General features: G+C 37.9%; 11 protein-coding genes across 19 annotated transcripts; 6 read left to right on the top strand and 5 right to left on the bottom strand.

Moving 5' to 3' along the window:
• Nucleotides 1–17,382: 17,382 nt before the first annotated feature.
• On the bottom strand, nucleotides 17,383–24,955 carry ube2s (ubiquitin-conjugating enzyme E2S). Its single transcript, XM_053493577.1, has 4 exons — nucleotides 24,440–24,955; nucleotides 20,504–20,651; nucleotides 20,219–20,409; nucleotides 17,383–19,308 (listed from the first exon to the last, which is right to left on the bottom strand). The coding sequence occupies exons 1-4, from the start codon at nucleotides 24,440–24,442 to the stop codon at nucleotides 18,964–18,966; spliced, it is 687 nt and encodes a 228-aa protein (XP_053349552.1). The 5' UTR covers nucleotides 24,443–24,955; the 3' UTR covers nucleotides 17,383–18,963.
• Nucleotides 24,956–25,881: 926 nt separating this feature from the next.
• On the top strand, nucleotides 25,882–33,010 carry josd2 (Josephin domain containing 2). Its single transcript, XM_053495075.1, has 5 exons — nucleotides 25,882–26,134; nucleotides 26,323–26,486; nucleotides 30,337–30,462; nucleotides 30,609–30,803; nucleotides 32,353–33,010. Exons 2-5 carry the CDS (start codon nucleotides 26,365–26,367, stop codon nucleotides 32,462–32,464), a joined length of 555 nt encoding a protein of 184 aa, XP_053351050.1. The 5' UTR covers nucleotides 25,882–26,134; nucleotides 26,323–26,364; the 3' UTR covers nucleotides 32,465–33,010.
• A 3,468-nt stretch (nucleotides 33,011–36,478) lies between these two features.
• Nucleotides 36,479–64,497, bottom strand: ttyh1 (tweety family member 1). 7 transcript variants are annotated; one of them, XM_053494773.1, is made up of 15 exons: nucleotides 63,932–64,497; nucleotides 59,746–59,897; nucleotides 56,416–56,624; nucleotides 50,503–50,614; nucleotides 49,961–50,271; nucleotides 49,720–49,815; nucleotides 48,128–48,200; nucleotides 46,777–46,852; nucleotides 46,364–46,419; nucleotides 44,723–44,815; nucleotides 44,492–44,584; nucleotides 44,230–44,369; nucleotides 42,810–42,977; nucleotides 39,912–39,990; nucleotides 36,479–38,074 (listed from the first exon to the last, which is right to left on the bottom strand). In XM_053494773.1, exons 2-15 carry the CDS (start codon nucleotides 59,878–59,880, stop codon nucleotides 37,991–37,993), a joined length of 1,725 nt encoding a protein of 574 aa, XP_053350748.1. In that variant the 5' UTR covers nucleotides 59,881–59,897; nucleotides 63,932–64,497; the 3' UTR covers nucleotides 36,479–37,990. The 7 variants fall into 7 exon arrangements, with proteins under 7 accessions (XP_053350748.1, XP_053350749.1, XP_053350752.1 ...); XM_053494774.1 differs by having other exon boundaries at nucleotides 36,479–38,079; XM_053494778.1 differs by having other exon boundaries at nucleotides 37,959–38,074; nucleotides 42,917–42,977.
• Nucleotides 64,498–67,384: 2,887 nt separating this feature from the next.
• leng9 (leukocyte receptor cluster (LRC) member 9) lies at nucleotides 67,385–75,334 on the bottom strand. Of its 2 annotated transcripts, XM_053494083.1 has the most exons (7): nucleotides 75,233–75,334; nucleotides 75,031–75,143; nucleotides 71,534–71,648; nucleotides 71,154–71,272; nucleotides 70,910–71,067; nucleotides 70,642–70,810; nucleotides 67,385–70,365 (listed from the first exon to the last, which is right to left on the bottom strand). In XM_053494083.1, exons 2-7 carry the CDS (start codon nucleotides 75,077–75,079, stop codon nucleotides 69,446–69,448), a joined length of 1,530 nt encoding a protein of 509 aa, XP_053350058.1. In that variant the 5' UTR covers nucleotides 75,080–75,143; nucleotides 75,233–75,334; the 3' UTR covers nucleotides 67,385–69,445. The 2 variants fall into 2 exon arrangements, with proteins under 2 accessions (XP_053350058.1, XP_053350059.1); XM_053494084.1 differs by lacking the exon at nucleotides 75,233–75,334 and having other exon boundaries at nucleotides 71,154–71,269.
• Nucleotides 75,335–75,542: 208 nt separating this feature from the next.
• Nucleotides 75,543–88,430, top strand: flcn (folliculin). The gene is made up of 13 exons (XM_053494082.1): nucleotides 75,543–75,666; nucleotides 75,899–75,974; nucleotides 77,016–77,225; nucleotides 77,394–77,540; nucleotides 77,733–77,954; nucleotides 78,488–78,654; nucleotides 78,794–78,885; nucleotides 82,535–82,695; nucleotides 82,784–82,897; nucleotides 83,104–83,227; nucleotides 84,068–84,193; nucleotides 84,293–84,395; nucleotides 87,235–88,430. Exons 3-13 carry the CDS (start codon nucleotides 77,016–77,018, stop codon nucleotides 87,440–87,442), a joined length of 1,674 nt encoding a protein of 557 aa, XP_053350057.1. The 5' UTR covers nucleotides 75,543–75,666; nucleotides 75,899–75,974; the 3' UTR covers nucleotides 87,443–88,430.
• A 3,197-nt stretch (nucleotides 88,431–91,627) lies between these two features.
• Nucleotides 91,628–98,556, top strand: zgc:174888 (uncharacterized protein LOC558116 homolog). The gene is made up of 5 exons (XM_053495505.1): nucleotides 91,628–92,005; nucleotides 92,156–92,268; nucleotides 92,410–92,478; nucleotides 95,733–95,864; nucleotides 96,402–98,556. The coding sequence occupies exons 1-5, from the start codon at nucleotides 91,993–91,995 to the stop codon at nucleotides 96,780–96,782; spliced, it is 708 nt and encodes a 235-aa protein (XP_053351480.1). The 5' UTR covers nucleotides 91,628–91,992; the 3' UTR covers nucleotides 96,783–98,556.
• A 9,755-nt stretch (nucleotides 98,557–108,311) lies between these two features.
• Nucleotides 108,312–114,696, top strand: grwd1 (glutamate-rich WD repeat containing 1). Its single transcript, XM_053493888.1, has 7 exons — nucleotides 108,312–108,556; nucleotides 110,044–110,161; nucleotides 111,096–111,255; nucleotides 111,415–111,625; nucleotides 111,719–111,864; nucleotides 111,977–112,168; nucleotides 113,522–114,696. Exons 1-7 carry the CDS (start codon nucleotides 108,340–108,342, stop codon nucleotides 113,828–113,830), a joined length of 1,353 nt encoding a protein of 450 aa, XP_053349863.1. The 5' UTR covers nucleotides 108,312–108,339; the 3' UTR covers nucleotides 113,831–114,696.
• Nucleotides 114,697–115,970: 1,274 nt separating this feature from the next.
• cdc42ep5 (CDC42 effector protein (Rho GTPase binding) 5) lies at nucleotides 115,971–123,126 on the bottom strand. The gene is made up of 2 exons (XM_053495046.1): nucleotides 122,912–123,126; nucleotides 115,971–119,726 (listed from the first exon to the last, which is right to left on the bottom strand). Exon 2 carries the CDS (start codon nucleotides 119,719–119,721, stop codon nucleotides 118,831–118,833), a length of 891 nt encoding a protein of 296 aa, XP_053351021.1. The 5' UTR covers nucleotides 119,722–119,726; nucleotides 122,912–123,126; the 3' UTR covers nucleotides 115,971–118,830.
• Nucleotides 123,127–128,209: 5,083 nt separating this feature from the next.
• Nucleotides 128,210–131,748, top strand: atg12 (ATG12 autophagy related 12 homolog (S. cerevisiae)). Its single transcript, XM_053494691.1, has 4 exons — nucleotides 128,210–128,366; nucleotides 130,092–130,228; nucleotides 130,373–130,435; nucleotides 131,492–131,748. The coding sequence occupies exons 1-4, from the start codon at nucleotides 128,249–128,251 to the stop codon at nucleotides 131,549–131,551; spliced, it is 378 nt and encodes a 125-aa protein (XP_053350666.1). The 5' UTR covers nucleotides 128,210–128,248; the 3' UTR covers nucleotides 131,552–131,748.
• A 1,422-nt stretch (nucleotides 131,749–133,170) lies between these two features.
• Nucleotides 133,171–138,246, top strand: si:ch211-149k23.9 (germ cell-specific gene 1-like protein). Of its 2 annotated transcripts, XM_053495066.1 has the most exons (6): nucleotides 133,171–133,807; nucleotides 135,033–135,203; nucleotides 135,474–135,521; nucleotides 135,952–136,104; nucleotides 136,286–136,397; nucleotides 137,672–138,246. In XM_053495066.1, exons 1-6 carry the CDS (start codon nucleotides 133,597–133,599, stop codon nucleotides 138,000–138,002), a joined length of 1,026 nt encoding a protein of 341 aa, XP_053351041.1. In that variant the 5' UTR covers nucleotides 133,171–133,596; the 3' UTR covers nucleotides 138,003–138,246. The 2 variants fall into 2 exon arrangements, with proteins under 2 accessions (XP_053351041.1, XP_053351042.1); XM_053495067.1 differs by lacking the exon at nucleotides 135,952–136,104.
• A 294-nt stretch (nucleotides 138,247–138,540) lies between these two features.
• rcvrn2 (recoverin 2) lies at nucleotides 138,541–141,888 on the bottom strand. Its single transcript, XM_053495069.1, has 3 exons — nucleotides 141,362–141,888; nucleotides 139,204–139,315; nucleotides 138,541–139,080 (listed from the first exon to the last, which is right to left on the bottom strand). Exons 1-3 carry the CDS (start codon nucleotides 141,740–141,742, stop codon nucleotides 138,995–138,997), a joined length of 579 nt encoding a protein of 192 aa, XP_053351044.1. The 5' UTR covers nucleotides 141,743–141,888; the 3' UTR covers nucleotides 138,541–138,994.
• Nucleotides 141,889–142,920: the final 1,032 nt, after the last annotated feature.

Raw genomic sequence — 142,920 nt, forward strand, 5'->3', positions numbered from 1 at the left:
TTTCAAAGCCCATTAAGGATAATTGGTGTTCAGATGATTATCCCGAAGAATATATCACAAACGTTGCAGGGGTAAATTCCAGCAGACGCTTGGAGACAAGAAAAGGAATGGTGCATAATAGTTGTGCTGCATGGTGCAGGGAAGGGTAATGGCGGTTTGTTTAATGTGTTACTATGTGCCAGTGTGAGTCAGAGGCATTGAGAGGTCTGAATAGTAGCGATGATCTGAACAAGCAGTGATCAATTCCTTTCATAAGGCACATGATGAGGCTGCTTGTGGGTGCATTATTATATGTGTCAGTATGTTTATGCGCCGTGCGTGTGCATGCGTGTGAAAAAAAGAGAGCAGGATAGAGAGAGGTTTTTTTTTTTTTTGGCTACTCCCGAGATGGCTAAATTGTGTTTGATTTTTGTTTGTTTTTCATTTTCAGGGCAGAAAATGATGAAGGAAGATAAAAAAAAAAGAAAAAAAAAGAATGGAAGAATCAGAGCAGCAGGAACAAACAGAGCCAGAGGTATGGCAGAAAAGCTCTGTGTGTGGTGATGGTGAAGTGCGTGTGCAAACGTGTGGGAGTTCAGCGAGTGGGTGGCAGAGAATGGAAAGCTTTCTGTGACACCGCTTACCAGCACACACATGCACACATAGTATCCAGTATGTTCCTGCAGCATGTACCGAGCAACCAGAAAACACATTTAAGCCACGCACCAAAACAATCCACAATGGAATAAAATTAGGCAACACGCGCGTTGGAATGAAGCGCAGAAGCATATGCGCAGCTACACCCAACACAGCTGGTGTGTAAATGGGTGCGTGTTTTGACGAAAAAAGAAAAAAAATGAATAGGTTTTATCACGTCTGTATTAATTCCTTTATTGCTGCTTAATTGTCACGACTTAATTACGCCATCCCTCCTAACGACACTCGTCATAGTGATGATGTTCAGCTTGTCATATAAGTATAATAAATTTTATACATGAGCTGGACAATATAATTAAAATATCGTATCACGACACATCTTTCTACGTTTTAATGATACAAGATATGCAGGTGTCCTAACAAATTATCAGCGGAACAGTCTGCTTCGTGGTTTCTGGTTCATTTAACAACCTATGGGTCTCAAGATACCATTAATAACATACTAGTTACTGTTAACATAATAGGTGACACGTGAAGTGAATAACATTGATTATCTCATTACAGTGGCACCTTGACACAATGGGTGTTAGATATATTAGGCGGCAAGTGAACAGTTCGTTCTTAAAGTTACTAGAAGCAGGAAAAATGGGCAAGCAACTGAAGTTGAGCAGCTTCGACACGGGGCAAATTGTGATGAGTCAGAACATATTTAACACAGCAGGTCGTGTGCTGTGTGTTTCCAGTATGCAGTGGTCATAACCTACCAAACGGTTTCCAAGGAAAGACAGCTGATAAATCTAATTTTCACTGATGTGTGTGGGATGCACAGAATACCCTCTCTGGTCCAATCGTACAGAAGAGATTCCATGGCGCAAATTGCTATTAAAAAATAATGCTGGTTAAGATAGAAAGGTGTCACAGTGGAGCACATCTTATTTCGTGTGGGTCTGTGTGGTCGCAGACCAATCATGGTATCCATCCTGATCTTTGTCTGTGACTTAAAGCACCTACAATACACATGAGCATAAGAACCAGACCATCAAGCAGTGGAAGAAGATGTTCTGGTTTGATGAATCACATTTCCTTTGACATTATGTGAACGACTGGGTGTATGTGGGTCGCTAACCAAGAGGAAAAAAAAAACAGCAACAGATGCAATGTGGTAATAAAGCAAGCCAGCAGAGGCAGTGTGATGTTCCGGGCAATGTCCTACTAGAAAATATTGGGTACTGGCATTTATGTGGATATTCTTTTAAAATGTAACACCTACCTAAACGTTGATGCAGACCAGATACACCCCTTCATTTGAGGAACACAATGTAGTGTTCAAGATGTTGACTTGGTCACCACATTCTGCAGATTTCAGTGTGAAAGAGCATCTGTGGTATGTCTGATCCATAGAGTCTCCACCTCTCAGCTAATTTCTTAGTTGCTTTTAGAGGTCTTGTGGATTTCATACGATGGCTCAGAGCTGATTTGGTGGCACACAGGGTGAACGCAATATTTGGCAGGAGATTTTATTGTTGGTGCATTTATATATAACCATATACACCTATTAACCATAATAGCTGATCACCAAATATACACCAGCAAACTGGCATCAGAACCATGGGCTTCCAAGGCTCACCCAGGTCCACAGAGAGCATCCCATATGGTCTGATTTCTCAGAAAAGACAATACTGCACAAACCACTAAAAAAGTCAATGCTGGCCATGATAGAAAGACGCCAGAACACCCAGTACATCACAGTCAGGTCACTGACAGGACTCAGCACTCAAAGAGATCAAGGCTGCTTCCCCGAAATCCCCAGATCCCAATCCAAATGAGCACCCATGAGATGTGCTGGACAAATAAGTTTAATGCATGGAGGCCCGACCCAGCACCCCACAGCACCCAAAGAATATGCTGCTCCTGAAGTATCCATCCTGGTGCCAGACACCAGAGCATACTCCCAGAGGCCCTGCGGAGCCTCAAAAAAACACCTATTGGTTTATGATAAAAGGAATGCATCAAAATAGTTTAGCTTTCATATATTGTAAATACTTAATTTCCTTTCCAGCGCCCTTATAGTAGGCAACAAATCACTCATCTGTCTGTTTCAAGCCTATAAGCTAACTGACTGCTGGGCTGTTGCAATGGCGCAAAAAACAATCATCACCCTTTAATTTGTTTTCCACTGGTCAGATATTTAGCAGATGCTTTCATCCAAAGTGACTTAAAAAAAAGCATGTTTTGCCCAGGAATTAAACCCAGATCAACTGTTTATAACACAGCAATCCTAAGCGCAATCCTAAGCGCTGTACCATATGCATAATTACAGTGTGTCACAGACCATAACATCTCTGATAACTAGCCAGATATGTAAATGTGATGGCATGGTAAACATTTTGAAAAACTCACTGATAACTGGCAGTTGAAATGAAGATTATTGACAAATGTTTGACTATCCATTTCAATGGGATAAAAAAGGGCTTTAAAAATGTGACAAAAAAAAATAAAATAAATGACAGACTGAACTGTAACTATTTTTTTTCATGTACACTGCAAAAAAATCATACGAGAGTTAGAGCAGTGTGGTTATATAAACATTATATAATATTATAAACATGGTAGACATCGCAGCATATACTGGATGGCTAAATAGTCTGAGTTTAAAGGCAAAAAAATATTTAAAATAATAAGTTATAGCGAAGTATTTAATTTGATTTTGCAGCACTTGTGTATGCACTAAATATAAGAACGTAAAAACAAAAATGCATCAGGATTGGTATTACATGCCGAAATGATTCTGTCCTGTAGTGCATTGCTTGTTTTTGGGCCAATGCCAATAAAGTACTGGGTTCCGATGACCCCAATGAAAAAAGTTAGGGCTTTTGAATTTTGAAGCCTTCTTGGGTCTAAAATAAACAAAAATAAAAGAGGATCAAATAAAAAAAATGTTTATAAAAAACCCTATGAATCCAGCCGTTCGGACCACCATATTGACACACACACATACACACATGTATGAATATAGACATGATAGCATTAATTAGTTGCTGTAGATTTGTTGGCTGTACATCAATAACCCGAATCTCCCGTTCCATCACATCCCAAAGGTGCTGTATTGTATTGAGAGGTGGTGACTGTGGAGGCCATTTGAGCACGGTGAACTCAATATCATGCTCAAGAAACCAGTTTGAGATTATGATAGCCTTGTGACATGGCATGATATCCTGTCTCGAAGGAATGGAAAAGGTCCTCAACAATACTCAGGGAGCCTGTAGCACTTAAATGCTGCTCAACCGGGACTAAGGGGCCCAAAGTGTGCCAAGATATGGCAAAATATCCTCCATACCCTTACACGACCAACAGCTGCTTGAACTGTTGATTCACGCTGGATGGAGCCATATTTTTCATCCTCTGCTGCTTCAAGGTTTAACATGATGTGTGTCCGGGTTGCTACTCGGCATACTCCAGGTATATCAAGATACTGTATTATTTGAGTTACTGTTGCCTTTCTATCACCCCGAACCTTTCTGGCCAGAGCTGCTCACCAGGTATTTCTTTTTTTTCAGACCATTCTCTGTAAACTCTAAGATGGCCTTGTTGGGCACAAACAATCATGCCAAATTCAAAGTCAATTAAATCACCTTTCTTTCCCATTCTATTGCTCATTTCAGCAAATAGTCTTGGCCATATTTAAATGCACTGAGTGTTTACCATGATTGGTTGGTATTTGTGTCAATAAGAAGTTTAACAGGTGTACCAGAGCATATATGCATGATTTGTCCCAATCCTAAATACCTTCACATAATCTAAGCACTTAAATCTAAACAAAAGGTTCACACTATTTATCCAGCAGACAAGCCCTGCTCTTTTTGCCCTGATCCACAAATGTCTGCACACTCAACAATGCTGTCCACTTAGTAGTCAGATATTCCGACTATCAATGAAGTGGCCCAAGCTGTTAACACAAGCTCTCCTATTAAACAGACCAGCCTATTTTAGGCTTTGTGATCTATTCAGCCACCATAGGATAAGTGGTGGTGGTTGAAAATAACCATGAATATAAATAATCTTCTCCTATCATTTTTACTATAGCATGTTTTATAACTATAATCTACAAGTAGTGCTTACAAAAACAATTCTTTAAAGGCCATCGTACAATATTTGCACCTAAAGATACTCCTGGGGTTTATTAAATGTTCAAATGCAATTAAACTTCCTGTGGAACTGTAAAGCTTTCTGTATGTAAAGAGTTAATGTAATAGTACATGATGTCCCAAAATGTCTGCATCATTTTTGTTCCTTTGCAACAAAACTGATCTCTCATATACAACGATCATATTCAAGGCACTCACGTTTAATCTAATCCAGCGCGCTAATAAAGGAACAGGTCACACGAGAGTTGAAATCCGTTTTGCTTTTAATTTGTTCGTCAGCACTGATTTTATTTACTTCACTAAAACAAATGTAATTTAGGATCTTTATTGACTTCCATCCTCTGTATTTGTGTTTTGATAAAAGTACATTTTAGAAGATTGTCTTAGTCCACACACAGCAATTCACAGCTACATTTTTGATCAGCTATACTTCCTAATGTCTAAACTGTTCAGGATGTTGTGTAGTGTCTCACTGTCACCTATGCAGGATTCGTACTCATTCTAAATAATTTTTGTGCTGTATCTTTTTAACAACAGACTCAACTGACTCACTAAAAATCCAAGTTAGCGCAATGGGACATGCTTGCATTTAATGCATAAACTGCTCCCAGCTAAGGATTTGGTGCACACTTTATACAATATTTAGTTCATGGCATATAAGTCAAAACCTATCAGGTTTAAAATTCATTTACATTTATTATTTTTAAAAAAGGAAGAAAAAGAACAGTCAACGATATTCCTGAAATCCTGTTGTTGTTGTTTTTTTTCATATGAAGAGTAAAGCAGAGAGGAATGGCGCTAAAATGCGTAGGCCATTTCGACACCTTAGAAGCTGTGTGGAACAGTTCACCCTTCTCAGCAAACTGGATTAGCCTTTCTTAAGCACAGTACCCGTCAGCAAGAGACTGTGGGCGATTTGAGAGAGATGTGCCACTGAAGACATGGCGCACTGACAAAGAATTTCCAGAACACTCCGACTGCTGAGTTTATCAAGGAGCGACCACCGGATTCCACTGCAGTGTCAGGAAATGTTGGCGTCTTTCTTTATTCCTATCTACTAAACAGCACATCTGTTTTGGACATTCTCTCCTTTTTCTCTCTATTGCTCCCACCCTCAATTTCTCTCTCACTTTCTCTTGCTCTCGCTCTCTCTCTTTATGATATTCAGTGCGTGGGTTGAGGCAGCTAGCTCTCTCTCAGAATAGCACTGCAGCAGTTCATACTAGTGTGGAGGGAAAGAGGGAGAAAGAGAATGACAGAAAGGACAAGAAGACCTTTGTTTCCCCTCTGAGGCGTCTTTCCGTTCGGAAGACGCACTCTTGTCCATTTTTCGCACAGCACAGTTGGATTTTCTTCTAGAGGTAATGTTATCGGTGCTTGCGTAACATGCAAGATTTCTTTCGTTCCAACCCAACAGATGTCATCCACTTCGACACTTCAGCAGTGTCATTAGGTTCACGCCACCAGTGCAGTCACAGGAAAATTTGCAAATGGGTTGCTCGGCATTCAGTGTCCCTTATCTCACCACCCAGTTCATCACCCAAATGGCGGAATCATTTCACGCCATGCACTCATTTGTACAAAATGTTTTCAGAAGCATTCGTGGATCCGATTTCATAGAAATAAACAGATGAAAATCTGTCTGATTGGATTGCATAAGAGATCAAATACATTGACTGTAAGACATTGTAGAAGCAAGGGTTGAGTGAATCACGCTGTCTACACTTGACTGGCATTGATGTGGGATAACTCTTCATCTGGTGGGAGTAGAGGGCAGTGGCGCAAATTATGTAGGACAGCATGAGTCTGTGTTTGTGTGTTTGTGTGTGTGTGTGTGTGTGTGTGTGTGTATGTGTGTGAAGACAGACAGAGAGAAAGAGAGACAGTGAGTGAGAAAGAGGGAGAGAACGTTTAGGTCAGGAAATGTTTGTCAGATGGTGGTTCCTCCGTTCTTTTGCACTTGACAGGTCTAAAATGGACATTTCCTCTAGACACAAAAGTGTGGTGCAAAATTCCACAACTTTTCCCTTAGCACACAGTCAAATGAAGTGTGTTAAATTAACATGAACAGCACTAACAATGTGGCCTCACCTTTCTTTAGTATACACTGTAGGGGACAATTTAATGTAAAAAGAGAACGCATGCAGCTAGAGTTCCATTGATTATATGCAGATACATAGCAACCAGCTGACACATTCAACAGTCAGTGAGACATGCAGCACCAGAGGCACGAAGCACAAGTGCAATGTGAGTGCAGAACTGAGCAGGTGAGCTTTCACTGCAGTGATGTGAGCGTCATCCGTTTCTGTTTTCACAGATGTATTTACCTGAGTGAAAAAAACTGATTAGTAGTTATAAATGGTTTATACTGGATGTGGAGTTGCCCCGAACATATAGTATCAGGGGCGAGTAGGTGGTTATGAGCGCCAGTAAGGCTGCACTGAACGGCCACCTGCGTCGGCGTCAATGCATGCGCGGATGAATAAAGCGGCTGCTGCAGCTTCACTACACTTTTACACAGATGTCTGGATTCTTCGCAGCTTCCCTGCATGCTGGAATAAAAAAGCCTGATCAACAGCATTCTGGTTCTCGACACCTGACTACACCCTGAGGAAAAGATGGTTGCTGTGGTGATAGGGGGAAATAAAGTAAAACTCATAAAAGGGGGGGGGGGGGCACATTTCTATCATTTGATCAGATGGAAAAAAAAAAAACATGAAAAATATAAAGGCTAACACTTACCTGAGTTAGGTTCTCTCTATGGAGAGATGCTGAAGCTGCGTTCCTCAACATTGCATTGCATTTAACCCTGATATCACGACGCAGTTGTTGTTTTTTTTTGACACATGATAATAAAACTATAGTATTGAGAAGGTTGCGAAAATGCTTACCTGTTTACGACAGGGGTTCGCTCTGGTCTAGGCAGAGGAGCTGTCTCCGTGCTCGTGCTGAATGCTGAAGGCTGAAATGATGCCTGGACACATTTTAAACTTAGCTGTATAGGCTTAACAGTTTGTTTGTTTGTTTGTTTGTTTGTTTTTTTCGGGTATGGCACTGAGAAGGTATTCCGAGTGAAAAAAAAAGAAAAAATGCTCCAGACTGTGTCCTCTGCTGATTTTAAAAGGCAAAATAACGCAGTTTCGGTCGTGGTCTAAAACTGCTGACGCGCTTGAACGCGCTTGTTTTTTTGCGGCTGAGCGCTGGATACTCCTTCAGGTGGCGCGAACTCGACGCAGCACCGCTGTATATACGGGTGTATGTATATATATTTATATATATATACAGTGTGCACCCGGAACAGTGGCGGAATGAAGCGGTGCCGATCTTCTCACACAGGTCCGCTGGTGGACTCAGCAGTGCGGTTTAATTCTCTTTCATGGCGCGCTCAGTGAGTGCCAGATAAACCACTTCTGCACCGTTTTGCCTGTTTCCTATCTCTCACGCGTTTCTTTTTTTTTCCCTCCACGAATATGGCTGGCAAAGCAGTTGGGGGAAGGGGGAGGGAGAGAGAAAGAGAGGGGGGGCTTGGTTGCCACAGCAACGGTGTCATTTCACTGGTGACCGTCTCGGGGTGATGGAGGACCTGGACAGCAAAGAAATAAATAATCGATACCTATAATCAAGAGACTATACTCTTAATGGCATATGATGTGGACTAATACGCTGTTCGATTGCGCAACATGATAGACACGATAGATGCTTTCCCCTTCTCAAATCTCAGCATCATTCAACATCCAAGTGGCCATGATGTTTTTCCTCCTATTAAAAAAAAAGTAATATAATTTGATGTAATGTGCGCCATAACAACGCTGCTATTACTCAACCAGTCGAACAGGTTGCAAGTGTTCCTTAGCTGATCGCAATTAGAGAACAGTCGTTTATATTAAATAAAGCTTAACGTGTCAGCTCATTGATTCAGCTTTTAATAATGTTTTTAAAGGGATCTGAAAAAAAAAAAAACAAGTGCAAAGCTAGCAGCAGTTATTGCATTTTGGGAAAGGTGATCTGTGTAGTTTAAATTAACAATAACTATGCAAATACAAAACAAATATACAAACCAGAGCCCTTGGTCTGCAAAATTATGCTACCTTGTCATACAATGTTGACGTTATCATAGGGTGCACTGCACTACTCTACCGAAAAAGCATGGTACATGTGGAGCATGTTTTGATATTTATTTTAACATATATTTGTCTGGATGGCGTATTCTGATATCAGATGAATATTCTCATCAAATAATGTCCCAGTACACAATCATCAAAAGTAATAAAACAGTTTATTAGTCCCAAGCTTGTCGGCTTTTGCATGCACACAACGTTACTGTATGTAGCAAAAAAAAAAAAAAGTTATATTTTATGATTATCATATCAACATTTCTTATTGAATTTGTTGATCTCTTTCATATTTTCGTGTGTACATAAATATGATCCAGACATATAAAAGCATTTTAGTTTTTTTTCGAAATGTTTTTTAAATGTGCATAACTTGCACCATTTGCACAAAACCACGAATATTGACGAATATTAATGTGTGCAAATGTATGCAAAGTGCGTAGAAATCATGTGATTTATTTTTCACGTGATCACGTATGCCTTTTACGAACCGTTTGTGGGGGATCATATTATAAAATGTTTTTATTTTTCACATTTGTTGTATGTGGTACTGTTTAACTGAACAATATGAATGTTTAATCATTCATCTATTAAAATGATTTTACATTTGTTGTAAGTCTTTGAGGTAAACTATAGGCCAAATACATCTTTAAGGATAGTGTCTAGATTTATGTTTGGGGGAAAAAACTGAGCGGAAACTGATGAGTGGTTTGCTTACGCTAAAATGACATCATAAACAAATGTCACAAGATACACTCTCTCACTCGCTCATTCCCTATAATGCTTATCCCAAGTAGGGTTGGCAAGACCTGGAATCTATCAAAGGAAAATCGGGGCACACTATAGGGTGCACTCTGGCCGGGACACCAGTCCATTGCAGGACACACACACTATACGCATATATGTCAAAACTATTGGGAATTTGATAAACGCTACTTAGCCTACTCTGCATGTCTTTGTACTGTGGGAAAAAACCGAAGCACAAAGAGGAAACCCACCTCAGGCTCAGGAAGAACGTGCAGCCTACACACAGACCCAAAGACTCGAACCTTCGACCCTCTGAGGCCACAGTGCCACAAGATACACTAAACCCCAATTATGATGAAGTATCTACAGCCACATTCAGCACCATGGACAGCGCACGGATGAGCGTTCAGACGCGAAAAAAGACTGACAGCACTTGGATCAGTCTGGCCTGTAGGCACACACTGTATGCATAATGCTTGCACCAGTATATAAAATGCAGATCACTGAATGACACATAAAGTTGTGACTTCCTGTCTACGGAACCAGCACACTCACAGGCGCCAAGCAGAAGATCAGAACATGAACCAACAACCGCGCAGTTTGAGATCTTAAGTCAGAAAAAAAAGAAAAAAAATCCACGATAATAAGGTTCTTGGAAGTCTCAGCAAAACACAGCAAGAATTCGTGTGTGTGTGTGTGTGCATATTTCTGTGGAGGGAGGGTTTGTGCTTGTTGCTCTGTGGGCTGCTCTCACTCAGGTCCGCTCAGCATAGTAAGAGGCTCGAGCGCTGCTTCTGCTCTTCCTTTTTCACTCTTTCCTCATCGTCATTTTTCCCCTTTAAACATGACCGATTTAATAGTTTTATTAATTCGGAGCTCCTTCGATTTCTGTGTGGTTGGAGCACAACCCTCCCCCAGTGTGAGTTTTTTTGCTTCCCACAGACAGTAATTAGGCACTGCGCTATAGTCTGCTATTCCTATACAGGTGGGTGGGCTGCTGTTCGGGTTCTCTCTCTCTCTCTCTCTCTCTATCGCTCTCTAAGAGAGAGAGAGAGAGAGAAAGCGCTCAGCCGTTTCTAAGCGCCTCAAATTACAGCCTGCGCTCACACACTCCGGCGATCAGCGCGCCACAGAAAACCGAGATGGAGAACAAAACCGAAAAGTCGTTAAATGAAAAAAAAAATTCTAATAACGTTACCATATTGCTTTTTTTTTTTCAAATGGATAAAAAACAGTCTGCTGGGCTATAGCATAAATAAATCAGGCGGTGACTGACTGCTATTTTATCATCACTACAATTCACAATTAAATTACTACATAAATATTAACAATAAAAATATTGTTTTAGTCTACATAGTTAACTGCTTTCCTTGTCTATAACATTGTCAGTGGTGTTTAAAATGAACAGTTTCCCAGTTTTCTGATACCTCCTTAAACATTCCAGTGACAGTGCTTCTTGTTCATCAAAGTTAGCTCCACTGGCAGATCCAGACCCTGTTTATCCAAGCCCAGGTGCGGTTCCAAGCCCAATTTCTTTTCCTTTTTTTTTTGCAATCCTTTTTGAGTATTTCCACAGTATGTCTTCTTATGGTAAGATCTGCTACCTACACACTGACCCAAAGGTGGGACTCGAACCCCTTACTCTGGAGGTGCAAGGCCACAGTGCTCACCACTACACCACAAGATACACTAAACCCAAATTATGATGCTCTATCTACAGACTCAACTGTGTTAAATTAACACGGGGAAGTAAATATTTCCCCAGTTTTGTTAAACAGTTTGTTTCTTGTTTTTGTGTTCTCATGGTAAGATCTCCTACTTAAAATTTCCGAGCTAATTTCAGACATTTTCTTAAGAAAATATTTGTAAAAGCTTTGCTGGAAGCTGCCCCAAAGTGTTCAAATTAAATGTCAGCTGTTGTGATTGTGGTGATGGAGAAAGCAGAGTCAGGAAAGGCAGGACTCAAGAGGTATAGCCTAGCTAAAAAAGGCAAATTAGTTAAATGAAGTTAATGAGGCTTATTTAAAAAAAAAAAAAAAAACTACTCCAAGAAAAGTGTCTGGCTAGTCTTTAGTCCTGCTGCGACAATCCTTAAAAGATGTGTTCAACTTTTATTACTGATTTTTTTTACCGTGTAAGATTTTCTCATATGGGCTAAATTAAATCAAATGTTTTTTGGGGGGACAGTAAATGAAATATAAAATAAACAATGCATACATATGAAAATTAAAATTTGTTGCAAAATGTGCATGACCTGTGGTGTTTGCACAAAAAGTATTTTATTTACTTTTTATTTTACTTAAATTTACGTTTATTTATGTAAATTTGTGTAAAGTGTGTAAAAAATGTGATTATTATCTTTCAAACTGCCGTCGTAAACAGTGAACTTTAAAGTGAGTTTACAGACGTAAAGTCACTTAACGTCTGTTATTTGCACAATCTCTTACTATTTGCTTGCAGCTTTTCCCCTTTAACTCTATGTTAGCCATCCTTGTTACCCAGATATTGTAATAAACCCTTGAATGTCTGTGATAAGTTTGCAATAAAACACAATTTATTAATTGGTATAATGGATATTAATGCGTGGCATTGTTCATATACTAAATGTTTTACCTAAATATTTTAATCATCATTTCAACCTTTATAATTAGAATGAATATAGATTTATTGTGATTATAGTGATTCATATTCAATAAAATTAAAATGTAATTATTTATTCATTAGAAATACAACCATACACAGTATGATGTGCAGTGAAATGCTTACACACTAGTTTGTGGCCTAAAAAAAGGAAATAAAAGAAGCAAATGCCAGTAGAAAAGAATGTAAAATATTAAATCTACAATATGTTGTCATTTTGTTACAATAAAATAAAGTATAAAATGAAAACATACAATTGTAAGAAGTGTGAACTTTATAAACAAACTGTATGCAGTATATACTGTATGTATATACAGTAAATACATAAAGTAGAAAAGTGCAACGTGGAAACAGCAGCAGTATGGGTGGGTGAGGAATGTCAAATAAAATGATGAGCAGCAGTGTCATTGACTATCTTTAAAGTGCAACAATTAGTCCTCATTTATGTGTAAACAGAACCAGAAATGTGCAATATATGTGTCCTGTGCAGTGTGCAAGTGTTCAGTGTGGGCGATATCATGGTTTGAGGGAAACATACCAGGTCCGATAAGTTGAGTCTTATGTAGACAAAATTATGTGGACACCTTTCTATCGCACACATATATGGTTCTTCAGCAAACTGTTGCCACAATCGCATTGAACATCTTTGTATACATTGTAGCATTATATATTTCCCTAAATGTATCCAAAGATCTTTTTTTTTTTTAAGAATAGACAAAATTTTAATACATAAACTTTTATAGATATACACTATATATGTTACTAATGTATTAAACTACAAGATACAAACCAGTAATGCATGTCAGGAAGAGAAAGGCCTGTTTGCTAAAAAGAATATAGGTTGCTATTGTATTTTGCTTAAGCTTAATGGATATGACTGCATGACTTTTTAAAGCTAAAATGAAGAGCTGTAACCAGAACAACCTTAAAAATGAGCCAGTATTTCACAAAACTAAGGGCCCTAAAGAGTGAGCAGCAGTCAGAAATGGCTGTATTGCAGTCCTGGCAGGGTATCAGCCAGGAAAATTCCTCACATCTGCTGATGTCTTTGGGCTACAGCCTTCAGACACATCCTCTCCAGATGGCCTACAACAAAGTACTAAACAGGACAAGCAAAGAACCAATTCCCATTACTAGCACAATAGTTGTAATCCTATAGGGGAAAGCCGTTTTTTTTTTTTTTTTTTTTTTTTTTAATAGTGGTGAAACTGACGCCAGATAAACCTAAGAGATGTTCAGCACTGTAAAAATAATCTATTTTTAGGAAACAGCATATATTAATGAGCCTTATTCCTACTGCTTGACATTTCAACCCCAGCTGTGTCAGGAGCAACCTAGAGTCAGGCATCTCAATAAGACTTAGCTGCCATATGGTCCTATTTAAAGGTAAATTTCCTTTTTAAGATACATCAAGAGTATTTATATTTCAGGTGGGCTTTCTCATTTAAATTGTAATTTAGATGGGATGAAATATTTGAGCTATTTTATGCATTGCGGAACAGATGTTCTGTGAAATCCTTACCACTCCTGCATATGTAGATTATACATTTTGTAACAACTGAAATAAATGTAGCTTAATATGTATGAACACTGATAAAATATTGTTTACTGATGTGCGACTCGTACGTTAGTTAGTCATAAGCAACAAAACCTTTATAAAATCATTTATATATACTGTATATACACACAGGCACTGGGCAATTTGGGAGCACAATGTAGCCTAATCTGCATGACTTTGGACCATGGGAGAAAACGGAGTACCCGAAAGATAAACACCAAGCAGAGGGAGAACATGCAAAATCCACTTACACAGACGAGAGGCAGGAATCATACCCTCGACCCCAGAGGTCCAAGGCTACAGTGCTAACCATCACGCCACCCCTCAATAATAAGTCAGTAAATAATTTATGCCCCACTGTTAAATTACCAAATGTGAACTGTATTGACGGATGAAAAACACAGTGTCTTAAAGCTTGGATCATATAGCACACACTACTCTTTCTTGTCTTCTCATGATGTTAACATCAGCCATGTCATCTGACAACCAGGACCCATGATGCTCTTGATTTGAATCCTAATTGTTCATACATCTGTGATGTTTTTTTTAAGAAATGTAATCATTCAATCATTACAACTTTGTCAAACACCATCTGCACAATGTGAGTGAGTGAGCAGATAATTTAACAGCTGGTATTTAGACCTTTTACAAACTTAAATTATTTCTTAAGTCCATTTCACTATGTCGCATGTAGCCAACAAATTTAATCACTGTGAGGGGAAAGCATGCAGAACTAGCAATTAAAACAACTTTAGATGGACAAACTGTTTTTTTTAAACCTTGTTTGTTAAACTAACCAACTCATCACAATCTTTACCAAAAGTCACAAACTTAAAATCTTATTTTTTTTTAAACATAGTTTACTAAAATAAAAGCTATTAAATTTCTTAAAGTTAAGAGTGACATGACTTTTAAAGCATTTTACCTGAAGTCAGGTACAGCGAGATTAAAGACGTCACCCTAGGCAGTCACATATTTTATCTTTGTACAATAAATTGCCAATGCTATGATCTACATGATACAGTTGCACTAAGAAGGTTCCCTAACAGCACAGTTGGCTAAGATGGGAGTGGAGAACTCGAGCGACTAAGTCCCACTAAGCACCCTCAGAATGAACTGCACATCAGGCCACATCATCAACCATCACAGTGCCTGGGCCTAGCACTACTCCTGTGGCTGAATGAACACAAAATGCCCTTGGACAAGCTCCAAAATGTACAGTTGTGGCCAAAAGTTTTGAGAATGACACAAATATTAGTTATCACAAAGTTTTCTGCTAAACTGCTTTTAGATCTTTGTTTCAGTTGTTTCTGTGATGTACTGAAATATAATTACAAGCATTTCATACGTTTCAAAGGCTTTTATCGACAATTACATGACATTTATGCATAGAGTCAGTATTTGCATTGTTGGCCCTTCTTTTTCAGGACCTCTGCAATTCGACTGGGCATGCAACTTCTCAATCAACTTCTGGGCCAAATCCTGACTGATAGCAACCCATTCTTTCATAATCACTTCCTCGAGTTTGTCAGAATTAGTGGGTTTTTGTTTGTCCACCCGCCTCTTGTGGATTGACGTTTTGGTCCCCGAGCCACTCAATATGCTCCATCGTGCTGGAAAATGCATTGTTCTTTACCAAACTGTTGTTGGATTGTTGGAAGAAGTTGCTGTTGGAGGGTGTTTTGGTACCATTCTTTATTCATGGCTGTGTTTTTGGGGAAAATTGTGAGTAAGCCCACTCCCTTGGATGAGAAGCAACCCCACACATGAATGGTCTCAGGATGCTTTACTGTTGGCATGACACAGGACTGATGGTAGCGCTCACCTTTTTTTTCTCCGGACAAGCATTTTTCCAGATTCCCCAAACAATCGAAGAATATGGCTTTGCCCCACTCCTCAGCGGTCCATTCATCATACTTTCTGAAGATCAATCTGTCCCTGATGTTTTTTTCTTTTTTTGGAGAGAAGTGGCTTCTTTGCTGCCCTTCTTGACGCCAGGCCATTTTCCAAAAGTCTTCGCCTCACTGTGCGTGCAGATGCGCTCACACCTGCCTGCTGCCATTCCTGAGCAAGCTCTGCACTGGTGGCACTCCGATCCCGCAGCTGAATCCACTTTAGGAGACGATCCTGCCGCTTGCTGGACTTTCTTGGACGCCCTGATGCCTTCTTAACAAGAATTGAACCTTTCCTTGAAGTTCTTGATGATCCTATAAATTGTTCATTTAGGTGCAATGTCAGTAGCCACAATATCCTTGCCTGTGAAGCCATTTTTATGCAACGCAATGATAGCTGCACGCGTTTCTTTGCAGGTCATCATGGTTAACAATGGAAGAACAATGATTTCAAGCATCACCCTCCTTTTAACATGTCAAGTCTGTCATTCTAACCCAATGATAATGATCTCTAGCCTTGTCCTCGTCAACATTTTCACCTGAGTTAACAAGACGATTACTGAAATGATCTCAGCAGGTCCTTTAATGACAGCAAGGAAATGCAGTAAAAAGGTTTTTTTGGGATTAAGTTAGTTTTTATGGCAAAGAAGGACTATGCAATTCATCTGATCACTCTTCATAACATTCTGGAGTATATGAAAATTGCTATTATAAAAACTTAAGCAGCAACTTTTCCAATTTACAATATTTATGTCATTCTCAAAACTTTTGGCCACAACTGTAGTATAAAACCTATTTAAAATATTAAAGATTATAACAACAATGAAGTGGAGATGAAATCTCAAATGGAATATACAGGACAATTGAAAAGTCTAGACACAAATTTATATTATTTCTTCATTCTAGAACACTACTGGATTACTTTCAAAACTATGAAATAACACACATTATGTAATAAAATAACAGTCAGTTCATTTAAAAAGTTTTGTCAAGTGCATTTGCAAAACCCATCAAACTCTCATGATGACTATCCAGTAAAAGCAAGACCAAGACTTACCTCTGCAGCAGAGTTGATTTAGAGTTACCAGCTTCAAAAATTAACAATTAACAGCACCTCAGATTAGAGCAGTTATAAAGCCTAAAGTTAAAGTAGCAGACGCATCTCAATATCAACTATTCAAATAATTGCATGTTTTGGATGCCTTCTGCATGGTTTTAAAATATAGAAAGAAATAAAAAACATGGAATTAAAAGGTGTGACTGGTAGTGTACATACAAACGTGTTTGTCAGATTTGGCCAGATGGGTCTTCCAAAAACCATTTGGCCATATTTACTTACTAAACATTCACACCCAAGATTTCATAAGCATGAAATAAAGGCATGCTTAGTGAATCACTATATCAATGATTATGTTCTTTGTTAACTGCTTTATGATCAGACTTTTTTTATATAGCTCATCCACCATACAAGTTATTTTAAATGAATTAGAAGTTGGATAACACATTAATATAAACCTATAATTTAAATTACAGCTGGTACTCTTGTCAGTCAGTTAATTAAGAACTTCATATAAAACTAAAACAAATGTATCAAGACGTTGGCATAACCTGATAAAAAAAAAAAGTAAAAATACAGTATCCAACACAACACATATGTAACAGAAGATACTTTATTCTTAATTTAAATAACTTAAATGGACACAACTGCCCCTAAGCCCACACCGAACCTCACAAAATGGTAAAAGGTTACCCGTATGCATGGTCTTAGCAGAGCCCAGAGCCATTAAAATAGAGCTTTCGTGGGAACCATAGGCCCCCCACAAAACGGACATCGCTGGATGTGCATTGAACGCAAATGCAGCGATACAAGAGTGACAAAAATGAGACATTCCCTCACCAAGAGCAACATCGCTAGAAATCAGCTCTAATTTACACACGTTTAAGGGGCATTATAACTAGAACATTTTTAAAACAAGTCACATTATTGGATTAAAAACTAAAAAAGGTGTACAAGGATTGTTGAAGAGCGCAAATGTGTCTTCAGATGAAAAGGGACTGTCTCATTCTAGATATATATAAAAATTATTTTTTTCATGAGACTTGCCTCTTGAGGTTCATGGGCATGATCTCTGACAAAAGCCAGGGAGTGAAAACTGGTAACACACACCCATGGTTTAAACTGGAAAATGTGTAGAACAGACAACATAAAAGCACAAATACATGGAAAAAGACACAAGCACATTTTAAAGTTATATTCAGACCACATATTAACCCATTCTAGGCTTTCCGAACTTCATCTAATAACACACTACACTGCTGTGAAATATTATAAAGGGACAAAGTTGCACTTCATACCTAATAGATATTACAAATTAGATTAGCCTAGAATGGCATAACCATGGAGTCACCTATGAATCACTCAATTTAAACAACCAAATCTATAAAAATTACTCCACTTATTGATAAAGGGACATTAGACAGTCTTAAATGCTATGCAAGTAAAGCAAATGAAACTCTTTAGACCACTTTATAAACCATCAACTTACTCACCAATCTAGTGCCTGTGAAACACTTAGACATTACATTAATTTATTTTTCTCGTGTTTAATTAAAGATCTGTGGAGCACGTAGAGACCAGTTGCCTGATAAAGTGTGTTACCAAAACTTAACCAATGAACCCTGGCAGTACTTTTCCACTTAGACAATCAGTGAAATTACTTTACCAACTTCTGTAGGAAGTGTCCTATGCATGCATGGCATACTGCCGCAAGTATTGGCCAAATAACAAACAGGTTGATTGATATCTAGAGAACTCTTTCTTTCCCTTTTTTAAAAGCTGGTGTTATATTTTAATTTGAAATTATTTTAATATCTTAGAACTGTGAGAAATTTTCATTCTGCCCTTTAAAGAGGGTCATGGGGCAAAATACTGATATATTGATAAAATGTTCCTTATGAGATGATCTGGGGACATAAATACATGCTTGGAAGAAAAAAAAAAACTGTTCCTTTTCCATGTGTAATCTACATTGTCCTCATGAAAGTCATAAACCTGAGAGCAGAGTGCGGATAAAACAAACCGTAATAAAAGGAATTCATGTACAAGGCTAAATCACAAAACAATAAAAAGCAGAGATAATTTTCTAAAACAGAAATCATAAAAAGGAGGAAAATATGGTCTCAATTCAATATTTATATTGACAAAAATAAAGAAACAAAAGGATTATTCATTATTATAGTCGCCTCAAAGCTCGTTTTTTGTCCGTTTTCTTTTTAGCGACTCCAGTATTATTGCTACTGCTTGTGCCACTGGCACTGCTACCATTTATGCCGTTGGCTGTAGCAATTGTATTTGCAGCGCTAGCTGTAATTGCACGTTTGCTCGGATCTCCTGCATGTTTCTTGGGCTGTGGTCCGTCGCCTGGCTCCGGAGCTCCCGAACTTCCTCCCATAGCATGGATCTCGGTCAGCAGGTGGGCACGTGAGGCATATTCTGCATAGTCCTCCAACAGTAATCTCCCGGCCTCCTCATTCAGAGCCGACTCTGGATTCGGGTGGATCAGTAGGCATTTAATGGTCTGAGGAAAAGAAGAAAGGGGGAAACAATATAATAAGATTTTTAAAAGGCAGCTTAGAAATCGGACGGTTTTGCAAGAATTTTGATCGGCGTCACCTGAGAACTGTAGGCTGCAGGGATTCATCAAACAATTCAAGCAGTTGCAAATGAATTGAAAATGGATGGATTAAAAATGTGGCAGGGATGGGGAGGGGACAGTATGGTGAAAGCTCCACAGGTCTCCAAATTCTATCTTAAAATGTTTTATTTTATTTTTTTATGCATTTTAATTACAGGCTACAGCCCTGTTTCCAGTCACAATCTGTAAATCTTATTCTCCTTAACATTACGAAATATTTAATTTACTGCAGGGGTCTCCAAATCCAGTCCTGGAGGGCCGGTGTCCAACACAGTTTGGTGGTGATGCTTCTCAAACACAGCTGATTTAACTAATCTGTTAATTACTAGGTTCAGTGGGTGTGTTCAGGTGTTGGTGAATTACAAACTGTGCTGGTCACAGCCCTCCAGCACTGGATTTGGAGACCCCTGATTTAGAGTAACTAAAGTGTTCCATGTAAAATCGATTGGACCCATGAGATATTACCAAGCCTGCACTTTTTACGATAAGAAAATTCTACCAAACCAACGTGTTGACAAAGTTACTGAAATTCCCAGCGTTTCCTAGAAATATTTCATGCTAGCCACGTCCCCATTGGGATCTCAATGCGTCCATCATGTTGTCACTAATTTTTTCCCATTATGCACAAGATTATGACACCACTCTTATACCAGGTGCTCATCACACACTTGCTACATTGTCATTGCTAAGTTAATACACATAATTTGTGTCACGGTACAGGACGAGCCTATTCCAGGAAAAAAAACATTTTCAGGTTTGCTCCAACAGAACATTGGTGATCTGTACTACTTACCAACAGTACATGCCTGAGGCCGAGTTCTGCCTTCCAGTCTCTCTTCAGTACATTGACACAGATCTCACCCTTGTGTCCAACATTTGGATGAAAAATCTTGGTCAGGAAATAGCCCCGGGGTGGTACAGCAGGAAAATCCTTGCCCAAGACCAAGCGCATTCTGAACACTCCTCCTGCATATGGTGTCCCTTCTGTTCGAGCAAACAGGAAATGCGCAAATGCTAAACCTTTTCCATATTCACACTAACTAACAGTGCGCATCATGATATGACAAATCATGACTACCTGGCCCCTCGATGGCAGTGTGTAGTTCTGTGATGTCTTCCTCACTGGGGTAAATTTTGATACCCTCTGGCGGGTCCGCTGCTAGTGCTGCCACTTCTTTATACACCAGTCTCAAAACTTGGGGAGGCAAGTTTTCCACATTCGAGTTCTGTACAAGCACACGAAAACAGACACAATAACATTTAAGGTGAGCAATGGGATCACTCCTGTAGGTTACCAGACCAGACATTAAACTGACGTCCAGTCACACTTTGCATGGAGCACGATTTGTTCAGAAATTTATAACTTAGTATTCAGACTTATTATACAGGACAGATATTATACACACAAACACACATTATGCTAAAATCAAATAATTGCATTAGAAGTAGAAGCATGAAGGCCTTATGATCTTATAGCTTATATGACTCATGTGTTTATTGGTTTCTGTAATCCCTCCTTCACAACATAGGCACCATGTACTGTACTTCTCATGTGACATGGGCTTCAAGTCAATTAATTATATTAATATTTAAAAGAGCACCCAATTTGCATTTTCTGGTAAGAAAAACCACACACATACGCAACTACATAAAAAAAAAAAAAAACAATGCACTGATGAATAAGGCTTTTGATTGGCCAATTGCAGCAAGAAAATTTAAGTGCATAGGTTATAACCGGTATACTTGCGGCAAAACTCCACAAGAATTACTGACTATGCATGCATTTATTACCTGTAAGAAATTGCCACTTTTTTTTTTTATTTTTTATTTTTTTAATAAATTTAGTCCTGTCCAATTCTTTTTTCCCCGATTTTCTCCCCAATCTAGTCGTGGCCAATTCCTCCCCGTCACTAGGAGGCTCCCACACACATTAAGGCTACTACAACCACTCAGTCGGGAGGACGAAAGCTATCCCGTGTTTCCTCCGAACCACGTGACGCGAGCCGACCGCATCTTTTCGAACTGCTCGCTCACGCACCGTTAGGGGCGGAGTAACACACTCGGAGGAAAGCGCTAGCCGCTCCTTCCGTGTGCGCGAGCTCACAGACGCCCCTGATTGGCTGTAGAGCCGTGATTAATGTGGGAGCACAAGTACCTCTCATCCCTCCCCCCTGAGAGAGCTCGGCCAATCAGCTCTCTCTGTGCCTCCGGCTGTGAGAGGAAAACAGCATCACCCGGGGTTCGAACCAGCGATCTCCGGATGATAGGGCGAGCGCTTAACCACTGCGCCACTCGGAGGCTGCGAAATTGCCACTTTTTGTGATAAGATAATTGCACGGGTTCATACTGCAATTCCAATTTCTATGTGATTGTGCAAGACTACTTAAAACTTTAGAGAAATGCTAGAATTTCTGTTGAACAATCACCTCATTAAAAATAATAATAATAAAAAAAAAGACAAATGCAAAATCTTTTTCTAAATAGTAGAGGCATCTTAAGCACTTTTACATTTCAGGCACTTTGCTTTAAGAAGATATCATTGGGAATCCTTTCCCTCTATCCCCAGCTCTGTGCTGTAGTACGAAGAAAAGATCACTGCTGGTTTTTAAACAAAAGTCGTATTCATGACTTTGTTAAAAGAGCGAGATGACAGCAATGTGTGATATGAAAATTGCTTCCAGGTGCAGTGGTAGGTGCAGCGGTGGGCATAGCGATGAAAGCGAGGAAACTTCCAGAAGCTTGTTTGAACTATAGTTTCATTTCCAATTGAATCAGTGTTTTAGCTTGGCGATAGCTGGATCAGAGGGAAGTATAGCTTAATCATTATCTCCATTGTCATGTGCATAGCCTAGACATCCACAGTTATTTGGGTATGCCATTTTATCCATTTGTTTACACCCATCACACCGGAGCTTGACTTATGTTTTATTACAGAAAGGATAGTAATAAAAATGCCATTAAAACAGGGACAAAAGTTCAAGCTTTATAGTATTTTAAATTCTGTCCAAAACTGCTACGAAACAAAGTTTAATATCTCCAGCATACACAGTCAGCAGCCACTTTATTAGAATCATGTATACATTTATGCTGTTACCCTATATCACCTAAAGTTTGACACCTGATCAACAAACTCGTATGTGGTTAACACATAGTTGCATGCATGAATGCTTGGTAGGCTGTAATGTTTCAACATTCCTTCACTGGACCTAAGGAGCCCAAACATGTTTAAACAATGGCTCTGTGCACAAAGCAAAGTGCAAAGACAAATTTGCTATTAAAAGCACAGGCGATACACAGTGGTAACTGTGGGTCCCACACAATCCTGATCAGACAGAAACATGCCCCTTTACACACCTTTTCCCATTTACAATGTGACATCAAATCAACATGGCCATGCATGCTGTTAATAATGTGACAGTCCATTTTTATTCCAAATTAGTTTGCAGAAATATTGGCTTTAGCTGTGCTCAGTTAATATATAGACAGGACTAGGCTAAATCCATAACCCTGATCATACTAATTGCTGTTGTGAAACAAGCCCATCAACAACATTAGAGTTGTGACTATCACTACCTGTCTAGCATTAAAGTTGTAACTATCACTACCTGTCTAGCATTAGAGTTGCGACTATCACTACCTGTCTAGCATTAGAGTTGTGACTATCACTACCTGTCTAGCATATTTCTTACACTTCTCGATTATCGGGTAGTAGGGGCAAACACTCCCTTTCCATTTTTTCCCCTTAAACCCAGACAATAAAAAAGCACAGGAAAATGTTGTTTCTATGCTAAATGTTGTTTCTAAATGCTGACTAACCCTGCTTTCATGCTTGTAGTGCAGCACCCCAAAAAGTTAAAAACGTTTTGCTTCCTTAGGCTAAATGTCACAAAAATTGGCATGCACTACAGGAAAAAAAGCCCCCCCCCCAAACACACACTTATCCCCCCTCCAAAGAAAAAAGAAAAAAGTATTGACTACAACATATGAAGAAACAAGTAAAAACCTCTGGGTTACGCCTCTTGTGTCAGACGAAAAAAAACTCCTTGGTTATCTATTATTACTATTGTTTAATTTGAAGCCACAACGATTTTTAATTTGATATATATGAAAATATATATGGAAATATGCTAATTGCATAGGTTAATATTGCACTTTTAATTTCTATGTAATTCATTGTGCAACACCAATTAAAACTTTTGGAAAATGCTAAAATTTCTGTTGAATAATCTAATTTTTTTTTTAAAGAGGAAAAAGAAACTATCCATTATTTCAATGTCTTTGAAAAGAAAAAAAGCAGAAAAAGGTAGTTGTAACGTTTTAATTTTTTTTTACTAAAAAACTAATAGACCGGAGGAACACGAACCCACCACACCTGGCATGCAGTGGTTTTATATAACAGAACAGTGGGTCAGGCTTTACTTGATGTGCAAATAACTAATACAATAAACATGCAAATGTCTATATGGCGTCATCTGGCGACTTCGAGCACACAGTAGCTACATTTCCCCTGAAAAGGGTTGGCAACCTGGATACTCCAACACTAATCTTGTGTCCATTCAATAGGGGAAAGAAAAAGGAGAAAAAAGGAAAAACTAAACACAAAGTTGTTGTTGTTTTAAAGTGGAACTGTAATTTACTTAAAAACAACAAGAACACCGGTTATTTAGCCTGAACATGCACATGGAATTTAAAATATCACACACACACATCCAAGTAACACATCCTGAGCAATAAGTTTATTAGTTAGTCTTGTTGATTTCCTCCAGTCTCGACACCGAGCTTCTGAATTCCTAGTTACCACCGTAATAGTGTGTCTGCTAAGAAACCATAAAACATAATTTCCTAAGTTAAATCATTTAGCCTGAATTGCTACACGTCGTCCATCCCTCAGCTAGCTAAAACTAGCAAAGTTAGCCACTGCTAGCTGACCAGGCTAGTATGAAAAGTAGCAGACTTGAAAAGGAATATGTAATTAATTTACTTAAACCGGTAGAAATGTCCGAGACAAGCTTACCATATCGCCTGTAATGAAACCACGGTGAAGCTGAACCAGTCCAAACAGCAGTTTGTTCCGAGGCCGGTGGGGTTTAATGCTAACGCTAGCTAGCTGTAGAATAACTCACACTTAAGCTAGTACCGCTCCAGGACAGTGACAGGGTCCAACATAACTCAAATTAACTACAACCTTTTAAATTAATACACAAAAAGCATTGTCTATTTAATTAAAAACAACCCCAAACTCAATGAGTCTGTTTGGCGAGCTAAAGTTAAAATTAAAAAAGCAGCTAACGTTAACTTAGCCAGAACAAGATGGCCAACGCTAACTTTACTGTTGGCCTGGTTAGATTCTCGCCTCTAGAAGTTTATTATCGGGTTCAGTAATGTCGATAAATGTCAATAAACAAATATATTACGTCTCTTGTAATGGTAGCGTGTTTCAACCAAGGATAGCTAATAAGCCTCGGTATTTAACTAGCTAGCGGTTTTGACACAGGAACAAAAATACGAAGCCGAAAAAAAAACCAAGATTTAGCCAATCAGCGTGTGCTGTACTATTGCGCTTTTAAACAACTAGAACAGTCAAGCCAATCATATCATTCCTTATGGTTACGTAACCGCGTCTGGTATCCTGATGAAGCGACCGAAGTGGAGAATGCAAAAAATGCTTTTATATGATTGGTGCGTTTGAAAAACTCGAACCCTCCCTAAATGCAGGCACAGCCTACTACACCATGCAAGTCTATTGAACACAGAAATAAAGTAAAGTAAAGCAAAAGTAAAGTAACAATTTACAGCTGAAATCTGTTTTTAAAAAATGTGTAATTTCACCCCGGTACCTTGTCAAATGTTAATGAGAAAACGGAAGATATACATATAAGTGAATAAGTATAATTTAACAATTGTCCTATTTTCTACATAGTTGTGACCTTAAAACTGAAGACAAACATCCATAAAAACACATGATCATGTGTATCTGTGCTATTTATTTGCCTTTGTCTATCTATCTATCTATCTATCTATCTATCTATCTATCTATCTATCTATCTATCTATCTACAGCATAAGGTAGAATGCTCCGGGTTTTAACATATAAATATAATGGCTGAATTTTTTAATTATAGTAAAACTATTTATTAAGTTAAAATATTTGCATAGCATGAAAAATCACTCAATTAATTTGTACTGAACTCAAAAAATTGTATCGTTCCCGAAAAGCGTTTTTAGTCACGTGACTAGGAGAATAACGCTGACGCGTAGTTGGAAGAAAAAAAAAGAAACGCAAACAGTCTTGGATACGTGTGTGGAAATTTAGTTACTCTCTATATATATATATATATATATATATATATATATATATATATATATATATATTTTTTTTTTAGGGGTAAAAGTGAACGTATTTCACTTTATTGAATACAGGTTGTTATTTTACTGACTAAAATGTTTGTTGGACTTAAGCACGGTGTATAACTTGGATTTGGCACGTCGACCTCCTGGGGGCGTTTTCATGAGCATCATAATCATCATCATCAACAACAACACTGCTGCTGCTTCCGGTTCACCATTTTGCGGAAGAGACTCCAGCATCCCAGTTGCATGGGAACAGTAGAGTTGTTTATTTATTTTGTTTCTTTTAAGTCGTGTAGAAGACTTTACATCTGATTCACGGCAAGCTGGTGTTTGAATTTTAGTGTACTCTGTGATTAGAGGCAAGTAAACTAGATACTACTGCTGACTATCTAGCAACTTAGCTAACCCGGGGTAGCTGTATGCTTGTTTATAGGGAAGGTCACGTGATGTCTTCAATACGTACTCGAGATTTTTTGAAAATCAGGTCTTTTTTTTTGGCGGAAGGATTAAATCAATGATTAAATATTGCCTGTGTGTGTGTGTGTAGCCCCTCTCCAGCTGGATTTCAGCAGTGTGGAAGTGTGAAAGTATGAGTGGGTTGGAGGTGTTTCATGAGAAGCAGAGGTTGGAGCTGTGTGCTATTCACGCCCTGAACAACGTGCTGCAGGAGAGAGTGTTCACCAAAGAGGGGGCCGATGACATCTGCAAGCGGTCAGAGCACGTTTTTATTTCTTTATTTTTGACCTCTAACCTATTCTGTTTCTGTTTGATTATGGCATTAATGTAGCTGCCCACCTGGTCTAGTATGTGTGCGTGAAGTTTGCATGTTCTCCCCCTGCTTGGTGGGTTTCCTCTGGGTTCTCTGGTTTCCTTCCACAGATTAAAGACATACACAGTAGGTTGATGGGCATTTCCAAATTGCACAAAGTTGTAAATGTGTGTGCTTGTGCTCTGCAATGGGTTGACACCCCATCCAGGTTATACCCAGCTTTGTACCCTGAATTAAATTCCCAGAGATAGGCACAAGGCTCCCCATGGCCCTGCACAAGATAAGTGGTATAGATAATTAATGGATGAATGAATCATAGGGCATTTTCACATTTTGCGTGATTGACTTGTACTGTGCCCAGAAACAAATGCTCCCCTTCCCTGACCTTTGCTCTTAGTTCCTAAGTACACATGCTACACTCATTTATACTCTCCGATACAGCAGGTGGAAGTATGCACATTCTTTGTTTGTGAGCTGCTATTAAACACAAGCGAAGAAGAGAATGAGGCTGTTAACCTTTGCACAATTCTAAACATTAACATATTTTGGGAAAGTTGTCAAGTCCTTCCTACTTTATCCGCTATGACTGTGTAGGTTAGAAGATGAGATTCTCGCGTGCTATGTGTACACTAAGATTTTGGAGGAGACCTAATACCAAATACCACTGATGATATTAGGAGGTACATTCAGTTCCATATCTGATTCAATCCGTGCCCCAGTACATTGTATCGTTCTAAGAACAAACTTTTTTCAACAGATCCGGCACGAAGAGCAAAACTAATGTGAATGCTGGCCAGAGGGAATTGGGGGAGCACTCGTTTCTGGACACGGTTATGCCTTATTTGAAAATGCCCTAAGTGAAAACACCCTTAGTGAGTGAGGCAGTGTATAGGCAACAATACATAGTAGTTTTGTTTCATTCTGGTCAGCAAAGCATGTTGTTTTGTATCTTTGATAGCCATTGTAATAAAATTCTGTACATGGTAAGAGTGACGGCAGAGGTAGCAATGTAATGTGTTTACAACAGAAGCAGATTGCATGGCCAAAGGGTTTTCAGAGCATTCTGCATCCATACAAAAAGGAACACATGTTGCTGGAGTGAGGTTTATTAGGGAGCTGTGAAATCCAGCCAAAACATCTGGGCATTTCCACTGAAGTAAGAAAATTGATAATCAACATGCAGATTAAAATGCAAGTCAGTCTTTTTTTTTTTTTAATATTTAAGTTCTTGGTAAAATAATTGCCCAAACATTTACCAATGACGCACCATGACACTGTAACAACCCTAAATATCACTAGTGCAGACTGCAGATCTTTTTATCTGTAAAATTAATTTCAAGCAAATCCTCAGTGCAGATTCTTTTAATAACCCAACTATTCATATAATTGGCTCATTATTTAAATGTATTCAGTCTTTGCTATTTTTTAACATGTTTATGAACTTTCTACTGATAGAATGCATTAGGACCAATTATGTTTTATCCATAATTGATGGCATGGTTTTAAATTAGGTCATAATACAGACTAACTTATAGTTTCTAAAACACCAAATGACTTATAAGTGAAAGTCTGCATGCTGCAGCCAAGCTAAAGCTTTTTGAAATTAACCTTCATTTCATATGCTGCATTAGTGTACTTTCAATCAGAAAATGGAAGTTGATATAGATTGTAAGTGTCCCCTGAGGCTCTAAAAGTGGCCTAGCCTATGCATTTGCATACATTGTAATTTACAGAATGTAGTTTGTAGCAATACATTTTGTTTTTAGGTTTAGTAGATGTTCGTTCATTATTGCAAATAAATAAATTGGTCAAATTCATTAAAGTAATTTTATTTTTAAATTTTTACTCCCATGCAAATGTGATTGCAACTATTCACTAATTACCTTTATGTGCACCTGTTGCATTCATAAATACCTTGGACCAAACTCCTTTGATATCATCTAAATTAGATTCTTTAAACAGATTGGTTAGCCTATATTTGAATAAAAATAGGAAGAAGACTATTATTATTGTTGTTAGTATTAATAACATTATTATTATTATGTTTTGGATTGTTATGATTACTTATGAAGTATTTTTGATATTTCCCCCTCACATGAGCATGTTAACTACGAATAGAAAGTACCATTTTAGATATTTCCTGAAGTTCCGCAAATATGTAACAAAGCATTACATGGGTCAGTTTTCTTCATCTACTATGTACTAGAGACTATGCTATAACTGGTAGTGTTTGCATATAAAAGACTAGTATTGCACAATATTGTACTGTGTGGAAATGCACCAATCAGCCATAACAATAAAATCACCTGCCTGATATTGTTTAGGTCCCTCTTCTCTCAACAAAACAACTCTAAATCATCAGGGCATGGACTCCACAAGACCTCTCAAGGTGTGATGTGGTATCTGGCCCCAAGGTGTACCTATAAGTTCTGTAATTTGCAAAGTGGGATATTCATGAACCAGACTTGTTAGTCCAGCACATCTCACAGATGCTAAATCAGATAAAGCGTTGGGAAATTTGGAGGCCAAGTCAACACTTAGAATACTGTGTCATGTTCCTCAAACCATTCCTAAATGATTTTGCAGTATTGCAGGGTGCATTATCCTACTGACAGAGGCCACTGCCATCAGGGAATACTTGGTCGGCCACAATTTTTAGTATTTGTTACATGTTAAAGTAGCATCCACATGAATGCCAGGACCCAGGGTTTTTCAGTAAAACTTTGCCTAGATCATCACACTGTCTTTGCAAGCATGCCGTCTTCCGGTAGTACATCCTGGAGCCACACTCAGCTTTTTAAATACCAACCAGCTTTGTTTAAATTCCGCACAGTGTAAAACAAACCCTTCTTCCTGCCACCTTCTTCAATTGCTGCATGGTCCAGTTCTGACATTCATGTGCCCATTGTAAGAGCTTTCAGCAATAGACCCGAGTCAGCATGGGTCCGCTGTATGGTCTGTGGTTACCGAACCCCCTATACAGCAAACTACTATGCACTGTGGTTTCTAACACTTTCCTATCCCAACCAGAAATAGCTTTTTTAATAAATTGTACTACAGTAGGTCTTCTGTGGGATTGACCCAAACAGGCTAGCTTTTGCTTCCCATTCAGACTAATGAGCTTAGACACGCATGGCTTTGTCACTGGTTGGACTTCCTTAGACAACTTTTGGTAAGTACTAATTACTACCTACATACCAGGAACACCACAGAAGACCTGCCTTTTTGATGGTATTCTAACCAGGTTTTTAGCCCTCACAACGTGGCCCTTGTAAAATTCTCTCAGAAACGTACGCTTGCCCACTTTCCTTTTTTTAGCACATCAACTTTGAGAACCTATTATTCATTTGCTGCCAAATATATCTCACCCCATGCAGGTGCTTTTAATGTTATGGCTGATCAGTTTAAATGTGCTGGGGCTGCAACAAATATTTTTTTTAACCATTGAATAATTTGCTAAGAATACAAAGGTAAACAAGAAATTAAAAATTCAAAAGATGAAAGCCTCCATACAAATGCTTCCTACTGATTTGGAGCTGTCATAATGAAACTGGCTACATGCTATTAATGTTATTAAACAATGAAATTGCTATGCTATTTTTTTTTTGCTAACCATAACAATGCTAAAATGTCAACCCATTTCTGTGTACAGTATTGAAATTGTCAAAAAAATTAGACAGTTTGTCATTTGACAGCAATCCTTGCCTTGGTGTACCATACAGGATTAGACAAAAAGACATTTATTTAAATATATGTGACCTTAATATTTTCTTTTAAATGCCCTTCCAATAGCCTTGCTCCACAGTGTATGGTGAACCCGCACCGCTCTGTGCTGGGTACAGGGAACTATGACGTGAACGTGATTATGTCGGCCCTCCAGAGTCGTGGATTGGCCGCAGTGTGGTGGGACAAACGTAGGTCAGTTTGTTCATCAAATACACAAAACAATAAACCTTTCTACCCATACAGCCACTGCTTATCTGGTTACTATAATTGTTACTGGTTACTAATAACTGGTAAATATTATCATTTCTTGTGACTGTACACTTCTTCTCTCATCTCAGGTCGGTTCAGGGCCTTTGTCTGGAGAAGGTGCAAGGTTTTATTTTGAACGTCCCATCCCGGGTGTCGCTGGGACTCGTGTCTCTCCCACTGAGACGCAGACACTGGATAGCAGTTCGGCAGGTCAACGGCCAGTACTACAACCTGGACTCTAAGCTTAAGAGTCCTGTTTGGATAGGAGGTGAAACAGAACTCAGGTAAATGAGTTTGACCATAAAATAATAGTATTATAGTAATGGTAGTCATAGTAACAGAAATGGTGAAAAAACTGTCCGTTTTAAAGCAAGCGCATTAGCTTATGAGGTAGTTTAACTTTCACATATTGCCTTTGCCCAATTGTTATTTCTGGAACCTGGAGTGACTGTGTGCATGACATTGTTTAGGGTGATGTGCACGGCCTTGGTCTTATTGAATAACACCTGTTCTTCTCTTGTGGTATTTCCTGTATTTCACTGTGGTATGGACAGTGATAAAAATTTTGATATTTTTACCACCACAATGGATTTAAAATAAAGCAATCATGATGCGAATGAAGTGTAAAATTTTAGCTTAATTTCTGGGGGGTTAACAAAAGTATTGCATTTACTTTTTAAAAATTACAGCCACTTTTTACAAAGTGCATTAGTTTTTAAAGGGTTCCAAAGAAATCTGACGATTGATAAACAATTCAATGGCCATATTTTTGTGATCAGTTTTTAGTTACTTATGATTAATTAAGGAGCAATGTACAGAGGCAAAATGTAGAACATTTTGTCACTGCACAGGATGATATACCCTCCCTGGTCAAACAAAGGAGCATACTTTTCTGTTCGACTACCTTTGCCGTTGTTTACGGTGCACAATGTAGTAGTCAATTAATGTGCAGAAATGATTCCTCGTGCTCCCAGAACCATTCTTTCATAAATTAAGTCCTGGAATATTCCTGTGCCATCAAGGAAGAAAAACTCTATTGATGTGATAACTTGGACATTCAGGTCATCAGTTGATTTAATTTTATTGCCATATACAGTAATATTGCTGAGACTAGATTTGACTAACCGAAGCAACCTTAGTTCATAAAACTCGTACAGTGATCATTATGTTGGATGGGCGCATCACTTCTTCCCCATCACCCTGAAATAGGCTTAGTCCGAACTCCTCAATCCACATGACATCCACTGCAAGTCTTTATGCTCCCTAGCAAATTGAGGCTTTTTTTGTGAGTTCTCATTGCATTATACGTGTGGAAATGCTCTTTACTTTTAAACATAGCTTAATTTATACTGATTTTTTTATTTAATTTATTTTATTTCATTTTTTATGACGCAACTCCAAGCATCCTTTTTTGGACCACACGTGTTCCATGAAATTGACGGATCAACACTATCAGGTTTTAAATATCCTTTGGACATTTGTTATTCCAATTCCAGTCATTTCAGCAATCTCCTTGGTTGTTTTCTTTGCTTGATGCAGGTCAATGATTTGACTCATGAAACAGTGACTCATTTTTTGGCAAGGCAGTGTGTGTGCAGTTAATAAAAAATGGTCTACCAGTAAAATCTCTAGATTTACCCTCTTGTTACTCTTGCCTTTACTATTATTTTTATTTAGGTTTCCATATTTACCTGATATTCTAAATAATTTTAATTTGTCTATGGTGATAATGGTGATTTACTGTGGAACTCAGTGTAAACCTCAGTGTCCATATCTATATCAGCTTGTGTTAATTGTGCACAAATGACCATCTATCCATGTCTATGCCTCCAGGTCATTTCTTAAAGAGCAGTTGTCTCAGGATGTTGTCGAAATGCTTCTTGTAGTCCAAAGAGAAGTGGAGGATGATGGAACATGGCTTATTTCAGATGGCTGTGAGAACTGAAACCTCAGGAAGGACAGGAAGATCACTCAGATGGTTCATCCAGGATGCAAAAAGTTTTTTTTTTTTTTTAATCTTTTAAACAGTATGGTCCTGAGTGAAGCAGCACTACCAAAGAAGAAGAGAGCAATCCCGGATGGTCAAACCTACACACAGAGAAGTCTGATCGAATGCTTAATATAAGGGACGGCATTGCTGTTGTAATGGACGTGTTTTTTTTTTATAATCGATGTTTGAGCCGGGATAGCTGTATGTAGTACAGACTGCTACAGCTGCATCGCCTGCCTTTTTTCTTTCTCCACTCTTTTCATTTCTCTCAGGACAAGTGTTTGAGTTTTAAAAAATAATGTTTTAGTGTTATTTATTCTGCATCTATGCACTGCACTGCTGAGGTTGATGAAGGTGTGTATCTAACTATGCACAGAAATACTACAACACAGTCTTTGTAAATATAATTAAAGTTGCAAGTCGTTTCTGTTCATCCACCTCTGCATATTTTGGGGAACATTTTCTCCTGACTCTTATTCATTTGCTTATGGTTTATTTTTTTATTTTTATTTTTTCAGTTTGTTCACATATCAGATGATACACATGGAATGAAATATTACACTAATAAAGTGACTGTTGTTTAAAAAAAAACCTGTTCCCTCAGTCTGTACAGAGCTTGCATTATTGTCATGATATGCATGAACAATCAAGTCCATAGATAATTACATATTTTTTGTTGTTGTTGTCTTTGCTTAAGCTAGCACTTTAGAATTGTTGAAAAAAAAAACTCCAGGTTAAAGTTATCAGCTACATTTAAAGTATGAGCTTTCCATTTTGTGTTTCCCCGCAGTCTTTTTTTTCCCCTTTTGATTTCATGTCATTTGTGAAAAATGAGACTGTGTTGGATTTCAGAATTAACAAGTGCTGGAGAAACAGATACGTCTTCTCGTTATTTAAAGATTGCCAGGGACATAAAAGGGTCTAGATGCACATCTTCCTCAAGCCCTGAGAGATGGTGGGACCAGTCGAGCAGTGCTGGAGGGTTGGAGGGAACGTGGTGCAGTGCGAGGTGTGACTAGAGCTGAGAAGTAGGTGGGTGCTGTGCCGTTTTTGGCTTTGTAGGCAAGCATCAGGGTTTTAAATTTGATGCAGGCAGCTACAGGTGCAGAGTAGAGAGCGGAGAAGTCGGGTGGTGTGGTAGAAGAAGTGGTGAACCGGGGCAGACCTGCCAGAAGTGAGTTGCAGTAGTCCAGTCTTGAAATAACAAGGGACTGGACAAGCACCTGAAGCACCTACAGGCAACCCAGATCCTTGGTGACATGCTGGAGTGATAGCACCATAAAGGAAAACGGAGGAAAAAGAATAGTGATGTAGTTGCTAAGTAATGAATGCAGGTTTTGCATCAGTGGAGCAAGACACAGTCAGTTTTGTGTTCTTCAGTGGTGTGGCTGAATGACAAAGATTGTCACTGAAACTAGCTATTCTGTGATGATATACTGTATGAGCCTTGCTACCTCATCACGAACATCAGGCACATGGGGTAAAGACCATCACTCAAGAATGTTTATGTAAGATTTACAAGTAAATTTCAAGTCTTGTAGCATATCTAAAAAAGTCAACACAGTTCTGTCATCAAGCGGAGCAATAAAGCTTCTCCTTGGAGTGTCATAATTTCTCAATCCCCGTCACACAAGGATTTTGTAGATGGTAAAGACTGGATTGCGTTCTGACGGATTTGTCATTGGGATGTCACTGTGTTGTTGCTGTGTTTAGTTCCCACAGCCACCTCTTTGTGCTGTGACCATAGTTGGTCCATGCCACGTTGTAGAAGACGCATTAGGTTCATATTACGTTCTTCCAGTGCTTACCATGTTTATGGCACACATGCAGCAGGTTATCAGAACGTCTATGTCACTGGAACCAATTCTTTATACTATCACCGCGTGATGAAAAGCACTGTGCATGTTGCGGTATTTTTACCAACCCCGTCGGACACAGTGACGAGGTAGTAAGCATGCGATAAGTGCCTGCTAACAGTGTGGTGTGATCCATCGGACATAGTAACAACTCAGTTCGATCTCAAAGGACGTGGTGACAACATTTGTGACAACACGATAGGCGCATTCATGGTCTTCGGCAGGGCCCTTACAGATTCCAATGCCTCTAGAGAAGAGGAAGAGTTCCACTGCAATAGCTTTAATTGCAGCTTTGCATGGGGCTTCTGCCTCCGTATAATGCATAACGTAATCCACTACTAATGGATATCTGCTTGTGGTCTCAAGCAGTGGCCTGGCCAGGTTCATTCCACTTAACCTGAACAGCACTTTGAGAAAGTTTAGTGTCAAGGGTAAGGTTGATGGCAGATCTGCCAGTAGGTGTCTCAACTCCAGCTTAAATTCCACACTGTCATGACACAGCCAATGGAATCATTCCAAAATATGCCCCCTCTCATGTGACTGTTGAGGGTGTGGGTGGGCCAAGTGAATGACAGGATTGTTCTCTGACTTATGCCACCACCAGCAGCTCAACATGGTCCCCTCCATTTATGGTGTCATTGCCATCCCGGATGAAGAGAACCTATTAACAGTTACAGTACACATACTGTTCACCTGCAGAGCAAAAGAGGAATTTTGAATTCCATCTCTTTGTGGGAACTTTTTTATCTTGTGGTATTTTCTGCTATGCATTTAGAATATTGATTACAGGGTGGGGCATGATATGGCAATTCTCATAACAGCTTGTCAAACCTGGGAAGAAAAAGTATTCCCATGAACAGTTCCCAGTGGCGTGGTATACTGTATATGCAAGCAAGGGCTCATTCTGGAGAGGCATACGACCACAAAACATAATCCTGCCACTAAAAGTCCCCAAAAGCATGCTTTTTATATTGTGCCTGTTTTTTTTTTACCTCAACTACACCTAAATTAATTGATTGCCAAATGCCATCCACTAGTTAGCTCACCCAGTGATCCTTCTGAGCGTAGGGAGCGGTCACTTCTGCTCCATTTGACTAACCTAAGGAGTGCGAATTCACTGTTCAGAATGATTTTATCTTTAACCTCTGTACATTTATGCTATAAAATGGTAAACATTTATGAACACCTCTATTTCTTTAAGCATCAAGCTAGGCTGTGATGAGTGATGTATGAGGGGGATTTTAGTTAAACAGGGAGTTTGATTGTGCAGAATAACAGAAAACAGTTATGAGAGTAAAAACGACATTTATTTGTCTATGCAATCCCCTGCTACACTAATGCACTTAGTGTTTGGATACCATCAAGGTAGAGTTTTATCAGCACTCCAGAGCTATGATCGGACTACCTGCATCCTATCTGAAACGCTGGCCTTCCGGCAACTCCTTCAATGGCCCAAATGTGGAAATGGCTTGGAGTGAAGTCAGGACTGATTTAAACACCCCTTGTATATTTTCCAGCAAGTGTTATATATTTAATAAATCTGCTTTTATTCTTTATGTTTAAAAGCAAATACCTATTTTAAGATTAAGAACTTTGTTTATTACTGACGATGTGTGCAGCCATGTTGATTTGATGTCTCTTGGACTCAAATGATCTCTGAGTTGAGTAGACCACCTTGACTTGACTTGACCAAGTAGAATTTATGCGATGTTTCTTTTTTTTTTCTGGTCAAAGTGGAGTTGATGGTTCCAAGCTCTAAATTTAATGCAAGATTCCTTCTGTGGTGCCTGTATCATCGATCATGTACCCTCATCCACCTCAAAACTGCTAAATCATATCCAGTAAGCAAGTAATATACAGCATATCTATGAAACCTTCATAAAGCATACCTAGAGTAACAATTTTGCTGATTTTTAGGGTACCATGTGTGTTACATTCTTTAGTAAGTCATTTTCATGGTAGGAAACGCCTTTTAAAGTTACATTGTACAAAAACTAAATGTAAAGCATTGTATTAATGTAAAGCATGCACAAAAACTTAGTGTAAAGCATGGTATTCTTTTCTATGGCATGACACAAATAAAACATAACAAAACCCAAGAGTCTGGTTCTTTTATTTTCAGTAGATTTATTTTATTTATATTTAGTCTCAGTAGTGAAAAAGTAGGCCATTCAAAGGAGCATTAAAACCATAGAAACACAGGGCTACTGGATTAATAAGTGTAGGATAGGAAATGGCAGGATTAATGCAATGGCAAATTGAGTATATTTATATGTGTATACATACATACACACAGAACATCTCATGAGGACCCTGAATCACTCACACACAAACATAACACACAGTGTTTGTTTCTTACTTGTTTCAAGTGAGAGAACAATCCTGCAAATTAGGGTGGATACACTTGAATCAGTCGGCACGTTTATCCATCACAAATCTTTGTGATTACAAATTTCCACTATAACTTCTGATGTTACAAAACCTTGAGGGTTACGTTGTTTGTTTTGGACTGACAATATATATATAAAAAAAAAATAATAATAATATTGCAGATCATTACATTTTTCAGTTCTCGATCTGCATAGTATTTCTAAATAAAAAGTTGCAAAAACATAAATGTAAAAATAGGCACATTTGCACAGATTTGTGCATTTGCACTACAGAATAATTTCTATGGTAATATTATTATTATTATTACATAAGATAGACAAACTACGTATCATTTAAACATCTGTTATTAATAACATACATATTTATATATAATATACTTTATATTCACTTATTAGGAAATAACCTCCTTAGAAATAATATATTTTTTAAATCATTGTTATGCTGTAAAGTACAGATATATCGTTTTTAGAACATGAACCCTAATTTGCAGATGTGTGCTTTATCAGTTATTACAGTATTATTGCTGTGTACATTATGGCTACTACACTGCAGTCAGTGGCAGAGGTTGTTTGGCTGCAATTCTGTCTGGAAACCTATTTCCACACTGTAGCCAGCTGAGAGACTAAAAAAACCGTAGCTCTCTTGTTTTTTATTGTTGTCATTTCCATTCTTTAAGCATCAATGTGCATTAACACTCAAACATCATGTACAGTGAAATATACAGTATACAGTATATCTGTTTCATATAGTAATATTGTATATTTTATAGTATTATAGGGTGTACAAGGTAATACACAATTTCCATCTATAAAAAGGTACAGTAAAATATTTCCAAAATAACCCCAAAAAAACAACAACACATTTTTATTAAGTGCGCATTAAGCTGTAAGGTCATACAGAAAATTGTGCCATTATTCTTCATGTGACTTAGTATACAATATAAAAACTTCCAAACAAAGTAGTAATACATTTAAAAATAGAGTAATAAAGTAACATCAGTCTGGTAACGTCAGTACCATTTGCTGTTTCGAGTAAACACGACTTGGATTTTTTTAACTTCTTGTTCTTTCTTCCAAATCTCAATGGTCCTGACGTTCCATAGTGTTTTTACACACCTAGCATTCCAATGTCTTTCAAATTAGTCTCTCAGTAAAGTGTCCATCCATATTAAAACTAAATAATTCCTATATTTATATATCTTTTTTTTTTATTTTTTAAACACTATACATACAAATTAGCGCGAGTACAAGTTCCTTGAATGGGCAGGGTTGGGGCGTGATTGACTACCCGTATAGCCTGTCAGCATGCTGGGAGAGTACTGTACTTTCACATGACCACAATGGGATTGGACAGACATGGCGCCACACAGACAGACAGATCCAGGAGGAGACGGATGACAGACAGAAGAAAAGACAAGAATAAAAGCAAATGTCAGTATGCAATGAATGAACAATCAAAGTTGCAAACTGTATAAAAGGAAATTATACTTGTAGGCCTTTATTTTCGTGTCAGCGCAAGAGGGCTTCGCTTGTTAACGCCTCAGTGTTGCTATTTTCACTGTCCACAAGCCAATCTGCATTTCTCTTCTCTAGCTACTTTCATGATTGTGAATGAAGGGAGCAGTGGGGAGGACTACAACATTCAGAATCCACCAATCCATTGTTTCATCATTGTTTATGTATTTTTATATTTAATAATATCCTTCTGAGGTCCTGTCTTAACAGATACAATGGCAAAACTGTCCTATCCATTCATACTTCTACATTTTGTAGTTGACATGTACACCTCCTAGAAATCCTTGCAAATTTGTCTGAATACAATTATGCTACAGTACAAAAAAAATATGTTTATTACACTTATTATACCATATCAGTGTCGTTTGGACACCAATATCATTAATTTTATATACAGTAGGTTTATTTGCCTTACTGTCACTTTGTCACCTGACCATATACTTTTGCATTTAGATTTTTTATGCTCCCAAAAGATAATTTCAAAACCATATATGAGGGTGAGTCAAAAATTATCCGCATTTCGATTATATTAGGATAAAACTTCTTTTGGCCTTATCAGTGCTTTCCGTTCAAGGCTACTTTCTCCCCAGCCACCAGGTGTAAACATGTGCGACACTGTATACAGGATAAAGCGGTATAGACGATGAGTGAGTAAGTAAGTGTGAGTGAGAGTGTGTGGCATGCAATGGACTGGCACCCTGTCCAAGGTGTACCCCACCTTGTGCCCCGAGTCCCCTGAGATGGGCTCCAGGGCTCCAGTGACCCAAAACAGGATAAGCAATATAGAGAGTGAGTGACTGAGTGAGTAGATAGTGAATAATTTGCTGAAGACATTCTGCAGGGTCTCCTCGACATTAATCTGTCTAGAGCCTATTTAACTATGTTTTACATTTTGAGTGTAGCATTAGCCTAACTTTAGATGGTTGGAAATTCAAATGAAAGCTTGTACACTGAAATTCAAGTCTCCAAGAGATAATTACACTACTACAATAATCAACATAACATCGAGTGACAACCCAGTGAGAAAGCCTGTTTGCCGTAAGATACGCAGGCTACTGATTATTTCATCAACTAAAACGTACAGTATATGAAATCTGTAACCAAATTCTCACATTCGGATGCTTATACACTGTAAATACAGAGATGGTACAATATAACACTATGATCTCGTGCCTTGATCACGAAAATAGGGCCTGTAATGCCTTGTTGGAACTCAAGGCTAAATCATAATAAAATTCATCCACTTCATTTTGTATGTATTGTTTTACTGAAAGAGGCCGGAGAAATAAAAACATACCGGAAATCAGTGTTCAAAATGAACAATTATGTCATTTTTCATGTTCGATCTGTTAATATATAGAAAAAGGTTTCATATATAACATTATAGATTTCAGCTGGGAATGCATATACACCCAGGACAAAACCTACTGTATCTAACACAATTTGTGCCAATTTCAAAAAATACTATCGTTTCACCACCACAGTCCTAAAATCTAGGTGTAAGTTTTCTCATTGCTTGCAAATGAAAAGAAAAACACATCTAGAACCCGTTAAAACCCCGGCAGAGATTAAAAAAACACAAAAAAAAAACAATGGGAATGCCATGAATCATGATGATGGCACACAGACAGGGGAACTCACAGAGGGGGGTGGGGACTGCCTGTCACTCAGAGGCAGGCTCTCATAACCAGGGTTGCCATTGGAGGAAGTGTTTGGAGTCCTGCATAGAGACACAGAAAGAAGGACAAAAAGCAAGGAAAGAGGGAGGAGTGACAGGAAGGGACACAGAGAAGAGGCCATGCCACATACAGAGAAAAGTAAAAGACAAACAAAACAGGACCAAGGATGGAAAGAGAGAGAGAGAAAGGGTGGAGGAGAGTTAAAGAGATGAACACACACCTTATATAAGACCTTATTCATTACAATAAACTGTTTATGAGGGTTCTGACGGAAAAGAAGCAGGGTGGTAGCTCAGGGCAACAGGGAGCGCATGGGAGTAGTGCAGAGGGCTCTAAAATGTACAGGTTAGGAATAATCTTATTTTGGCACAATATTATCTACTCGCAAGCTCTCCTAAGAACATAAATGCACATAAAATAACCGCAGCCCGAGCAAAACACAAAGCGTGCGAAAGCAGCGTAGCCAAGCAAAATAAGAGAGAGTGTGAGAGATGGGAAGGCGGATTGTGGAAGCGCAAATTTGATTTGGGAGAAAGTACTGGAGAGGGTGGATTTTTACCTAAAAACATTCAGTCTGATCGCCTCAGGTGGATTACTGTCTGTCTTCAAAAGATCGACAGACTGATAGACAGACACACAGACAGACAGACCTCTGGCCTTGTGTCTGTTCATTTGACTAAGCTGCACTGTAACATGTCCACCTGTCACCTGTCTGTGTGTCTGTCTGCGTGTGTCTCTCTGTATGTGTGTGTGTGTGTGTGTCTTTAGGGGCATTTGCAGCTATCTATATGTGTCTACGTAGATTTGAGCAAAAGTATAGTACTGTGCAAAAGTCTTAGCCAAATCTGTATAGATGTTGAAAAAAATGAATGAAAAGATTCTTATTTATTATTATATTGTGGGTTACACCTCTGATCGTCTGCCTTCAAGATTAAAACAGCATATATTCTGCCTGGTACACTGCTCTGAGGAAATCATCTAGCAGGTGGTGCCTTCTTTATAGGAAAGTGAAACAGTCTGAACAATGTGTCATTACCAAGAAATATCATCCATCATATACAGAAGAAAATACTAATTAATTTACTTTTTTTTCCCCGAACTGTTTTGTTCACAGATTTTCTGTGAATCTCTATAGAAATATAGGGTACTATGTAATAGAGGGTACTATGTAATATAGGGTACTATGTAATATAGGGTACTAAGGCATTTGCACAGGACTGGAGGTTTTTGATTGTCAGCAGTAAAAGAATTAACAGTTTGACAACAAAATGTGATCCTCGTTTTGGCATATGATTCTCTGGCACACAAGATTGTCTATAGAAAAACATTCAATTTCAAAAAACCACTATATAACTTTGTTGTAGAAAAAAGCTTAGAACATCCACTTTTTAGACACGACCCACATTCTAACAAGCCAATCACATTCCATCTTTCTGTCACATGATCACGTGGTTGTTGGGAGTGAACTAAATGGAATTTTGGAGAATGTTGGAGTCAAGTAATAAATCTCTGTTACTGCTATTGCGATTTAGATTTTCTGTAGACACCACATTAACAAAGATATAATCACTGTGGTAAAGGTAGTTTTTAGTGCAAGCTTCTTTTTTCCTCCCTTGCTGCTAGCACTAGCCCTGTTTGTTTGCATCCGGGAAAAAAAATTATAATTGTAAATTTAAAATTAACAATAATTTTACATTCAGCAGAGATATTAATATAACGTTACAGTATTCTAAAGTTGTGCAAACTTTGTGTAGAAGAGACATACGATGCACTTGCTGTGCGTGGGAAGCTGTTGGGTTCATTGTGTTTCCCTTTTGTTCTCTACTCTTTTCCGTTTCGGGGTTTCTGAATTCTGTTATAACCATAATGATCACAGATATATATGCAGTTGGTTGATGCATGTTGAACATTGTATACCTGTACGATGATACTGAAACAGGTAGAGGAGGATGCCGATGATGCTGTAAACTAAAGTTTTTGTATTGTTTATTATGCTTTTCACGATCTTCACCAATCTTTGTATTTAAGAAGGTTTTATTAAAGGTTTTAACAAAACGTATGCTAAACAAGCATTTTTCCCCCCATCTAATTTGTTTTCTGTTTGTCTCGATGCAAAATCACAATCAAAACTGATTTGTTGTTTTGTTTTATTGTTTTTAATTAAAACGTAATCAACCTATTATTGATTGTAATCTGCATACTTAAATAACCACAAATACAACTGCAGGCAGATTTATCCGTTGTGAAAAAAACTGTGGGAGGTGAAGTTATAGCTTTTTTTTTTTTGCAAAATCACACAGAATTCACACTTATATAACCCAAACAATTTTAGCTTAATATTTTGGCATTTGTGCTTCTTAACACCCTTCTGACTCACAAAAAAAGAACAAAATATTCTTCACCAGTGTGCAAAACTTCCTGCTCCGTTTGAAAATAAGAATGTTTTAGCCGAAGCTGTAAGAAATGGAGTTATCTCATTTTGCTGTCAAACTGTCCAAATATCTTTGCGATTGTCAGTGATGAACACATACACAGTATGTCTGTGATTGTCAGTACATCTGTCTACACGCTATATGTTCTTAAATCGTTGAACGGAGTCTTGACTATTAACATGCTGACGTGTTGATGTGCATAGCGCTCCACCGTAGATCAAAAAGCTGCTTAGCATCTACTAAATTCTACACTAGTTTCTTTACCTCTCTAAAACTAAATGACATGAATTCTACAGATATGATTCTAGGTACATGTATTAAACTCGCACTGTATAAAGCAGTGCCTTCTAAGGTGTATGAATGTACACGTTGTGATCCACTGGCTCATTTTGTCTGTCTGTCTGTGTGTCTGTGCATGTGTTACTCACGGCAACGGAGGTGCACTAGAAAAGGGGGATGTCCAGCCAGCCCCCTGGTAACTATAGAAGGGGGGCAAGGCCCCACGCTGGGACCCCCTGGCCGTCTGTCTACGTGCCTGATGGGAAGTGAAGGGGTCCTCGCTCTCGCTGTCCGAGTCGTCATAGTCGTCTGAGTCTCTGCGCCGTGAATCGGGGAGATGGGAGAAAGACATGAGTCACAGGACATAAAGACAGCATGCAGCATAATGAGTGCAACATAATGCTCAAAAAACAAATGGCTTCCTAGACAAACAGGAAGGAGCTGCACCAACTACGCATTTAATGCTTTCGATTATGCATAAACAGGTCATTCGGAGTTAAATGCATTAATCTGTCTTTTATATGCATGGGAAAAGAGTCCCACACATTTATGGATTCCTATACAGTCTACAGAATCAAGAAAAAAATTAAAAGCATTCGTTTTTACATATCTGGCTACATATACCCACAGTGGCCACTTTATTAGGAACACAACACTAATAATACGTAGAACCCACCTTCGACTCATAAAAGCCTCAGATATGTGGCATGGATTTAGGATCCGTGTTAACATGGATCATTTTTATCATACCTCCAAAGTGGCTCCATAAATTCGTTCTGGCGACAACAAATTCTGACTGTACCATCTGCACCAGGCCAGGCAATGTTTTTTTCCAGGCTTCACCTGTTCAGTTTTGGGTGATCCAGTGCCTTCTGCTATTGCAGTGCCTCCACCTTACTATTCAACATGTTGTGTGTTCTGAAATGCGTTTTTGCTCACCATTGTTGTAAAGGGTGTTTATTTGAGTTTCTATGTCCTTCCTGTCAGCCTGGTCATACGCCTTAGAGGTTCCCCCACTGTACCTTCATTGAACGTTTTTTGCAACATTCTGTGTAAACTGTGGATACACTTGTGTGTTAAAGTCCCAGAAAATCAACAGTTTCTAAAATATTTGACCCAGCCTACCTGGCACCTAACAAGCATGCCACAGGCAAAGTTCCTGAGATCACAGTTTTTCTTCATTCTGGTGTTAGATGTGTAAATTAACTGAAGCTCTTCACCCTTATCTGCATTATTTTTTAATTCTTTGCACTGTTGCCACATGACTGACTGATTAGATAAATGCATGAATTATATGTTCCTATTATAGTGACCAGTGAGTGTATACTGTACATACTTGTTCAAATCAATATGTTCTAGTTGTTAATGTAAAGTGTTCAGTATCATACTGACATGATGTTATTTTTTATGCTCTAATTCAATATTGTTGAGGTTTATTCTGTATCTGAATGTCTATATCTATATACACTACATCACTTTTGCACCCGGCTGAAGATTAGCCCAAAGTAACGCTGCATCACTTAACACATTTATGACAAATAACGCTTTTACAAAAACATGTCATGTTACCTGGAAAAGCTCCTCCAGGCTCCAGGAAGGGAGCAGAGGATGGCTGTGAAAGCCAGAGCTGAGAGGAACGAGTACAGTGAGAGATAGAGCAATCCCTCCATCCCATCATAGCACAGGCCTTTCAGAGAGTCAATATAATCCTGAAAGACAAAGACAGCGAGAAAGAGAAAGACAGCAAGCTAAATCAAGATGCATGAGGCTTTCATCTAAAATGCATTTTATGTCAAAGTAATCTTGGGGAAAGGCAGGTTGCTATGGTTACCTTGTTGAGGCTTCGGCAGTTGAGCAGCGCCACCAGCTGGTGGAAATTTCCCTCGGTAGAGTTCAGCATCTGCTGCACCTCCCTCAGCGGCTTCTACAAGGAAAAAGAAGTACGCAGTTACAGACAGCGGCCATTTACTCAGGCTTTGGTTCCATACTTGCTTTCTGTTTTCAGATTTCAGGACAGCGATTTGTAGTGATGTGTCGATTTAAGTGGCACATGTTCACTCACGTCTGCTTTGGGGAAGCGTGGGAGAGCATCTCTCTCTAAAGTGAAGAGGTGGGAGTGAATGCTAGACAAAGCTCTTTGGGACTGGGTCAGCAGCTACAGCCAGTTTAACACAAATGCACACACACACACACACACACACATGGTTAGAGTCATAGAAAATAAAATCTAGTCCACAACCGTAGCAGACAAAAATAATACAGTGCTTTATTTATACTGCTGCTGTGAGACACAGGGCCTGTCCACCGGCCTGTATGTATTTACACATTATTATATCGATTATTAACGCTAAGCATTTTCTGAAGCTGGCTTTTCATTTTTTATATGAAATTCAAATGCTTGTACACATTCAAACAGTTTAAGCAAATGGTGCAGGTTTCCTTTGTGCCATCTGGGCAGCTCCGGCCCCTGGGCGCATGACTGTGGTGTCTGGCACCAGGATGTTAGCAGCAGATACGTTAGATGCTGTGAGTGATTTGGACCTCCATGGATCAGACTTGTTTGTCCAGTGCATCCCATGAACACTTGGTCAGATTGAGATCTGGGGAATTTGGAAGCCGGGTCAACCACCTTGTCCTTTTTGCATTCGAAACCCCAAACACAGCGTAATGTGATGTAGTGGGTGTTCTGGTGTCTTTCTATCACCTCCAATATTAATGTTTTTCATTAATTTGTGCTACGTTGGCTTTTCTATTGGATCGGACCAGACGTTGGTCCCTGTGGGCACGGCTGAGCCTTGAGTGTCCACAATATTGTCACCAGTTTTTTGATGTACAGTACAGTTAGTGATCAATGTTACTCACATCACCTGTCAGTGGTCATGATGTTATGGCTGATCGGCGTATAAAAAAAAAAGGTTTGCAATAATGATTTTTTTTTTATTCAAACATATAGAACCAAAGTGAAAGTTCATTCATACAGGTTTTAAATGTTAATTAGTGCATTTTCTTCAATGAAGCAAAATATTGGCACTGCCATAACCCCTACATCTCATGCTGTAATGTATAACAGAGGTGTAATGAGATCTTGGTTCACACCTATATAAACTATCATTTATATTCTCAGTTTGGAGCATACAGTGGCTTATTGATTAGCAGTGTCGCCTCGCACCTCCAAGCTCCGGGATCGATTCCCGGGTCTGTGTGCATGGAGTTTGCATGTTCTCCCCTGTGCTTGGAGTACCTGGGTTTCCTCCAGGTACTCCAAAGACATGCAGATTAGGCTAATTGGCGTCCTAAATTGTGTGTGTTTATATGTGCGATGGATTGGCGCTCTGTCCAGTGTGTCCCCCGCCTTGGGACAGGCTCCAGGCCCCCCCTCGACCCTGTATACAGGATAAAGCAGTATAGATGATGAATGAGAGAAAGAGTGAGTTTGGTGCATATTGACTTCCCTCTTCTTTTTACACCACATGGCTTTAATAGGTGTCAAATATGTACTGTATCAATATGTAATATGGAAAAAAAAAAACTAAATATATACAAGTACAAAAACAAAATGTGCTTATGATGCTGAAAGATCTACTTTATGGTAAAATGTAAAGTTCATAGATGCTGAGAGTCGACTCAAAGGTTCGACCCTTCAGTTCTTCTATTATAGCATCTCGATAAATCAACATCGGCTGTATTGTAATAGAGCGGCTACCTGCTGGAACGGGCTGGTCATTTTTCTGCTGCAGGTCAAGTAGTAATCCAGGATTTCTGGTGACAGAGACATTTGTTAAGGCATGTATGTGTGTATATGTGTGTGGGGGGGATGTTTTTATACTGCATCTACAACTGTGGGTACAAAATGTCATCTCAGTGATTCAGTGTCTTACAGTTTTGACATTGTGGCTGGACCCAAAAAGCTAACCTTTTTCTTTTTCTTTTTGCAAGCCTTCATTTGAAAAACTAAAGGAGCCTAAATGTTTCATTTGTAGGGCAAAAATTGTGTAGTGCAGGCTCACCGTTAGTCATCTAAAATAGCACTTGTGCCAGTGGAAAGGCCACATAGGCATTGTAAAAATGTAAAATGTGTGATAGAGAGTGAAAGAAAGTGGTGACAGAGCATAGCACCTGTACTTGTCCCGGCATTAAAGTGTGTAGAGTTGAGAACAAATGCATTTGGGTCAAAGCAAAAATCGCTGAGTGCCTGCAAAGATAAAAAAAACATTATATATATATATATATATATATATATATATATATATATATATATATATATATAGAGAGAGAGAGAGAGAGAGAGATAGATAGATAGATAGATAGAGATAGAGAGAGAGACAGCAAGAACAAGAGAAAGAGAGGAAGAGAAAACACAAGGGAAGATGTTAACGATGTGGCACGGTGACCGAATGACACACTTCCCGTCGCTGTCTCTGTGACTGTTATTGATCTCCAGCGCTCACTGACACAGATACGGAACATCTCTTTCTCACTTTCACTCTGTATTTCCCCTGATGCTTCCACACACTCTCCCTCTCCTGGAGCGCTCCAGTTTTCTGTTCCTCTCCCAATCACGCTGTCATAGCTGTACTCTCTGTATGTGTGTGTGTGTGTGTGTGTGTGTGTGTTTTTTTCCATACTTGCTCTCCTTTGTGGTATGTGAAGACATGTAATTAATCACTGTTATCTTTAAATAGGACTCAGCACAACTACAAAAGCCTACAAGTACAATAAGAGGAGGGAGAGAGAGAGAGAGATAAAAGGATTGATACAGTAACACAGAGAAGAGAGAGAGAGAGAGAGAGAGAGAGAGAGATGACTGTTCATGTCAGCTGCCTTTGGACAGTGGGACTCTGTGTTAAGAGCCAGCTACTGACATCTCCTCCCGTCACTCCTTCTTGTCCCCCTGTCCCAGGCCTCTCACTGCCTGATTAACAGAGTGCTGGTCCACTGGGTGTCTTTCTCTCACATCCCCTTCTCTCTCTCTCTCTCTCTCTCTCTCTCTTACATTCCCTCTCTCTCTCTCTTTGCTCAGCCTTTCTTGATGTCGTTGTTAAAACCTCTCATTCCCATCTTCAACACTCGGCATGCCTTTTCCCCCCGGTTGCACAAAGAGCCACTCAGTATGACACACACACAGTCTTTCTCACTTGTAACTCTAGCCCCTTTATTGCCTTTTTGGGACAATGCCAGGACTGCAAAGTTTTTTAAAAGGACAAGCTTCTTGCAGTTTAACACACATAATATGTACACAAGTAACACAGAAAGACTTTCCCCATACCCTGTCATTTCTACACCCTGAACTTAACTGTTGAAAATGTTAAAATTCATCTGATCTGTAGCACTTTGGTTAAACTTTTTTTTTTTTCCCTGTTTAAGACAATGAGACACTATTATAATTCTGAATACCCCGCCTGCGGAGAGCTGTTTTTCAGACTAGGAGTTAGAAACGGGCAGCAGGAGCCTCATCATGAATACTCACCACCACTGTGGCTGTCTCCAGGCCAAGAGAACCCCAGCTCAGAAACAGAGCCAACCAGGCCAGTACTGTCATCCTGCGAACACACAAACACGCATGCAGAGAGAGAGAGAGAGAGAGAGAGAGAGAGAGACTACAGTCACCATATGACATTGGATGTCAGCTGACAAAATGAAAAGCCTGTAAATAAATAGACTTCTGTCTATTAGACCGAGCCAAACTGTGTATATGTTAGTTAGTTTAAAATCTGCCTTCGGAATCATTTAATATAATAAAAGTCATGGACGGAAAATCAAGCGAACTATTTGTTTCTGTAAACTGTTTTCTGTTTCTGTAAGCCGAGTTTTCCTGAACTCGGTTTGGAGTTATTGACACATCTTGCATACAGTCCTGACCGGCTGTTAAGGGAGTTCCCGGGAGGCCAGCATTTTAGATGTAAAGCAGGCAGTCCGATCATGGCTCTGGTGTACTAGGAAAACTATCTATCTTGACGGTATCCAAGCACTACTGAAACACTGGGATAAGTGCATTAGTGTAGCAGGACATTATTCAGAGAAATGAAAGGAGTTTTTTCGTTATTCTGCACCATCAAAAGTCCCGGTTTGACTTAAACGCCAGCCGTATGTAGTAGCACAGAATTCCATATCACATTATTCAATTATATATTAAAGACCCTTAAATTACTATAAAAAATACTATATTCTGCTTTGGGATTTTAATAAAATGATATGACACTGCCACAACTTTGTCATTCGGCTGTCTTTGGTAACAACAGCCCGAAATGAACTGCCAGTGCATACATCACACTCTGCATTCTAAGACCCACAGTTTTGACAAGAATTCTTTTACGCTGTCTGACTTATTTGAGAATCTAGATAATTGTGGATTGTATAGTGTAAAGTCAGTTTAAGTTTTAGCATTAGTAAATACAAAGTATTTACTAATGAGTCAAGGAAATACATTTTCTACCCGAACTAGAAAAACATGCAACCTGCTTGCTTCGAATTGTTTTAGAAGTTTGTCCCCACAAATAAAGTTTTCCAGGTAATAATGTGTTGTTTAAATTTTTTTTTGCAATAAATATGCACTGATCATTCAGGTGTGCCTCTGACATTTGGCAACCGGGATTAGATTACTCATGTGCCATCATTCCATGCGGTATGTTAGTCAGATGCACTAGATCATAAAAATTTAGGCAGTCTCGTGTAAAAAAGAATAAGTTCTATTTAATCCTCTATTTTTAGTTTCAAAGCCACCCTCGGTCTAAAACGAAAAGAAAATTTTATATAAGGAAAAAATGTTGATGGATGCAGACTTGTGGGTAACCTTGTATATTCTCCAAACATAAGGTAAATCAAATCTAACAGCTGTAGTCCAAAAATGTGCCTGGACACATGATAAGCTGGACAGTTATCTAGTGTTTCTCTTTATTTCTCTTTTATCGGTTGAAATAGACATCAGGTTTCAAATTGAACCATGTCAGAAAACGACACCCCTTAACCCGTTATAGAACCTTTAAGAAACATTTTCCCCATATATTGGTCCGGCATTAAAAAAAAAAAAATGTCGATATACTATCAGTGTTTAGCACTTACAGAATGAGGAGCCATCGGGCCTGTTTGGCCAAGCCTAGCAGAATAAAGAGGCACACGACCAGATCCAAAAGAAGAAGCAGTACGTAGGAGAGCCACCTAATCAGCAAAATACAAAGCACACACACACACACACACACACACACATCTCATCTGACCCAGGGTAACAAGGTTCTGAGAACTCCTACAGTAAGAAAAAACTTTTATTTCATTACATTAATATATATACATTACATTTCATTACCTGTAGTCCTCATTCACCATGAGAATGCTAGCGGCCCACCCTGGCGAGAAGGGTGCAGGGGCAGGGTTTGAAATCACAGCCTGGGGAAGAACAGTGGTCACAATCCCCACCATGCTATCACTTGCATTAATGGCAGTCGAGCTGAGCCCCTTTCCTAGCGTGAGAGTGGAGAGAAGCGACATCACGCGCTCAGAGAGACGTCTGCAGGAGCGAGTGGACACCAGGGCGGGTTTATTCCCTCCAAAGACATTCTCCAGCGAGGTCAGGGGGCCTGAGATGGACTGCCGCAGAGCTGCTAAGGTGTCCGAAACCTGGGCTCAGGAGAAAGGGAATGGCCAAGAGGAGAGAAGAGAATACACAGAGGATATGGGGATTAATCCATACCCATATATTGTGCAGATGTATACGCCATTTAGACTATTATCAGTCATATTTATTGATTTATTTTACATAAACTTATATAATGCAAGCTAAGACAGTCTTTTATTTATTCTCCTGGAAGGATAGCAGACTGATCACTGATAGACTGAGTGTTTTCTCACCAGCATATCGACGGAAGCCAGTGTGTGATTGGAAGTGAGCAGAGACGAGGTCAACTGATACATCCCGTCGTTCGCCTCGCTGTTGCCATAGAAACCAAAACCTATAGCAACGCTGAAAGAGGCCAAAACACAGAAGAATGGCGTCATGAGAGAATAAGAATGGTGGGTTTTAGTTCAGTAAACAACACAGCACTAGTGAATAAAAAAAAAAAAAACAAGGAATAAGAGTGAAAAAACAAACATTAAAAAGAATTAATTCTGAAAAACCAACTTCAATGTGCATCACTCTCATATAGTCAAAAATTAAACTGGAAGCACTGTACTAGATTTTACCCACAACGTATCCACCCTGAAAACCCAGATAAAGCAAAAGTACTGTGTGCTGAGTGTGCATATTTATTCATTTTGTGTTACAATATTCATTTTGTTTATCTTGGTACTGTATGTGCGTGAATGTAAGAGAGCACCCACTGTTTCTTGTGAGTGCATCATTAGAGCTGAGCAATGTCGAGTTGTCAACATTTTCTTCAGCCCGGAAGTACATGACATTTCACTTTAGGCTGAACAGCCACTCAATAAGAGCACTTCCACAGTGAGAGCACTTGGGTCATGTGATTTCTCTTGTCGCACTCAGAGATCTAGTGCAAGCCTGGCTTAAGTAATGCAACTGGTAAGCGATTAATCAATGAAAAATTTTATGAGGTTAGACTAAGCAGAGGAAAGGGAAAGAAAAGACTTCCATTATAATAGAGATGAATCTGATTCTCTCTAATGATTTGCACTGTTATTGCAATAATAACCGTAATAATCATCATCAAAGTAAGAAGAAGAATCATAACCTCACTTATAAATTATTATTATTATTATTATTTGTAATATTGTTTTTAATAGTTTCATTTACAGAAATGCCCATTCCAGCACATGCCAGCCTAAATTTACTGTACACTGCTGCCTACACCACTAATCCACATTGCAAAAATAAAGAGGTCAACATGGAAGGGGAGAGGATGATGTCATTTTTGTAAGCCCACAGGGCAAACAGATGCAGCATTACAACGCCTGCGTATCCCAGTATCACATACAATCAGACAGCAGATCTGCCGGCATTAATCCTGCTCTGCTTCATGCTTTGAGGCATGACATCACTCCAGACAGAATTCCTCCCTTTTTATGGGATTTTTTTATTTGGTATTTATTTTTGCTTATTCCTAAGGCATAATCTCTCTGTCTCAGGAGACACATGACCAGGGTTCCCAAACAAGTTTGAAACCTTTAAGGTCCAATATTTTAACACAGGTCTCAGAGGTCCCCTAAAGTGTGTGTGTTAATGTTCCACCTAAATTACCCCTGTGTTTTTTAATACCTCAGACTCACTTTATTTCCCTATTCATCCTCCAAATTCACTGTTTTAGGGTCTAGGTAAGTGAGCTACTGCTGAGCCACACCTCACCAAAGAACAGCCAAGATGAGAAACAATCCGGCATTGGGGATGTTCTTATATGAGGTCACAATAGGGGGGAAAAATCTAAATGGTTTGTTTGAACCCTGGATGAAAATCTGTACATGCACACTGGAGACCCATCTTGTCTAAAATTGACTAAAAGGAGAATTTTGCCTAACAGGTGCCCTTTTGTAGTACTACAGGAAAAGAAAGAAAGGATGAACATTTCATCTTTTAATTACTATTACATATTACACCCTGTCTCAACTTATAGCCATCACTGTTAATGCTTAGACTCTAATACATCAAGAGAAACCTTAAGTGTTTGTGACATACTTTAGCTGGCAAACTCTTGTGCCAGGGCATTACTGCTTTAAAAGGGTACAAATCAGATACAGGAAACTGTTTGAGAAGCCAGCATTAAAATACTGAGTCTGGCATTTTGGGTATTCTGTATGCTCTATATGGAAATGAAGTCAGAGAAAGAATATCTTTAAAAAGCCATGTTTAGAAATATTTTGATGCTGAGAGCAGCATGTTGTGTGCAAGCTTGAGGATGAGAAAGAAGGAAAAAAAAGACTCGAAAATAGCTTTTACTCTCCCGTGGAGAGCAGGCAGGCGGCTCACAGTACAAAATAGAAAGCATTTAATTTCCACCAACATTCACTACAACTCTATTAACAGTCTTAAAATAAAAACGAACACATATCAGGTGACACTGGTTTGCAGATTAAGCCCATTTAGAGCGAAGTAGACAGTGCATGCAGGACACACCTCATCTAGTCATTGTGTTGTTGCTGACTCAATAGCATGAACGGGAAGAAATACACCTACAGTACCTACTGCCAGGTTCATAACTATTTGGACAAAGACACAATGTTGCTTATTTTGCTTGTGTACACTAATATAATGGCATTGAAATAAGGAAATCAAAATGATGAGGGTGGAATTGTACAATTTCAGCATTAATTTAAGGGGTTTAACAAAAACATTGCAATAACTGTTTAGAATTACAGCAATTTTTTTCTCAAGTGTCCCCATTTTCATAGGCTCAAAAGCATTTGGACAAACGAACATCTACAAGTATAAACATTAGGACCGTTTGTAATTCTTGGATGCAGTAAATGTCTGCATAAATTCTGGACCTGGGTTTCCTCCCCTGAAATGCTTTGGCCTTTACTGCTGCTGACTTAAGTTGCTGTTAAGGTGATTGACATGGTCGTTTAACCCTCATGTTACCTTCAAATTTACTAACATCTTTTATCCTTAGGGCCAGCAATTGAATGAAAAAATTAATTAATTAATTTTTAAATAAATTCTGTTACACGACTATGGAGAAATATGCAGATCAGCCTTAAAATCTCACTTAAAATAAGTGAGATTTTACTTAAAAAACCTAAAATAAGAGATGGATATCTTTTTGATGTTTTAATAACTTTATATTATGTCTAAATACATATTTTTGTTATCTTTAACATTTGGAATGAAAAAATTCTTTCTATTTAAATTAAAAATAGTAACGTATTATGCTCAGGGTCAATTTGACACAATAAAATTGTTTTTGAGAATTTTATTTGTAAAATAATCATCACCATCATCATCCTTGTCTGTACTCCTGTACACATTATGTGTAGAGAGTCCATGCATTCTTCTTCGATATGAGGTTTCACCAACATGTAACCAAGTTACTCCAACAAAATCCTCCTTCAACTTCTTGCTGTTCCAGTCCTTGTTTATTTCACCCCCTATTACAAAGGCCATGTAGGTCCTCAAATCAATGATGTTGAAGATAGTAACAAGGCAGTCAAGCGTTGGCAGCTGTATTTGGCTGTGGCCTTGTCCAAGTTATCAACCTTTTGTTGTAGTCCAAGACCATTTGTGTTTTGTTTTTTGTTTTTTTGCCTTCTCTGGTGCTTAGGACAGCATCTTTTTGTGCATGGTGCTCTTCAGGAGGACATTTTCTCTTTCTTGACACTGTTAGTAAAGGCAAACATTGAATATTCTATTGAACTTCCTTTTCTTGATCACATGCAACTCAGAGGAACCTTGTTTTTTTTCACTGTTCCCAACATGGTAACCTTCCTTTTCAGCAGTTCTTCATCCAGAGTGTACAATGTAAAAAAAATACTAAAGATAATATTATGACCATTCATAATATTCAGCCATGTGAAGTACCATTATGCCTTAATTGTTTTCAGGTGCTCCCCAAGAGAATTTACCAATGTACTGTACATGTGCTTATTCCAGCCATAGCTGCAAAGTGCACCATATTTTGATACTGTATTTGGCCAGTTTGTTCGGCATGTATTGTCTAAAAGGACCAAAACCCACAAAATGCAACCAGACATTCATCCATAGTCAGGTTGTGACCACAGACTGGATTGTGAAGAAAGGGTAATCACTGAACCCATTTCTCCATTACATCCCACTTGTCCATTACATCCCGTATTGCTTTAGTCGGACCATAACAATTTTGCATTTATGAAAAACAGTGTGTTTGCTGGTGGTTGTGGGTCTTGTTCTCATCAAAGGATGTTGCCTCATAATCAGCGTCCTTCTCAACATGACAAATGGTTCAGAAGCCTGCTGTTATAAGCTTTTTTTTTATTTTATTTTTATGTTTGCTCCACCCCTATGTTGGGTGAACTATCAATATCTTTATAGAAACTATATTTTCCTACCCCAACAAAGTAGGAAATGTCAAAATTCTAGTGAGGATGATGTTTTTCCCTCCCCCATGTGTGCGAGTAGTTCTCGCACTACTAAAGTTGTGGTTATGTTAGGTTAGTGCCGTAAAGCTTTTTGGAAACTATAAAGTTCCACCCAGTTATCTCCATTAAATTAGAAACATTTAAACATTGAATGGGATCAAAATGACCCCAAAGATAATAGATTCAAGATTCAAAGAACTTTATTAATCCCAGAGGGAAATTGCTTTATTATTATTATTATTATTATTATTATTATTAGGAGGGTTAAAAACAATTTATTTCTTTGCCCTCATAAGATATTGGCTTGCTTATTTGGTAAGTTTTGGCACTTTATCCATCTCTATTGTGAAGCACTCTCTTATCAGCTTTGCTGCAACATTTGACTGAAAGTATAGCTCTATATACTTTAGAATCCATCCTGCTACTTCTCTCAGTTGTCGAATCATTAATAAACACCAATGAGTGAGTTTCAATGGCAGCAGTAAATCCCAATGCCATAACACTGGCTCCAGCACATTTGACAGGTGATATGACACACGCCCTTCCTTTCCTATTGTTATTCTTTTGTCTTCCCATAAATCTGGTGTAAGATCATATTATACTAAAACCAGGCACTCTTTTCAGAGGCCTTTGGTCAAAGTCTATTCTGAACTGTATTTATGTATTTATGTACGCACATGTTTGTTTGACTAGGCAAGGTGTTGTGTAGGGAATTTTTTTTTTACAGAGGAATGATATCTGTGATCAACCACTTTAGTTGACTTTTGTGACCTTCAAGTTTAGTTGACCTTTTTGTGTTGCTGAGCTCACCAGGGGAAACCTAATTTTTCCGAATGTGGGTGTTTTGATCTCTCCGCTAGGTCTGTTTTGTGTTTTTAGCCTAATGATAGCCTCCTTCACTTGCACTGACATTCCACAGGATTGCATATCTATCTATCAGACTTCTTTCCCACTTTCTTGGGGTCATCACATGTTTTTTCACCAAATGCCCTTCTTTTCACAACCTACTCTTCTTTTCCAGACTTGGGGCTGGCTCAGTATCTGGGTATTATATATGGGCATAAGGTTAAGGGTCATGCCCAAGGGCCCAACAGTGGCAAGCCAGCAGTGGTGGGGTTAAATAATCTTAATAAAGTACATTAGTGGTACCTTTCTGTGTAATCATTCAAATTTCATAACACAATATCAAACATTGTTACACAAAGTATAAACAAATCACTGATCAAACACAGTTTAAAGCTGCAATTTGTTAATACTGTATGCATTTAGATAAACTAAACAAAATTTTTAAATAAGAAAACTTAATGTTTTTAGAAGAAAATATCTACATATGCATTCTCTTTGAAGTGCATACCCCAGCACTTTTTAACTTTATCTCTATCCACTGCACATGTTGTAGACTGGTCTGAATAATACCACAATTCTCTGTACTGAAAACAATAAAATAGATCTAAAATAAATCCTGTTAACTATTATTTTAAACAAACTTGTAATAGAAGGCAGTTAAATGTTAAATTCTGTCAGAAATGACTTCTGCAACAAATCTATAATGAACCATGAGTGTACTGAGACTCTGACTAGCATGCTCAAAATTTCACCTTTAAAACTTTTTCCTTTTCCAAACTTGTGCAGGTGGGTTTTGAATGCAAAACCATATTAAACCCAGGGAAAGATACTGAATTTTTTTTATGATCAAACAAAATGAATAGATGGTGGTATTGATCTGTAGAGTCGAGATGTCACATGATTCAGGTACGTTACCAGCATAGTGTCACGGCTGCCACAGACACCCATGTGACACAGCAGATGCGCCGCCCCTTCCGGCCACCACTCGCATCGTCATCGTCGTCTTCCTCGTCCCTGCCTGCATCACCGCGGTGACAGCAGCAGTAGTGAATAAGGAAGGAGAGGACGACAAGAAGCGACAGGATGAGAGCGATGGCTGAAAAACTGGAGAGAACCAGCAGAGTCTGTGTGAAGGAGAGGAAAAAAAGGAATAGAATGAATGAAAGAGAAATGTTACTCAAAAATGATTAGAGTTCAAATATGAAGTGTAGTTTTTCAGTTGACAAAAGTGAAAAATTTGCCTTATCATCAATTAATTGCACTACATGCTTTATATTTATTCAAGCATTCACTAACTATGGCATATAAATAGGCAGCAGATAGCTCCCATAAAATTCAGCATAAAATGGAGGCCATCTCTTGTATTTCATTGGTGGATACCGAAGGGAGGCTTTTGTTCTCTAGTGCAAACCGAATGAGGCAGAAGTGATTTAATTACAGCACATGCACTCTTAGCATGTTCAAACACATACGGACAAATCTCTTTTCACAAATTCACAGACCACAAATCTGTGGTTTTATCCGTGTCCATCTGGCTGTTCTGTCTATCTCTCACCCTCTCCCTTGATTCCTATTTCCCCCATCCCCCATTTATGTATTCCCTGTCTCTTACCACAGTCATCCCTCCCTCTAACCTCCCTCTCGTGTACTCTCCGTCACGTTTGCTTTCCCCACTTTTTCCTTTCCATCCGTGCCAGTGGATCTCTATTAATAATATGTGACCTACTTAAATACATTCATCGTTTCACGCTGTTGTTCTATGCCTCATGCTTTCTTCCTCTTTTCACAAAGGGCTTTCTCTTCCATCATCGCACTCGTTCTCCTCCACCTCCCTCTCCCATCCCCTTTTCTTCCCCTGTCTCTGCTTCCTGCATGCCCTTACAAGCACTACCTCTCATTCATGTTCAGGTCAAAGGTTCAACGTGGTTCAGTTTCTACACCGAAAGCATAATCGCTGTCATTCTTCCTCCTTCCCACATAGTGTGATCCATGGAAAGCATCTCTTCTATCCTGATGAACTAAAATTAGACTAACGCTGTGAATCACACAAGGCACTGCAATTTGACACAGCCTTTCACGTCAGTGCATCTCAATCCAGCTCGGAAGCCGGAGTGCCAGATCTCGCATCACATCGCAACACAGTCAAGCTCTGCAGCTGGTGCACTAGTGGTGAACAAACGCCTGCAGCGGTCAGTTTTGTCTAGTCCGACTTAAGCCTTAAGGCTTTTAGATAAGCATCATGAGAGAACTTTGTCACTGACTGTTTTTAGTTGCAACTGCCTTGAATTTTGTTGCCTACATCGTCTAAGATAGTCCACCTCAACCCACGACCAAAGAATTTGTGTAATTTTTTTCACACAACAACTAAATTGAAGAAGATTTTTTTACTTCAAATATATATAAACTTAAGAACATGACTTAAGTTTGCGAATGTGTCTAAAAAACATGGCTAAATGAACATGATTTTGGACTAAACAGAGGATACAGGACATCATAAGAACAAGAGTAACGACCACATACTATTATTCACATACTGTACTATTATTCATTATAAAGAAATTGACCTAGGTTTTCTATGCATGCTATAATGTTCCAGTCCCAGGCTTTGACCCTGAAGTCAAACAAAATTTTAAACAGAAGACACCGCCGCTAACAATACGTGTGCATGTGATAGCATGGATCTCATTTGTACAAGCATACAGCCTGTACTGTACGAAATTGTTTTCGCCATTCAACCATGCTACCAGTTTCTTGCCATAACTTGTCTGTCGATTGCTTGGATGTGTGACGAATTAAATCAACCGGGAATACAATACTAACAAGTTGAAAGGACGCATACAGCTACCTATCATAGCGGAGTAATCTATGACCAGAGCTTAACTTAACTGTCATGTAAGCGTATTGACTGTTTCAGTGTCCGTAGCTTTAAATAAACCGTCCCAAACACCCCTTTGATGAAATGCATTTTTCCAGCTAATCAGAACACGTTTGTGGGAACTTATCAAGTATTTCACACCTTTTTATGCTTCTCCCACCTGTATTACTGACAAACAAAATAATGGGAAAACTATATACCTAAGAGTGTTAATTCATGATAACATTCTCAATATTTAGCAATACAAAAGCCAAATTAGGTTAGCTCTTAGCAGTTAGCCACCAACAGCTAACCAAGCTTTTAATAGCTAAAGAAGGCTAGGTTAAGTCATTGGCAGGTCCCCAAAAACAACTAGCCTAGGCTTATTTATTGTGGACCTTAAAAAATGGCTCCAGAGAATGACAGAGCTGAGCAAAGCTGAGCATTGAGCTGTCCTCAATACAAAAAAGTCATGGCTAATACAAAAATGTTTTTTTAATGTGTTTATGCAGGCTAGAGACCTAAGACCTTAATAAAAAGTAAATTTTGCCCAATAGCTCTCCTTTAAGGTACATTAAGTGTCAAGTAAATCTGTAGAAATGATTAAGATTGCATGCAAAATTAACAATTATGTAAATTTTTAAACAATGTTTTAAAATCTAGGTAACTAGTTTCTCACTCACTCATCATCTATACCGCTTTATTCTGCATACGGTAGGCATGAAGCCTATCCTAAAAGGTAAAGGGCACGAGGCAGGGTACACCCTGGACAGGGTGCCAATCCATCGCAGGGCACATACACATAGACATAATATAATTTGGCAACACCAATTAGCCTAATCTGCATATCTTTGGACTGTGAGAGAAAACCGGAGTACCCGGAGGAAACCAGACCAGTGGCAGGAATCGAACCCAAACCTGAATGTGCAAGGCGACAATGCTATATACAAGACAAAATACTGTTTGTCCAGTACTGGAATTAACCAAATTATTCCTGCTTTTACACCCAACTGCATCTACAGCATTTAAGTAATAATATATACCATGCTGCAGCTCTGATCCTAAATCTCTAAAGCATTATGGTTTAATTGTTTGAAGTTAACTTGTGCATATTCCAGATTATCAGTATTTTCCACTGTATGTCCGTAGGGAATTTCAATTTTTAATGTCTCATACTCAAATCTAGAAAAAAAAAATCACAGAGGAAAAGATTGAACTACTAAGAAAAAAAAAACAGACACAAAACCAGAAATAGCATGTACGTGTCTCCACACGATGGATCTACCCACTGGTACCAGCTGTCAGGTGTAAAAACTGCAATTGATATAAAAAGAAAATAGAAAAACGTAAGGAGAAAGAAGGAGTAAGACAGCTTTCGAAGGAAAGGGAACCTGTTGGTATTCCCAGCTGTCTGGAGTGAATATGTTGTCTCGCATCTGCATGGTCAGATCGAAGCGAGGGACCGCGTGGCACATCTGCACCCATATCGAAGGGCTGTAACTGGGAACAGTCTCGATGGCAGCCATTAGTCCTTAGTTTTAACCTTTCAGAATACAGATTAGAGAGAGAGAGAGAGAGAGAGAGAAAGTGAAAACCAATTAAACAAGCATGGATTTTATTACTGATATGTATGATAAATAAGTATATACATTTGTTTTTCCTTTTACCTAGAGAAAAAGCATGTCAATTAATTTACATTAAATCAATCAAATAAAACAATAAAAAACTGCAGCAATAAGGTGTTAAGGGCTGGCAGACACAAGTACTGTAAAGGAATAAGAGGGAAAGTAGGTTAAATATAGAGAGACAAGGGACACACACACACACACGCATGCACACACACACACATCAGATTTTTATTTAAATGACTGCAACCATGAGACTGGGTGAGGCAGGTTTGATTAAGGAATAAATTACATAGGGGCTTAAAACTTATATACTTTGGTCTGAATATACAGGTCATGGACATCATACTCTAAATCAATTAACCCTGAATATCAAATGGTCAAAATGAAAAAAAAAAAAACACCAAAACACATCATTTAATTTACACGAATTAGATGCTCAATGTTACACACAGTTAGCGAGAAACACATAGTTAGCAAGAAAGAAATACATAAATAAAGATAAAATATATACTATTATTATTATTATTATTATTATTATTGCTATTTTGAAGTCTTATTTACAACTTCATGGAATTAATGATGGTCCAATGTAATTTTAGCAAAGTTCTTCTAAATTTAAAAACCAATCGCACATCAATGGTATTCCAATGTCGTTCATCTATCCATCTGTAGAAGCCTCTGTAGTACAATTAGGGACCATGGGGGCCAAGGAGAAACATGGGGAAGGGGGGAACAAGTTTGGGAATCAAACTTACGCCCTAAAGGTGCAGGGCTAACCACTGAGCCACTGTGCCACCATCTGTAATGATGCCAAATAAACGTCACGACAATGTTTTGACAAACAAAAATTTCTGCCAAAACATATCAACATTATACCATCCTGGCTAAACATCACAAGCTTGGTTACACCTTGGTTTAATAAAAATGAAAGCTTTTTTTCTCCAATAACCTGGTCAATACTGCTCCACAACCCTGCAAGATGAGCCCATAGAGGTTCTACATACACTATAAAGATATGTTCCTTAAACTATTCCTGGACAATGTCTGCAGTGTGGCCTATTGTCATTGTGGAAAACATATAGACCTTTTAACAAAGGGTTCTCTTTCAAATTAGGGTTCCCGTGAGAACCCTTTCACAAAGTCAAGAAACATTAAATATCCAAACATCACTTGGAAACCCTTCTTCTGAAGGCTTATCCTTTTATGGTCATGAGGGATAACTATCCTATTTGATCCTATCCTATCCTATTCTATCCTACAAGATGTACAATGAGTGGAAGTACACCTTGAATTACGGTAGACACCTGTTCATTGCATGGGATTTGACTTTTTTGAGTAACACAGTGGCCAGTCAAAATGAGTTAGATGTAAATATTAAGTAGAAGTGCTATTCAAGATGACATAACATTATAAGATGTGTTTTCTTGCTGAACAAGCTCCCGTGGCTGGTTTTGAATGCAGGTTTTTGGCAGGCAGTCGCTCTCTCCTCAGTACCGTGGACTGTACCAAATTACTCTCACCCATGCTGCAACCAACAGTTAGTGTAATTTACGGTTATTAGAGCACCTGTGGAGTGATAAATATAGTGTCCAAGTGCTTTTACCACCTCTTATCACCACTCGGGAAATGCCGCTTAGCCAATCTTAGCCAGAGGTAGCTTCACTTCATAGTAACATTCACTTTTAGTTCGGCATGGAGGAATAGGCCAGCCTTGCAACATTACTTTAGTGAGGATCATAAATCTACAAGCACTATGTACTTAAATAAATATAAAAACTAATAAAAAAAACACTTCCTACAAAGTCACTGAGCTCCGGCGCGACTGCCATCAACACAAACACTCATGTGAGCCTTGATGTGATACTTTCTGTCAAGTTGTTATCACAGTGTTGTGCAACACATAACGTTAGGTGAGTCTGGGCTCCTGTGACAGAGCAAGAAAGCAAGCATAGTTACACACCGATTCCTGGCACTAATTCTACACGATATGGTATTTTATTATTTTTTCTATATGATACTATTATGGCTATTACGATGTGTAGACATACTAATGAAGGTGTATTATAATTAGTGCTGTATTTGTGATGTAGTCTGACATTAACAAATTTACTGGGATAATAACTGCTTCGTAAACACTCTTAAATCCTTATAAGCCCCCATTAAGCCTCACTGATAGTATAATAAATAAATAATTGCAGTCATGTAAAATGTAGGAATCGGTGGCTGTTGTAATTATTCATACAACTTTACCATTTTAAAATGCTCTTAGGCCTGCTTCTGACTAATGATCTGGCAGATCTTTATCTCAGCTACTCGATGAGGGGTTTCCTACGGTGTCCTCAATATTTTATGGCCCTGAAGGCTTTCTCTAGCTGTGAAAACAACTTAAAATCAGCCTTCAATATTAAAGGGTTATATGCTGAAACAAACGCAATTTAGCAGATCAGTCATAGCCATGATTGTGAAGTATGTTTGTTACATGGCACGACAGCCATAGTAAGCAGTGGCAGCGTAAATCTTTTTATAAAAACAAGAACATAAAAAATTTAGGCATACTATTACACTTAATAACATATCAGAGCTGTACAGAACCTAAAACAACTATAATCACATACATATGAATTTTGTAAGGTTTTAGATAAATATGATTTTGTTTGCCATGCTCCCTTCACGCCTCATCTGTTCAGCTCAATATGCAATCAACAAGCCTTTTGAGAAAGGAAAATGTCGTTTTTTAGAACAGGAAGAAACTGCATACTGTATACCAACTGTGTATAATGTTGGTACTCATAAAGTCACCTATAAATTATGTTTATTTATACACCTTTTTGGTAATGCTGTACGGTAAATCTGAAGCCAATCCGAGGAACAGTTATAGCTTACATGTATTTGTACACTTATGGATCCATCCATCTATCTAGGAACCTCTGTAGTAAAGGTAACCACTGTATTTATTCACATTTTTATGACCATGGTAGGACCTCAGTCAACATTTACACACTACAGGAGATACAGCAGTTAGCCTAATCTGCATGATTGTGGAAGGAAACCAGAAAACCTAAAAGAAACCCACCAAGCATTGGGAGAACTGAAATGAACCTGGACCGTGGAGGTACAAGGCGAACGCTAAGCTACTGTGTCGCCACACTTATTCACATCTAGTGGAATACTTCTTTTTTTTTTTTGAAGGTGGGAAGTAACTCAAAAACCATATAGAGAACAACCTGATAGGTTTATTATTAAAATACTAACCTGTAATTCTAAGGTGGCAATGTTTCCCACCCTTATTCATGATAACATCAATACATGTAATGAGAATAAAAATATCTCACCTCAGTTCCTTGGTCGATTAAGAAAAAGAGGGGGGTGTAAGCTGAATCTACCGAAAATCTGAATTGATCCTGAACATGTGACGGCCAAGGTTATGATGTCATAAAATATGAGAGCCAATCACTTTTCAGTATGCAGATCGTGCAACACTGGTTTCCTAAAGGTACAAAATGCAATGTGTTGGGTTGGGTTTGGTTGGGGGGGGGGGGGGGGGGGGGGGGGTCATTTATATACATTTGTTTATTTTTATATATTGTAGAAGGTGGAATTCTTGTTGAGGGTAAAAGACATTTTGTTGAAGACAAATAACGATTTCATTGGATTTGTGAGATTGGGAAATCCGGGAGCTCCCATTATGTTGCGTGGACTAGACAGTGCTGAAATCAAATTTTGATCCAAGCAAAGCATGTTGATGCAAGGTAAACCATTTCCATTGAAATTAAAATCGGAATAGCACTGTAGGTTATGGGTTGAATGTGAATTCCATTCAGGCAGCACACACACACACACACAGACCAACACGGGGGATGTCTTAAAACAGGAGAAAACCCTTAACGAATAGAACTGATGAGCGAATTAAAGCGATACAAATGATATTATTTGTTAAACATTTGCTTACCTTTATTTGTACTTTTGGAAGTTTGCTCGAGTCCCAAGGCTCTTTCTGTGTATTTTCGATTAGATGCCACTGAGTGAAGCGCGCTGCTTTCCGACGAGTCGCTTTGTTTGCCTTGTGAAAAGAAGCATAGTAACTGAGAGACGTCGCGGCATTTAGTGAAAGAAAACAGCAGGTTTACACGGTTAAACCAGTGTGTTTGCTATCAGCTGGAGTAGGCAGGGTACTCGCAGATGGAGAGCTGACAGAGAACGATGATGAAATGGTAATAAAAACGACGTGACAAATGACAGAGGAAGAAGCTTTTAGTGGTTGGATAAGAAGCTCCTCAGAAAGCCATCAGTCCTCAAACACCAACTTCATCATGGCACTCTGCAGCAGCATCCGGGATGGCGGCGAGATTACTGCCTCTGTCATCCCCGCGCAATTTCCAAAGCACCGAGATCAAACACGACATTTAGTCTTTTAAAAAATTACTATTTCAAAGATCAAACGGGAAAAAAAACAGAAGTGCGAGAAAGCTGGACTGAAACTGTCATTGAGGCTGTGTGTGCTTAGAGCTCCCTCAGAGATGTTACAGAGGGAAATAATGGCAAGTGAAGTTGGACACACACACACACACACACACACACACGTTTGTCTTAGTATGCTTATGAGGACCTTCCACTGAAGCAGCTATAATCAGTGGTATTCCTACACTCAACCCCAACCTCAACCTCAGGAACCAAAAGAAAACTAAAGTAAAGTAAAAATGTAAAAGAAAAATAAACTCATTTTAAAGGCAAATATTAAAAAAAATAAAAAAAAAAAAGCAAAACTATTAGATAGACCTATATTTGTGAACATTTGGTCCCCACCAAGACATAAAAACATCATCCCCACATACACACACAAAATCTCTCTCTCACACATACGTTTGTCTCATTATTACTATAAGGACTTTCTTTTGATAATTTTTGAAGCAGCTATAATTAATTTTATTCCTTTACCCAACCCTAACATCAACCTCAGTAACCTGAAGGAAACTAAAGTAAAAAATGTTAGAATAACAGAAAGGGTGGGGAAAATGCTAATTATTATGAAGGCAAATATCCCCCCAAAACAAGGCAAAACTATCAGATATTCCTACATTTGAACATTATATTTAAATTGTGAACATTTAGTCCCCACCAAGACGCTAAAACATGCTTCCCCCACCCAATCACACACGCACACACAAAAGGAGGGGGCTCTATTTAGAGAATACAGCCTCTGATGGAATGGAGGCTGGAAGTCAGAGAGCACTTTTAGAAAAGAGCTGAAAATGCACACATGAGCTAAAGACCATAAACACTGTCTAGAATAAAATTAGTCCAGTGTACATCCTGTTAACTCAACATGAGTGAATCCCTCCAGCATCGAATTACTAATTACTGGAATTTCTATATATACTGTATATATGTATGTATGTATGTATGTATGTATGTATGTTTATGAGAAATAAAGCAACAACCTGATCTAATTTGATGCTTTTCCCACACAGAAAAGGTATTTAAAAACCACGAAAACATCAGGCGTCTTTTACATGAGGAGACTTGAATTGGAGTATGAGATTAAAGAAGAGCTGCAGCTCTGCCAGGGTTCGACCAATATGGACGGATTAGAAAAACACAATGAAGACAAATAAAGCAGTGAGCAAACAGAAAGAGGGAGAGGGAGGGAAAAAGAGAAGAGAGATGTGAGGATGGGGGTATGACTGTGTGAAAGATGAAGAGAGGGGAAGCGCAGTGGGCTTTTCTTTGCTTCTGAAAAAAGGGGATGCCAGGAAAGAAAGATATGATTATGCCTGAAGAACTTTGGCAGCTGCATTTGGCAGATGAGTAAATGATAAACAAGCATATCAGAAATTTCTTCACACAAACTGCAAAATTATGAGATTACTAAGGCCGGATCCCAGTGTGTTTGTATTGTCGGTGCACCCTGTAATAAGACAAGAATGCCCACAAGGTCCCACGAAGAGACGAGATGAAAAGAATTCTTCATACATTAGGAATCATTGAGGAATTACTGAAAATGCTCAGCAAAAAATCTATGATTCTATTGCCAAATTGCAAAAGTTTCTGAAAACACATGTTCAGTTTAGTCACTGCTAAATAATTTATAGCATTGACCATTTTAAAAAAGAGAAATCCACAGCACATTATTAATTCATGTACAGTCAATTTTTATTTGACCAAGTTATAGTCTTACAGTACCTAATTTGGTGTATTATCTTTGATGTTGCATTTAACGTTGTAACCTACAGATAGTGAACTGGTCTAGCAACTAAGCAAGTTGTACAGTGATGTAATAATGTGGTGTTGTTCAAAGTATAAAGTAGCACTTTTGAGTCTTTTATACTTTTTATCCTGAGTACAGGGTCATGGGGGCCTGAAACTATCCCAGAAGACCTACAGTACAGCTCAAGGCAGGGTACAACCTGGACAAAGGGCCCATTTCAGAGCACACACTACGGACAATAAGGGGAATTCTAGTTTTTCTAAACTGCATGTCTTTGGACTATGGGAGGAAACCGGAGTACCCAGAAGAAATCCACAAAGCACAGAGTTACAGATCAGAGGTGGGAATTGAACCCTCAACCCTAGAGGTGTGAGGCCACAGTTTTAACCACTACGCCACTGTGCCACCCAGACAAGGAAGAGAAATATTCTGAATCTTCTATCATGTTTCTGTGCTGCCAGCACTCATTCTGGATTGTTGAGACAAATTTGGAACCATTTTCTTCTTGCTACTGATCGCGCCTTGTGCCATCAAACCACAACCTTCTATTCTGCTGAAGCTACTGTTAAAGATCATGCTAAGGGAAGGTGGATAACATAGAGGATGTGTCTAAACTTTAACCTACAGTCTCATAATCATGCAATTATCTTATGAGCAGTAGCTCTCCAGGCAGAAATGCTTTGTTGCTTAGAAAGTTCAAGGGAGAATTGCCAGACTTACTGGGGCTGACGGAAAAGCATCTAAGAACACAAAATACATTAATAAGGATAAATTAAACATTAATAAAAAAATATATATTTATTGTAACATTTGATATGAACATTGTCTTAAGCTCTTAAACCACATATGCATTTTTTGTATTGCATTAATATTTTGTGTTACCCTCACTGATAAAAATTATTTATTAATTTATTAAAAATTATTTGCTCTCTTGTAGCATCACATGGAAAAAATGGTGTCTGAATGGCACCTCTATTTTCTCTCAACGGGTTTAAGTGTGAGAAATTATATTGTCAATAATGGGTGTAGGAGAGGAATATTGTAGCTAATATTGTTCGCTTCTGGTCAAAACTATTGATCCATGAATAGTATCAGTTATTTTACTTCTTAATAGTTTGTTTACTCATTCTAATGCTGTGTATGCATAGCTTGTAAGAAATGAATAGTGCGTTAACAGACACATTCCAGGACAGTTAATGCAGTCAATCCAACTCAGTTCAATTTTATTTGTACAGTGCTTTTAACAATTAACATCATCTAAAAGCAGCTTTACAGGAATAAAAATTCAGAACAGTTTTTAAAAAATTTAAAACTTTAATTCAGCTTGTCCCCGATGAGCAACCTGGAGGCAACTGTGGCTAGGAAAGAGTCTCTGAGATGACATTGGAAAGAACCCCTGAGAAGAATCAGACTCAAAGGGGGAGCCATAGTTATTTGAGTAATACGTGTGTGGTTAAATGAATTCCTTCTATAACCGTGTTTATCTATACACCGATCAGCCATAAAATTGACACTACCACCAGGGAAATTAAATAACAATAATTATCAATTATATATCAGTAAACTGGTGACAGGACCGTGGGTAGCCAAGGCACATTTTTGTTGGTGGGGAAAAAGCTAAATGGATCACAAAACCCTGAAAAAAAAAAGTACTGAAGAAATAAGTCTGATCTATTCAGGCCCCACCTTGCAACTTACAGCACAAGAGAATCTGCTGCTAAAATTCTGTTCAGAAATTTTCAGAGGTCTTGTGGAGACATGCCTTGAGTGGATAGAGCGGTTTTGTTGGAATAAGGGGAACCTAAAACCTAGGTGGTTTTAATTATAGGGCTGATCAGAGTAAGGCAAAAGTCAAATTATAAAACAGGGAAGGTGAAAGGTATAAAGTCCACTTTGCTGAGGGTACCAAATGTTCCCTGATGAAGACTTGTATACAAAGACTTCATAAATTTCTTCATGCCAATTTCAGTCCTGAAACAATCATTTAGATGACTCATACTTGACAATTTAATTAATTTTCTATTTAAACTGTACATGATGTAAGGTAATGCTCAGTTTAAAATATGATTTAAAGCAGCAAAATATAACTTTTGAGGATTTCAGGAGTTTTGAGATCTTGCTGAGTAATACATGACTGCACGCAACTCATAAAGCAAATAACATACCTGGTGGTCTCTTGTTGTATAAACATGATTGTGAAATCTAATAAATGACTGTAGAAAGAGATTATTTTAATTAAATAACTGCTGTAATAAATGTGACGACCCTAACTTGCACAAATTGTTTCTGTGTCTGTGACACAACCATGATCATAAAATCTACAGTAACTATATGACAACAGATCAGTAGGTATAATGTGCTGTAGTAATAGAGACCAGTGTAAGTTTATAAATCTCTGAGTTGTTGATCTCACTTAAATCTACACAAAAATCTATACTACCAGTCAAAATTGTGGACACACCTTCTAACTCCATAGTCTTTCCTGATTTTGGGTCTAAAGAAATAAACATCCGAGATATTCAATAATCTCCTGTAAACAGTTGATATTGAGGTGTGTCTGCTACTTATGCTCTGTAAAGCCGTCATAATGGCTCTAATCTGAGGTGTTAATTGGTGATTTCTGAGGCTGGTAACTCGAAATTAATTTCTCTGCAGCAGAGGTGTGTGTTGGTCTTGCTTTCCTGGGATGGTCTTCATGAGACTCACTTTCATCAAGGTGATTAATGGGTTTTGCAAATACACTTGACAATACTGTTCTTGCGATAACTATTCCAGAACTGCTATCCTTTATGTCTAAAAATCACAGTTGGCTGTTTTTACCTAATTAACTAATAGAATATGGGTAATTTCAAAGTTTAAAAACTAAAAAAAATATCAAAAAATTCATTAGTGTTCTGGAAAATAAGAAATAAATCCAAACTTGTGTTCTATTATTTGACTGGTATTGTATATAACTACTAACATTAGTTAGTACTTTTGGACTAATGGTTTACTATTAGTCCAAAAGGTCCCCAAACACCTGAAATCATCAAAAGTTTTTTTGCTGCTTTAAATTATTTCTTTTTTTATGTAATTGAACCTGTAATATATGATGATGTACATCAGCGTGTCCATTATAAATTGTTTATATTTTGCATATATTTACATACACAAATATAAACAATTTGGACATTAGGTAAATACAGTACAGATGTGATGTTACTTTGATGTATTCCTTTTTTAATCTAGTTGGTTCTTGTTATGATTAACATTAAGCTGTTACACCGTGGGCAACTGCACAGAACACACTGTCTCATAAAATCCATCAGCAGTCCGTGGAGCACCCATAACACACAGATGCAATTTGTCCACGGTCAGCTTCCCAAAGTTTAACTGCTTATCCAGTTTAACCCGCCACACTTCTTCAAATATCCTTTCTCCATCTGCTTCTGTTACTTTAGCTAGTGTGAGGTGGTAGATGGGGTTTCGTGAGTCGCGATGAAGCCAGCCTTTCTCCCTGAACGCTTCCTGAATAGGAGCGTTCAGGTTCTGAACGTCCGCGCAGGGCTGGGGGGCTACATTAAGGACTTTTCCATTGAAGTGCTTCAGTTTAGGAGTAAAGGACACAGAGATTGGTGGCTTGTAGAAGTTTTTAACCACTGAGCGAAGTAGCTCGCTTGCAGCAAACACCTCCTCTGGGCCTTGAAGGAAAAGCAAAGACAGAGTAACATGCAGAGTTTCTGGCTTCACCCATGATGACTCTGACTGGGGAAAGTGGGTCAGAACTTTCCTCTGGATAAGCTGAAATGCCCTTAAGGCAGCAGGTGAGTTCACACGAAAACAAATAAAATGAGTGGGCTTGCGTGGTTTACGGCCTGGGAGTGGCTCTTGAGGTATGGGCTGCGCAGGTTCCGCCTCTTCCACCTTCGCATCCTCCTTGTCCCAGCTGTCTGTCCATTCATCCTGTGTTGTGATTTGTTTGTTTTCTGGGGAGACAGAAAGGCCCTCTGCTACTTGAGCTAGACCTGCATCTTCACAGTCTTTGTCGATTTGAATATTTACGCTAGAGTCTAACGTTCCTCCAGTATCACCAAAAGTTTCCTCATTTGCAGCTCCCGTTAAGTCGTAGTTTATGGAATCTTGCTCATTTTTCTCAACAGACAATTCTTCCCCGTCAGCTGTATCTGCTGCAACATTATCTATGGATTGTGTCATTTTAGTAATGAGACCAAAGGGAACAAACATTAAGGATCAACATTAGACAACATGTCATAAAAGACACATTAAATATGCATCATTTAGCACAATGATTAGGCAGAGGAGCAAAGTGAGCGAGGCAGCACTAATGAACTGCCGAATACGATATTAACTTGAACTGATAAATATATTTTGCTTAACAACAGCATGATTAGATAGAGCAAAGGTGTAATATGTAATATGACTCAAACGTGCTCTAAAATGCCTTTAAGCCTTACCTTGTGGTGGAGCGCCCCTATCAAATGGAGACATTACAGACTGTCCCGTGGAGCCAAAAACGTGGTCAGTTCGACTGTCCCTGTCCCACACACGTTGACCTTTATAAGTGAAGTACTGGATCCGGTGACGAGGAATGGCCATTTCCTCTGAATAATCACAGTCGCATACCTATAAACATAAAAAACGTCAAGTGATTACATTGTATATGCAAGGTTTTCAAAATTAAAAACAAGTGCAACGTGAAATAGTTATCTATGCATTCTGCACCTGAGTGTCCCATGAAAAGTCAGAGAAAGGACGTTCCAGTACTCCCAGAAAGCGGTCCAAGTGGCCTACTATAAAGTCAGCTGGGTCCACAGAGCTATCCCACAGAATCCTGGAAATTACATCATCTGCCGTGCGCATACGCAGCTTTTTCTCAGGCCCTTGGGGCAGAAATAAAAGAAGTAAAATAAATAAGCTTACGATATGACATATGTTGACACTGATGTACAGTACATTCAGCTTTTACCTTTGCTTTCTTCGACTTTGACCTTATCTGTTTTGCCTGTGTTTCTTCTAGTTTTACTTTTTTTGCATTCTTTCTCTTCTGTCTGCACTGGTTTTTGATGAGCAAGCACAGATGTGCTACTTTGTGAGGGAAAAAAGGGAAGAGGAGACAAACCAGAAAAGAAAGAACAATGCATCATTCACTTTGTGTGGTTTAGATATTAGCCTCCATCAAACCTTTTAAACATTTACCAAACAAACACTATAGAAACTATGCCACCTGCTGTAGGAAAACTTCACTACAGTAAAGAACAGAGAAGCTAATTACCATGGCACTCTAGGCTTAAAATTTAGCTAAACCTTGACAATAATGCACTGATACCACTATAGTGGCAGACAAACCTGTGAGAAAGGCGACATCGGTCTCCAAAATGACACTTGCCCATCAGGAAAAATTTGCAGACATTAAGATTTTTTGCTTGAGGTTTTTGCTTAGACAAATCAGGATCTACAGGATCTAAGAGAGGACAAATGCAGAGGTTATTTCCACACTAACCAGGTCGTTCAGATTTGGGTTTTTTTTGGAATTAGCACTTCCTTGTTATAATTGGCATAATAGGGGTACTTTAACGCCCAACAGTGGCAGCCTGGCTGTTCTGGGGTCTAAACCCCAAACCTTGTGAGCAGTAACTGTTTAAAGCACCACTAGATGTTTTTTTAACTCTCTTCGTCATTTGCATCTACAAATGACTGGATTCCTACTGCCTCAATAAACTAGTTAAACCTACTTCAAGTTATTCATAAATTAACGACCTATTCGTTTAAAGAGGTCCAATTGTGCCATTTTAAGGTTGCTAATATTGCTTAATGAGTCTCTTAAAACAGGTTTACATGTATGCAAGTTCAAAAAACACTTCAGTTTTCTCAAAAAAATATATATATTTTATCCCATTTCTAAATGATTCGTAAACGACTCGTGTGAAGCAGTTTGAGAATTCAGTCTGTCTAAACCCCTCTTTTCCGTGAGCCCTCACTGCTGTGATTGATCAGATGGCGCGGTGATTTATGACTGGTCAACCGCTACAGCGTGTGTCGGAAAACGAAACGCCCATGACCATAACTGAACGACGGCTCTGGAGACCCATCAATACATAGAAAAGATGGCGCCGTGTAACGACCAGCTAATTTTATATTAACTGTGGCTACAAAAATCTAAAGGTCTTTTATCTTTGTGTCGGTGTTGCGTCCGGTGAGCAAAAAGGACAAACACAAACAATTAGATAATTCAAACGTGTATTATACAAAACTAAATAAAGTAAACGAAAAAGGTGCACAACAACCAAACAAAGTTATAAACAATATTTACAAACTACATATAATAAACTGTATGTGTGCATGAACGCCAGTGAGTGGAAAATGTCTGAAGTCCATGTTTATTGTATGTGTGTACATACCAAAAAAAAGCAAAAAAGACAAACACAAACAAGTAGATAACACAAACGTGTATTATACAAAACTAAATAAAGTAAATGAAAAAGGTGCACCACAACCAAACAAAGATATAAACAATATTTACAAACTCTATGTATAAACGGTATGTGTGCGAGTGAGTGAAAAATGTCTGAAGTCCGTGTTTATTGTATGCGTGTTATCCGAGAATGGTTCGGTCTCACTGGGGTTAATGAGGTCCGAGAGGCCGATGACGGAGGGTGAGAAGTCCATAGAATGTTTCCAGTCAAAGATAATCCGGTAAAAAAAATCTTTGAAAAAGAAAATGATCCACAACAATCTCTCCTTTTCTCGTCCAAACAAATAAGTGCAGCGCTGTTTCACCATTACTACTACTCCCTCAAAACTTTTTTTTTTTATCCTCGGGGCTTGCCGTGCGCATGCGCCCTGCCACTTCGCATGTGCGGAGGCATTTTTTCCCTCTGGGTTAGCCGTAGAGGCTACAGCAAGCCCCAATGATAAAAAAAAAGTTTTGGTGAATGGTGGAGAATAAACAGTTAAAAAGGATTTAGTTTGCTCACATTTTTTGTTTTTATATTTTACAAAGTTTTTAAGCGAACCTGGCATGAATGCTCGGTCACATTAACAAGAGTGTGGTAACGTTAATTGTAAGATGGCGGGCAAGTTGTTCGTGATGTAGAATGTGGGCGGGCAAGTTGTTCGCGACGTATAACATGGATTCGTAACAGAGTAAAAATTCCGATTTTTCTCCCCTAATTTAGTAGTATCCAATTCCACCCCGTCACTGGAGGCTCCCACATTAAGCTTCCACCGTCAATCAGTCGGGATTTCCTTCGATCCACGTGGCGTCACCGACCATTTTTTTTTAAACTGCTCGCTCATGCACCGTGGGGCCGGCGTAACACACTCGGAGTAACAGCGCTATCCGCTCCCTCCGCCTGCGCAAGCTCACAGACGGAGACGGATTGGCTTGTAGAGCCGTCATTAATGTGGGAGCACAGAGTACCTCTCATCCCTCCCCTCAGCCAAGCTCAGCCAATTAACTCTCTCTAGGCCTCCGGCTGTGTGAGGTGTTAACAGCATCACCCGGGGATCGAACCAGCGATCTCCGGATGATAGGGCGAGCACTCAGTTATAAACAGAGCGCGTGACTCTGGATCACGTGGTCATCAGGGCGTCTGTTAACAGCATCACCCGGGGATCGAACCAGCGATCTCCGGATGATAGGGCGAGCACTTTACCACTGCGCCACTTGGAGGCCCTCGATTTTTTTTTAATAGACAAAAACTCCATTTATCATGCACTGTCAGCGTCACAAATAGTGCAGATTTATGTTAACATACAGCTACATGACACGCTGCATGAAAGAAAATATTTGAAAAAGCATAATAGGACCTCTTTAAGAAAGCTAGCAGCAATATTGCACTTCATTTACATGAACCAGGTCTCACAAGGGGGCGCTGTTGCCTCTCGCTTTAAATCACAATGGGCAGGAAGAAATTAAATAAGTTAAAAGAAAAAATTTGACGTTATAGTTTTTAACTTATTAATTATTTCTTTATTACATATTTATTATCGTATTCCTGACTGTTGTTCATTGTAATGTAACTACATTGAACTAAATAGAAAGAAAATGTAAGAATAAAAGCGATGGGGGTAAATTTAGACTGTCTGACTTGTTCTGACATGTTCTGAGGATAAAGTACAATAAAGGTGAACGTCAGCTCTCGTTTGGCATAGCTCTAATTCACGTTTCAACATTTTAACCATTTACGTCCACACAATAAAGTTTACCTTAACCCCAATTGTTGAAATAGTTGTGATATTTCTGGTTTAAAAGCTCTGCAAAGTAAAACTGGACACAAAGGTTAAAATGGTAAGAAGTATGAAGAAAACACCTTATTCTCACACAGCTTGCTTTTAGAATTGAGTTGTTATAGTTACATTACTTTAAAATAACAAGAATACATTATAAACTTGGGATGGAAAACAGGTGGGCTTAAGTTAAATATTTATAGATATTTCCGGAAGCCATAATTAGTCACGTGACACGGTTTAAAGTCCATACATTAACGATAATTGAACCTCTGCATTATATTTGTTTCGTACAGTCATAAAAATCTTTTGTGTGTGCGTCTTATCTCACGTCTATTTAGTCTTGGAGGGTAAAAATAAGATAAACAAAACACATTTTTAATTTTAATACATCAAAACAACTTCATATTGTTATAACAATCTACTCTAAACATTTTTTTTACACAACACCTTTTAATTACAATATTACTTCTGGTCTGTTCAATGATTTTATTCCTAAGTAAACGTCCACACAAATCAACTTCCAAACATAGCTTTTTTTTTTTTTACACATTGTACAAAGTTAAAACTATTATAATTCAAGTCACTAAATGATCAGTGGTGTAAGTAAATACCTGCTTGAGCTTGTGCTATCTCTGTTTTCTCGTCTTCAGCAGCCTCCATAATAAATCCGGGTAGTTTTTTTTTTTAGCGGCGACTTAACTTACGGTAGTAGTAAATGTGTTCCCTAAAAAATACACACAAGGACAGGGAGCTCCACTGAAAAATATGAAGCTACTATAAGGAAATCACCTAGAGCAAGGCGTGTCAGCGCACCTATGACGTCACCCTGGATACCACGCAAATAACTTACGTGTACACTGTTACTATGCACTGACATTTACTGACTCGGGCGGACACGATAACACCGGGTTGCTATGAAGCTAGTATCTACATACAGACGTGTTAGCAGTTTATTTACTTCCGTGAACGTCATGTGACGTCGTAATAATGGGCCTTGTAGTTTTTCCAACAAGGTTTTTTTATCGTTATTGTACAACGCGACGGATGGATAGATTTAGATCAGTTAACATATATATCTTCAAATAAAGGAAAGGCCAACGAATTTTCACACGGATTAAAAAGACAAAACAAGCTGATCTCGGGTCACATTTCGTTTCTATTTCAGCACGCGGGCTGGTCACGCGCACGTTGTTATAAACAGAGCGCGTGACTCTGGATCACGTGGTCATCAGGGCGCCTGTGAAGCAGTGAGAAGATTAACGTTATTATTTATACTTTTACTAAACGAAGAAAATGTTGGACTTTAAACTGAAGCGATGCAGGAGAGACTAACATTTTTATCTAATAACGACAAAGAGATGTTGTAGTGAGCTGCTTTGTTTCTGTACAAAGCGTCTTATGGAGGAATATTTCGGAAACACTTACTAACCTAGTGCGTTTCGTGTGTGTGTGTGTGTGTGTGTGAATTCATGTATTTAGCTGAAAAGTGAAGATGTCTTGGTTTGGTTAACTCGCTCGATAAGTCAGACTTCTGTCTGTCAGGAAAACTGAAAAGGTGAGTAAAATAAATTCTTCATAATCATATTAATTTCTAAATTATTCTTGGTCCATCATTTCGTTCGATCATCACAAATTCTGTCTAATTGCCAACAGCTTGACACACTCATGGCATTCTTTCATCAGATTCACGAGATAGTCACCTGACATTTAGGTTTTCAATTCAGAAGAGTATATTTGTGACATTTCTTACCTTCTTGTGCTTCAGATCATCAGTTGTCTTGTGCAGAGGAAGGGTGGGTACAAGAGACAATCGTCCTATTCGTTTTACTACAAATACTGTACCAATACATAAAATAGCAAGAAACACCTAATTAAGTAAAGTAAAAAGGCATCTTTTAACATTCCCTGTTTAGAGACTGCATTAGTCAGGCCTTCATGGTCAAATTGCGGGCAAATAAACCATTACTTTGTAAGGACAACAAGCAGTGGAGACTTGCTTGGGACAAGACACACAACGGACATTAAATCAGTGAAAACTGTCCTTTGTTTTGATGAGTCCAAATGTGAGATTTTTTGGTTCAAACCACAATATCGTTGACATGGAGCTGGAAGGGGAAGGTGTGATGGTTTAGGGAACTCCTTTAAGATTGTTGAAAAACTATTTGAGGTGACAACCTCAAAAGGCCGGCTGAGAGAATGAAAGCTGCACAGCAAAGGTAGATCAAGAGCTACCTTTGCTGCAGAGGATAAGTTTATTAGAATGACTAGTCTCAGAAACTGATGATTTACAGAATCTTATCTTAGATCCCACATAAATGCTGCTTAAGCAAGTGGCAGACATGTACTGTTCAGAGGAGACTGCAGGCCATGGTCAAATTGCAGCAAAGAAACTATTTCTTTGGAATGGAGAGTAAATCAATGGAAAATTGTCCTTTGGCCTGAATTAAAATCTAATATATTTTCAGTTGTTTTCTACTTAAATTAATTTAACTATTGAAAAATTAACTTAATTATCCATCTTGTCCCACATTCCATTTCCAATTAGTGACTGCAGAATGTGCATAAATTTAAGTAACCCCTATTAAATCATTTACAGATGAATGCATTAGTTGCCCTTTGTCACTTCTGTGAACTGCATGGGCCTCGGACTCTGTTTTGCACCGAAGCTGTTCATCCACCGTCACCCTCGCCTTCTCAGCCCGGGTCAGCTCTAATTCCTGATCGAGAACCTGAAGGAGATCGTGATGGAGAGGGCCTCACCATGAAGGCCAATAGTTCAGAGACACACAGAGCTGACATGTGCGAGGTGAGAATAAAACCAGTGTTCATCCTTATTATGTTGTCTGGGGCCAGTAGAAGGACAGTTGATTTAATAAGCAGCTTTACTGAAATGCTTAAATATGGCCTTATGTTCACTTTACTTCTCTGTTTGTGTTGGTGTCTGATGTCTTCCAATATGTATTTCCATGCTTAGGGCTGTCGCTCTCTTCCTGCTTCTCATCCTGGCTTTGTGAGTGTGGACAGTGAGACAGGGATTCGCTTCCTTAGTCATCAGCACCCACGGCAGCCTCAGCTGTTCAGCGTCGTGCGGCAGGCTTGTGTGCGCAGCCTAAGCTGTGAGGTGAGTGCATCTGCTTTGGATCATGTGCGTGTGTAATGTAGTTTAATGTGGAAATAGACTCTTATGATCTTTAGTTGCGAAAAAGAAGAACCTATGATGTGTAAAACAAACCATTTTGTTACAATTTACAATACAATTTTTATTTTGGTTGAATCAGTTTGGTCTGACTATAAACGCTGGTGATTTTTACAGGTGTGCCCTGGTAGAGAGGGACCCATCTTTTTTGGGGATGAGCAGCATGGCTTTGTGTTCTCGCACACCTTCTTCATCAAAGACAGCCTGGCGCGTGGCTTCCAACGCTGGTACAGCATTGTTATCGTAGCCATGGACCGGATCTACCTCATCAACTCCTGGCCTTTCCTGCTGCGCCACCTCAAAATCACCATCCAGAGCCTGCAGAGCACAGCACTCCAGGTACCAAGTCCAATCCTATTAATCACACAGTGATCAGTGCTATTAATGTAACAAACATCAGTACAGTTTGTTAGACCTGCACTGCAATTTAACCTTTAATTATGAAACATCTTTAGTTTCATCTTTGTTGGGATGGATGTGTTGTAACAATGTAAGCAAAGGTGACGCACACACACACACACACACAGAGGCCATTTTAATAGGAACACTAGTAAATTCTTTATATATTTTAAATGTCCAGTTGCAGTGAATCTGCCCCCATTATAGTCATGGATTCCAGTTCCTGGATGGCAGGACTGAGACCCAATCTGGTCTTTTGCTGTTGTGGCCATCTGCCTCAATGTCATGAGGTCTTTTGCATTCTGAGAGGCCTTCCTGTCAGCTTCAACCAGTCTGCCCATCAACAAACAATTTCTGCTCTCAATATTAAATATCAGTTATTTAGGAATTACATTACATTTAACCAGAAATACACATATGGATATCAAATGAAGCAAAGCGGTTAAAGACTCTGTTTAACTTTGTACTTTCAGGTGTTTGATAGCGAGCAGGGAGTATGCCCTCAGAGAGCTGTACGGATGAACAGCACTTTTTCACCAGCAGGGTTTCCTCATCAACGCAGCGGCAATGCAGCCCGTTCTCTAACCTCTCTTACCCAGCATCCCAGCCTGTGGGCCAGCCTGCACACTTCTTTCAGCTGGTAGGACGTACACACAAACACACTCAATTCAACACATTATCTTGTTTGCCTTCATTTATCTTGTTTGCCTGTGTAAATCAGTGGCAGGGAGAATGCAGAGAGTGTTCCTTCTAATGCTTGTATTTTGTGTACACTGCAGGCTGCTAAAGGCGTGCGGCAGCAGACTGAGTGAAAAATTACTCGAAGGAGCGCCTACTGAAGACACACTCGTCCTTATTGAAAGACAAACAGGTAATGGTTATTTATTTTATTGTGATTAAGATTGTCTTAACAATTAGAATTTGCCAAAAACCTCTAAAAAGAGAGACTGTTTTGTAACAACATCTTCTGGACAGATACGACAAAAGTTAAGTTACAATGATAAGAAGAGGCGAGTATAGAAAAGGGAAGGAAATGCTCATGATCCAAAGCATTCCATTTTCATTTTATGGCATGGGCATGTACGGCTGCCAATGAAACTGGTTCCGTGATATCCTTTAGTCATGTGACTGCTGACCAAAGCAGCAGGATGACTTCTGTGTAAGTGTGTGAGTAACTGTATTATCTGCTCCTATATACTGGTAGGCAGCTGAAATAACAACAGCAGCGTTTGTTGGTGTCCAAATATTTATGGACCAGAGTAGACATGGCTTGTGTCAGCAGTACATCCAGTGCAGTGGTGAGAGAGAACACGTGTTAATAGTAGATGTATTACACGATTCCAAGGAATGACTTAGTAGTATAATTATACACAAAATCCTGAATTGTTTTACAGTGCCCTAGGTGGATGACAGAGACTGAGTTTTGGAAGCTTTTCCAACCACAGTATTGATTTCTGAGAATATGATTGTAGGTATAATGTTATAAGCAGTTCAAGATAAAGATTTACTGCATACTGATTTTAGCATATGCTTTTCATAATACAGAAGATTTTCAAATGACTGTACAAAATAAGCAGTAGTTATACTCATTTAGCCCATGAGGACGCAATATTATCTTATCATAAAATTTTGTTTATTTATTTATCTATGCAAATAATTTACTGTTAGTTTTTTATATATTTTAATCTAATTTGTATTATGTAATCTTTTCTCACACACAGTTAAAATGTATGCTTAAGAGATAGTCAAAAGTTTGGACACACCAGCTAATGCTATGGTTTTTCCTCATTTTTATTTCTTTTTACATTGTAAAACAATATTAAAGACATCTAAAATCTGGAATAATCGTTTTTAAACAGTTGATATTGAGATGTCTCTGCTACTTTTGCTCCGTTAAGCCTTTATACTGAAATAGCTCTAATCTGAGGTGCTGTGAATTAGTGATTTTTAAGGCTGGTAACTCTAAATGAACTTCTCGTCTGCAGCAGAGGTAGGTTTTGGTTTTGCTTTTGCTTTCCTGGGATGATCTTCATGAGAGCCAGTTTAATCATTGGACTGTTCTTTCAAGAATTATTCCGGAACAGCTAATATTCATGTCTTAAAATAAGAACCAACTGTTGATGTTAGTTTTTACTTAGTGTACTTTACTAAATGCATATAAACTAAGTTCTATCATTGTTTTAGAATGTAAAAAAAAAAAATCATAAAACACAAAACAGTGAATTAGAAGGTGCGTTTAAGTTTTATGACTGGTACTGTACATCCACATGGTGGATCACTGGGGTAGTGTTGCAGCCTCAAAGCTCCTAAGTTCTCAACCTGACCATGTCTTACTGTTTATATGTAGTTTCACATGTTTCCCCTTCACTGTTTTGGTTTCCTCCTGTTGCCTCCCACCACGCAAGAACTTGCTTGATGTTAGTTTTGTTAAACTAGTGTTTTTTCTGCGTGTGTGTGAGTGCACATGATTTCCTGCAATGTTTTGTCATCCAATCCAGGATGTATTTCTGTCTCACAGCCAGTGTTCCCATCATAGGCTTGAATTCATGATAAGGATCAAATGGTTGCTAAAAATGTTTTTTTTTAACATGTACAGTCATAAAATCATCTTTCCTCATCTGCTGTTAGGAAACATTAGGAAATAACCATTAATAAAATGCTCTTAGAAATGCAGTCTATGGGCTGTCTCAAAAGATAATGAATTTGTTACCACATTTGTTGTTTTACATGTATGTGCATGTGTAATTGCACAAATGAACCCTTTTAAATGTCTTCTGGTTCACCTTCTTTAGAACCAAGGGTAAAAATCAACTTGAATTGTAGATCCTCTTCATAGATTTATGGTTGCCAATTTAGGAAATTAGGAACTATTAGCCCAACCATCACTATGGAGAATTTTGACATGTCTTATATTACAAATAAACATATATTTATTTTTTGTGTGTGAGTATTTGAAAGAACCTGTTTGGGAGTGAAAGATTAAGCATTAAGCAGTTAAAGTAAAAAATGTGTCTTCTTTTAAGGAGCTATTTAAAATGTGCAAACTTTTTTTTGCTAGGACTGAAAGAGGGTTTGTTTTCCTAACAGAACATGTAAGTTGGTTCAATAAAAAAATGCACTATATATGATGCCATATGGTATCAGTGCAACAAATGACAGGACTTATGAAATGGATTTTACTTTATTCTCACGTTTATTTTACAAACTATAGCCGTTTACCTGGTTGATTTTATGTACTTAAGCATAACACAATGTATGCAAAATACTACTGCAAAAGGGAATTAAGCAATTTTGAGTAATGCCTTCTTGTCCTGACTGAAATTCAGCTTCACCAGGCAACATGCTGATACATGAATAGCTACATAAGATGGAATACGTTAGTTCATTTTTTTTTTTTTCAGGGACTCCACAATCTTAACGTCAATTCTAGTAGATGTTATTTCTTTGACAGAATATCCACTCGTTTATAACACTGCATGAAGTTACATGTTCATGGTATATAATTTTAGCTTGACGCACTTATCAGTTATGTCCATGCAGGATCTGTAACATTTTGACATGGCAAAACATTCCATGAAACCTGCGTTGCAATAAATAAAAAAATAATAATAAATTAATAAATAAATGTATAAACAAATATATGTATATTACCTGTAATAAATTTCAGCCTTTTGCTGCAATACATTCATGCATAACCCTTAAGAATCAAGCTGACCTAGTTCACATGTATGCAGGATGTCAATAGCTACCCATACTCTAAGTATCTGGTCTTACGAAGAAGACATTTTATTTAGAATCTGGTTCCTCTTTTCTCCTGTTGTCTCAGGGATTTTTCTTGTCATTCTTGGTCTTTTTATTGATCATTAGCAAGTTAATATTGCATCTAGATTTCTGTAAAGTTGATTTGTTTTAAGTTTTATGCAAATAATAGATTCTAATTGGGTAGCTCTGTTGCCTCCCCTGCGTGGCTCTTTTTTAGGTTTCCACCACAGTCCAAAGACATGATTATTTTTAAATATATATTTATTTATTCAATTAATTTTATTTCCTTTTTTTTTTTTTTTTTTTTTAGATCGCCGGTAGGGTATAATTTTCTGCACTGTGCAATGGAGGTGCTCTAAGCTCGTCATGACCCTCTGCAGGATAAGCAAAATGGATAATAAATGAATGAATAAATCTCAGGTGTCAAAGCCAGATCTGGGGTCATAAATAGTTTTTCCTGCACACAGTCAGAAGATTATTCCAATTTCCAGTCAGGGTCAGCTCTGTGGGAGTGATGGGGAAATCAGACATTTTATTGTTTTTGGTCTCTGTCCCAACACACTGCATTTGAACTTAAAATATGACTTGTGCAGGCTATCAGGTTTATTTCAAGAGTATTTAAGTACACGTTGAGAGTGAGTTCAGTACATTAGAAAATTGTTTACACTAACATGACTCGTTCAACCTTGGGTACATGATTCACTTTATCCTTTTCAGACAGACTGACAAAAATTTCCTAATGTCTTTGTTCTCATTAGAACAAGAAGAGGAGATGAATGCTGATGGGGATGTACAGACCAGTACAGACCAGGACGGACAGTCAGCCACCACACAGGACAAAGGCTTTCTATGTGGTGATGATGGAAAAGATGAAGAGCCTCCTGGGCCAAGATTCAAATCTCTGAGGCATTTACGACAGGTACTTTCATTTTGAAGAACGTTACTTATGTGTAATTTCATTTAACTTGCTATTTTGCAGTTTTATTTTTACTTGAATTGATTGACAGGTCCTTGGTGCAGCAGAGTTTAGACAGCTGGCCTGGCATGTGCTAATGGGAAACCAAGTAATATGGAGAGGACCGGACTGTGGACTTATCCAGTCAGCTTTTAACATGCTCAAGGTAAGTTTACCACCAATGTGCCCTGTTTTGCCTAAAAATGTTTCATTGTTTAAAAAAATATTTAAGTAATCAATGCTAAGCTTCTCTTCACTGTTTTTTGCCATGTGAAAAGCATAGCAATCACGAAACTGACCTGCTTGTACACCCTTAGCTGCTTGTCTATAATGGTTCTAGTTTTGATTTCTTCCTGATATTTTTCCCAACAGGCTTTGCTGCCAGTCGGTTGTGTTCGCGTAGTTCCTTACAGTACACAATATGAAGAAGCATATAAATGCAATTTTCTGGGTCTAAGCTCTGATGTGCAAATCCCAGCTCATGTCACATCTTCAGGTATGGCCACTATACTACTATACAGTGGTACCTTGGATTACAAGGATAATTCGCGTGCGTGCGTGCGTGCACTGTTTTATCGGAAAAATAAAAAAGAAATCTCTCTAATGACACTCGATTGAGCGACACTAACGGAATCACTGCTGTAAAGTAAAAATAAAACGAATGAACCTGCTTTTATAAAGAACCGCGACAAAGCAGATTCTTTGTAGAGCAGAGAGAAAGAGTGTGTCTGTGGCACGGTGTCCAATGACGCGCGCGCACACAGACACAGAGCAGGCAAGAGAGAAAATGGATCTTAAACCTCTCTAATGAGACTTTCTTTTGCTTTACATGGGCGCTGTACACACACGCATACAGACACAAAATAAAATATGTTTTACGCCCGTAAAACTTGTACACACACGTGGTCAGAGTGTTATAGTAAACAGTACACACGTGCACGGATGTTGATTATACCAGTAAGAGACGTGCATTAAGTCCCAGCAGGGGAGACGATACCCCACAGTCTAGTGCCTGAGTTCCATTGGAAAGGTTCCAGGCCTCCCATAACCCTGTATATCATAAGTGGTATAGAGAATGAGTAAGTGAGCATTCAAGTTTTGCATAGTGACTGGAATGTTGTGTTTAAAACACAGAGCTCTTTAGTTTATGTATAAGACCCTCATCTGGATTAGATTTTGCCTCGGTTGTAAAAATGTAAATTAAACAAAATGACATTTAAGTAAACAGTACATACATTTTATAGGATTTGGCACAAGCAGATGGACCGTGACATGTAACATTTGGTCTGTAGCCATTGTAGTATTTAAGTGTTAGACTGTGTTCTTTGTCTTTTAGAGTTCATGGTGTTGGTAGAGGTTGTGAACATGGAACAGGGCAACGCGTTCCTTATGTACAATGATGATATTCCTGCACTGTACCAGTTCAGTATTAGCAGTGCTAATACACAACCGACAGACAAAGGTAAGTGGTGTGAAATGTAAACAGTTCACATAAAAATACATGTGAAGCTCAGCTAAAGGCTTACTATATTTGTGTCTCTCTTCTACTAAAAAACTTCAGGACCAACACTGTTGAATAAGATTGATCTGGCGCTGGCTAATGAGAATCTGTCTGTGGAGGTGGTGTCTCACTGCCTGCTCTGCCTGAAGGAGGAGTGGATGAAGTCAGTATGCCTCTAACTTAAACTGTTAACTATAACTAATGCTTTTACTCTTATAAAAGAGACTTCTATAGTGTTTAGTTACCCTTAAACTACTTTTCAAAATTGAAAAAATACAATTCAGAGGTTTGGACACACCTCCTTATTCAGTGGTTTTGCTTTATTTATGCTGTTTTCAACATTGTATATAGTAAAGACATTAAAATTATGACAGAACAAATATGGAATTATGTAGTAGTCAAAAATGTGTTAAATAACCTAGGATAAGTTCTTTAAGGTAGCCACCTTTTTGCTTTGATGACAGCTTTGCACACTCTTGGCATTCTCTTAGGCAGACTCATGAGGTTGTCACCTGGAAGTTGTCACTCCACTCTTTAAGGAGTTCCCAGGGGTGTTGAATACTTTTGGCAGCTTTTCCTTCACTTGCCTGATTTATTAGATTTAGATCATGTGATTGTGGAGGCCAGGTCTTCTGATGCAGCACTCCATTACTTTACTTCTTGGGATGAAAAAAAGGTTTTACATTACCTAGAGGTGTGTTTGGTGTCATTGTCCTGTTGGAAGATAAATGATGGTCCCACTAAGTGCAAACCAAATAGGATGGTTTGTCCCTGAAAAAGGCTGTGGTAGCCATGCCTGTTGGTTTTCCCTTTAATTTTGCACTCAATTTAGACCAAGTCACAAACAGTGTCACCAGCAAAGTATCACCACACCATCACACCTCCTACTCCATGCTTCACAGAAGGAACCACAGATTCGGAACCGTCTCTTCACCTTCTCTGTGTCTTTATCAAAGACATGGCAGTTAAAACCAAAAATTTGAACTCATCAGACCAAAGTATATTTTTCCACTAATCTAATGTCCGTAACGTGTTTCTTTACCCAAGAAAGTCTCCTCTGCTTGTTTTTCTTCTAAAGTAAAGATTTCTTTGCCTCAATTTGACTATAAAGGTCATAGGTCACGCAAGTTTCTGGGGCTGGTAATTCTAATAAACTTATCCTCTGCAGCAGAGATAGCTCTTGGTCTTTCATTCCTGGCACGTTCCTCATGAGAGACTGTTTCATTAGAGCAGTGGTTCTCAAACATTTTCACTTAAGGCGGTGGGCGAATTTTCAAGCCCCACTTGTCAACAAAATGATAACGAAAACGGCCAAGTTTACTATTTACTGAACTATCAATTTCTAAACCAATAAGATCAAATAACATTAAGTTCAAAACAGATAAAATACATGTGCAATTGTTATAACAGGCTTACTTCGTCACTTATCTAGAGCTTTCTTTCAAAGAAGTCGAGTGGCTTATTAACGTGACTGGGGTGTGTTGTCTCTAACTGTCTTCCTAATTTGTTGGGTCTCATGCTGTCTGCTGCCAGCGGTTTAAGACACAAAACACACATGGGTCTCTCCTTTGACCCACCATCCCCACCATGAATCCAAGCGCATTAATAGGCTTCATCATGTTTCCCTTTCGGCTGGCTTTTTGGTTGATTAGGCTGATAGTGCTAAATCACCGGCTTTTTTTGTGGTCCATGTAACAAATGTATCCATTGACGTTATTATGCTCACTACACACAGTACGCTACTGACCCAGTGTTATGCTCTAAAATGCCCCCCCTGCCACACATAATCTTTTTCAAATAATATATTAGAACATTAATTCATAGGTTTGTGGTTTACAAATTACAAATTATAACAAACAAATTTAATTATAAAATAAGCAATATAAAAAAAATGTTGTATAGGGGAAAAAATACATAAATTATGATACATGTTTAAAAGCATAAACACCATTATTCTCTACGGCACAACGAATGATTACTGCCTGATAAAATATTAATTTTTAACAAAAATACAGAAACATACATATTGAAATAAATGAAATGACATGTATAATACAGAATGTTTCCTTATATTGTATATTGTTCCTCTGCAATTAACATGCCGACGTTAAACCGTTATTGTTGCACTATGGTTCCACTTTTTCTTTGATGTTATTTTAATTTACTTGTATTAATGATCCATTTCTTTGTGTGTGATTATTTAGTTTCGAGTGTCCGATTTTTATTATCAATAAAGAAAAGCATGAATTAGAATAGGTACTTTCCTATCATTTTCCACTAATTCCCATACCGTTCATTGCGCCCCACCTGTCATGTCTGTATTACCCACTAGTCGGGCCGCCCCACACTTTGAGAACCACAGCATTAGAGCGTTTGATGGTTTTGGCGACTGCAGTTGGGAATACATTCAAAGTCCTTAAGATTTTTTTTTAGATTGACTAACTTGTTGATTGATATTTTTTTTGTCTCATTATTTAACTCAGTGTTTCTTGCCATAATATGGCTTTGTGTAGTAGTTGTAGTGGCCCTGATGAGGCTGTTGACTCTGTACTCACCCTTCCTCTGCACAAGACAACTTGAGGGGGGAAAGAACATCAAGAAGAAAAGGAACACGTAGATTGAAAACCATCGTAGTTGAGTACCTTATGCATTTGATAAAAGAATGCCATGAATGTGCCAAGCTGTCAGTGAAATGCATCTACATAGAATAAAGTATATTGTACAATTTTAAATTTTATTTTTATTTAAATTGTTAAACAACCCAGAATGTAATTGTAAATTGTTTACTACATTATCTCGTATATGTCCTTTCAGAGTTTGGATGTCTTCAATGGATTAATGTAAAATGTGGAATAACAAAAATAAAGAAAAAACACTGAAAAATAAGTTGTTTTCAAACTTAAAAAAATAAAATAAAATTCTGGGAAGACTGGGTAGTCATTCTGGTGTTTTGGGAGCTTTTGATCATTGTCTCCTCACTTCCTTTCTTTTTTTTTCCCCAGTAAAGTAAAAGTGCTGTTCAAGTTCACTAAGGTGGATGGAAGAGGTAGGGAAGACACTCAGAAGGTTTTGGCATTGCTGGGGGCCACTGGACATGGAGAAGAAGACAATGTACGTCTCCTTAAGTTCTGGATTACAGGACTGAGCAAAACGTACAAGAGCCATTTAATGACCGCCGTCCGTGGGGGAGAGAGAACACCTAGTCAATAAGTATTGAGGGTTTAACATCACTCCAAAACCGATTCTTTGTGTATTTGTGTCTGTAAGTTTTGAAGGAGTTTTTGTATTGCATCATGTGTTTTATGGGTGAATTACAAATGTCTGAGAGTGGTGTAGTCACTTTCAAGACTGTTCAACTGCATAGAGATTTTTTAGCTGTCTCATTCTTATAAAAGTGTTTCATCATTTTTGGAAATAAGAGCTTCTGCAGTGTTATTGCAAAAGTTTTTTTCTCTAAAAGATGTTTTATTCTTTTAGGTTAGCCCAACACCCAAGTTCAAAATCAATCAAGCTCCACCCTGCATTAGATGTTAGAACTTGCATATGTTTTTTTTTTTATCTTACTGCACATTTTTCCAGCGTATTAACTTGAGCTCTTATGAGTGTTTACAAAGGTTTATACAGACTACTGTAACTATGGTGAGACAAAAGGACTTGTATACATTTAATTCCTGCTTTAGCGTTTTGTGAGATTGTAACTTAAGTTATTAAGGCCGATAAAACAATAATCTATTTACTTTTTCTAACTTATGCCATTTAATTAACATAAGCTGAGCACCATCTGCATTAACTCTGTGCTGTTTCAAGCACAAAAGCCTTATTTATTTTGTGTATTTATGCAGCTGGTATGTTTCAGTTTATGATTTAAAAGAAAACTACAAATGTTAAATATGTTCATATATGTGTATATATATATATTTCTTTATGCATGGAATCATTTGATAAAATATGTGCTATTTGTCATGTGACGGGGTTTTGAAGAACCTGTAAATGAATAATCTCCACTTCAAAACTCGTATCAATCCAAGTAGGACAGTGGCGAGATAACTTGAATAAGTCTTTCATTTTGCACCTCTTCTGATTCCTCTGTTAACTGTTAACTTATATTTGGAATGTCTGTGTGTCATATTTCATAACTTGCTGGTAATAAGTGGCTTTTACTGTAAATAGATATGCTAAATAAACAAATTTGAATGTTGCTTGTATGCAAGTATGTTTACTAAAAGACTAAAAAGACTTTAAAAAAAGACTATTTTTGCTGCCTATTTGGTCTCCTTTCATTCCTTGAATTTGATTTTATATGCAAATCCAAACTTGTACAAAGATATAAAAAGATAACAAAATACTTAAAAGGACCAACTAAAAGGATTCTGTAATTATATATAGAGACTATACATATTATATACCATTTCTCATTACATATTGAGTAAAATAATGCAGATTAAAGTGAAAAAAATTAAACAACTGTTTTACGGTGCCAGGCTGCAAAGTGCCTAAAGATACAGTATAAAAACTTGTTTATGTAACATCAGCAGCAGCAATCTCATTTCCCCTTTTGCCTGTTCTAATCACTTAGCATTCAACCAGTATACTAATCACCTATACAGATCATCTGTCATCACCTGCACTTGTTTCTCACTGGTTCATGCCTAATGCTTAAATGATTTATAGGTGACTGAGTGGTTTAACAGACAGATAAAAAACATTCCTCTGAAACTAGTCAGTCATGACCACAACTAGTAGTAGAAACAACTAGTCATAACAGCTAATTATGTCCAAACCTTTTAAATGAGTGTCCTAATACGTAATAATTATGCCCAAAATAAATAAACACTAGTGTACAGATACTTTTTATGACCAACTGCACTGACATTCCTTTCGACCTCCTTTAAATTATGTCTCAAAATGAAACTAGCCAGCCTTAGAGAGTGATTCATGTTTGGGAATGTACCACAGATGTTTGGTTTAGTACAGCCTGGAAAAGAGTGCTCACGATTTTTGGTTGGATAAAGAATCTATGTACATAAATTGCTTTTAAATTAACCTTTCTGTCAGGTCCTTAAAACTATATAAGAAATTGTTGGGATAAAGATCTTACCACATTCTCTGAAATAAGTGTAAGAAACTGTCCTTTTTGTCACTTACTGTAAACTCATTGTGACATGCACTTATTGCTTGCCACCAAATAATTAACAATAATATTGTTAAATTCTATAGTCAGTCAAGCAGTCATATACTGTATTGTTTATTTTGCCAATAAGAAAATCATTTCTCATTATTATTGTTCATTATTGTTATTTTTTATGAATTATAATATTTACCATCATAATCTTTTATTGATTGATAAATTGATTTCATTTGACACAATCTAACTGACAATGATTAACAAATTATTATGTTTTTTTAAAGAGATAGCCCTTGACTTTTGCACAGTACTGTGCATCGGTTTACCTTAAGATCCTTGTATGTACCTTACAGTATTTTTATTGGTGTAAAGGTACAAAATGAAAGGCACAAAATATTCACCACTGATGTACCAGTGACCAATAAATTACCTATATTTTACGAGAGAACAGGGGACAAAAAAATGCGGTGGAAATTAGCATATGGTTATTACTTATTATCCCATGATTGGCATGAATCCAACAAACACAGACATGGAAGAATAAATCACACATAAATAAACAAAAAAGGTTAAACAACCCAGAATATATTTTATATTTTAGAAATTTTCAAAGTATCTACATTATCTTTGATGACAGCTTGGCACGCTCATGGTAAATCAGACCATCAGTTGTCTTGTACAAAGTCAATAGCCTTATTATTGCTACTACAATTACTGTACAAAGCAATATTATGGCAAGAAACCCTCAGTTAAGTAAAGAGAAAAGACAGTTTATAATTACTTTAAGAAATGAAAGTCAATCTGAAAAACCTCAAGAGCTTTGAATGTATCCCCAAGTGCAGTTCCCAAAACCATCAAACACTATGATGAAACTGGGTCTCATGAGGATTGTCCCAGGAAAGGAGGACAGAGAGCTACCTCTACTGCAGAGGACAGGTTTTGTTAGAATGATGGCCTAAAAAAAAAACGCTGATTTACAGCACCTCAGATTAGAGCCCAGATAAATGCCTCTTGGAGTTGAAGTGGCAGACCTATTTTAACATCCCACTGTTCAGATTGCGTGATCAGGTCTTCATGGGCAAATTGCAGGAAAGAATCCATTATATCAGAACAGCAACAATCATAAAGGACTTGCTTGGGTCAAGAAACACAAGAAATAGACATTAACTCTTCTTTGGTCTGTCCAAATTTTAACTGCCATACCTGTGTTAGAAGTATAAAGGGTGAATGGGCAGTTCATAAAGGTGTGGTTCCCACTATACCTCCATGGAGGGAGGAGGTGTGATGGTGTAAGCCTGTTTTGCTCGAGGCACACTCAACCAGCATGGTAACCAGTTGTTTGTTAGTTTGTTTGTTTTTTTTTGCTGTGGCATGCCATCTTATTTGGTTTGCACTCAGTGGGTTTTCCAACAGGACTATGATCACAAATACACATTTCGATTATGCAAGGGCTATTTTTCCAAGAAGGAGAGTGTCAATCACAGTTCTAAATCTAACTAAGAGGTTTAGGAAGACTTGGATCAGAGTGTGAAGGAAAAGATCTATAAGATTAACTCCTTCAAGATTGTTGGTAAATCATTCCAGGTGACAGCCTTATGAGGCTGACTAAGGGAATGCCGGGAGTGTGCAAAGCTGTCGTCAAAGCAAAAGGTAGCTTCTTTAAAGAAGGGGGGTAATTGGGTGGGTTAATTAACACTTGTCCTTAGCTACATAATTCCACATTTGTTCTGTCATCACTTCAGTGTCTTAAGTATTAATATACAATGTTGAAAAACAATTGAATAAGAAGGTGTGTCCAAACTTTGACTTTTTACGTTTACTGTATTTCTAGGCAAGTTGTTGTACTTAATGTCAGCAAAGTTTTAATTAGTAAACCTTAATTATACATTTTATCATAAAACTTTGGGTTCTGTTTACTTCATGCAAATGTGTGTAGGCTGCATAACTGAAGGACGGTGTCACCAAACTAGGTCACTGCACAAGATGAGAGTACATGATGCCCTAGAATGATATCTCATCTCAAAGACATGACTAACAAGCACGCTTCGTCTTAGTCAGTGACCCCATGGGATAGAACAGACATTTTCTTTGTGGAGGGAGGCGAGATGGAAAACAGAAGGTCTAAGTGCATGCCCGGGCCTGTGCATGCTTTCAGCACTAGTGAGAGTTGAAAAAAGCAGAGGGGGGGGAGAACTGATTTCCTTTCTAAAGAAGGGAAGGGGAGGAGAGGAGAGTAGAGGAGTGTTCGTTCGCTGTAGAGGGGTGTTTAATGTCTGGAGTTTCCAGGACTTAGCACACTGTGGTTGCTACGATTAGGACAGTGCTGAATGAAAGCAGAGCACGGGAAAGGGGGAGAAAAAGGGGAACAGAGTGAAAGTAAAAACGAAAGGGAATATCCGAAAAGAGTGTGGAAAGTACCAGAAGGGCAACACACAAGCCAGAGAGAGTGTGCGCGCGCGCGCGAGAGAGAGAGAGGTGTGCTCGTGAACAGGACGTAACTTCGCAGTTGCTCACGCGGTTGCTCGCGCGCACACGGAAAGCACAAGTGTGTTTACTGACAGTCATTAAACTTTAAGTGGGCAGTCATAAAAACAAAGCATGATGGGTACTACGGAGCGGATGCGCCGGTAGAAGCATGTTATCGACAGGTAGGTTAAACTCACATGTGGGCTTTATAATCACTTAACAGAGACGTGTGCGTCTGCCTGCATTGTACGGATAAAGTCAGAAAATACTTGTTTTTGAGTCAGAATTTGCGATAATGTGTGACATTCCGGCTTTATCTGTTTATCTTCTAGTTTTATTGCTTCTATCAGTGTTCACTGTTCGAGGAAGCGCTTGCGATGAGTTGCAGAGACAAACCGTCAGTAATTGGCAGGGCTCTATCAAGCGTGAAGAACAGAAAGGATTTGTGAGTCAATGAGAGCTGTTTTTTATTCTTGCTTCAATTGTAGGGTTTTAAACCACACAAAAAAAATACAGTAATGTACTCATTGTGTTTGTGTGTAGTTGATATGTTCTCTGTGTTTTTTTTTTTGTATCGCTGTTGCAGCCAGAGGTGTTTCCGAAAAACTACTACGTACAGCATCATTTCAATGGCAGCACGCAGTGTGAAGACTCGGTGAGGAAATGTTTGTCTAAATGTGGTTTCTACTTCAATCACGGCCTTGTCTGTGGCAAACTGCACCTTTCCTTGTTACCCTCAAGGGTACAACTAGTTTGTCTTTGAATACTGTGCCGCACTCAAGGGAAAGCGTTAATTGTTTCCTGTGCGCGTCTGAATTTAGTCTGTTTAGCCAGTGCCAAGAAAAGTGACATATCTAAAATGAGGTGGCACAATGGCTTAGTGGTTAGCGCTGTCGCCTCGCACCTTCAAGGTCTGGGTTTGATTCCTGCCTCTGGCCTGCCTGCATGAAGTTTGCATGTTCTCCCGGTGCTTGCTGGTTTCCTCCCACAGTCCAAAGACATCCAAGTTAGAGGCTAATCGGCCTTCCCAAATGGCCTGAGTTCATTGTGTGAGTTTGTTTTTGTTTGTGCCCAGCAACGGATTGGCACCCCGTTCAGTGTCTCCTGGGATAGGTTCCAGTCCCCCACTCCACACCCCCAACCACACTGCATACAGGGTCAGACGATGAGTGAGAGTGATCTAAAATTAGATGAAAGGTACAACAGAAACCTGAACAAGAACAGTACAATTACACATCCGTACCTTTTAATGCGTCTCAGCAATCTGCTTAATTTATGAAGTAAATTTAATTTTCACATTTTTAAAATGTGTAAGTTACTTCATATTTTTGTAGTTACTTACATATTTTCTTAAAATCTTTTAAGTTGCTGCTTCATGATGTCCTGCCTTCCAAGACAGTGTTGAGGACTTTGGGTTTCTCTCTATATTTTTCTTTTCTTCCATATATTTTCTATAATTCCACTTGTGGTGGAGCTATTGCTTTTTATTCTAATAAACGCAAGTAAAAATACAGTACTATTAAATATCAAACATTACTCTTACAAAAAAATGTCTGTATATCAGCAAAACATCATATGATTTCTTAAAAAACATAAATGACACTTTTTGAATACAAAGAAATGAGCAAGGAAGTCAAATTCTTCAAGTATTAATAGCCAATTGTCTTTAAAAAAATTAAGTAATGGGTGGTCTGGCAACAATACTATTTGTTACTGTATATTGCTCTTTATAGATTTTTTTATTTATTATTTATGCATTTATTTTTATCCATTTTAGTTATTTAGTACTTTTCCTTTTGACAATTTTTGTGGACATTATTAAATGCAAATCTGCTTTGCCATGCATGTCCCAGATCATTTACAAGTGATTACCATTTATTGACATACAAAAGATTTGTTTTATACAAAATACGCCTTTTCAAAATCTATCTGAACTACAGTGGCATCTTAAATTACGAGTAATTTTGTCTGCGAGCATTTTGCAAGACGAGCAAAATTTTAAAATAATTTCTAACTTAATAAACAAGCAAGGGCTTGAAATACGCTTTGTCTGTCGAGCGTCACGTGATCAGACAGAGCAGTGTTTCTGTTAGTGTGTGTGTATGTGTGTGTGTTCGCGCTTCTCTTATTTGAAAGGAGGGAGTCGGCTACTGTGTCAGACTAGAGGAGGGAGGAGGCAGGGAGGGAGTCTTCCTACACAGTAGCTCCCTCTCTCCTTTTGTATTACTTCAGCTTCACACACACAAACCAACTGACCAAATTTCGACCAAGCTTTAGACAGATGCCCTCACATTTGTTGATAGAATACTCTGGTATACAGAAAAGTTTTTGTTCACCTCAAACAGGTGTCCAGATCCTGTTGCTCCAAAAACAAGCCCAAATCATCACTCCTCCATGGCCATGTTAACCATGTGTGTATGAGGTATTTCTGTTGAAATGCTGTTCTTCTCCCAATTGTGCTGTCCTGGACTTTAATATTAAACCTGCTCAGTGAGGGTTGTAGGGTTAGAGAGTATCTAACTCTTATGGGGTTTTATTGCATTTCTCTGAGCGTTGCACGGTCTGACCCTGGGGTGAATGTGCTGGGACATCCACTTCTCAGATTGGCAACTGTCTTGAATCCTTTTTACTTGTGAATAATCTTTCTCATTGTAGAATGCTCCAAAACTCCCAATTCTCCAAATTGTTAGGAAATGGTTTCATGAGTTTTTAAGGTTGATTTGCAGCAACAAGTGTTTCTCTAATACCATTGCTTATGTTTTTCCCTCTTGGCATTGTGTTCATACAGCTGAATGCTCCAGAGCAGCAAATTGCCAAAACTTCTGCGGTTATTCTGCACAACTGCTGCTGATCAATTAATCATGGGCTAATGATCAGCAGCACTTGGCTGCAACTTACCCTCTTAAATCATTAAGGAAGCATTAAGGGGGGAACTTAGCATTGCCTGCATGTTTTTTCTTAGTGACCTAATTTTTGTTAAATAAATTATGACATGATGAAAAAGGTTGTTGTTTGTCTAAGGTTGCATTTGCCTAAAACTAAGACTTGCTACAATTAGATGATTTTTATTATGTTTTTAATCCCCAAAAAAACAACAACAACAAAAAGAGGTTACAATACCATTTACACATGACTAGAGACCTATTAATCATATTGATTGAGCTCTGTCTTCTATTTATCTTTAATAAATTGGCAATTATGCACACATATATAATTAGCCAAAGGCCTGTATAATTGGATGATGTTCACAAGAGGTCATTAGCTACAATGTCTAAGAGCCTCTACTTTAGAGGTTTTCACCCAAGTGACAAGCAATGAAACAGTATAGTTTTTATTTCTGAATCTATACTTGTATGCTTTAAGTTTTACAAATGAAAAATGTATTAGACAGTATATAAGATTGAGACTGCCTGTTAGTCAGATTAAAACAACAAATTAATAAAACAATAAGCCAGCAATGTGTTAAAAGTAATTACATTTTTAATGCTTTATGTTTAATTTGGGAAGAGGAGTGCAGTATAAGTGCATCAATGTAATAGCAAGCTATCTACTTAACTAATAGTTCTTTTCTGAACTATGTGATTGTTTTTTGTCCCTTTATGAATTTATTATATTCACAAAGCCAGTTGGTGGTGTAGATATGTATATGCTAGGAGGCTCTCATCACTTTTTGGTGTTTGAAAATTGAAAGTGGTTTACACAATAAAGACAGCCTGAAATTTAGCCTGCATAGTATGTCATCTCTGGCATACTGGAAATATTCATGTTATCCACATTCTTGTTCAGTATAAGATATGGCATTTGGACTTTGTTCAATATAAATAATGAATAGTTGACCTTTTAAAGCAATTCTAAGTGTGTGTGTGTGTGTGTGTGTGTGTGTGTGTGTGTGTGTGTGTGTGTGTGTAGTGCTGTGTGTTTAGTGCAGCCTTCCTCCTGTCAGACGCCTGGAAGTATCTCCTGCAGCATATTGAAAGGGTTCACATGAAATATACATTCATTGTTGAACTGATCATTGACCTTGATAACATTTGGAAAGGGGTATGTACATCGCACTTATTTTGCACTCCGTTTAATTATTTCTCTAGTCTATATTCAGAAACTTTTTATCTGTTATCCGATATTGAACTAAGCTCATGATTTGCAATAATATTTTGTTCATTTAATTAAACCTTGGCACATTAAGTCTATATATATATATATATATATATATTTAATAATGCTAGGTTATTTCTTCCACTGTTTTACTTTTTTTTTTTTTTTTAATCACAGCTTACAGAACCACAGGACTAGACAGGCTAGTGTTCTTTAAATGAATAATTCTTTTATTTACAACCACCCTTAAATAATAAACTCTGTCAGGGTTAATAAATTACTTGTTTACCACTCTACTGCAAGACATTGTTGAAAATTTATTGTAGTTTCTTGTCTACAACAAAAAAAAGCACTAATTTATTCCAGTCCTAGAAGCTTTGTGTGTTCTACACGCCTTTGTAGCATCCAGTTTTACAGTACTGAGTAAACTTGGCTCTATATTACTGTTCTTTAAAATAATCCAAATTATTTTTGTGTAAACAGAGTTTCCAGGACACACCAAATCCCTCTGCCTTCCCGTCTGTCCACTCCTCTCCTAGAACTCTGCTCACCTTCACGTCTGATGTCTTCTCTAAATGGCTGGACCTAAACTGCCCCGATAAAAATTTCAGCTGTGTGTTTGCTTCTCCTGCTCCTCTGTTCACCGATGAACAAAAGGAGCCAAAGGCAGAAAACAGTGCCGATGTTGGAGGACTTGTTGAACAGGAGTCACAATATGGGAAAGAAGGTGAAAGAGAAAAAAGATGGCTTACCATCACCCCGAAGAATGGAGACAGGGGGCTGTCTGCTTCTCTAGGATTCTTTATTTGTATTCTTTGTTGTCTGAGGCTGCTGTTGGATGTGATGCTGAATGAGCTCGGTTGAGGATGGCGTTTCATGTTGAAAGTAACGCTTCGAGATCCTGGATAATAAGGCCTTGACTGTTAGCTACTGCAGTAAGATTGGTAGACCATATTAAATCAGGTCAGTGTTTGTTTGTAATGAAGAAGAACAAGTATTGGTGCTGAGTGTGTGGTGCTGGCTATGGTATGGTGGTCATTTCATATCTACGGCATTCCTTTGAGGGTTTTTGCTGATAAACCTTAAAGCCAGTTGATCATATGACAGACAGTGATCTTTCATACTGCAAAATGTTGATTGATAAAGAAGAGTACTCTTTGTCACAGTCAGGATCCTGTGAGCATTGTGTGCGAGGTGGGAAAACATCCTGGACAAGATGCTAGTTCACTGCATAGCAAAGAAGTATTCACATAATATTATGGTTTGTGATACAAAATTGTCATTCTGATTTTAGACAATGGCTAGTACATAATACATAAATGCTTTAAAATAACATCTGGAATAAAAATGGGATCCAAAGCCCATAGACTTATAGACAATATTTAACTCAGAGCACTTTACTAATCATAGTATAACATTGTAACAAAACTGACAATTGTTAGAGCAACTGTCATAAGGTTTATTGTTGCTTTGGATTCACCTGAACTTTTAAAACTATCCGAGTCAAACTATTTGACTCCAATAGGAAATGTATGTATTTTTAAATGTGTAGAATTATAAAAATTTTAAAGTGGCTTTATTAGTTAAAAATAGATTTGCACTCAGTTTACATTCTCAGCCTTATTTAGTACAACCTCAGTTTTCATCTACAATGATGTATACAGTTTTGTCCAATTTAACAGGAAGCTGTAGCTAAATGCAAAACATTTAATTCGTTCTTAACTTTTTTTTTTTTTTTTTGGGAATTATACATTTTGTGCAAATGATCATGCATTTAAACGAGCATGTAATTTTTTTCAGATTTTTTATTTTTTATTATTTATCGTAAGGACTATATGATCGATAGAGACACGGAATAATCTGAAACGATAAGTGTGCAAAAATATTGTGTGGCTTTATGCTTTAGGCATGATGAAACGGAAAAGGCAAAATGAAGCTCTTTCTGGATGTTAAATTATTTTGGAGACTCCTGACACTACATAAAGCAGCTGAGTGAAGCTCCAAAACTTTGCGAGGAGTCTCAGCTTTTTGAAACTACTTTTTTTTTTTTTTACATTGCCAGTCCTCTGCATTTTTTTCCCCAAGTAACTGTCATAGAGAATTCGGCAGTGAGAAGCTTGCCATTAAACCGCTTTTATGGAAAGACTGACAGTATAATGCTCCAGAAGCACTAAACACGTGCTCATCTGCACTTTGACTGCACTAATGCTTTCCGTCCCTGTTGGGTTTTTTGTGTGTGTTTTTGTAGTCCTGCTGAAGGACATTCCTTTGGTGTTATGCAGGATGTGAGTCTCTGACTAAAATGTTTTTTTTTTTAAACACTGACTGTAGAACTTAATTTTCCACGATTGCACAATACAAAACTCTGTAAGTATGGTATTAGGATTATTCAGTATTAACATGGTATCAACATCATTTTTAAATACTTGCGTTGAAAATAACTCAGTTACAATAAGCTTATAGCGATGTACGCTAGTGCTCAAAATATTATCAACAGTATTTCGGGAACAGTTCTGCACGGTTGTAATGTTTACATGATTTAAACTGATGGCTTGGATGCTACCAATAAAAAGCTCATAATGTATTTCACTGATACCATATATCATGCAATTAAATTGACTCTTATGTGTGGTTTGAAGATGCTTCAAACAAAAGTATATTTTTTATGTACAGGACCTATGTGGGGGGGGGGGGGCATCTGTTAATAAAATGCGGAATATATCTTTTTATTATTGTCATATGAAAATTATTTATGGAAAACCAAAATCACATCCAAAATCACTCTACGAGCTTGGGAATTTTCCTGGCAGCTGTTTCTGTAAATAAAAAAGGAAATGGAAAGTGAGAAAGACAACTTCTAGTCAGTTTTGGCACCTTTTTTTACCCTGGATTTCAATGATGAAAAATACCTGAACATAATATTTGTAATATGAATGTTCTCTATTCATTAGTTGCCTCGGTGGCAGAGTGAATAGCAATGCCACCTCACAGGTCCAAGGTCCCAGGTTCGATCCTGAAATTACTGGACTTGCATACAAAGCAGCTCTACACCTGTCCATGTGCGGTTTTTTTTTTTTTTTAGATTCCCTGTTTTCCTAAAAATAAAATCACAAACATTTATATTCTGAAAATGTTACATGCATTTGTGTCTGGTTGCCAAATTGACTGGTGCTCTTGGGGTGGGAGGGATGTCATATTATCTCCTTAGAATGCAGGGATGTGTCTGCCTGGTACACTGTGACGAATGATTAAAATGTAAATAAGAGGGTGACGGAACTAATAGAAATTACAATATATTAAATGTAATGAATGAGTAAATTGTTACAGCTCAGAGAAACAGATACATAACATAAATAAACATAAATAAAGACAAAAAAATATTATTTTACTATGAACAAAATTCAAATGAATAGTTGGTGACAAAAAGAACAAGTGCCTAAGCATATCATCTCTTATATATTACATTGTAGTCATTTAGACAAAGACAGTTTTTGAAACAGCTTTTATCGTGTGTAGTTTGGCAAGCACTGAGTGGACCTCTTGTTCTTGTGCAAACAACAAGATCCTAAGGCAGGAAACAGGTCCGTATTAATCACTAATAGAAAACAGCCTAATAATATCACGATATATGAGTGTCAACTTTTTATCAAAAACTGCATCCACTTTCAGTAATCAAATCCTTCCTGGCACTGTTATACCTCTACCCTGTACCCTGGTGTGTGGAATATGCGGATGTATCGTTCTGAATAGGCTTACTGTTTTTACTCTCAAGTATTATCTAAAATTATGCTCATGCTAAGCTCAGGGTAAAACTGGTTTTGTGCCTGGAGCATGTTTCGATATGAGCAGAAGTGGTTAACTGGTATTATGATATTCTGTGATCTTAAATAGTTATTCTATTTATGTTTATTAGACATATAAAACTACAGTGGTGGCCAAAGGTGCTGAGACAAAGATTTTTTTTTTTATAATGACAATCATGATCATAATAATAATTTGTTATTTTATGCAATGAAATTGCTGTACAACAATTATTACTTAGTGTGAAATATTTATTCTTCAAAACCTTCTGGTCTTCAACTGTTCAAAGGAGATTATTGCATATTTTGGATGCCTCAAGCATTGTTTTACAATGTGGAAAGAAAGAAAAATCAGGAAAGCCCATGTTCCTTTGTTTCTAGACAAACTTTGTTGGTTAAAGGATGCTTTGACCCTGTTATCTAGCTATGACAATTTGTACATTGTCAAGTTCTCTGTGATTCTTATGCTTTCCCCCATTTGACCTGCTTCTAATGCATCACCTTAGAGAACTGACTACTCACTTTCTGTCTAATATATCGCACCCCTTGACAGGCTCCACTGTAACAAGATAATCAATGTTATTCACCTGTCGGTGGCTTTAATGTAATGGTTTATGGTTTCGATTATGCATACGTCAAGGTTTAATGTCATGCAGGACTCAAAGCAAACCCACCAAAATCAGAGACTGATTCTGATTAAGAGGAGCATATTATGTGTTTGAAAAGAGAGAGAGAGAGAGAGAGACTGCAACAACTGCAACAGTGGACAGATGATGGCACAAACAACAACAGCTGAACAAAATGCTATTGTTGACACACTGCTAATCTTCTGCGTTCTCCAAACAGAGGCAATAAGGGAAAGCAAGCAAGCAAGTTTACCTACATAACACATTTCGTACACCATGGCAATTTAAATTGCTTTACATAATGCATTTCTAATGTCTTTTTAAGAAAAAAGACAGTTAAATAAAGTTGAAGAACTAAAATAATTACTGAAATACAACCAATTTATTAAATCATATAATTATTTAATAATTATTTATTAAAAATGAATAAAATAGTTTAATTAATAGCTGTGTAAAAAAGGACAGTCTTAGTTTTAAAAGTGGCAACCGTTCCAAGTGGAGCTGTTTCCAAAAGCAGGGGGCAAAATGGCTGAAAGCTATTTCAACATATTTATTTTGGACTCTGTAAGTATGGTAAGACCAGTCCCTGCAGAGCTAAGACACTTGCCAGACTGATATTTCTGATATCCTTTCGATCCATACCATTAAGAGACTTGCAAAAAGAATTCTGTCATGCTGTGGACTGGCCATCCATATGTTACATACAGACACTCTTAAAACTACACATCAAATTTGTTAACAGAAAGTATTGAAATTTGACACTTGCATTTATTTGTTAATTATTTTTGGATCTCAGTCTCACACTGAGGAAGATGTTTGACAATTGATGTTTGCAGTGACAATACTGTATGTAGGAAATAGCATATTCCAAGCAAGGTCGACCCTTGGCACAGTTTACTGTCTGTGTGGAGTACATGTCCTCTCCTTGTTAGTGTAGGGTGTCCTCCTAGTTTTCCAAATACCTTCTACCTCCCCAAAAAAAATTCCCAGAATATCGGTTGATAACACTAAATAGCCTCTATGAGTAAACGAACATGTGAACAAATGTGTGTGTGTGTGTGTGTGTGTGTGTGCAAATGGTGCCTTGTGATAGACTGATTCTGGGAGAGAATCCAGCCAAAAATGTATTGAAAATGAAAGTAAAAGACAAGAAATTCAAGTTACACACCTTTCGAATATTACAATGTAAACAGTAATTTAAGAAAAAATTAATGTCATGTTTTTTATGTGAAAAGTATTTTCTTTTACTTTGATCAAATTTCTACTGAATTAATAAAAAAAATATATATATCATGTATGTGTTATGTATGGGTATGTTTACAAATTGGTAACAAGTTATCCAGGGGTTCAAGTCAAACCAGGACCCAAGACTGACTTCTACAACAGTATGGTGATGAGACTCTTAGCTGCAATAAAACACTTAAATGGTGAAAACCTTTTAGAGAAGGCTGTGTGCCCGTTAATGATAAAGGTGGCTTGGAGACTGCTGCAGTTGTTCTCATTAACATTTAGCAAAAGGAAAACCTGATCCTTGAAAATTGATGGATAACTTGTTACCAGTTTGTGGAAGAATACTACTTGCACATTACAGGGACTCGGCTGGGAGGTTTTTTTTTTTTTTTTTTTTTTGCCACATCCTTTGTATACTTCTGACCTTACTCCAAGCTATTTCCACATATGCACTTTGTAGCTACCTTGATGGTATCCAAGCACTAGTGAATTGCTAAGATGTGGATTACTGTTAGAAAGTGCATTACTTATAAGTGCATAGGATGTGTGCTTTATTATTCTGTACAAACCAAAGTCCCATTTTGACTCGAACACTCCCAGTAGATTAGTTCATGCTTTCTATGGAGGGAAGGAGATGCCAGAAAGCTTACCCATAATCAGATGCAGGTCTGTTTCCTAAATTAATCATACAGTGGTGTGAAAAACTATTTGCCCCCTTCCAGATTTCTTATTCTTTTGCATGTTTGTCACACAAAATGTTTCTGATCATCAAACACATTTACCTATTAGTCAAAGATAACACAAGTAAACACAAAATCCAAACCTACATGGTCCTGTGTAAAAAAAAGTAATTGCCCCCTGAACCTTATAACTGGTTGGGCCACCCTTAGCAGCAATAACTGCAATCAAGCGTTTGTGATAACTTGCAACGAGTCTTTTACAGCGCTCTGGAGGAATTTTGGCCCACTCATCTTTGCAGAATTGTTGTAATTCAGCTTTATTTGAGGGTTTTCTAGCATGAACTGCCTTTTTAAGGTCATGCCACAACATCTCAATAGGATTCAGGTCAGGACTTTGACTAGGCCACTCCGAAGTCTTCATTTTGTTTTTCTTCAGCCATTCAGAGGTGGATTTGCTGGTGTGTTTCGGGTCATTGTCCTGCTGCAGCACCCAAGATCGCTTCAGCTTGAGTTGACGAACAGATGGCCGGACATTCTCCTTCAGGATTTTTTGGTAGACAGTAGAATTCATGGTTCCATCTATCACAGCAAGCCTTCCAGGTCCTGAAGCAGCAAAACAACCCCAGACCATCACACTACCACCACCATATTTTACTGTTGGTATGATGTTCTTTTTCTGAAATGCTGTGTTACTTTTACACCAGATGTAACAGGACACGCACTTTCCAAAAAGTTCAACTTTTGTCTCGTCGGTCCACAAGGTATTTTCCCAAAAGTCTTGGCAATCATTGAGATGTTTTTTAGCAAAATTGAGACGAGCCTTAATGTTCTTTTTGCTTAAAAGTGGTTTGCGCCTTAGAAATCTGCCATGCAGGCCGTTTTTGCCCAGTCTCTTTCTTATGGTGGAGTCGTGAACACTGACCTTAATTGAGGCAAGTGAGGCCTGCAGTTCTTTAGATGTTGTCCTGGGGTCTTTTGTGGCCTCTCGGATGAGTTGTCTCTGCGCTCTTGGGGTAATTTTGGTCGGCCGGCCACTCCTGGGAAGGTTCACCACTGTTCCATGTTTTTGCCATTTGTGGATAATGTCTCTCACTGTGGTTCGCTGGAGTTCCAAAGCTTTAGAAATGGCTTTATAACCTTTACCAGACTGATAGATCTCAATTACTTTTGTTTTCATTTGTTCCTGAATTTCTTTGGATCTTGGCATGATGTCTAGCTTTTGAGGTGCTTTTGGTCTACTTCTCTGTGTCAGGTAGCTCCTATTTAAGTGATTTCTTGATTGAAACAGGTGTGGCAGTAATCAGGCCTGGGGGTCACTACAGAAATTAAACACTCACGTGTGATAAACCACAGTTAAGTTATTTTTTAACAAGGGGGGCAATCACTTTTTCACACAGGGCCATGTAGGTTTGGATTTTTTTTCTCCCTAAATAATAAAAACCATCATTTAAAAACTGCATTTTGTGTCCAATTATGTTATCTTTGACTAATAGTTAACGGTTTTTGATGAACAGAAACATTTAAGTGTGACAAACATGCAAAAGAATATGAAATCAGGAAGGGGGCAAATAGTTTTTCACACCACTGTATATACACACATTGATCAAATCAACCAAATCCTTTCCTTTTCCTTAATTCATTCCCTTTCATTTATTTAAGATATTGTACAAATGTGTTGTTCTATGAATAAGGCATGCCATTTCTTACTGTGCTCTTCCCACCCATGGTCTAACAGCATACCACCAGATATATTACAATAAAATGTATTGTGTGTACGTGTGGCATGTATTTGTATTCAGCCTCCATTACTCTGATACCCCTATATAAAATTCAGTGTAACCAATCGCCTGCAGAAGTCACCTAATTAATAAATACATTCCACCTGGGTGTAATTGTCCTGGTGGAAGTTGAAGCTCTGTTCCAGTCTCAAGTCTTTTTGCAGACTCTAACAGGTTTTCTTTTAAGATCGCCCTGTATTTGGTTCCATCCATCTTCCCATCAACTCTGACTAGCTTCCTAGTCCCTGCTGAACAAAAGCATCCCCACAACATGATGCTGCCACCACCATGTTTCACTGTGAGAATGGTGTGTTCAGGATGATGTGCAGTGTTAGTTTTCCACCACGCATAGCGATTCGGTAGCGTGTCTTGGTAGGTTTGCAGTTGTGTCATACTCTTTCTATTTAGGACGATGGATCTTTGTAAGATGTTCAAAGCTTGGGATTTTTTTTATATGGGATGTTTTCTATTGACTAATTAGGTGACTTGTGAGGGCAATTGGTTTCACTGGATTTTAGTTAGGTGTATCAGAGTAAAGAAGGCTAAATACAAATGCACGCCAGAATTTTCTGATTTTTATTTGTAAAAATTTTTGAAAATCATTTAACATTTTCCCAATAAAATCCCTTTATCCTTGTGACTGTAACGTGACACAATGTGGAAAAGTTCAAGGGGTATGAATACCCGTCTATAGAAAGGTTACATGAAACACAGATTGCAACATATTCTAGTCCCAATTGAACACATAACTGTTTTCAAACAACTTTTAGAATTAAGCCGTATTAAAAAGGAACATACTGTAATTTATTGAAGGTTAAACAAGATATCAAAGCGTGTTAAAAGGTGGTCTGATACTTAGGTTGAGTTAGGATGAAACTGAACAGGATGTTTTCTTCTAGCCTAAAAGTCAAAACTTATATTACTGAGCCTGTTATATCACTTATCACTTTATAACTCCTGCAGTGAAGTGCTTAATAGACATAATATGACTTAATTCATGCAACATGGTATGCATGGGTGCGGTCAACATCCAAAAAGACTTTGACCCAAGAAATCTTAAAATTATTATTATATAACACTATATTTCTCTGCACTTTATTCTCACTAGAACAGTGAACTGGTATGCACTGTACTGTCCTTTATTGTAGCTGATGTTCTGTTATTATTGTAACTGAGATTGGTGTCTGCAAACATTTACACACCCTTTGTTGTTTACTTATATGTAGTCTTGCATAGTTCTGTGTTAACTTAATGCATGCAGCTCCATGGTCCTATGGAAACAATGAAAACAAAACTACAACTCCCAAAAAATTTATCCACAGACTTTTAGACTGTCTAGCGATACAACACATATTTGTGATTATTTGTTTTTTTCCCTACGTGACACAAAGAATATATATATATATATATATATAATTATTTAGTTTTGCACTTCTCGGCCACCTTAAAAATCAAATGTAAAGTTATTTAGATTAATAAAAGTAAGTGTTTGATTTTATGAAACACACAAAAACAACAATCATAAAATGGCAACGAGCAGTTTGGCACCTGGTAGAGTCGACTCCTTGAAAAGAGCCTGAACCCCTAGTTTTTCAATATTTTTAATATTTTAGACTATTATTTTATATATTATATACATAACTATATATGTACACTGGCCCGTTGAATTTGTGCTCTGCTTTTACCTAAATTAGCATTAATAATCAAAAAATCTGGAAAAACCATGAAATTAAATATTTGTTCAAACCTTTGACTGGTAGGGTATGCAGTCTTAATACATTTGGCCATGACAATATATTAAATTGGTATTAAAAATTACCACATGGCAATAATGTAATGTAAAGGACAGTCTTTATTTAAATAATAAATGTTTAAAAGAAAGCTACAGTGTTTCAATAAATAATAAACTGCTTTACTCTGGACTCTACTCCAGTTTTATATTATCAAATATATATATATATCCATTGAAAATATTTCATTAGTTTCTATAACCAAATAATTTAAAGCCTAATCTCATACAACTGTGTTTAATGTATGGAAAACCAGATTAGAATGTCTCATGTGTTGGCTGTTTGTATCAATCTGATTAGAAAGCAGGTGACCTTATGTGGTATTTAATTGAAAGTTCTTCATCCACTCACTCAGTCACCTATCTTAGGTGACGCCTGGGATACACCCTGGTTTGTGTGCCAGTTCATCACAGAGCACACACTCACACATTTACTGACACACTGGACAATGTGACAATGGACAATTTGGAAATGCTAGTTAGTCTACTCTGCATGTCTTTGGACACAGACCTGAAAGCAGGAATCGAACTCTCAACCATGGAGGTGCAAAGTCACCGTGCCACCACTACATCACCAAATAAAATATTGTCACTACTGAACTAAAATTCTGAGTTCAGCTTTGACCCATTGAGGCAAAGACTTAACACCTCTAAAGGTGTGCTGTGGTATTTGGTATGAAGGTTTTAGCAGAAATTTGTTGTGTAATTTGTGAATTGAGGCCTCCATGGATCAGATCCAATTGTCCACATGACATAAATAAACATGTGAGTCATCAGACCAGTCCTCCCTTTCACTGTTCCATAGTCCGGTCATTTAGTTCTTCTCACATGCCCATTCTAGACTAACTTTGTGGTTAAAGGATGCTTTGACCCTCTCATCTAGCTATGACAATTTGTACATTGTTAAGGTCTCTGTGATTCCCCATTTGACCTGCTTCTAACATATCACCTTTGAGAACTGACTGCTCACTTTCTGTCTAATATATCGCACCCCTTGACAGGCTTCACTGTAACAAGATAATCAATGTTATTCACCTGTCAGTGGCTTTAATGTAATGGTTTATGGTTTCGATTATGTACACCTCAACGTTGGATGTGTCGTGCACCATGTTTATAAAAAGTGATTAAATTAATAATTATATAATTTCTGGCAGCTTGAACCAATGTGGATATTTTTCTCTGATCTCTCATATCAAAAACGGTTTCCACCTACAGAACTGCACTTAACTTCATGTTCTTTTGTTTGTCACATCATTCTGTATTTATGTGTGAAATGGAGAGCAGCAGTTTCTGAAAGGACTTAATTCTGATTAAGAGTGAACTGGAACTGGTATTTGTAAGTACATACTGCATGTTTGGAAAGAGAGAGAGAGAGAGAGAGAGAGAGGGAATGACTAGTCAACTGCAACAGTGGACAGATGATGGCACAAACAACAACAGCTGAACAAAATGCTATTGTTGACACACTGCTGACCTCCTGCTTCCTCCAAACAGAGGCAATAAGGGCGAGCAAGCAAGCAAGTTTACCTACTGTAAATAACACATTTTTTACATTATGGCAATGAAAAATGCTTTACATAATGCATCTATATAAATAAAAGTTTTAAGGTCTGTACCTTGGTCAAAATTTACTCTTTCAATTATCATTTACGTTTCATACATTAGAGGAATTTAATGAAACTTTTGCAGTACTTAGATATCTGCCTGACATTTAACCAGCAACATAAGTGAAATCAAAATGTTGAGTATAAGTGATGTTATGAACAGTTATATATGTATATTTTAATGAGTTGAATTATTTGACAAATATAGACATAAATAGGAGGCGACATGTTGATGTAGTGGTTAGCACTTATGCCTTGCACCTCCAGGGTCTGGGTTCGATTCCTGGCCAGGGTCTTTGTGTGCATGGAGTTTGCATGTTCTCCCTGGACTTGGTGGCTTTCCTCCGGTTTCCTGGTCCAGGTTAGGCTAATTGACGTTTCCAAATTGCCCATAGTGTGTGTGCCCTGTGATAGATTGGCACCCTGTCCAGGGTGTACCCCGCCTCGTGCCCTAAGCCTCCTGGGATAGGCTCCAGACCCCCTACGACCCTGAATACAGGAGAAAGTGGTATAGACGATGAGTGAGTGAGACATAAATAGGGCGAACGAGGGAATTGAGCTTTTGCAGTTCGACATCTCGCAGTAAATGAACTTTTTCTCTCTTCCTCTAGGTATTTTTCCTTCCCCTGCGCCTTTTAAAGGAACACATGAGGATTTATAACTGTATTATTTGGTGGGTATTTTGCTTAGTTTTCAACGAAAAGTGGAAATTTACAAAATGTCCCAATACACCTCGGTTCATCCAGTTTATTCAGTGGAATGAAATAAATATATCTTAACTAAGTAAATACTATTCGCTACGGGACTTTTACACACACACACACACACACACACACAAAAAAAAAAAAAAATCCCTGACGTGGTGCTTTAAATGACGTCACCGGAAGTGGGATGCGGTGAGAGTTGTGCTCAAAATGGCGGCGCCCGATGAAAACACGCTTCCCCGGGAAGATGAAGAAGTTGAAGAGATGGAGGCGAGTGACAGCGATGAGGATGGGATGGAGGAAGAAGGACAGGGGGAAGAAGGCGCGGAGACTAAGGTGTTTGTGCCTGGAGTTGAGCAGCTGCAGCCGGGAGAGGAGCTGGAGATGGACCGCTCGGCTTACCGCGTGTATCACGAGTGCCAGACAGGTGGGTCAGGCCACACCGGAGAGACTCCACACTCCACACTCGCAGCGAGGATTATTAGGAGTTATAGGAGTATTAACACTTGCATTCACTGGATTACTGATGAGATCGATTATCAGTGTTTTTAGCCTGTAATAAGTCTTACCCTGGTCGTATGTGTTGTGAGTGTACAGTTAATAAGAAGCCATCAGCTTTAGTACACTCACAGTATACACCGATCAGCCATAACATTACGACCACCTGCCTAATATCGAGCCACCATAGGAGTGATGCACTGTGTGTTCTGACACCTTTCTATCACAAACAGCTGTCATCAATGTTTTCATCAGTTTGATCTACATTAATTCTTCTATTGTCTATCTTGGACTACACGGATCAGACTTGGCCACCCATGATCCTGTCACCAGTTCACTGCTTTTCCTTCCTTGGAGGACTTTTGGTATGTCCTTACCACTGCAGATCAGGGACATCCCACAGGAGCTGCAGTTTTGGAGTTGCTCTTACCCACTCCTCTGAGCATTACATTTTAACCCATGTCAAATTCACTCAAATCTTTATCATTGCCCATTTTTTCCTGCTTCCGATAGAGCAACTTGAGAAAAAAAGGTTCATTTGCTGCCTAATATATCCCACCCACTTCCAGCCACCAGTGTAACCAGATATTGAAAATGTAGCTACTGTAGGAAGGACCAAATTACAATAGCTAAACAACTGGGTCAGAACAACTCCAAAACTGCAGCTCTCTTGTGAGATGTTCCCAGGCTGCATCAGACAAAAGTCCTCCAAGGAAGGAGAACCAGTGAACTAGCGACAGGGTCATGGGTGGCCAAGGCTGCCCGGTGTAGTCTGATCCAATAGAAGAGCTACTGTAGCTGAAACTGAGGAAAAGAACACACAGGTCATTAGTTTTGGTGCCAAAGGGGTTGGTCATATAATGTTATAGCTGATTGTGTATGTATCTGTATACACGATCATTTCTTCTACAGTTAAAATGCACTCCTTAAAAGCTGGAACAGACAATCAATCCAATATTTAATACTCGAAGCACTTAATTTTAGTTTTACACTCCAGTGTTTGAAATGGAATTCCACATGCCCTTAGTTTCCACATCAAGGGTACATGAAAAGTGAACAGACACTATTTATCCGTTTTTCACGCTGCTTTGGAGGAATCGTATGAAATGTGAGGAAACTTGCAATTTCAACACTTATTGCAGGCGAGATTAAAATTCCCAGTCCTAGAGGTGTGAAGCAACAGTGCTGATCAACAATGCTGAAAAACATTAAACTCATAAACAATGTACGTATTAGTACAACAAGCCTGAAAACAAGACACACAGATAATGGTGATTTGCTTTTAATGACTGTAATTTCTGTGTACCAGTGCAGATCTGCTGTCCCTAAGTTTTAACTATAGTTTAATAAAACCAAATTAGATCTTCCTGTAAAATGTTCACCATAATCACATAATATATATATTTGTTCCCCCAGGTGCTCCTTGTCTGAGTTTTGATGTATTACGTGATGCTGAAGGAGAAGGAAGAGAGACGTTCCCCCTGTCCATGCTGCTGTGTTCGGGTACTCAAGCAGACACTGCTCTCAGTAACAGGTCAGTACATTTTACAGACCAGCAAATGAAAACTATATGCTTTTTAGATATGAGTTAAGTTGTTTACACTCTGGTTGTAGAAGTTATTTTAACTTAAACTTTTTAAACTGTTTTTTAACACCATCTTATTGCTTTTCAATATACTTTGTGCATCTAGCTACAAGCTCGCATATTTCATCATGAAAAAAAATTGGGGGCTGAGCTGCAGGCCACAAATGCATCAGAAGTAAATCTTTGTTCTCAAAGGGCTGCTTTCAGGGGGCAAACAGCTGAAAGTCTGATGAAGCAGAAGTGTGTGGACATGCATTGTCATGCAAGATCACAACGCCCTTGGATAGCAATCATCTGCGTTTAATCTGAATTTTTTTTTTTTTTTAGGCATCTCTCTGTAACGAGTACTGTTGATTGTTAAACCTTTTTCCTGATAATGGTTCAATACTGGCCCTCAGGAATCCCTGAAAGTAATCAATGAGCATCAATTTTTTCAGCTGATTGTTGACTTTTAAACTTTTTTCTAGTCGGCAATTGAGAAAGTTTCCTTTCTATATTCCGCCGTTTACTCTCAGTCTCGTAGTGATGTCTCGTCGATGATTTTCCTTAAGAAACTTTCACCTTCTTTAGAGTATTGGTCCCATCAGTAATGGATGAACCAATGTAACACATTCACACCTGAACAGCAGTGACTGGCGAGTAGACTTGAATGGAAAGCTCTGATAAGACAGTGCAGCCAACAGAGGTTTCAATATAACCTGAGTGCGGATAATTTTTGACTTACCCTCGAATTATTATTTTCTACCTAGCTGCACTAGTTCAAATCTGTAAAATAATATTTTTCCTGTGCATGTGATTACTCTTGTCCATGCGTATGTGTGTAACTGACCCTGGGTAAAAAAAAAATCATGAATTTATTTTTAAATCTTCTGTTTCTGCCCAGACTCATCGTCATGCGCATGCACAACCTGTACGGCACTGAAAAGGAAAATGAGGAGGAGGAGAGCAGTGATGAGAGTGATGAAGATGAGGATGATGTTGAAAAGAAGCCACAGATGGAGTTGGCTATGATGCCCCATTATGGAGGAATTAACAGAGTCAGAGTGAGTGACTGCTTGTGATTTGTTCAATTGGCTATTTAGTGATGCTGAATAGACACATCTGTGATCTTGTTATAGACTGTTAATTAAAAAAAAAAAAAACTATATCGCTTCTTAGTTAATTCTCAACAACTCATTTTTCCTCTGCTTTGGGTGACTCAGGTGACCCAGAACGGCGAGCAGTCATTGGCTGCTGTTTGGTGCGAGAAAGGTCAGGTGGAAATTTTTGATCTCCGGTCACAGCTGGAAGCAGTTCACAGCTCTACTGCCATGGCAGCATTCATTAAACAGAATAAGGAGGCAACACCTATGTTCAGTTTCTCCGGTCACATGACTGAAGGCTTTGCCATCGACTGGTCTCCAAAAGTACCAGGTCAGTGATTAGAGAGGAATTAAATAAGGTGATTAGTTTCCTGGAAGGAAAAAAAAACAAAAACATTGTACTTTATACTCTATTGCAACCAAGGACGGCTTGTGAGTGGAGACTGCAAGAAGAACATTCACGTGTGGGAGCCACGAGAGGGTGGAACTTCCTGGCAGATTGACCAGCGGCCTTTTAGCTCCCATACCAAGTCTGTGGAGGACCTCCAGTGGTCACCTAATGAAGCAACAGTAAGTCAATAAAAGCAGCAACAACTGTTAGTTGTGCCTGATTTCTACTGTAATGAACAGTTACTCATTCAAATAAATTATAATTATATGTTTGCTTTATTCTGACTTCCAGGTTTTCGCCTCATGCTCAGTGGATCAATCTATTCGCATTTGGGATATCAGAGCTCCTCCGAAATCTATGCTTTCGGCCAATGAGGCTCACTCGTCAGACGTCAACGTCATCAGCTGGAATCGGACTGAACCGTTCCTCTTATCTGGAGGGGATGACGGGCTTCTGAAGGTGTGGGACTTAAGGCAGTTCCAGGTGAGCACTTTCTGTTCAGTTACACCAACTCTAATAGTGTAGAATAAAAAACTAATTGTTTCTGGTCCATGATAAAAAAAAAGGTTATTGTATTTTTTTCTTGATTGTTTCCTAAAATGAGCAGAATCCCACCACCAAAACTTAATATTTTACCTTTTAGTGCACGTGAGTCTTTAGAAACCAGTCACCTGTGACATTTGTGTTACTGCTGTATGAATATGAGGTCACACACAGAACGAACACATGTAGTTATTCATCAACAAGGAATGATCCACAAATCGAGATAAAGTTGCTGGCTCTCATAAATTGCACAACGTCCGCAAATACAAGTACTTGTGTACACTGTTTGGGGGGGTTAGGAAGCTTTAAAAAAAGCTGAGAAAATGCTCCAAAAACAAAAGGAATCAAGAACATTCGAGACGAAACTTTCTCCATAGATCACAGCTGGACAGGTGGAGGCACCCTGGAGACCGGAAGTCTCCCAAAACCAGAAATAGGGCTCACCTTTTTGTCACCTATGTTAAAGATCTGCCTGAAGTAATCACATAGCGTATTTTTGCAACAAACCTTAGTATCTATAGTTATCTAAATATCACTGGACTTTAAAAAGAGGAATGTTTTTGGCGCTAGGATTGAGATGAGTAAACTTCAGACCCATTTCAAAATGTGGTGTAGGATCTGTTTTGATTTGAGACTGTTTCCTTTCATGTTCAGGAATTCTGGTTAGATTGCATCATTGTCATCAAATACAAATAGCACAGAATCTATCTAACGATTTGTACCATGATCATCACAGTTGGCTGAAATAAAGCTTATTTAAAACCTGGGAGGTGAACTGAAAGGGACTGTGTACCAGGGAGGCCTTTAGGGATGTTAAGAGGTTTGGTTGTCAGAACCACTCAAAGAACATATATTAGTTACAATTCTAAACAAACTTTGCCAATAATTTGCCCCTACCACACAGGATGCTGTATTCATACATGCTTGCCAGTGTTTGAATAGTGTAGAACGCCACCTGTTGGAATATAGAGGAACAGCTGATTTTAACCAAGAATGCCAGTATTTCTTCCTTGCGTGAAATCAAATGACTGCCACAGATCATGCATTGACCTGGCATTTTCTCCTTCCATGCATTTTGGTACATGAACATAAGAAATATGAGAGAACAGATCATGTTCATAATTCTGGATTAAACTATTATGTGCTCAACATTCTCCCAGCAATGTGATCTTGCTTCGTTCTTCTGTTGGTCCATGTTCTCTAGTTTCTCCAATTTTAATCCATTTTCCTTATTGTTTTTTTCTTTCCTTACTTTCCTCTCTCTCTCTCTCTCTCTCTCTCTCTCTCTCTCAGTCTGGGCATGCGGTGGCCAGCTTTAAGCAGCACAGTGCACCCATCACGTCAGTGGAATGGAACCCAGTCGACTCCAGTGTGTTCGCCGCCGCCGGAGCAGACGACGTCATCAGCCAATGGGATCTGTCAGTGGAGTCAAGTGACGTGGGCGAGCAGGCTGACAGCTTAAAGAAGCTCCCGCCACAATTGCTGTTCTTGCATCAGGGCCAGACAGAGGTTAAGGAGCTCCACTGGCACCCTCAGATCCAGGGAACGCTCGTCTCTACTGCGCTGTCAGGGTTTAACGTGTTCAGGACTATTTCAGTGTAAAAGGGGAAAGAAGTGCATTTGCTTTTGTGCCTTATGACGATAGTGGAAATGTGTTAACGATCAACATCATGGCAGCGATAAAAGGTTTTCTGCTTGACCGATCACTAAACAAGTTTCTAGATCTTCTAGACCATGTTTAAAATATAGGCAATAAAAGGTTCATTTAAATCAACACAGAAACTAGCATGCAGCTTGTACTGTAAGTGACAGGCAGCCAGTGCAAACACAGCTGTGTGTCCTAGATTTAAAGTTGATACACTGCTCATCAGCATGATATTACCCTTTTTATTCTATGAGTAAATGCTATTCTTTTAAGACATATTTCGTCCATATGTTTCTGACGTGTTCCATGTGTTTCCTTATAATCAGTTCCTTACTAGTGCATGTTTGAATGCAGATCATTTCAAAGCCATCCGTTGCAGAGAGTCCAAAAGGTCAAATTTCCTGTCTGCTGTCAGTCTGAGTGACAGTAACCAATTGTAGAGGTCACTGTGAGGTCATGTATGTGAAAGAGGGCTTTCCTCCAAGTGTCACCTTCTACTGTAGTGTGAGTAGCAGTTAAAAATGATGTAGCCAGCTTTATTTCGCCCTGCTAGTTTTGACCCTCCATATTTGACAGGCATTGCATTACAGTAGAGAGCCAGCCAGCAGATGGTAATTGGCAGATTAACAAATTTAGGTAAGAAGCTATTTAAAAAAAAATACTACTACTACTTGTTCCACGTGTTTAGTTGTAACTGATGCTGTTGAACAAACGGCAGAAGTGCAACATTATCCCTCATCTCACCTTGACTGAAGTGAAATGTCTTTTCTGTCTTAATATTCTCACAAGGCCTCATCTTCATCGACAAAAATAAAGAAAACCTTGTTTTTCTACAAAATCTGTTTGGATTATATTCTTTGGAAAAGATTTTGCAGATACAGAGTAATCGAGCCTCCACATTCCACGGCAGGTGCTGCCATGATTTTAAACTGCATGAACACCGCCTTCAACCTGCTTACTGTTCTCCAGAATATGACTGAAAGTATGTGCAACCTCACAGTCATACCAAATCTTGTTAAAAGTTAGTATAGACTGTTTTCTGTGTGCTGTAATAGTAAGATTTCACAGTAAGTATGATGCCCAAGCATGTTTTAAACAAACTTTATAAATGGTTTGGAGTGGAAGAGCTTGAGTGGCCTGAACTGAGCCTCTGACCTCAACACTACTGAACACTTTTAGGATGAACTGGATGCTGATTGTGCACCACAGGCCTCACTCAACAATCAGGGTCTGACCGCTGATGTTCTTAGCAGCCACACTCCAAAATCTATATCTGTTATAGTAGCACGGTCGGTGTGACTTTGTGATGAAATGCTCAGCAGGCACATATTGTCATGAATGTCAGGTGTTCACATACCTTTGTCCATTTAGCGAATTTTGTTAGTGGCAATTTCATTGGCATTCTTTAGGTACACTTGTTCTTGTAAAAGGGAAATCAATACAAAGTTCTGATCTTATCCTAATGGAGGTGACAATGTGCCTATTTATTGAGCACATGGACTCACTAAATGGTTTAAAGAAAATAAAAGTCACTAATATTCGAACAGTTGAACATTTATGGGAGATTTTGGACTTTGGATATGTTAGACTACTTTTAATCACCATAACAACACTAGCTTAGGGAATATATTTTAAAAGAATTGTGTGTATTCCTCCAGTACAGTTCCAGAGACTGACGTTTATGCCAAGGTGCATTAAAGGTTCTCTGGCAGCTCATCTTAACCAGGCAACCATCCAGCATTTTACTTAAGCACTTTATGCTGTTTTTTCCTTGTATTCATCAGCTGTGTGTATTGGTGAACCAGATGGTGAAGACGGTGTGATAGAAAACTTAAACTTGGCTATAAAATCCCAAGTAAGGAATTTTATTATATTTAATTTCTTTTTTAGAATATTAAAACCATTAATTTTGTTTCATTCTCCGTTAAAGGTATTAGGCACATGCACTGTCATTTATCTGTCATCCTTTTCTGTGGGGAGCTTTGTAAATAGTCTTCACAAGCACAGTAAAAGATACTGTATGCATACAGTTTGAGTGCATTCATACTTGGACTATTAGCATAATAACCGAGAAATAAATTTTAGGAAAGACAGTGATAGAAAGTAAATATATTTATTATTGCAGATCTCAATCAGAAAGATAATGTCAATACCAATCCAATAGTATCATATATATGAAGTGCAGTGTTCCATGGTGTACACATACATGCAGGTATTTCAAGAGTTTACAGGCAAAACTGGTCTGACAAATAGATATAACTGCCATACATGTTGTGCTCTTTGCTCTACCACATCATAACCTGAACTAATTTACACAATTGATTGTCATTGAGTAAACTTACAAACTAAATGGAGTTGGTTTATGTTGAACATACATATATAGTGGATGTTATTTACTTAAACTTTAGATAAAAAAAATCTGCCAGAGGTTTATTCAGCATCATGTTGTGTGACTTAGTTAATATGATTTTACGATTACAATTTGTTTATGGTTTATCTTTAAGACATCTTAATTTGAATTAATTGCATCAGATTTTGCATCAGATTTTGCCTCTGAAATGCCGATTACATTCCTCCAATGCATCCTTTAAAAAAAAAAAAAAAAAAAAAACCCTGATAGTGTCATGTGGTACCTTTCTTTAAAATAATAGAGGCCAAAATACTGTATTTATAGACCGGAATGTTGGCAGTACCTAGCAATGAAACTAAGCTACAATTCTATCTACATTTTTGAAATTTCAGCTTCACGACTCTATTCAGAGGAAGTCACGCAGCCTTCTCCTTTTAACTGATCTTTTCAAACAAAGCCATGATGTGATTAGATTTTCTGAATTCCTCTTTCCATCCGCCTTTATCTTTTTAACAGAAGGCCCTACTAGTCTGCTGAAGTATCATAATGCAGTACTTAAATGCTGTCCGAAAGCTCAACATTAAAATGAGAAAGCGTTTTTAAATGACCAAAGTGACTTTGAAATCCGGATCAGGATTTCTCAAAACATGCTCAGTGCTTTCCAAGCTGATTTTGCTCAGCTATGCAATAGTGGAAGACATACAGTTTATAGAGTTTATAACAGAGCCTTAGATAAGAAATTTCTAGAACCTAATTTATATGATTTGAAAGAAAAACACCCAAAGAACAAACTATCAGGCGTTTAATCTTAAGTTATTTACACGTGAATAGAAGGTTATTTCATCAAATATGTTTAAGACATTGTTTCTTTAAAAAAAAAAAAAGAGAGAGAGAGAAAGTCATGCAGTTTGCTATTTAAAACAAGCATTGTTAAACTAAGTAGTAATGCAACTTGTTTATAATTACCTCCCAATAAATCCAGTTTAAACCAGTAGGAAGTTCTCCAGCTATCCGGATTTGGCTCTAATGTTTTGAAGTTATATTTTCATGGGAAGACACAGGTTTTTTTTTTTTTACAGGAAAGTGGTTTCTAAGACGTAAACTCCACTGACTGGCTATTAAAATGGATATATATGATTGCAGTAAGATTAAAGTAGCTACATAGTTATTCAAAGTGGTATAAGCACAATGTTTCATCCTCATGACTAGGCATGCACTGAGAATTGGTAAAACCATACTTTGCAATGTTTCACACAAACAATATTGTTATATTGCTATCACCTTAAATGATCATCACAACCTGTCCACTTATCCAAACAGAGAGGTGTTTGGGTGAATATGCAAAATTCACATGCACTGAAAGCTAGAAGTGATGATGATGATGCCACAGAGTGTCCTTGATGCTACAATTTGCAGTGAAAAATGTACATTTATGATAACCATAAAGTCATGTTAAGTTAACAGCAATTTTAAAAAAGCTTTTCCAACTGTTGTGTTTTTAATGTTCTTTCAGTATATTCCCTATCAGGATACCACATACTCTTGTCATGTACCTTAATTTTACACAGCAGATACCAGGTTGTGTCAGATAACACCAAACTCCCCAAAGTGTAGAAGATCATCAGCAATAAGTACTCTCTCAAACTGTGTCAGTTGTAGTAAACTGAGCACCTATGATCTAAGCACAGCGTCCACCCACTGTTTTTTCCACCCATTGTGTGTGTAACTCCCACAGGAACACCCAGAATTCTCCAGTAAAATTTCCACCACTAACACATATAGCTCAGTTAAAACCAGCTACGGCTTTTTTTTTTTTAATGCCACTATAAATAATAAAATAGAATCATTCAACATGTTTTGACCTTAGGAACAACATACTTACTGATAATGTTATACATACTGTAGTTCCTGTAATTCACTTATGTATTTTATTAACAGAGCTAACAAAAATATAATTAGAATAAATTTGTTGATGTACATGAAACCTTCTTTCATTCTTTTTTGGCCTATAATATTTAAAAAAATAATATGGTGTTTCGTTAAAAAAAGACTAATACACTAAAGGACATAAAATGATGTGGAATACTGGTATTTGGCTCAACCTTTACCTCATGTATTGAGATGATTTTTTTAAACAAGTAAAAATAGATCGCATGGCTACCATTTAACATTCCCCAGTAATCTAATTTAAAACTTAAGAGATCCCAGTTCAAGAAAAGTATAACAGTGGTATTGAACCTATAATAGCTGTTTATCAGGACTATCTTATGCTATTATATATTAAATGTATTCCATCATTTGAGGCTTTAGTGGGACTAATAGTGTTACTACTAATAAATGTCATTTGCTTATAATATTACAGTTCTACCCCTGATAAACATCTCATGACAAACTATTGTTTACCTTAGTGCTTTGAAAGGTTTTTTTCCTTTTTAATAAAAATGTCAGCCTCTATTTATGTAACCTTCTTTAACTACACAAGTCCAGTTCCTCCTGTTCCGTAGTGTTGTTTTCACTTTGGTACTTTCTTCTCTTCACATGCTATTTAGAAAACCATTTTGTGCATACTTTTCTCTGCCTCGTCTTTACATACCAATCATCAGAATCCTAAAGGCCGATCTCATCATCTGACTCATCCTCAAACGTATAGCCTTGCTCTCCTGCAACTTCCTCTTCCTCCGAATCCGTCTCGGACACATGGTCCTCTTCTCTCCTTCTGTCCAATGGTGAGATGCCTTCATATTCTGAGCTCACTGAGGAGGAAGGGCTGGGACTGATGTCAGGTTGGTGATTCGTCAGCTCTGGTTGCACTCCTCCTTTATTAGCCATTCCTTCAGCCCTGACCTCCATTCTTCTAACTGGACTTGTACTTGTTTCCTTCCCATATTCCAGCTCTAATTCACCACCTCCATACTGCAGACCGACGATCTCCTCCTTTTTATCGCTAAATCGCACCTTGGGCCGGAACCCCTTAGATTTGACACCATTGACATCGTTTAGAATCTCCTCCCCTCTCCCTATCCTATTCTCATTCAGGTCATTTGTTGCACCATTGGGTGATGACATAACACCATCTGCACTGCTCTTATTAGAGATAAACACTTCTTCACCTTCGTTGCCTGTTGTCCAATCACTGCCCAAACCCAGTCCATCCATCACTCCCAGCACATCTCCCAAAATGGATGGCCCCAGATCTAGGTCCAGGTCAAAGGATGAGACGGAGTCTGAGTGCTGGAGTTTTGTAAATGGCTCATCAGGGGGTTTGCTCTCAGTTTCATGATTTCCCCTTACTTCTGTGGAGTCAATCGTGGCCTCCACAGGGGAGGCAATGGACTTTAAAGACTCTCTGTTGGAAGGACCATGACTGGATAAGAAGGAGGTGTCTCCGAAGGCGTCTCCACCGCGGCCAATGTGCATGGTGTGGCGAAAGTCGCCGAGCGGGGCAGAGATCATGGTGGGATCCAGGCGGTGACCCCGGCCCGACTTGTGGAGTGGCATTGGGACTGTGAAATAAAATCCAAAAGAGAATATCACATCTAGTTACACTACAAAACGTATTGTTATTGTTTCATTGCATTGTATATATTTTTGTATTTATACAGATATATGTATATAGACAGTACTTCTGAAATTACTAGTTGCACTCTTTGCCTGCTCTTAAACTCTATATAATCCCTCTTGAAGTTGATCATACATACTTATACAACAGCAATTTCCACACAAGTAATATGATTAGATGAGCCATTCCACGAGTGGTGATAATGGACAATAACACCACTGGGATTTATTTAATCTTATGTATCACTCTGCGTCCCAAGTGTTCTATAATCGTGGTCACAGCATGAGTAGAGGTATTTTAATATAGGCTGCCATACTGAGAGGAGAGCAGCTACCTGCCAAAACCCACATTCAAATCCCTTTCTAACCCCTAATCAAGGCCACTACTTGGTGTGTTGAACAAGTGATTGTACACCCTAGTGCACTAGGGTTCCATTTAACTGTATTTGAAAATTTGAAAACCTGGAACATAAATGTATCTGATATTCCAAAGCAGAATAAGTGGAAATATAAAAGGAAACTTACAGGATTCACAGGACTTTTCCCCACTTTTATTGTTTATTCATTTTGCTCTTAAATTTGGTAATCATTAAAGAATCTACTTTCACCACTTTTAATTTTGCTGGTCGGTCGCCAACTGTCAGGCACGGAAGGATATGTGTTGGCAGAGCAAAATAACTGGTTAACTAAACAAACAAATTATAATCTGTTGATAGTATATATTGTTTGTGGAACTGTTTTATAAAAGTGGTATCGCACTCAAGATCGAGCTGTTGTGCTGAATATCAGCACAGCTGTGATGCCACTCTGTCTGTGCCCTTGTGCCCACAAACTTTGTTAGCATATCGACATTTTTTATAATACTTTATCCGTCTGATATTATAGTTATTATAGTTATAGCAAATCCGGTGTGTGGATACTGTGTGTGTATGTGTTTGTTTTAAACACATGAACCCTTTATCACCTCCTCTTTCTTCATGCTCTTCTCCTGTCTTTTAAACACTAAGTTCATCATATCAGCATTTTGTTGCTGTTGTTTTTGGCAACAAAAGTTTTAATCTTGCAGTTTTAGTTTGCCAATATAGAAAAGGCATGCAAATCCAGCCAGCATAACGCAATGCAGACAAGCTTATTACACACCATAATGGTGATGAGAAAGAGCTGACAGAGGTGATGCGGCAGCCATGCTCAGACTTGTGAGACATGTGAAATGCAAAAAACATCGTTTTGAATTCTGCCCTTCGGGCTTGAGCAAGCCAGACACATACGCGTGCGCATACACACACACACAACTGAAACCGATATTATGAAACTTTCCAGTGCTGATGGACCTGTTGTAATGAAACGCACAGGGTGTCCCAGAAGACTCCATTAACATGTAACACTTTTTAGAGAAGATTAACACTTTCTTTTAGTAGCAAAAAGTCTTTCAAAAAACTTTATATATACAAAAACTGCAAAAGACAAAAGAAAAATGAGTTGAAATCATTCTGATGGCATTCACAGCACCAAGATCACTTAAGAGAAATTTATTAGAAGCAGGGCATTAGAATACCAAGAGTAGGGGAGAGATTTAGATTACAAAGTTTACAAAGAAATGGCAATCACGTTGAGGATGTTTCATAGAAGAAACAAAGGTTAAGCTATGATAACTTTTTTTATTATAAGTTTTTTTGTTTCTTATTATATTATTTTACTAGAACAATCCAAATAATGCATTTTTATATAATAACATCACATAATAACCCCTCTTTCTTTCTTTATTCATTCAATCAAAAAAATTGTCATGCACAACATAAACGAAATAACCTTTAAATTTTTGCTGCCTGATCTCATAAAGTGCACCAGAAGCTAATACCAAAGGATAGTCACTTATTGCTGACGTATTATACTGGTAAAAGATGGATCTTAATCAGCAACTGTATACTAAAAAAATATATATGAATCACAGAAAATACAGACTAATCAGGTAGTGAGAAAAGTTAATCCAAGGTCACTTTCAGAATTAGAATCTGGTTTTATTCGCCAAGTATATTGACACACATAAGGAATTTGATTCCAGCTGTTTGTGCCTCTCAAAGTATTTCCGAGTATGTAACAGCTGTACATAAAGTTTACACAAAGTGAGCGTGCAAGTATCCGTAGTGTGCATCACAAATACTGTATACTGTAATAGGTAGTGCAAATAGCAAGGAGCTGCAACTATTTAAAAAAACTAAATTGTTTGGATTAGAGAGCAATATTAAAACAATTTAAAACCAAAAGCAGCTTGTTGTATGCTCCTAATGTAACACAGGTACTCAGGTGAGATGGGAAAAACATGGACCAAGTCTCTTACTTGCTAGGAAAAGCAGAATGCAAATGAAAACGAAAATAACCTTTAAAAAAAAACAGGACACAGTTTTAGAGTCTGTGTGACTGCTTCATGGGAATAATTACCTTAGCTTATTTTTTATTAATATGAAACTTCTTATAAAATAAGGTTGCGTGAAAGTCCTAGTAATGTGTTTTCACATGGAAGACGCTGCACTTTACACTCTCACTCAACTATAACACACAACCTATCCGAAAACATTTCAGGCACAGTGAAACACTGATACACCAGCAACGGCTGTTTGGTTATTTGATACCTTGAACTATGTTCTTATCGAGTGTTGGTCATTTGTTGGGTCTGAAAGCGCCATTTTGGTTACCTGGATAATGACAACACCAACAGCTGGAGCGACAATTCAGCTCCGCGGCTTTACCACACACACACACACACACACACACCATTAGGAACACGGTTAGAGAAGGTAGCACAGGTATAGGTTATATACAGTGTAATAAAATGTTTTGAATAAAAAGTTTCAGAACACGCTATCAAGTTGATCTGTAACTGATTAAGTTGTAGTATGGCTCGTGAATGTGCTCGCGAATGTGCGCGCTCCTTCCCCCCCACTTTCCTCAACACACTACTCTCTTTAAACTCCCGGAAAGAAAAAAAAACTTCCAATTAAAGAAAGTGTGGTTAATTTTGAAAAGCTGGTTAAAAAAAGCGAGAGGAAAAGTAGCTGCCGCCCCATAGGAGTGTTCTAGAGTTACAAATTATTACTTAATAAACAGGACGAATGGGAAAAAACACACTTACCGAGACAAATATGGAGACTACTCCTTAATCCAATTCACAATCCGACTTCTTCTGGAACGCTTTAAAATCCTATTTTCTTGTTTTTTTCCCCCCCTTGTAGCTATTTTCTTGGCGACACTCTACTCGGACACTTCTTTCTTTCTTTTTTCCCCCTCCTGGTTGGGATGGGCAAGGAAGTGACGCGCCTTTTTTTTTTTTTTTTTAGGGAGCGCTTTGCCTTGCCATCGAGCAGAATGGAAAATGCGAGGCTCACGTCCCAAAGCGCACACTAGCGCCCTAAAGAGTACGCCCCAAAAGAGGACGCACCAGAGGGGACCGTGGTTATAATAGGCTATGTGGCGTACTCGTTTGTGCGCACTAGTTAGTAGGGCAGTACGCGGGTGTAGCCCACGCCAGCTGTTTTCCCTCTTAATATTCTCACACGTGCTCTTATAAAGTCTTTACCAAAGTCGTTTTAATATGATAGATACACGTGTATGGGGTTTTTAATCGTTGTAGTGCATATCTGAGTCAAGAATTGTTTTTTAGCCCCTAGGGTTTGGGTGTGATGGTTTGCTTTGGGTTCTAATCCAGATTTACAACATAGTCAACATAGTTCTAGAAAAGGTTACCTCTTGACATCATTTGGGTAATTATAGGTGTGCGTCTCTAAGAAACATAACTAATGCATTTGTGGAGGAAAAGTCATATATTTTCTTATTGTACATATATCACTATTTGTATATACCTATTTTAATCACTATGTGTATATACCCATACCTACTTACATATACGTTGGGTCTGTGTACTGTACGCAGAGTGATTGATAGATTTCCTTCAGGTACTCTAGTTTCCCCCAACAGTCCAAAGACGGTTAATTAGCGTTACGGAATTGCCATTTGTGTGTGTGTTCTGTAATGGATTGTCACCCTATCCTCGTATCCTAAGACTCGAGCCATGTGAGTCATTGTGCCCCCTTAATGTAGTATATTAAGGGGGCACAATGGCTCACAGATTAGCACTGTTGCCTGGCACCTCCAAGGTTGAGTGTTTGAATCTTACCTCCAGATGGAGTTCACATGTTCCTCCCATGCACTGCCCTGGTTTTTACTGTTGCCCGTTGTATATGAAAGTATGTGTGAGTGTAAGTTTGTGCGTGTGCTTGTTGTCTGAGATTATGGGATAAAACCCAGGCCCCCACAGCTCTAAACGGGATAAGTATAGAGATGTAAAGAAAAAATTAAATAGTATGTTAATAGTGCATTCCTGTATTTCCTGCATTCCTAATACATTTCATCATGACTGTGTATACACACTTTGGACAGTCTGTGATTCATCAGATAATTTAACACACACTCTGTTTGAAATTTCTGAATACAAAACTAGTCAGCCAGGATGTCCAAACATTTTAACCAGTCTGTGTTGCATTAGACTATTTGCCTGTAATGATTATTTGAAAATACACAATAAAACAATTAATATAGGATATTGGTAACTGCAGTCATTTAATGATCTTGGTATGTTATATCATGTTCGAATTGAATTTGATCAGTAGTTTTTGCCTCTAAAGGAACATGAATGTCTTTTTATTTATTTATTTATTTATTTTAGAAAGCAATCTGTGCTTAGAATTACATATGAGTGTGACGCATTTGATCCAGAGCAAAAGCAGACATCCTGGACATCCGACTGCTTAAGAGTAACACAGGAAAAGGGGGGTAAAGACAGAAAGGAAGCATTCCACACTTCACTCTGATGACCTCACTCCCTGTGAACTCAACCTCTGTGTGCTCTCTCTCTCTCTCTCTCTCTCTCCCCTCTTTGATTGCAAAGTTAAAACGAGTTCATTCTGGGAATCTGAGAGATGAAACTAGAATCACCAAAACATTATGCCAGGACAAAAAGAGTTATTTTATTGTACATTTATAATAACAAAAGAAATCACTTACAAAGCTATTTATCTTTACAAATAGAAGAATCCAGGATTCCTCTATTGTTCCACAAAGGGAACTAGAATGTTTCTTTGTAAAGTTATTCCTATATATGGAAATATATAACATACTCAGATGTCATTGAAAACTTGTTATTTATGAAGTTATTAAAGAAGATTTAAACCAGGTATGTGTATTAGGCCAAATATTGGACCATGACTAATATCTATAAGATGACTGTTAAGCAGCACAGCTCTAAAAATAGCACTTTAGTTTAAAATGCTGTGGAATGCCTTAAATTCCTTGACAGTATGTGCACTTTCAGATGAACGGAACTTCCTGACTGAACACTTTTAAGACAGATAATCCAAAGAACACAGAGGGGAATAACAAAAAGAAAAATCTGGATTTTTGGAGTCAAATTACGTTTTATTTGTATAGAATTTAAAATAACAGATATTGTCGCAAAGCAGGTTTACAATTTTTTTTTGTTAAAATTACAGACAAATTTACAATGTAAAAAAAAAAATCTATAGATTTATACCTTGGTCAGCTTTTCCCTAAGGAGGAAGCCAGGGATAATGGTGGCAAGGAACGTCTCACTGAGCTGACATGAGGAAGAAACCTAGAGAGGAACCAGACTCAAAAGTGAACCCAGCCTCATCTGGGTGTTACAATTGATGCAACTGTTATTCGGTCAAAAGAGCTATTAGAACAGAAAATGTGTTTTAGTTAACATGATGTCATCTACATTAGAACTTGCTTACTAATGGAGAGTTGGGTATAAAAACTGTTCCTGGCAACCTCAGTCCCAAAACCAGCAAGGCAATTGCAACCACAAGTGGAAGCATTTTTATTTATTGCATGTATCTTTAAGCAGACCAGGTAGGTAGCTTTATGACCAGTGGCAGTGGGCGACTCCATATAGTGCAGGGCCCTTTAAAGAAACTTAATATTGGGTAAATAATTTCTTAATCGGAGCTTTGTTATTGTAAAGGTCAGTTGTAAGTAAGTTAAATTCTTATGTGTTAAAATGCATATGATTCTGGCCTTTATAAGAACGTTTGTGATATCATAAAATTTTGGGGAGTTGTTGAGAATGTGACATTCTTTAAAATTGTCTTATTACCGTTGCACTGTACAAACAAGTTGAAGCACTGGGTTGGTGATTGGAGGGTTAGGGGTTCAAGCCACTGTCAGGTTGCCACTGTTGGGACCGTAACCCTATGCCATGGAATTCCCAGACACAGCAGATGCAGTGCATCATTGCCAGTCCAAGCCTGACACATTGAACGTGTGTCAATAACTTGTATACAAAAATGTATCCTGCATATTTCTTTACATAGTTAATCATTTTGAAATAACAAACTGAATAAATCTTTACAAAAAAGTTAATCAGTGAAGATCAGAAAAAGTTCTTGAGTCCTGATCTTGGGTCACAAGTAATATACTTCATGCATGATCATGTTCTTAAACCTGCAAAAAATATAATGACATGGACATGGTGAGGGCCTCATGCTGGTTCAAGTCTATCAGGCACAGCGGCATTGTTAGAGTTCAGAACACTCTGTATTGCCCCTCCCATTTATTTTCAAGGCATTTGTAATTATGTTCATTCTATCGTTCATGTTCTTGTAAAACAGAATGTCTGAATTTCACAGGCTCATTATATTTTATCTTTCAACTCTGGCTTTCAAGTTATTGAATACATTGCAAATCTATCAAGCTAGGGTAGACAGTGTGCAACAAAAAAAGCGTCCAACTAATATACTGAAATATATGGTTTGTGTGAATGAACTCAAGCTGCCTGCACAGAGACCTGACCTACACTTTTGGGATAAGCTCAAACATTGATTGCACCCCATTCCTTCTCTTATCACCACCTGACCTTACTCATGCTCTAGTGACTGAGTGTGCAAATTCCCCATGCATGCCACAAAATCCAAAGAAAAGACTTTGCAGAAGAAAGGAGGTTATTATAGACCAGATGTGGTTAATAAAGGTGAATGAGAATGAGTGAGTAGGATTCACAAAATTTTAGCCATGTTATACTATGAATTTAAAGCATGGAATAGGAGTACCAGCATGCTGGCCAAGTCACCTCATCTCACTGTTTACAACCATATCAGTTACCCAATGTTTGAATTAGACTTATTTAAAGTTGCAATTCGCAGTTGGGGTGTGCTAATTCATCCTGCTGTGCTACTCAATGATCTGCAGATAGATTTAAGTAGATTTAAAAAACAGTTAGTGGTTAGCTGTCACCATGTAATTTAAGTTGATGTTTTATGGCTCCAGGATCCCAGCTGAGTTTTACATGTTCTCCATGTGTACGGTATGTGTGCTTACTTTTGAGTTCCTCTTATCTTCCAAAAGCATGCTAGTAGGTGAACTGGCTACTCTACTCAACTTTATCCTAGGTGTGAAAGAGTGTGTGCATCTCGAGTGTGTGTTTTCAAACCTCATGTCACGATGATTCACCCCAGGATAATCACTGACTTTGACTAAGATAAAGTGGTTACTGAAGATGAATGAATGAACAATTTAGGAGATGATGACACATAAAATTCCAGACGAATTGTTGACTTGCTAAAATTTCAGGGTGTCCTGTATACGCTTAGAAACTGCTGTTTAGCTTAAAAAATAAGGGTGTTGGTGGATCAGTTGTAGGTTCAAACGCCAGCCACTGGAGCCAGTGATCAAATGGGGGGGTAGGGTCAGGAAGGGCATCCGGTGTGAAATCTGTGCCATGTCCTCTGTTGTGACTCCTTGATGAGAGCAGCTGAAAGACTAACAACAACATGTAATTATTATTATTATTATTATTTATTTTTTACTTATGCTGAGTTTTCTTCTTCTGTTAAAATGTCTTCTCTAGTGAAACTAATAAATGCCCAGTCATAAATATGTCGACTAGGACAAAGAAGACGAAGAAAAAAAAATAAGCATAAAATGATTTTTTTTAAAAGATGTTGCTTGTGATTATGATAGGCCGCTTCATATTAAACACAACTTTAAGTTTAGAATGACTGTATCAAGCAAAGTATTTTGAGCAACATGGAATTAACTGTTAATGACTATAACATGTTTACCAGCATAAGGTTTCCAACATGCTGCCTAGAATTGAAAAGGGCTAAAAGTGTTTTGCTGCTGATTTTGCACATTGACTGGAGTGTCTAAAAATAGTCACGAAGCACTGATGGACTCCTGTTGCACTGATATCATTTTTTCCTGTGGGGCAAAAAAAGTCTTGGTGAAACATAAAAAAAAATTATAAACTTAAAATATGGAAGAAAATTGCAAAAATAGTGCATTTTGAAGTAGGACCGTAATGGGTTAAATTACTTTTGCCCTGACGCGGAGGGACTTGTATTTTGAAGTCTCATTTTTTTTGCACACTCTGTGCATAATGTTTTGAAGCTAGAGGATGTCTGACAACGGTGAGTCTCCTACAGAACCACAAAAAGAAGAATTATCGACACAGAACCAACAGAATGTCGCCGGAGATTCCGGAGACCCCGCGAAGACTGAGGAGAAGAAAAAGAGTAAGTTTTTAGTCTAGGCATTAGGGTACGTATTGAGAAAGCCAGCTAGTTATCCTGATCCGTGATGAAGCTACTTCCGCAATCGATGATTGACAAGACGATGAGCGAATGAGATGTCAGAGTTCTTTTCCAGATAACCAATAATGGTGTAGATACTGGAGGGCTAGCTCTCCGGTAGTGAAGTTTATTAGCTTTGGAGGAAAAAATTAAATTAAAAACTATATAAACATTTTTACTAAACGTTACCTAGTAGATGTTTAACTATTATAATTTTTATAAACAAAAGGGCCACAGACTAAAAAAAAATATTTTTTTACAGCTTTGTCAGTCAACGTCACAATTGGTGTCATTGCAAATCTAAAGATGTATAATCTCTGATACTATAGCACCAGCCATTTGTAGAGGCCTGATTTTTAGTATTAAATAGTTTACTTTTAATTTATGAGAAAAAATAATCACAGCCATTATACTAACAAAAAAGGGGGGTGGATTTAGCTGAAGAGATGTGACTCTAAACCAGTAACACTGGTCATAGTCAGCTCTTCAGATTCACCACACGCATGCTAGTTCCTCCAGAAAGATTCTGTAAATCTGTTATGACTTTAACTAAAATTACTATACTATTTTGGAGCAACAGTTGACATTTTTACTAACTTTACTAGGTCATACAAGCATTGACAAGGTTTACAGTAGCTGTTTCTATGCAGGTTCTATACAGTTCAAATTATTTAAAATGTCTAATGCATCCTTCCCTGATCTAGTATTGACATCTTCTGTGTCTTCCAGTACTTCCACATACTTTTTTTTTTCTTTCTCAACACGTCTTCTCTCCATGTAGCATATAGTTGGAGTTTTGTAGGTTCCATCATCGCCACCTATACAGTAAATCTCTCTCCCTTCAACTTCCCTGTCCTTTAAATCTGACTTTCCAGACCAGCCTCCTTTAAAAACAACATTAAATGCTTCCTTTCCTGATCAGTGACTTCTCATTCTAAAAGACTCCTAACATTGCTTTCTATCGTGCAGGAAATATATGCAGGATAGGCTAGATATGATGTCACAGCTCCAAGAACTAGCGAGAGTAGAAGGTAATGTTGGTGAGTCACTGATCAAGGAAGGAAGCGTTTAATGATTTTGAGGAAGACTGGACTGGAATGTCGACTTTAAAGGACAGGGAAATTGAGGGAGATCTAAAGAAGTCTGTAGTGGAAAATCAGCTTCAAGAGCCTGGGAAGATGAGAGAGAGAGAGAGACCTACAGTTGGTGTAAATGCAACCTACTTGATTCCAACCGCCGTAAAATGAAGAAGAGTATTAACTAATATCAAAATTGTTACTGAAATACACAAAGAGGTTGTTAAACAGTAAACTAAACAGCAAGAACTTTTAAATAATTAATGCAGAAATTTTAAGCAGCCTTGTCTACAAATCACATTAACGTTAAGTTTTTCATTTGTTCATTCATTTTCAAGAACTGCTTTATCCTGCTCAATGTTGTGGTGAATTCAGGGCTGGAATTACACCATAGATGTATGCAATGGCAGCAGGAAAAGCCACACAGACATGGGGAGAACATGCAAAATATCACACAGATAGTAACCTGAGCTCAGGACCTGCTAATTCGAAAATTAAAGGGTTATGCTGAATGCAAATTACATAACAGTTAAATAGGTATTATGTAATAAAAGTGAGCTTCCCTTTATGTGTGTGTTTTTGTTCCTTCCAGTTGACGTGCTGTTAAAAGCAGTTGGAGACACTCCTATCATGAAGACTAAGAAGTGGGCAGTAGAGCGAGAGAGGACTGTTCAGGCTCTCGCTCAGTTCATCTCACGCTTTCTTAAATTAGAGGCCAACGAACAACTGGTACCCTTAATTTCCTTGCCCATAGAGGTCATAAACTGATATTGTGTCAGGAAGTAATTATTACATCATGCCGTATATTGAAAATGAGTAAACTGATTAGATTTGCAGTGATTACTGACTTGCCACTTTTTTGTGTGTTTTAAGTTTATTTATGTCAATCAGTCGTTTGCTCCGTCCCCAGACCAAGAAGTGGGTGTCCTTTTTGATGTAAGTGTTACACAGTAATACAGTCTGGACATGGAATTACTGTAGTGATGGATAAGCTTAAAGTGAAAGATTAATTTCAAATGAGTTTTGAAATTGTTTTGATCATATACACATCTATTATTAGTGTTATCTTGTTTATTTGCACAGTTAAGATGATGCAATGAGTGATGAAACAGTATTTTTTTTCTGGCTGAACCTTAATGTAAATGTAGTCAGACACTTAAGTTTCAACACTTGAACAAACATTTGTTGATACATGAGTTAAATGAATGACAGTTTTCAAGAGGATGAAAAAGTTAGTATAAAGTAAGTGTCAAAAAATTGTGTGTGTGCCTTTTGAGAATGAGAGAAAAATATGGTAAGTATATAATCAGTGAAGACTTACAGGAGAGCAATTACTACGTTATTTATGTAGTGATGCAAACAGATGATTATATTAAATTCAATATCATAGTTAGGATAAAGATTTAGTTTATCAGTTTACTTAGGTCAGCACCTAAGTAATAGTTACATCTACATGTTTATGCATTATCTGCTCATGCCGTTATCTACTAGCAATAAAATAGCTTGCAGTTACAGAGCAACTGCTTTACATTAAACATTTAAATTAAGCACGTTCTGGAAACCTCAGATGAAGTCTCTGTGACCTTGATTGTGCCATGCATGTTGTTGCCAGATGGGCTTTTTTGACTAAAAAACTAAAAGAAGTTCTGTATGATGGAAATGCCTGGGTGATTAGAGAGGTCAACAGAAAATGTCCAGATTGGTTCAGCTTGTCAGGAAGGATAAAGCAACTCAAATAATCACTCTTTACAGCCATGGTGTACAAAAAAGCATCTCAGCAGGTTCAAAACATTGAACCTTGAGGAGGTCTTCCTGTCAGCTCAGACCAGCCTGGTCATTCTCCTCTGATGTCCATAATCGACAAGGTTATTTAGGCTGCAGATGCTCTTGTCACAGGATGTTTTTTATTTCACCACCATTCTGTGTAAACGTTAGAGACTACTGTGTGGGTGGAAAATATCTAATAACTCTTTTCTTTTTGTATGCTTTTAGTGTTTTGGCAGTGATGGGAAACTTGTTCTTCATTATTGCAAGTCACAAGCCTGGGGTTGACCTTTCAAAGTTTTACATTCCATCTCTCTCTCTCTCTCTGTCTGTTTCTGGCACACGCTCTCACTCACACTCACACTCTTTAACTCACCAGTATGGTCAGCATTTTTTTTTTTATGATTAATTATCTGTTATTTGTGTTTGTCTTAATATCTTTATGGCTTAATAATGTAAATAAATTATTATAAAACCATATCAAGTTCTTATCATTTGTTCTCCTTTTAGATCATGCGTTTGTGTTTTGCTAGATTTCGCCTCTCAGCATATTGATTGGTTGCTGAGGGAATGGATTACTATACCGATGTCGTATCCCTAAAACACCTAATAAGCGTAATGTTAAATCATATTCTTAATGTTTGGATTATTTAAAAAGCCTTGTGTGTGAATTTTCACTCTTGTGCAGTAAAAGTCCATTCACACCAGATTTATCATGTTTCAGTATATCCAACTGAAAGAGATGAATATCTGTGCAAAAGACAGAAAGATAGACTAACAGATGGAGGGATTACAAAAAGGAGGAGATTTGTGTAGGCATGTAGAGGAAATGAGGAAAAGCTTGACAAGTGAAATGAGGAAAAACTTGGCTGCATGGCTACATGGCTGAGGGCCATTTCTGCTCGGGTCTTCCCAGAAAATAGGAAACAGAGACAAAGGGTGGACTGGGAAGGGGACTGTTTATTCACAATTGTTCATTGTGTACTTGTTTCTGGAGGTAGGACACATTTTTTAATTTATTTCTGTTTAATCAATAAGCACAACAGTTAGCTAAACAGTATTTGGTAGGCTATATTAGGATAAATAATGTTATGCATCTGGTTAATTGAGATTAATATAATAATTCAGGAGTTTTTACAATTTATGAATATGTTATATTTAGATGTATTTATTATTAATTCATTATTTAGCATTATAAATACTTGCATTGGATTTTTAAAGTGAATTTATTATTTAAAGCAGGCTGCGATTTTTTTTTTTTTTTTTTTGGTCACGATAACCCTAAAGTCTTTGTTGCACTGAGAAACACTTATTTAGATATTTTATGAATTAAAAATTGAAAGCTTTCATTTCAATGTAAGTTTTAACATTTTAATACATTTTAAGACATATGTTGTTGCAATATTATTATAAGGGATATGGAGTAGAGTTTATTAGAATACTAATAATTATTATAGGCCATTGTGTCTTTAGAATATTTGTGTTTAGAATGTTCTTGTGTGATGTCATAACTCATGATGTCATGTTATAATATTCTTAAGTATATGGGATGCTGCAAGGACATTTATTCCTCATCAACACATAGTTGCTTATATTAACCCATAAATCAGGATTTTCCAGCAATCATTTTATTCAGTGCTGTTAGGCCAGAGATCACAGATTATTAACTGTAATTGTGCCAATAATTATGAAACCAAGCTTTTGTAGACTAAATGTGCTGTTTTTACGGGGATAAAGGATGTTTAAATATAATTTTGGGATAAATTATTACATATAGCCTAATGTTTATTTAAAATATTAATTTCTGCTCATTTTCATGAGGGGTGCCGATAATTCAAAAAGTTGCTGAAATTTCATTAGCTCCTTAATTTTGTGGCATCCTATGGTGTCTTAATGGAAAATAGTAAGACGCAGCATGGGTGCTTCTTTCTTCCCTGCATAAAAAAAAAAAAAGACTAACCTTATCGATACCAAATGCTTTACTTTTTCATTTAATTACACAGAGACACATGATGGCTCTGCTACGGTATAAAACATTTTGCTGCATAGAGTACATTTAATTGTTTCCTTAGAGACAATACCCTAAACACTAATCAGCTTTATGTATTCCCTAAATTTCTTTTAATAAAACCATCCTATGGTCCTTTATGGATCATTTATCATATCCTTACATCCTATAGTCTCTGACAAACCCAACTGTTATTTTTTAAAATCCCTGTATCGATCCATTTCCAGTTCAGAGACTTCCCCAACCCAACAAAACTATTAATGAACAGTTAATAATAATCTTTTCACCACAGGCTTGCTTCGCCCTTCTCTTCTTTTCAGCTTTTATGTCAGAGCATGTGCCTCGCCGCTTGCGCTCCCTTATCTGCCTCTCTTTGACCTCCCTTGCCTTGGCCTTGTCCGTGCTGGCCTTTTGCACCTCCTACTGGTGTGAGGGAACACAGAAAGTGGTGAAACCGCTCTGCCTCTCTGCTGTTAAGATGGAGAAATGTGGCCAGAACAACAGCCAGGACTTTGCAGTGGGCACAGTGCAACCAGGTAACAACCAGTATTAAAAGAGCAGAATGAAAACAGCAAGAACAATCCACAGTTAGGTATACTGAGAAATTTAAAAGATCATCATTAACAACTACAACACTAGTTGACAGTTTCAGCATATGTTTAGAATAGAAAATTCTATTAGAATGCCCAGAAATTAGATTAATAAACTTGTATAAAAATATATACAGCCCGAATTTCATGTTTTTTAAATGTGAAAAAAATTAAAACTAAACGACTTTCAAATCACATGATCCAATATTCCCATTCATAATAGAACATAGAGAACATAACAAGTCTTATGATAAAAATCATTGTCAATTTGACAATAATCAACAATTTTCTTCCTTGCTTGATTATAATATCATGCAAAGCAAACTGTTCTCTCACTAGTCTTTATAAACTGCATGCAATAAGTAGGTTAGAATAGATACATCTGAAATTTTAAATGAGATTGCACATTACCATTGTTGAATTGCATTTAATCTGTCTGATCTGTAGTGTTTTAAGCCGGTTAGATTTTTTTCTCTACATCTAAGTTGAGATGATATTAATTAAACCAGCAGCTTAAGCTGCCAAATCCCATTCAAATATCTGATTAAATGAAGAGGTGCACAAAAAACATGATTCATTGTTAAATGAAGGAGTTATCTATCTAGGTCATGATGCTTATGTTTTGGACAATTGTATAGTTTTCATGGTACAGAACAGAGATTGCAAATGCAGAAAAACAGAACTTTATTACATTAAATGATCATACTAAATAAAAAAAAACTAATACAACAAGTTTGGTGAGGTGAAAGTCTGGGTGGACAAATGAGTGAGGGAGTGAGTGAGTGAGCGAGGGAGGGAGTGAGGTGGGTGAGTATGATAGGTAAATGAGTAAGTAAGGTAGGTAAGTGAATGAGGTAGGTGAGTGAGTAAGCGAGTTAGTGATGGTTGAGGTGGATGAGTGAGTGAATATGTGAGTCAGGTGAGTATGTGAAAGAGTGACATAAATGAGTGAGTATGTTTGTGAGTGAGTGATTAAGAAGTGCTGCAGTGGGAAATGAAATCCAATACCCCATTTTGCTATGATCTGACAATTGTGATTCCTTTCCCTCTTACACTTTTGTTAGCTTTTCGCAACAGACTTGTCCTGTATAAGTCTTCTGTTTTCGGGTGAGTAATAGTTTGGTCTTGTATTATCTTTAAATAACTTTTTTTAGTCATTCTATTTGTACAGAATCGCCCTCTAATGGCACAGTGTCACCAAACCAAAGTGAAGCATTTCTCAAGACTCAGGAGACCCAGTTGGCTAATGCTGTGCAGTACATTTGGGAAACTGGAGAGGACAAGTACATGTTACGCTACTTCCATGCAGGATTCTGGGAATCTTGTGAAAAAAACACTGATGGTAAGATAACATAAATAAGGTAAATATTTACTAAAGTTGCCATAAAAGTGGTCCTACAGAGTGAAAAGGAAGAAGAGACTGAGTGAAGAAAGAGAGGAAATGGTAGAAATGGGGATAGATTCCAGACAAACTATATTTTAAATACATATCATCATACCAGTGTAATCTTCCCAAGTAGTCTACACTGTTACATATACAGACGACTACAAGGATTAACATTCGTTTTTCATAAAGTTTCATCTGTTCAAAATTCTGACTGTTATTCTGCAGGAGAGAGATGTCGCAGGTTTCTAGACCTTACCCCAGATGATACACATGGTGAGTTTATCGGTTATACGCATTTGCATCTGTATATCGACATAGTATGTACACTACCGCTCAAAAGTTTGGGATCACTTGCAAATTTCCTTTTACATGTTTAGTGTTATATTTTCTGCAGTTTACAATAATGGTGTATGATGTCTTAAAATAAAAGCTGTGTGTTATAGTCATAGTTCCTAGGAGGTCAGCCTTTCTGGAATAGTTCTTGCAAGAACAGTATTGTCAAGTGCAACACCCATTAAGCACCATGATAAAACCAGCTCTCATCAAGCCGCTTTCCGGGAAAGCAAGACCAAAACTTACCTCTGCTTTAGAGTGACCAACCTCAAAAATCACCATTTAACAGCACGAGAAAGTAATCCCAAACTTGAGTGGTGGTGTAGGTGAAGCCTCTTATCTTTTTATCTTCCTCTTCTAATTGTCGAAGGTGTCCTCTGGTTGTCTACGATATCCGAGTTCATACACATTGGTCTGTTGGCGATGGGCTTTTTGCTGATGTGGTTGGAAGTTCTTTATTCTCATAAGAAAATGCGTGCACTCAAAATCAATGCATTTGCAGCCTTATGCACTGTGCTGTCAGGTACGAGGCTAACCTATTGTTTTGCTGTTATTTGTTTCATAAGAGGTGCAAACAGAAGCATATTTTTTTCTTTCCTGTCAAGCTGCATATCTATTGCATGCAATGCATTGTAGCAAAAAAACAATTTTCTTTGTTTTTCTTTTTCTTCCTAAGTGCTTTATTTCCTTCTCATCTCTCCCAGGCCTAATTGGGATGGAGGCCCACATGATGTACACTACAGTTTTCCAGTTGACTGTGATTGTAGGACCCAAAGACTGGAGACCTCAGAATTGGGACTATGGTTGGTCTTTTGCGTGAGTCCACTCATCTTTTTTTTTTAAATATTTACTACAGGTCCACTCAATGACGCATGACTGAATTCAGGATAGATTGTCCTTTTTCTTTTGTTCTTTTGGACAAGTCAATGCAATGACAAAAATAACAGTATCTTAAAAAATTGAGTACACCCCTCACACTTCAGCAACCACTTAATTATAATTTCTCAAGGGACAATACTGTACTATAGATTTTAGACACATGGCGCTTCACCATCTACAGCTTACCCCACAGGTGCTCAATAGTTTTCACGTCCGGAGACATGCTTGGCCACTGACAAACACATGAGTTATGATAAATAGGACATATGACTTTTTTGCAGATGTACAGCTGTTATCATTTAGGGTGTACTCACTTTTGTTGCACGCGATTTTGACAATAATGACTCTAAGTTATTTTTAGAGGACAGTAAATCTATACAAGCTGCACAATGACTACTCTAAAACATATCCAGGTTTCATTTCTATAACATTGTCCTTTGAGAAGATATACCAAAATTTTTGCTGAAATTAGAGGGGGTGTACTTACTTTTGTGAATAGGAGTATATTAAAACAAAACTTAAATTTAAATTACAATAAATAGAAAAACAATACAAATTACAGTACAGAACCCAGTACTAAAGTATGACAATCATAAACAAACAACCACGTACAAGAAACAAGCCCATGCAAAGCTACTGCACACATGCAGAGTTTTTCTGTGCATACTGTAGGAATAATTTGTAGTGTGGTTGACCTGTGTCCTAACTTGAGTTTAGAGATCAATTGTGAAATACTGTAGCTTTCAGGAAGAATTTCTATTGCTGTTCATTATGTTGCAAACCATGGTCAGTAAAATTACAATATGTGGTTTGTCACCCATCTAAGGTAATGCTTTTTCCAAAAAGTGTGTACTTAATTTATTTAAAACCCACAAATTATGTTCAGGACATTTAATTAAACAGTAAATGTGGAAAAATGCTTTTTTTTCCCCTTCAAATGTCTTTTTCTTTAAAAAACTGATTTGAATAATGCCGCTTGTAAGTTATCTAGTGTGGTTCTTCACCCGATTAAGGGTTAAACCTGTGGGTGTGGAGATGAATGGCACCATACTGCCGTACTAATAGTTGAAGGATGAGCTGGGCACTGCTGGAGTGCTCACTTCAATTGGCATGCCTTTATGAGACAAATACTCATGTTTCATTGTCGTTTCATCTCCTTAAGTCCGATTGGCTTTTTCTTGTTTATTTCAGTTTCAATTTTCTCTCTTCAGCATGGCTTGGGTGTCCTTTAGTTGCTGTATGGGTGCTGCTGTCCTTACCTTCAATTCCTACACCAAGACTATCATTGAGATTCGCCATCGACAGAGGCTGCGTCAGGAGGACACCCATGCAGCTCCTTCCTACGAGGAAGTGGTTTCAGGTGGTGGGATCTACTCTATCAGTGGCCTACAGGAGCATCCTGATGGCATGATGGATAGTATGTGGCTAGAGCATGAAACTATAGCAGAGAAGGCAGAGGAGGATATTCCCACACTGTTGCTGATAAGGGGATGTGAACCTGAAGAGTGTGAGGACTGCGAGAGGGAGATGGATGAAGTGTAAGAGGCCATGGAGACAGATGGAACAGACTCACCTTGCTAGGTGGGAAATATTTGTACTGTGGGCATGATAAACTGATGAATGGGTCGATGTCTTAGTCTGAAATCTGAGCTCCCTTTAAAATGAAATTTCATCAGATTTTGAGTGGATTACACTCCAGTTGGATAAGATCAAAATCATCCATTTCAGAACGCATTTACGATTAATTTTTAGGACAGCTTTTATTTTATTTATTTATTTATTTATTTATTTATTCATTTACACAAGATGAATACAGTACATTGCTTATAGGAAAGTCACATTTCACATATGAAATTTACATGTTTGTGATTGATAGACATAACGATAACACAAGTTATCTTTCACACATTTTTCACAAGTTGTAGACTTTTCATATGTATTGTATAGTCACATTTTGTTTTTCAAATGATTATATTATGTGTAATGTGTATGTTTTTATGTGTAGGGCATATGGTGACTTTTTTCTTTTTTCAAAGCAATTAAGTGACCTCATCAGTGAAGACACACAAGCATATACACAAACTTTTTCAATTATTTTATTCCATCAGAAACAATGAGACAGACACAAATATTTAAATGATTGTTTCGCTAACACTTAAACAGCTGCCTCCTCCTGGTAGCACTGGTGGTCCGCATACAACACTGCTATAGATTTTCCATAGAAAGCTAATATAATAAATACTGTAAATTTCACAGGTCACTTTATAGAAAACATTGAACTGACATGTCATGCTAGTCAAAATGTCCAATGAACATCCTGGTCCTGATCCAGACAGTACTGTTATCATACAGTACTTCTGCATTTTGAATCTCTGGGTATATTATGAATGTGTATTTACTGTTTAGGAGAACATCTGTGTATAGTGTAACTAAATGCACAAGCTTTTAGCTTAGCTGTCAATATTAAAGAAATAGGAGGTAATAATATTTACAACGTAACTGGGGCCCCAGAGTCGATCCAGCTCTGTGTTTCTTTATTTAATAGGCTGGTACTGAATTAGGTTGATAGCATTTTCATTATCCATCACTCCCTGTACAAACTCTCCCTCAGCCAACCGCTCTGAGAGACAAAAACAAATAAAATATTGTTATATTTTACCTCATAATAGGACAAAAATGAAGAACAATTTTCACCCAATGTACATCTAATTTCTATATAAGATCTCCAGATGTAGAAACTTACCATCATCTTTTTTGTTAAAATAAGACCACAGTTTTGCTGCTCTCTTGTCTGGTGTGTTTTCATCTGCTGGAAGCTTCTCTTGGTGTTCCTTGGGAATCATCTTAAAAATGGCCTAAGGGATGGAGAGGAGAGAACTATGAAGAAATTACATGAAAAAAGCATAACCCTTTACCTCTTTATATAAAGAACATATCAGCTTCATAAGGACCAGGAATGTTCTAAAAATGCTGTGACAGTTTTTTTTTTAAAAGAGAAAAAAATAATTTCACTTGTTCCATGCGTAGTGTACTCATTTTAGTAGTGAATGCTATTTTGTTAAGTTTAATGATATATACTATATGGCCAAAACGTTTGTGAAGCCTAAAAGCACAAACATGCACACCATAGCGTCTTGATAGGATGTAGCATTAAAATTTATACATATATATATATATTTTTTTTTCGCTCTTTCGCTGAATGGGTGCAAAATCTGCCAAAGGGACATGTTCCAAAACCCCAGATTTTTTAAAACCATACCTGTTTGGGTGGAAGAATGAGTGTCCAAAAAGCTTTGACTATAAACTGTATAATCCCATTTCCAAATCTATTTCATTTCCAGGTTCATGTGTGAAAACATTAATAAAAGTGTTGGATCAAATTAGGCAGTAGTTTCACTCACTGGTTGGGTGTACATTGATTAATGTCATTGAAGATTTTTAATCATCTAGGTAAATTTGTGTGAAAGTTGAATCATGGCAACTAGATTATTTTGTGTCAGTTTGAAACGTTTAACTGCTTATCCAATTAGCTACTTCAGTCTAAGAATGGTCGGGGTTCCTAACTAACCTTTCTCAGGTTGAAGAATCTACTTGGATGTGTAGTGAAACGTTTTAAACCAACAAAAAGATCATGACTCAATTTTCATTAATTGGTTAATGCAGGGTTGATTACTTGGCTTATTTTCTTTTTTATTAAAGAAAAAAAAATCAAATAAGTAATACAAATATTGCTTACTTTATTAATGTTAATGTTTATTGTGTGTAAATGCGACAATCCATTGTTTGTTCATTTTAGGAAATGTATTATATAGTTATACTTTGACAGTAAGAAAGTGTGCAGCCCTTACTGTACATTTTGACTAGTAACCCTGAACCATTAATCACTGATCCACTATTGTCCACAGGTTGGAGTTTCAAATGTTTTTTAGCCATAATCTGGATATGCTATTGTATGTCATGTTTCATGTATGACTTTGTTAAAGATTCATAAAAATAAAAAAATTATTTATTTATTTATAAGATTTATAAAAAATAAATCATGGTTGTAGATTTGATAGATTATTGCAGTGTGTGGTATGATGAGAGATGGTTATCTACAGGATGCAGAACATTGTTATATGAACATTGTTATATGTTGATGAGGTGTTCTGGGTTCTCCAGCTCTTCTACCTTCTAAAAACAAACCTAGGTGGACTGGCAAATAACCTGATAAGGATAAAGTGTGTACAGAAGATGAATAAATAAATGTTAGTACAGGGATTTTGCTGCGTATCACTGCTTTTCATGTTTATTGCACTCTATTGTACATTGACATTTTCCCTTGCAGTATATGATGTAGTGCTGTATTAAATCTACTCAAATTCTGTATGGAAATATAAATATATTGTCATAATAAAAACATCTAGATCTATTTTTGCAATAGAACCACCAAAAACCTAGAGCAAACCAACAATAAATCCGATATTGTTATTGTTTTTTCAGCTGCTCCCATTGAGAGTTTCCATATTTTTTGTAGATTGATTTTGGCACAGGTTTTACACTGGATGCATTTTCTGTCATTCCTGTCATTTTTATTAGTGTTTGGGACTGGCATTAATGGTCTACTGTAGGAGCTTGGCTAGGACGTTAACGCAGACCTCTATGTTAGACGAGAAGCCTAAGTTTGAGCTACCAATGCCTATGTTAATAAACCAGAAATTTTTACTGTAGTATTTGCAATAAACCTGATAATGATTCTAATTTTCTATACCCCACGGAATTCAGTGCCCTGTTTTTTGCACACAGTATATCTACTTTATTTTCTGAATTCCTTGGATCTGGCTAAAATTAGGTTTCAATAATTTTGCCTGAAATGGTCTCGCTGTAAAGTTCAGCCTTAGTAGTTATTCATAAGAACTTACATTGCAGATTTCTCCTACTTCTGCCTTGGTGATGTAGCCATTCTTGTCAACATCAAACAGTGAGAAAGCCCATTCCAACTTCCTCTCTGTTTTTTCACCTGATGTCATGTGTAGAGCAATTATGTATTCCTTGAAGTCTAGTGTCCCATCATCATTTGCGTCAAATGATCGGAAGACATGCTTGGCATAAGTCGTGGCATCACTTTCAGGAAAGAAGCGGTCATAGATCTTCTCAAATTCATCTGGTGTGATGCGTCCAGATGGGCACTGTTTCTGGAAGTTTTCGTACCACTGGCAGAGCTCGGTCTCCGAAAAATTTGTTGATAGCTTCAGGTCTTTAAGGATCTCTTTAGACATAGCGCCGCTCTTGGAGTTTCCCATGGCTGGATCTGGATGCTGGAGTAGGACTTTTGATGCTATGGCCAGGTGCTTTCTCTTAAAAGCAGAGCTAGAGACTTAGAATGTGGCTAAATTAATTAGTTTTTGTCCTTCAACAAAACGGTTGTCTTTAAGAATGGAATTGCTTGTCTAAAGTAGGGATTACCAAATATGACTTGTGGCAAGAGAGCAGGGGAAAAAAAAGGGGGGGGGGGGATGAGATAACACAGTGGGTGGAGAAAGACTTATGCTTTTACCTCTGACAGCGGGGTTAATTCTGGCAAAGGTGGATTTCACTTGCCTAAGCTGTTGAGATTTGAATTAACGCCTTGGTTTCTACTATATTAAAAATCTAATTAGAGCACAAACCAGTCACAGCCAGTGTTTTAACTTCAAGTCTGTAAATATGATAGAGGCAATATGCTTCTAGTCATAATTAAAATAATCATTGTTGAAAGTAATATTAAACTTGAAAAAAACATATTTACAGTAAAGCATTATTGACAGATTTAGAAAATGGTAACAGAACTTGCAATCAAGCTACAATTAGCTGTAATACAACCTCTGAAGAAAGAACATACTTTATTTGATGGAGATTAAATGTGGCAAGTAATTGAGGGTCTTTAAGCTTTACCATCTGTTCTGCTGTCCTGTTTTCAAAAAGCTGCCCCTTCATCCTTCTTGCTTTTGCACTCTGCTTTCTGAGAATTAGTGCCAACATGCAGACCAGGGGGTGCTTAATGTCGACCTTAAATGTCCTCTATGGGAGCTTTCTAACATACGGTCAGTATTTTGGTCCGAACCTAGTCATGATACTTTAGTGCTTTCCCTGTTCTTTAGAGTAACCAGGGCCAGCTGGAATGTTTGGCTCACTATTTAATTACTCTTGGCTGCGACCCAGTTTGATCTTCTCTGAATGCTCTAAATAAAGTTGGTAAGGTTTTAATTTATGTAAGCATACTACTCAAATCTGCTCCACAAGTCTGATGATGTAATAACGACATTTAGAATTTCATTTATTTATTTATTTGGGAGAAATGCTTATATCCTATACCACCTTAGATTTACCTTATATACTATTAACTGCTTTTGGCTAGAATGTTACTCGCTAGAATGTATTTTGTTAAATTATAACCTTCCTTTAACATATTCATAATATTGCTTATGTTTTCCTCATAACA

The sequence above is a fragment of the Clarias gariepinus genome, chromosome 4 (assembly GCF_024256425.1).
Source record: "Clarias gariepinus isolate MV-2021 ecotype Netherlands chromosome 4, CGAR_prim_01v2, whole genome shotgun sequence".
In the NCBI taxonomy this organism is placed as follows: Eukaryota; Metazoa; Chordata; class Actinopteri; order Siluriformes; family Clariidae; genus Clarias; species Clarias gariepinus.

Excerpts from the sequence above, each read along its gene's own strand:
- ube2s (XM_053493577.1), bottom strand. Across the intron at positions 20,410-20,503 it reads CACTGCCATCGAGGGGCCAG|AAGGGACACCATATGCAGGA; the intron begins GTAGTCATGATT and ends TTGCTCGAACAG. Across the intron at positions 19,309-20,218 it reads GCCTCAGGCATGTACTGTTG|ACCATTAAATGCCTACTGAT; the intron begins GTAAGTAGTACA and ends TCTTTTCCTCAG.
- josd2 (XM_053495075.1), top strand. The coding sequence starts at position 26,365 with ATGAGTGGGTTGGAGGTGTTTCATGAGAAGCAGAGGTTGGAGCTGTGT. Across the intron at positions 26,487-30,336 it reads GCCGATGACATCTGCAAGCG|CCTTGCTCCACAGTGTATGG; the intron begins GTCAGAGCACGT and ends CCCTTCCAATAG. Across the intron at positions 30,463-30,608 it reads GTGTGGTGGGACAAACGTAG|GTCGGTTCAGGGCCTTTGTC; the intron begins GTCAGTTTGTTC and ends CTCTCATCTCAG.
- ttyh1 (XM_053494773.1), bottom strand. The coding sequence starts at position 59,880 with ATGGCTGCCATCGAGACTGTTCCCAGTTACAGCCCTTCGATATGGGTG. Across the intron at positions 42,978-44,229 it reads GCCTGGAGGAGCTTTTCCAG|AGACTCAGACGACTATGACG; the intron begins GTAACATGACAT and ends TTCACGGCGCAG. Across the intron at positions 38,075-39,911 it reads GGCAGTCCCCACCCCCCTCT|TACTCTCCCAGCATGCTGAC; the intron begins GTGAGTTCCCCT and ends GTGAAAGTACAG.
- leng9 (XM_053494083.1), bottom strand. The coding sequence starts at position 75,079 with ATGGAGGCTGCTGAAGACGAGAAAACAGAGATAGCACAAGCTCAAGCA. Across the intron at positions 71,649-75,030 it reads GATAGCACAAGCTCAAGCAG|ATCCTGTAGATCCTGATTTG; the intron begins GTATTTACTTAC and ends GTCCTCTCTTAG. Across the intron at positions 71,273-71,533 it reads CGATGTCGCCTTTCTCACAG|TAGCACATCTGTGCTTGCTC; the intron begins GTTTGTCTGCCA and ends TCCCTCACAAAG.
- flcn (XM_053494082.1), top strand. The coding sequence starts at position 77,016 with ATGAATGCATTAGTTGCCCTTTGTCACTTCTGTGAACTGCATGGGCCT. Across the intron at positions 78,655-78,793 it reads CTGCACACTTCTTTCAGCTG|GCTGCTAAAGGCGTGCGGCA; the intron begins GTAGGACGTACA and ends TGTACACTGCAG. Across the intron at positions 84,194-84,292 it reads TACACAACCGACAGACAAAG|GACCAACACTGTTGAATAAG; the intron begins GTAAGTGGTGTG and ends AAAAAACTTCAG.
- zgc:174888 (XM_053495505.1), top strand. Across the intron at positions 92,269-92,409 it reads GTGAAGAACAGAAAGGATTT|CCAGAGGTGTTTCCGAAAAA; the intron begins GTGAGTCAATGA and ends TCGCTGTTGCAG. Across the intron at positions 95,865-96,401 it reads TTGATAACATTTGGAAAGGG|AGTTTCCAGGACACACCAAA; the intron begins GTATGTACATCG and ends TTGTGTAAACAG.
- grwd1 (XM_053493888.1), top strand. The coding sequence starts at position 108,340 with ATGGCGGCGCCCGATGAAAACACGCTTCCCCGGGAAGATGAAGAAGTT. Across the intron at positions 108,557-110,043 it reads GTATCACGAGTGCCAGACAG|GTGCTCCTTGTCTGAGTTTT; the intron begins GTGGGTCAGGCC and ends TTGTTCCCCCAG. Across the intron at positions 111,626-111,718 it reads CTGGTCTCCAAAAGTACCAG|GACGGCTTGTGAGTGGAGAC; the intron begins GTCAGTGATTAG and ends ATTGCAACCAAG.
- cdc42ep5 (XM_053495046.1), bottom strand. The coding sequence starts at position 119,721 with ATGCCACTCCACAAGTCGGGCCGGGGTCACCGCCTGGATCCCACCATG.
- atg12 (XM_053494691.1), top strand. The coding sequence starts at position 128,249 with ATGTCTGACAACGGTGAGTCTCCTACAGAACCACAAAAAGAAGAATTA. Across the intron at positions 128,367-130,091 it reads GACTGAGGAGAAGAAAAAGA|TTGACGTGCTGTTAAAAGCA; the intron begins GTAAGTTTTTAG and ends TGTTCCTTCCAG. Across the intron at positions 130,436-131,491 it reads AAGTGGGTGTCCTTTTTGAT|TGTTTTGGCAGTGATGGGAA; the intron begins GTAAGTGTTACA and ends GTATGCTTTTAG.
- si:ch211-149k23.9 (XM_053495066.1), top strand. The coding sequence starts at position 133,597 with ATGTCAGAGCATGTGCCTCGCCGCTTGCGCTCCCTTATCTGCCTCTCT. Across the intron at positions 133,808-135,032 it reads AGTGGGCACAGTGCAACCAG|AATCGCCCTCTAATGGCACA; the intron begins GTAACAACCAGT and ends CTATTTGTACAG. Across the intron at positions 135,204-135,473 it reads TTGTGAAAAAAACACTGATG|GAGAGAGATGTCGCAGGTTT; the intron begins GTAAGATAACAT and ends GTTATTCTGCAG.
- rcvrn2 (XM_053495069.1), bottom strand. The coding sequence starts at position 141,742 with ATGGGAAACTCCAAGAGCGGCGCTATGTCTAAAGAGATCCTTAAAGAC. Across the intron at positions 139,316-141,361 it reads AAGTAGGAGAAATCTGCAAT|GCCATTTTTAAGATGATTCC; the intron begins GTAAGTTCTTAT and ends TCCATCCCTTAG. Across the intron at positions 139,081-139,203 it reads TTTTAACAAAAAAGATGATG|AGCGGTTGGCTGAGGGAGAG; the intron begins GTAAGTTTCTAC and ends TTTGTCTCTCAG.